Source organism: Lontra canadensis, unplaced genomic scaffold (assembly GCF_010015895.1).
Source record: "Lontra canadensis isolate GAN:19392208 unplaced genomic scaffold, GSC_riverotter_1.0 scaffold134, whole genome shotgun sequence".
NCBI lineage: Eukaryota > Metazoa > Chordata > Mammalia > Carnivora > Mustelidae > Lontra > Lontra canadensis.
This window is the reverse complement of record NW_022631128.1, coordinates 1,020,452-1,159,452: the sequence shown is the minus strand read 5'-3', so window position 1 is coordinate 1,159,452 and position 139,001 is coordinate 1,020,452. Positions and strand designations below refer to the sequence as shown.

The 139,001-nt window shown below is 50.2% G+C and overlaps 6 protein-coding genes and 1 long non-coding RNA gene across 24 annotated transcripts in view; 1 reads left to right on the top strand and 6 right to left on the bottom strand.

The window, feature by feature from the left end:
- Positions 1 to 8,938: 8,938 nt before the first annotated feature.
- On the bottom strand, positions 8,939 to 24,939 carry USP11 (ubiquitin specific peptidase 11). The gene is given in 22 exon segments (XM_032843080.1): positions 8,939 to 9,475; positions 9,569 to 9,657; positions 9,833 to 9,948; positions 10,039 to 10,188; positions 11,126 to 11,238; positions 11,414 to 11,484; positions 11,573 to 11,815; positions 11,987 to 12,039; positions 12,729 to 12,935; positions 13,946 to 14,040; positions 14,128 to 14,211; positions 14,348 to 14,572; positions 14,902 to 15,060; positions 15,183 to 15,356; positions 15,719 to 15,818; positions 15,943 to 16,004; positions 16,123 to 16,268; positions 16,652 to 16,769; positions 17,012 to 17,142; positions 17,306 to 17,415; positions 24,652 to 24,806; positions 24,808 to 24,939. Coding segments are annotated over 22 exon segments (2,856 nt in total). The 5' UTR covers positions 24,925 to 24,939; the 3' UTR covers positions 8,939 to 9,337.
- On the bottom strand, positions 18,711 to 24,355 carry LOC116858328. Its single transcript, XR_004380889.1, has 3 exons — positions 23,953 to 24,355; positions 23,245 to 23,333; positions 18,711 to 19,797 (listed from the first exon to the last, which is right to left on the bottom strand). It is a non-coding gene; the product is annotated as an uncharacterized LOC116858328 (long non-coding RNA).
- A 3,716-nt stretch (positions 24,940 to 28,655) lies between the features above and the next one.
- CDK16 (cyclin dependent kinase 16) lies at positions 28,656 to 40,432 on the bottom strand. Of its 6 annotated transcripts, XM_032842876.1 has the most exons (17): positions 40,019 to 40,432; positions 36,353 to 36,436; positions 34,943 to 35,150; positions 34,210 to 34,343; positions 33,989 to 34,114; positions 33,832 to 33,888; positions 33,620 to 33,734; positions 32,831 to 32,925; positions 32,679 to 32,741; positions 32,303 to 32,426; positions 31,986 to 32,106; positions 31,780 to 31,877; positions 31,594 to 31,699; positions 31,466 to 31,529; positions 31,195 to 31,285; positions 29,014 to 29,091; positions 28,656 to 28,928 (listed from the first exon to the last, which is right to left on the bottom strand). In XM_032842876.1, the coding sequence occupies exons 2-17, from the start codon at positions 36,356 to 36,358 to the stop codon at positions 28,891 to 28,893; spliced, it is 1,524 nt and encodes a 507-aa protein (XP_032698767.1). In that variant the 5' UTR covers positions 36,359 to 36,436; positions 40,019 to 40,432; the 3' UTR covers positions 28,656 to 28,890. The 6 variants fall into 6 exon arrangements, with proteins under 6 accessions (XP_032698767.1, XP_032698766.1, XP_032698768.1 ...); XM_032842875.1 differs by lacking the exon at positions 36,353 to 36,436; XM_032842877.1 differs by lacking the exon at positions 36,353 to 36,436 and having other exon boundaries at positions 31,466 to 31,508; positions 40,019 to 40,430.
- Positions 40,433 to 43,756: 3,324 nt separating this feature from the next.
- UBA1 (ubiquitin like modifier activating enzyme 1) lies at positions 43,757 to 65,891 on the bottom strand. 5 transcript variants are annotated; one of them, XM_032843014.1, is made up of 27 exons: positions 62,394 to 62,609; positions 58,064 to 58,186; positions 57,792 to 57,908; positions 57,599 to 57,657; positions 57,331 to 57,499; positions 57,108 to 57,242; positions 56,048 to 56,154; positions 55,701 to 55,791; positions 55,458 to 55,590; positions 54,831 to 54,928; positions 54,603 to 54,749; positions 54,278 to 54,454; positions 54,049 to 54,153; positions 53,881 to 53,961; positions 53,416 to 53,571; positions 51,598 to 51,763; positions 51,216 to 51,412; positions 49,349 to 49,413; positions 48,915 to 49,110; positions 48,121 to 48,195; positions 47,812 to 48,001; positions 46,212 to 46,300; positions 45,831 to 45,923; positions 45,486 to 45,677; positions 44,424 to 44,525; positions 44,215 to 44,315; positions 43,949 to 44,084 (listed from the first exon to the last, which is right to left on the bottom strand). In XM_032843014.1, the coding sequence occupies exons 3-27, from the start codon at positions 57,906 to 57,908 to the stop codon at positions 43,949 to 43,951; spliced, it is 3,177 nt and encodes a 1,058-aa protein (XP_032698905.1). In that variant the 5' UTR covers positions 58,064 to 58,186; positions 62,394 to 62,609. The 5 variants fall into 5 exon arrangements, with proteins under 5 accessions (XP_032698909.1, XP_032698905.1, XP_032698910.1 ...); XM_032843019.1 differs by lacking the exons at positions 58,064 to 58,186; positions 62,394 to 62,609 and adding an exon at positions 65,766 to 65,891; XM_032843017.1 differs by lacking the exons at positions 58,064 to 58,186; positions 62,394 to 62,609 and adding an exon at positions 64,916 to 64,938.
- A 5,617-nt stretch (positions 65,892 to 71,508) lies between these two features.
- RBM10 (RNA binding motif protein 10) lies at positions 71,509 to 100,934 on the bottom strand. 7 transcript variants are annotated; one of them, XM_032843008.1, is made up of 24 exons: positions 100,640 to 100,934; positions 98,537 to 98,678; positions 86,335 to 86,518; positions 84,658 to 84,888; positions 82,726 to 82,795; positions 80,827 to 80,900; positions 79,354 to 79,440; positions 77,165 to 77,225; positions 76,870 to 77,046; positions 76,332 to 76,492; positions 76,054 to 76,151; positions 75,881 to 75,968; positions 75,069 to 75,183; positions 74,809 to 74,951; positions 74,591 to 74,708; positions 74,393 to 74,484; positions 74,141 to 74,305; positions 73,097 to 73,245; positions 72,928 to 72,994; positions 72,648 to 72,836; positions 72,473 to 72,547; positions 72,150 to 72,256; positions 71,944 to 72,073; positions 71,509 to 71,849 (listed from the first exon to the last, which is right to left on the bottom strand). In XM_032843008.1, exons 1-24 carry the CDS (start codon positions 100,902 to 100,904, stop codon positions 71,724 to 71,726), a joined length of 3,114 nt encoding a protein of 1,037 aa, XP_032698899.1. In that variant the 5' UTR covers positions 100,905 to 100,934; the 3' UTR covers positions 71,509 to 71,723. The 7 variants fall into 7 exon arrangements, with proteins under 7 accessions (XP_032698899.1, XP_032698897.1, XP_032698898.1 ...); XM_032843006.1 differs by having other exon boundaries at positions 75,069 to 75,255; positions 100,640 to 100,933; XM_032843007.1 differs by having other exon boundaries at positions 75,069 to 75,255; positions 76,335 to 76,492; positions 100,640 to 100,933.
- A 331-nt stretch (positions 100,935 to 101,265) lies between these two features.
- Positions 101,266 to 103,694, top strand: NDUFB11 (NADH:ubiquinone oxidoreductase subunit B11). The gene is made up of 3 exons (XM_032843013.1): positions 101,266 to 101,669; positions 103,175 to 103,305; positions 103,467 to 103,694. The coding sequence occupies exons 1-3, from the start codon at positions 101,463 to 101,465 to the stop codon at positions 103,591 to 103,593; spliced, it is 465 nt and encodes a 154-aa protein (XP_032698904.1). The 5' UTR covers positions 101,266 to 101,462; the 3' UTR covers positions 103,594 to 103,694.
- A 25,637-nt stretch (positions 103,695 to 129,331) lies between these two features.
- The window catches only part of RGN (regucalcin), a 14,655-nt gene continuing 4,985 nt past the window's right edge, over positions 129,332 to 139,001 (bottom strand). For all 3 annotated transcript variants that reach the window (XM_032842964.1, XM_032842962.1, XM_032842963.1), the window contains exons 4-7: positions 133,307 to 133,522; positions 131,264 to 131,395; positions 130,756 to 130,910; positions 129,332 to 129,541 (exon numbers count right to left, since the gene is read on the bottom strand). In XM_032842964.1, coding sequence (XP_032698855.1) covers positions 129,491 to 129,541; positions 130,756 to 130,910; positions 131,264 to 131,395; positions 133,307 to 133,522 — 554 coding nt within the window. In that variant the 3' untranslated portion in view covers positions 129,332 to 129,490. The remainder of the gene's footprint in view (positions 129,542 to 130,755; positions 130,911 to 131,263; positions 131,396 to 133,306; positions 133,523 to 139,001) is intronic.

The window sequence follows — 139,001 nt, the reverse complement described above, 5'->3', positions numbered from 1 at the left end:
TTATTTGAGAGAGAGAGAGAGAATGAGTGGTCGGGGGAGGAAGAGGGAGAGGGAGAAGCAGACTCCCGACCCTGAGCAAGGAGCCCCATGCGGGGTTCGATCCCAGGACCCCTGGATCATGACCTGAGCCCAAGGCAGAGGCTTTAACCCACTGAGCCACCGAGGTGCCCTGAGTTTGTTTTTCTGTTTTTGTTTTTGTTTTGTTTTGTTTTGTTTTGTTTTGTTTTGTTTGTTTGTTTTAAGTAATCTCTACACCCAACATGGGGCTCAAACTCACAACTCCAAGATCAGGAGTCACATGCTTTACTGACTGAGCCAGTCAGGTGCTCTTCCCACTGAGTTCTAACATCAGAAAAGATGTAAACTTTTGGCTGTGATTGTATTATTAAACTCTTCATTTTCCAAAAACACAAAATAGTCTTCTTTACCTTTTTTTTTTTTTTTAAAGATTTTATTTATTTATTTATTTGACAGGCAGAGATCACAAGTAGGCAGAGAGGCAGGCAGAGAGAGAGGAGGAAGCAGGCTCCCTGCTGAGCAGAGAGCCCGATGCAGAGCTTGATCCCAGGACCCTGGGATCATGACCCGAGCCGAAGGCAGAGGCTTTAACTCACTGAGCCACCCAGGCGCCCCTCTTCTTTACCTTCTTTAACTTGTTGTCTTGGAAATACGATTACTTCGTCTGAGGGGTGACTGGCGGGCTCAGTCTGTAGAGCATATGACTCTTGATCTTGGAGTGGTGAGTTCGAGCCCCACGCTGGGTGTAGAGATGACTTACATAAATAATTTTTAAAAAAAGATCACTTCAGGGGGTGCCTGGGTGGCTCAGTGGGTTAAGCCTCTGCCTTCAGCTTGGGTCATGATCCCAGAGTCCTGGGATCAAGCCCCGCATCGGGCTCTCTGCTCAGCAGGGAGCCTGCTTCTCCCTCTCTCTCTCTCTCTCTCTCTGCCTGATGCTCTACCTACTTGTGATCTCTCTCTCAAATAAATAAATAAAATCTTAAAAAAAAAAATCACTTCAGCTAACTACAACAACCCAGTCTGAAGCTTCCAGCATTTCTATGTCCTGTAAAAACAGAGAAGCAGGCTTGTGCTTTTCCATTAGGGGAGTTCACAAAACACACCCAAGATAGGGATGGAGACCTGGACAAGTTCCATCTAGCAGTCCCCGCAGGTGATGTTGTCTCTGCAGGGATGATAAAATAACCACCTCCTCTTTTGATCCTGGGTTAAAACAAAGAGCTACACAGATAGTTGAAATTTGGAAAGGGGGGGTGGAATTCCTAGAGAAGGCTAGGTTTGTTAAACTGCTGATTTTCAAACCTCATGCCAGAACCGTTAAGAGAGTAGCAATCTGGGGTGCCTGGGTGGCTCAGTGTGTTAAAGCCTCTGCCTTCGGCTCAGGTCATGATCTCAGGGTCCTGGCATCAAGCCCCGCTTCGGGCTCCCTGCTCAGTGGGAAGCCTGTTTCTCCCTCTCCCACTCCCCCTGCTTATGTTCCCTCTCTCACTGTGTCCTTCGCTGTCAAATAAATAAATAAAATCTTTTAAAAAAATAAATAAAATTCTTCTTTAGCACATGTTAGAAGGAATAGAGCAGTAGAAAGAGTGGGGCTTCAGACAAGACCTGGCTAAAAGATGCCACTTGTTTGCTACATGACCTTGGGCAAGGGCAGAATGCCGAACCTCAGCAGACGCTCCATCATCTGTTGACATGGCAACAATAGCACCGCATTCCATAGTGTTATCACGAGGGCAAATGAGAATATATCTGGAAATCCCAAAGTCCCCTATTCATTATTGTATTTATGACAGGGCAGGACAGTTTTTAATAATTATTAAAGTATTTTTGCTTCTGGGATAGGTTCAAAAACAGATTTTATTTTGAAACACGTATTTTAGCTTCGCTCAAAGTCATAGCCCTATTCATACGTCCCAAAAAGAAAGGGCTGGCTGAAAGCCAAGGGCAGGAGCTTGGGAAGAGGCAGGAAATGTTTCCAAACGGCTACAAAATCCACTGCTTTCAGCACAGTCTCCTTCTGGAAGTAGCAAAAGATCCTTTCTACCCCTCCCCCATTTCCAACTGGGCACAGAAAAGCCTATTGATGGAGGGAGCGAGGGAGGGAAGGGGCACACCCCCCCCACGTGAGTATAACAGCTGGAGCAAACCCAAACTGAAATGTTGTTAGGATCCTGCTCAGGGATTGGGACATGGATCCTTCCATGGCAATGGGGGGAAAAAAAAGGATGGTTCCTTGAAACCCTGTTTTTTTTTTTTTTTTTTTTTTTTAAAGATTTATTTATTTATTTGACAGAGAGAGATCACAACTAGACAGAGAGGCAGGCAGAGAGAGAGAGAGAGGGAAGCAGGCTCCCTGCCGAGCAGAGAGCCCGATGCGGGACTCGATCCCAGGAACCTGAGATCATGACCTGAGCTGAAGGCAGCGGCTTAACCCACTGAGCCACCCAGGCGCCCCGAAACCCTGTTTTTAGACATTGTTCATTTCTAACACCAAAAACCTATATTCACAACTATGTTTTCTTCTATGGTGCTTTCACCGTTTCATAGAGTAGCTCACGTAGGCAGCAACCTGCTCCGTGGGAGGCTGGCAAATGCATGTGGACTGTGACCAGCTGTGTGTCACATTCTCTGGAAACTATAGCTGTAAACCTCATCCACGCACTGTTCACTTGTCCTACTTTTCTGTTCCCCTTTCTTGCTTTCTTCTGCCTTCCGTATTTCTTTTTAACTTCCAGATTGCTTTCTCTCCTAGTTCCTTACTGCACTGAAAGAATGTACAATTTTTAGAAGGCAGTATAAGACAATGTTTTTAAAGATTTTATTTATTTATTTGAGAGACAGAGAGAGCACAAACAGGGGGAACAGCAGGCAGAGGGAAAGGGAGAAGCTGGCCTCCTGCTGAGCTGGGAGCCCCACATGGGGCTTGATACCAGGACCCTGGGATCATGACCTGAACTGAAGGCAGACACTTAACCGACTGAGCCACCCAGGCTCCTGAAAATGTTCTGAAAGTATAGATACTTGGGGCACCTGGGTTACTCAGTTGGTTAAGCATCTGCCTTCAGCTCAGGTCCTGATCTCAGTGTCCTGGGATCGAGTCCTGAGTCAGGCTCCATGCTCAGTGAGGAGCAGGCTTCTCCCTCTGCCCATCCTCCTGCTCATGCTCTCTCTCTCTCAAATAAATAAATAAAAACTTTTTAAAAAACTGTATTAAAAAATAAAATATAGATACTCATGTTTATATCCATTTTTGTCCAGTTGTTAAGGAAACTTTTTTCTTCTTTTTTTTTTTTAAGATTTTATTTATTTATTTGACAGACAGAGATCTCAAGTAGGCAGAGAGGCAGGCAGAGAGAGAGAGAGGAGGAAGCAGGCTCCCCACTGAGCAGAGAGCCCAATGCGGGGCTCGATCCCAGGACCCTGGAACCATGACCTGAGCCGAAGGCAGAGGCTTTAACCACTGAGCCACCCAGGTGCCCCATGTATCCCTTTTTTTTTTTTTAAATTCAACGAATTTAAAGAATCCAACAGTGTTAAAAGTAACAAATCAACGTATGTGAGGTTTTTACGATCCATATTTCTGTCTTTTAGTACCTAAGAATACAAATATATCAAGACAAAAAGTTGGAATAATTAATGGGCTAAGCCTCCACCTCAAGGAGTGAGAAAAAGAACAGCTAAGTCAATTTAACGACGTTGAAGAAAAGTACTTCTGCTTCCAGGCACAGTGGTGCAACAGGGACAAGACTTACCTTCCTGCCTGAAACAACAGAACCAGACGAAACACATGAAACAATCATTTTCAAAATAAGGGTCATCACGAAATGAAAGACAGTGATCCCTGAAAGATAGGAAACAATTGAGATGAGCCTTGTGATTTCCTCAGTTTCATGCCTAGAGGGATTGTCCAGGCCACAGTGTAGGGAGGGGAATGCAGGCAGAGTCCAGCAGATCCCTCAGTTCAAAGAGACAGAGCAGAGAGTCCTTGGAAACCAGGATGGCTGGAGTCCATAGGACAGAGTAGTAGAGAGGAGACTGATGCCCAGAGGACCCTGGAAAAACAGGCAGAGGGTCCTCCTTGAACAGTCAGCAGAGTATCAGTCAGAGCATGCGTGTGAGAAAACTGCTGGAGACCAGGGAAAAAGCCATCTGAAAGGGTTATAGAGAGCAATGCCTAGCATTCACACAGGGTGGGGAATAGAGGCTAATATAACCAGCAAGACTGGAAACCCTCATAATTCACAGGTCATGGTCTAGAGGACTCAGTAGTGGGGGATAATTAGTCTCAGAACAAACACTTCCTTGGAACTGCCTAACAAGTCATAAAACCAAGACCTGAAAGGATCAAACTGTTTCTAAGAAAATTAGATGCATCACAGAACAAGGATCCAGGAGATTCATAGGAAAATAAAAATATCCGGCAACCAGTAAGATAAAATACACAATGTCTAGGATCCAACCAAAGATTACCAGAAATGTCTTTGCAGGGAAATGTGACGCATAATAAGGAGAATCATCAATTTATCAAGACTGACTTAGAACTGACCCTGATAAATTATCAGAGGTCATTAACGGTTATTAGCATGGCTGCATTCTGTATGTTCAAAAAGTTAAATGGAGGCACTGAATATATAAAAAGGACCCTCACCGGGCAGCTACAATGACCTAGCTAAAAAATACAACTAGTGCGATTAACAGCACATGAGGCATTGCAGAAGAAAATATTAGTCAACTTAAAGGCACAGCAATAGAAACTACTGGAAAATGAAACAAAATAGGGCATGCAACTCTTGATCCTGGGATCATGAGTTTGAGCCCCACGTTACATTGGGTGGAGAGATTATGTAAGTAAGTAAGTACATAAATAAATAAATAAATAAAATATTCTACAGAAAAGAAAAGGAAATGAAACACATAGAGTAAAAAGAATTTAAAAAAAAGTGCATCAGTGAGCTGTGGGACAACTTTGAGCAGCCTAATATATGAGTAACTGGGGTCCATGAAGGAGAAGAGAGAGGGGAGCTTTGGAAAATAAAATTTTGAAGAAATACTGGCCAACATGTTTCCAAATCTGACAAACACTAGAGATCCAGAGATCCAAGAATCTCAAAGAAAGCCGAACACAAGAAACATGAAGAAACTACACCAAGGCATATCATAATCAAATTGCTCAACACCAGTGCTAAAGAGAAAATATTCAAAGCAGCCAGAGGCCAAAAAGGACATGCTAGGGTTCCTGGGTGCTTCTTCCTCACCCTCTGCCTCCTACTCCCCCATTCATGCTCTCTCTCTCTCAAATAAATAAAATCTTTAAAACAATTAAAAAGCATACCTGGGTGGCTCAGTTGGTAAGTGTCTGCCTTTGGCTAGGGTCATGATCCCCGAGTCCTGGGATCGAGCCCTGCATGGGGCTCCCTGCTCAGCAGGAAGCCCTGCTTCTCCCTCTCCCTTTGTGTGCTGCTCCCCCTGCTTGTGCACTCTCTCTATATATATATCTGGCAAATGAATAGATAAAATCTTTTAAAATTTTTTAAAAATAAAACAATTAAAAAAAATTAAGATGTTAATCCACTGTCTTCTTGCTTGCATTGTTTTCCAATGAGAAATCTGCTGTCATCCTTATTCTTGTGTTTGTGTACCTAGCATGTCCTTTTTTTTTTTTTTTTAAGATTTTATTTATTTATTTATCTGACAGAAAGATAGCACAAGTAGGCAGAGCAGCAGGGAGAGGGAGAAGCAGGCTCTCCGTGGAGTGGGGAGCCTGATGCGGGACTCGATTCCAGGATCCTGGGATCATGACCCGAGCCGAAAGCAGGCGATTAACTGACTGAGCCACCCATGTGTCCCTGGAGTAATGTCTTTAAAGTACTGAAAGAACCAGAAACTGTGTGACTAGGATTCTATACCCACCAAAATAGCTTTAAAAAAATAAGGTGAAACAAAGACATTTTCAGACATTCCAAAACTGCGAGAATTTATCACCAGCAGACCTACACTGTAAGAGATGTTAAAGGATACCCTTCGGGCAGAAGGCAAGTGACACCACATGGAAATCAGGACCTACACCAAGGAAAGAACACTGGAAATGATAACCATGGTATGGCATGGGAAATATATGTGATTCCTTTCCTTATAATTTAAATCTCTTTAGAGCAATTGACTGTTTAAAGAAAAAAAAAACAATGTATCTTGGGGTTTATAACCTACATAAAAGTAAAATGCATGATGACGACAACAACTTAATGGCTGAGCGGGTAGAAATGGAAGCACGCAATCAGAAATTTCCTATACTACATGCGAAGTTGTATGTCTCACTCGAAGTTAAAGATGTATACTATAAACTCCAAAACAATCAGTAAACAAAACCAAGAGTTACAGCTAAGATGTCAACAAAATAGCTAAAGTGGAATCATTAAAAAAAAAAAAAAACTTAACCCAAAGTAAATAGAAAAGGAGGGAAAAGGAGAAGGGGGAATACGATAAATAGAAAACCAACAGCCAAACGAGACTCAATTTACAGTTAAATATGTCAATAATCACGTTAACTGAAAGAACTAAACCCCCCAATTACAACACAGATATTGTCAGATCAAAGATCCAACTACATGTTACCTAAGTGTGTTAAGAAACACGTAGAACTTAATACACAAGGGGAGTGGCAACAGCAAAATGGCAGACTAGGAAGCTCCAAGCTCTCAGTCCCCAACGGAAACCAACGGACATACACCAGACAGCATTATCAGAACAAGCCATGGCAGAGCCCTGGAAAACAGTTTTACAGCAACAGAGCAAGCGTCCATCCAAGAGAAGGTCATCTTCAAAGTCGTAGGAAAGTTTTGGACATCCTCACCCACCCTCGCCCACCCCCTCCTCCCTGGCTCAGTGGCAGCCATGGTCTCTAAGTGGCAGCCCAGTTCCCAGTTCCCTCCCTTGAACTGAAGGGACAGAGTCAACCTTGTAAATGCTCATGTATGTGCTCTCTATCCATCCACCTTGGTCTATATATGTTCCCTTCTGAATTGATTATTCATCATCAGATTTCCCTCCATTTGATAGAAATGTACCCTTCCTATTCTTTAGTTGGCTGGCTACCCCTAGTTTACCAAAATATAATATTAGTCTAACTTAAAATCTAGAAGATGCATTCCTTCAAACACCCATTTTATTTCTATATATATACATATACATATATATGTATATATATAAAATCTTTATATATATATATAAAGATTTTATTTATTTGACAGATCACAAGTAGGCAGAGAGGCAGGCGGGGTGGGTGGGGGGAGCAGGCTCCCCACTGAGCAGGGATCCCAATGCGGGACTCGATCCCAGGACCCTGGGATCATGACCCAAGCTGAAGGCAGAGGCCTTAACCCACTGAGCCACCCAGGTGTCCCTTCTCTTCTGATTCTTATGCATGTTGTCATTAAAAAAAAAAAAAGACTTTGAGACACGGAGAATGGGCGGTGGGGAGAGGCAAAGGGAGAGAGACAGAGAATGAGAGGGAGAAGCAGACTTCTCACTGAGCAGGGAGCCCGTTGCGGGGCTCGATCCCAGGACCCAGAGATCATGACCTGAGCCGAAGGCAGACGCTTAACCCACTGAGCCAAGGCTCACCCGCATGCTGTCATTTCTGGACATTTTTGGTTAAATCAGGGAAGTTATCTTAAATGGGTTCACTTCAGGAGGTCTTTGTTCAGGACTGACTGATGCACAGGTAATGAAATGAGGTCTTTCTGCACTTAAAGCCCATTCTGAACCAGTTCTTTAGGCGGGCCTCATCTGCAAAATGGGGTAACAGTGTTCAAATCATATGGTCCTTCTGAGGATTAAATGACTGCTTTTTTGAGTTCCTGGATCTAGCCCTACCTACGTCCGTTTGAGCTGGACTCCTCGAGGCAACTACCTCCCTTCTTGCCGGGGTCAGCTGTGTGACTGGGGGGGGTTTGCAGGTGGTAACGCTGGACCAAGTGACCCTGAGAGGGGCTTGCCAGGGGGATATGGAGGCCCTTCCTGTGGGAATGTCCATTAACCCCCACGGCGCAAGATTCCCTTCCTCAGTGTGAGGGGCTGGGGGCTTGTTTACACCCACGTACTGTACATCTGTCCACATCGCTCCATCCCACAGTGGGTCCCATTGGAGCCGTTTCTTAAACAAAGCGGTTGATGCCTATGGGAGGGGTCAGGTGTGAGACGCTCGGTGTTTAAATGGTGTCCTATACCCATACATGCTATGCTATTCCTGTTCCGTGGTAGGTGTTCCAGCTCCCTCTTCTCTGGGATGAGGTTGGAGAGACCCTACCTGGTGGGGGAGCACCAGGGGCTACGTACAAGATGACCAAGATGCAGCACCTTTGTCCTGTAGGGCTGGCCGGTTTGGGTCAGGTACCACCTCCACAGTTCTCCTGGGAGGACACTGCTAGGAGTCTGCGAGGTGGTCTGGCTAGTATCTTTGCGTGTGTCCAGAAACCACACATTTGCCCACAGGGATGCCTATCTGTTCCAGGGGTCCCTTTCCCACATCTGCTGTAGGGGGCAGGCCATGTCCCCCAAAAAGATTGCTGTCTTGGGTCCAGAGAGGTCAAACGCCCCCTCTGGGAACCAACACCAGGGTAACGAACGAGGTGTGCTGATCTCCTGACAGAACCTGAGCAATTAATTCATCTCTGTACCTCAGTTTACCCATCTCGAACTGGAGATGACAACTCCCACATGAGGCCGTGGTGAGGATTTTAAGTCGGCGTGTAAAATTCTCTGGAAAACCTTGGGCACGTGGTTAGTGCTGAGAACCGTGTCTGGTGTCCAGGGATGCAGAAACCCCCCTGCACACGGCACTCAGCAAGCCCTTGGCAAGCACCCAGCGCAGCACCCATCCCACACGGGGACGGCGTGGGGAAGAAACCACACCGCCAAGGAACACACTGGCACTTTATATATACACAGCAGGTACAGGGTCTCGATAAGAAAATACACTCTGTGTTCAGGTGCACCCCACCCCCACCCCCACAGAACACCCCAGGATGAGGACAGAGGGAAGGGGACAACCATAAATAGAGAAGAGAAGGGGAGGGTAATGCTCTAAGGGGCAAACACAGGCGGGGAACACACTGCCGGGAGGAGACACAACCTCTTCTTCCCCGGGAGAGAGCAATAGAGCGGCACGAGAGAACAGTAGCCACGACTAAGCCTGTGATGCCTGGCACGGGGAGCCTAACACGGGTAAGGGGGCGGGGAGGGGGGAAGGGGGCGGGTATGGGAAGGAAGAGAGCAGAGATGGCTTCCTTCCCTGTGGCAGGGCCGGGTCGGGGGCCCCTCAGTTTACATCCATGAACTCAGAGTTGGGCGGGGAACCGCAGGCAGGGGACGCTGGGGGGTCAGATAAGCCGGGCTGGGGTTGCAGGCGACGTGCCACATCCTGGCGTTGGTAGAAGAGGACATAGGCCGCCTTGGACTGCAGGGAGAGAACAGGAGTCAGCGTGGAGCTTCGGGCTGCCAGGTGGAGAGTCGGGGGCTGGGAGAAGGGGAGGAGGGAGGGAGATCCCACCTCGATCTGGTTCTCAGTTACAGGTGAGACGCTGTTGTCATCGAAGTAGTGCCACTGGCCACTGTCCTTGTTGCAGGCAAATGTCGTGTCTACAAGAGAAGGGGGCTGTCCACACCGGCTCCCCTGACCCCCCAAGAGCTTCCCGCATTCCCTCCCCACTCTGCGCGCCAGGACAACCTCGCCACCAGCTCACTTATCTTAGTCACACACGGGATATCCTGACCCCCCGACCCCGGGCCAGCCCTGCCACAGCCCGGCACATACAGTGTCCGTCACGCAGGCCCCCGTAGTGGTTGGAAACCGCGATGAGATCATATTTGTACAGCTCTGGCGCCGACTCGTTCTGCGGCTTGATGACAAACTCAGAGAAGTCCAGGTCCCTGTGGGGGAGGTCAGGGTCACTCCCAACTCACCCCTTCCCCACTCCCTGCCCCTCCCCCCAACCACCCTGCTCTGGGCCCTGCCCAGACCGGATAGGAAACTCCACAAGGGTGTCCAGCTTCTCCCGGGAGAATTTGGTATAGGAAAAGCGCTTCAGGTGGATGATGAGTGTCTCAGGGAGCATCCACAGGTCCAGCTTCTTGGTGGCCAGCTGGTGCTGCTTGCAGGTGGGGCAGTACCTGTGAAAAGGAGCCTGTGTCAGCACAGGCACTCACTGAGCACCTAGTGCCCCTCTCTGTGTGCCGGGGGGGCCCCCATGGGCCCCATCTGGGTCGCAGAGATGCTGCTTTTCTTTCCAGATCGCCTGTTACTCCGGTTGGGCTCTCCTCCCGTGTTAAAACCCTGTCCTTCATCAGGTACTGTCACGCAGTAGCATGTGTTTTGCTTTGGGTTTGGGTCCATGAGACACTCGTCTTATTTAGTGCCTGCCTCTGTCCCTCTACTTCTCCATTTTATCCACTCACTCACTTGCCAAGTACTTACTGACCGCTTACTGCCCAGTCTTGTGGCCACCCCTGCTCCAGGGAGAAACCACTCCAATTTTCGAGACCAGTTTTAACTTTTTGGTTGCCCCTTTGTATTTTGTTTATCCTGCAAGGAGCTACTGAGCGCCTCCTGTCCCTCCCCTCCCCACACCCCATTATCATCAGTGAGAAGAGACCACAGCAGAAACTTAGAAGTCTTCACCCTCAAGGGTTTCCTCTGATGGAAAGAACAAAGAATGATGCAAAGGGGATCCAGGACATGCCAACAAGTGGTATTACTGAGCCAGGAGGAAAGTAATGCTGGACTAGACAGAGTGAGTCTGGGGAGGGAACGGAAGGAGAGATGGCGTCGGGGGAGTGGCTTCTAACAGGGTAGTAAGAGCGAGCTCTGATAAGCTGACGTTGGGTCAGAGACCTGAGCAAAATGGAGTCCAGTCCTGCAGATAACCGGACTGGAAGGAGGAACAGAAAGGCCAAGGCTCTCAGGTGGGACTGAGCCTGGGTCCTGGTGGCCAGAGTGGCAGGAAGGGTCTGAGTGAGGGGCAAAGGAGGGACATTCACAGGTAAGAGGGATCTGGCCAGGTCGTCCCACCCAGTTATCCCCCCAAGAGACCCCACTCCAGTCCCTCACCAGGGATTTTCCTTCTCCAGAGTCTCCACAGTGGTGAAGAGCTCAATGCACTCCTGCAGCCGCACGGGAGCCTTCTTCAGCACGTACCCGACACAGTCATGTTTCACGTAGCCCTAGGCCGGGGGCGGGGATGGGAAATGGCCAGGAGTGAGGATGGCGCGTGAGAGGGAGTGGGGGCAGGAGACCTGTGCCCCGCAGCTTCATGGCCTCTGAAGCTGGGAATCTGAGTCCCTGGGAGCTCTGTGGTCACGGCTTGGAGGAGGTGGGGGGGGTGGGGGGCTTATTTACCTCAGCCTCCACCTCGTCATAGTAACGCTTCTTCATCTCCGGTTCCCAGTCGATGGCGATATACGGCTGGGCTGGGGGCGAGGGAGGTGGTCATGGGCCCTGCTGCCAAGGAAGCCCCCCACCCGCCTCCCAACCCTGGCTCACAGCTGAAGGAGACACCATGGGTATCCTCGTTGAAGGTCGAGCGGTCGCTGGTCCCATTGGAGTTCACGGTCTGCAGGGTGAACAGGTGCTTGCGCCGCGCCCTCTGGGGCCAGTGAGATGGTCCAGGGGAGCTGTCCACAGGGGCCCGGCTCCCGCCTGCGACTCCGGAGCTGGGCCCGGCCTGCTCTGGCCCAGAATCCTGGGAGCTGCCCCCAGCCACATGTCCAGGCTTGGGGATGTTGTCCTTATCCTCCATGTCTGCCAGGACAGGGAAGGGTGGCAGACGCGGGTCTGGGTGAGCCCCCAGGTGGCTGAGCGGCCATGTGCATGTGGGCAGACCTCCCCCAGACCTCCACCCCTCCTTCGGGCCCTGGACCGGCTCGTACAGACCGTCATCCTTGTCAGTCCTCTCTCCTTACCCCTCCTCACCTTTCTCATCTCCATCGTCTTCATCATCCGAGCTGGGTCTGGTCACATAGCGCCTGCCAAGAGAGCAGAGCAGCCTCCTGAGGAGGGCCACGGGGGCCGGGAGGCCAAGGCCCCGGACTGACTCCACTTAGCTTCTGATGGAAACCACTGGCAAAGCCCCCCACAAGCAGCTGTTCATGCTGAGCCTGGAAGGTCTCCAGAGAGGACACAGAAATGCAGGAAAAGGTGGCTCGACCAGGTAGGGTCTCGTGAGCCGCGGCTAAGGAGTATGGACCTTAAGCATGGTGAGCCACTTTAAATAAACACCCCATCAACTGTCAACTTTGATCAGGGCAGGCCTCTGAGCAATGGACTTGTTAGTGCAGCACGAAGGAGTGATTAAGCCAGAGAGCCCATTGCTGTTTGCCTCGCTAAAGCCTCCGGATTTTAGGGCACAGTGGAAATCTCTTCATAAAAATCCAAATAACCCTGCCTCACCAAGGAGAGGGTAATCGAGATGCACAGGACAAAGGTATGTGTGTTTTGTCCATTTTGTTGACCCTGGTTATCCCCAACACCCAGGAGAGGCAGTGGCAAAGCCGGAGGTGTAGACCAGGCAAAAAAACCCTCCAAGTTCCTCTCTGGCCACGTTAAGCTTCGCTTTGGAAGCGGAAGAGGGTTGGCAACAAACAAGCAGCTCAACACCCAGGTCTGAATTCGGACTCCACCTTCCCCCCCCTTGCACCCCAAAAGGCAGACTCACGACAGGCGGTAGAGCAGGATATGATAGAGGGCATCCCAGGAGAGCCGGTCGCGGGGCACCGACACCAGGAGAGGGTGCCCGAAGAGCATCAGCCCATAGTAGGAGTTGTTGTAGTCCCGGGCTGGAGTGCGCTCCCGCAGGTAGATGGGAAGCACGACGTCCTCCCTGGTGTTCTCGCCAATAGCAGACCTGCCTGACACCTCGTATCTGTGCGGGGGGGGGGGGGGGGTGGTGGTGGTGGTGTGTGTGTGTGTGTGTGTGTGTGTGTGTGTGTGTGTGTGAATGTCGGGTCACACCTGATCAGGACATGCCTTCTACCCACTCACCCCTCACGGCCTGAAAATAGTTTTTTAAAGGGTCTGAAGAGCCACCCCATGGTTTGTACTTTACAGACTGGTAGATGGCCCAACACTCTGCCTGATGTTTTACAGAGCACTCTGGTGGTAAAAAAGCATTGAGGAAAGGGACACAAATTTTTAGCGACGAAGGGATCTAAAACCATTTTGTTTTCAGAAAACCCTCCTTGGTTTAAAAAGATCTTCTCTACTCAAGATGTAGCACTTACTGTTTTATTTTTATTTGCTATTTTTTTAAAGATTTATTTGAGAGCGCGAGAGGGACAAAAGAGAAAGCACACGTACGCAAGTGCAAGTGGGGTAAGCGGCAGTGCGAAAAGACTGTCCAGCAGACTCCCTGCTCAGAACAAAGCCCGATGCAGGGCTTGATCTCCTAACCCTGAGTTCGTAACCTGAGCCTGAATCACAAGCCGGATGCTTAACCAACTGAGCTACCCAGGTGTCCCTGCACTTTCTATTTTAGTTACCCAAAGATTTCAAATTTGTTCTGAATACTCTGATGTTTGGAAAATATCTTAGTGTTCCCTATTTCAAAGATCCCTTTTGGTTTTCTGAGGACTGCAACAGGAGTAAGGAAGGAGAATCAAGTACCCGGTACACGGGAGATACTCGGTGTGTGCTGACTAAAATGGAGAAACAGGAGCCTCCACTACGTACAAGGAAAAAACACCCAGGAACCCCCTGTGTAAGGATGTCTCGCCCACCTTCCTGACAGCCCCAAGGCTTCTGCCCTACTAAGGCCCATGACCCAAACCCTGCACAAGGCGGGTGGCCTGTGAGTCCAGCCAAAGGTGGGCAGGGAAGCTGGCTAAGAGGAGGAGATTCCTGAGGTACCCTTAAATCCCTGGGGCCCTCACTCACATGAAAATATCATCTCGGTCCAAGATGCTGCTCAGAGACTCCTCCAGCTGGTAGATCTTATAGAAGCGGTGACTAAACACGTCGGCCACCATCATCTGGGAATGGAATGCAGCGGGGACTCGTCCGGGCCCTCTGCCTCCCTGTCCCTCAATCCCACCCTCCCTGTGCCTGCAGAGCCTCACCCTCTCTGGCGACATGCCAGTGTGTTTGGCCAGAGCCACACATAGATCCGAGATCTTGCCCTTCTTGGGGACCACAAGCCGGTGCTGTAGGGGAAAACGGTATCCACACAAGAGCAGAAGGGCATGTGGTCAGTCGGTATGGGCCACGTCAAGGTACAGCAGAGCCCTCAAACTCTGACTACAGCCCTCATCACGTTCCCACATCTCCATGACCCCATACCTGCTCTGGCTTGCGGCGAGGATCCATGGAGACGAAGAAGACCTCCATGACCCTCTTGTGGCTGACAGGCAGCGGGACACTGAGGTAGCAGAAGGGGTCGAAGGTCACTGACACGTTGCCACAGTCAGGGCAGACCAGCGTGGACTTGAAGAGACCGTGGAAAGTGTCCACAATCACAGAATCATTCCGCCGTTTGTGGTTCTGCCAGGCCTCCTGAGCGACCTCCTGTTGACAATGTCATGGTGGGTGACAAGGTTTGCCCAGGGAAGGGGAAACTGCAGCTTGGGGTGGGTGTGCATGGAGCTGAAGTTAAGGTGAGGGTCATGGCAAAGTGCAGGGACGGAGTTATAGCCAGGGCTCTCCGGAGGCGGTATTTAGATAGGCTGGGGTCTATTTGGGCAGGAGACTGGGTAAGGGGCAACTCTGGGCTGGGGCCCAGGCTGGGAGGTCAGGTAGGGTGTGGGAGGCCCCAGGGAGCCCAGAGGATCCCTGAAGCTGAGGCCCTGGTGGTTTTAATGGAGCTCTCAGCACAGGAGTCTCTGAGGAATGCCCACCTGATCTGGTCGCCCAGCAGCATCGCACAACTCCACATATTCCTTCTTCTTGACGCGATTGAGGTCCTCATGCAGCCCATCCAGGAGAAACGACAGCAGCTCCTGTGAGTCATGCTGCTGGTAGCCCAGAAACTGGGACGCGAAGTGGCCAACCTTGGTCTGAGAAGACGGGCAGGGCGGTCAGGGTGAGAGGGCATGAGGGGGGGCGGGGGCACTGTGGGGGGGTGTGGGCACTGTGGGGGGGTGTGCATGGGTAGGGGCAGCCCAGGCCTGAGTCATACCTTAAACACATGAGGCACGATAGACCGGTGGTGGCCGGACCAGGCCTGCTTCACCAGGTCTGCATAGGCCTCGGCGATCTCACCCTTCATGCCCAGCGGGTTGCAGAAGTTGAGCTCCTCCAGGTAGCGGTTTTTGAGGAAGTACTCGGTGAGCTGTGGCACATTGCTGAGGCACTGCAGAAGGCAGGGCCCAGGAAAACGAGGCAGAGAAGAGGAGAGAGGGGTGACCAGGGTGGAGACAGAGAGGAAGAAGCAAAGAGGAAGGAGACAGAAGGGGGAGGAATGAGGCGGGGGAGAGAAGGCAGCAGCATCTCGAGAAAAGGAAGAACGTGGTGACAAAGGAGAAAAGAACCCAAAACAGAGGGGAGCAGAGGGAGAAGGTACTGATGTTTCAGGGAGGACCGCGGGCACATCAGGTCCAACCTGTAGAGCCCCAGCTTCCCACCTGACCCCTTGCCCTCCAGTCCCCCAACCCAATCCTCATCACTTGAGGCCCAACCTCGTGGCTGTGCCAGACACAACTCTACTCGCCCAACCTGCAGGGCCGAGTTCATGAAGCACGTGTTGCCCAGGTTGGTGAGACCACAGATGCCTGGCTGGCCCTGGAAGTTCTCATCCTCCTCCAACGCAGTGTTCCTAGGGCAGAGGGGAAATGCTTATCAGCTGAAGGTCAACGGTGTGCACATGAAATGGGCTCATGAATGCAGTCATCCTGCCTAAAGGGGGACCCCACTCTGACCCAGACACTCTAGGGGCTTACACGGCCTGTGGCTGGGCACTGGGCCAAGTGCCATCCTTGTTTCGGGTCTCCATGATGACCACCTGGGTCGAGGAAGAGAAAGAAAAGCAGGCGCTCATGGAGGGCCTATGGGCACCTCACTCTCCCTTCCCCCAGCCTAAGAGCACTGGTGGTGAACAGGAGGGCGCTCCCCACCCTCACCTGCCCAGTCTTGAGGGCAGCGTCGAGCACTGTGACTCGTGTGTTACACAATCTCTCAAAAGAGCCCTTGGCGTTCTTGATCCACAGCCGTGTCTCTTCCTGGGGGTTCACCAGAAACTGCTCTCGGGCGGTACGCAGAACGAGGTCTGTGGAAGGTGGCAGAGGATCCTCCTGAGACCCTGAATGATCGACCCATCTCGGCATTAGCCCCTGACCCATCCTCAGACTTTGCACGCCTGGTCGATACCTTGTGTGCCCGAGCCATCTCCGAGTGACAGATGCCGGCTGGGGACCCGAGACCACCCCCAGCAAGGACCCTATAGCATACCATCTTAGCCACGGGAGAGCAGCTCACACCCCCTCAGGACTCTAGGGCACGCCCTCAGGGCCTTTGCCCAACTAAAATGATACCTTTCTGGTCCTCCAAAGCCCGACCGCTGCCTTCCCAGTCGGCCACAGACAAGGCCCCGGCTGTCTTGGGTCACCGAGCTGCAGGAAGGCCGACTCACTCTGTGGCCTTCCAACTTACCAACAGAGTCCGTACGGCTGAATTGAGCAGTGTGGGTTGTGTCCATATCACTGTGCCGGGCCAGCAGCAGTTCTACTGGGTACACTTCGACCTTTTGGACGCTGGGTAGCTCCACAACCTGGGAGGAGGAGGGGCGCGCACACGGGTGTACCCACACAGCAGACAGACACAGGCATGACAACCTCTGAGGTCAGATGAGCGTGCACACAGACGTACACACACCAAGATACTTGAGGGGAGAGGAGTGCAGACAGGATGTCGCTACACAGCGTATGCGGGGACCCACGTACACGAGTCTAGACCCATCCTGGGCCTCCAAGGCCTTTCTCCTGCCCTGAGCACCCGCCTCATCCACTGTACCTTGCGCTCGATGGGTGGCTGGCCATGCTCTAGACCGTACCAGTCGACCAGGTAATGCCAAGCTGCCGCTGGGAGCAGCACATAATCCTCACCTTCCACTAGACCCTTCTTGAGGTGCCAGTTTACCTGGTCTGCCGGGGGCAGAGGAAGAATCAGGGAGGGAAAGTGATAAGTCACTCTGGCCATCTCCCCGATGACATAGGTCAGTAAAGACGCATATGATCGTTGGCTGTAAGGACAGAGGGGACAAGAGCTCCAGGGCTTGACTGGGGTGGGGAGGGAGAGGCCTGGTACCTTCAAAGAGGTCAGCATTATTGATGCAGCCTGGGAAGGTGCCAGAGTCCTTGTCTCCTCCCTGCACATATGCTTCCCACTGTTTGTACCAGTGCTGCTCCACGAGGAACCTGGACCAGACGGGGAACAAGGGTGGCACATGGTTACCTGGAGTTAGTGGTACCACTTCCCATGTTTAGTAGACTAAAAGGATCAACACACTGCCAGTCGACATGACAAATTTCATATACACCTAAAATAATACCAGGATATGTCAATTATAGCTCAATAAAAAAGGGAAATCTCTCCCAGAACTTAACATGAAAAATTAAAAAAAAGCTTCACCTTCATATAAAAATAATCAGAAGCAAAATGTATTCAGCAAAACTCAGGTTTAAACAGATTACCTAATTTCTGAGGACACTAAAAGAGGTTTGATTAATAACAGAAAATGGGGGCTCCTGGGTGGCTCAGTGGGTTAAAGCCTCTGCCTTCGGCTCATGTCATGATCCCAGGGTCCTGGGATCGAGCCCCGCATCGGGCTCTCTGCTTAGCAGGGAGGCTGCTTCCTCCTCTCTCTCTCTGCCTGACTCTCTGCCTACTTGTGATCTCTCTGTGTCAAATAAATAAATAAAATCTTTAAAAAAATAAAAATAAAAACAAACAAAAACAGAAAATGGCAAAACCCCAAACAAAACAAGACAAAACAAACCACAAACCCACATCCAGAGTGCCAGGAAGTATGAGGTTTTATTATACAACAAAGAATTAGGCTGAAAATTATCCATTATTTACAGCTAATGTAGAGCTTTTAGCCACTCGTTAAATGTGCAATGTTTATAAAGGATATATAAAGGGAGAATAAGAAATCAATTATTAAATTCTGGAAACCTGCTCAGAAACAGAAGATTTTTTTTTAAAGATTTTATTTAATTATTTGACAGAGAGAGATCACAAGTAGGCGGAGAGGCAGGCAGAGAGAGAGGAAGGGAAGCAGGCTCCCTGCTGAGCAGAGAGCCCGACGTGGAGCTCGATCCCAGGACCCTGGGATCATGACCTGAGCCGAAGGCAGAGGCCCCAACCCACTGAGCCACCCAGGTGCCCCAGAAACAGAAGATTTTAAAATGCTAAAAGAACTCCTTCAAAGACTGCATCCCACCATTTTTCATCACATTTGTGTTGAGGATTTATTTCGGCTTTATAATAGATCTCTGAGCTTATGGTAACTAGCTCGTTCTTTTTTTTTTAAGATTTTATTTATTTGAGAGAGAGACAGAGATAATAAGAGAGAGCAGGAGCAGGTTCTCCACTGAGTGGGGTGTCTGACCCGGGGCTCGATCCCAGGACCCCAGGATCATGACCTGAGCAGAAGGCAGACGCATAACCGACTGGGTGACCCAGGCGTCCCTCTCTCTCTTTTTTTTTTAATTGTGGCAAAAAGCAGCACATACCGTAAAATTTACCACCTGAACCATTTTAAAGTGTACAGCTTGACCAGCTCTCTTTTAAAAGAGGAACTCTGATATGCATGACACCTAGGATGAACATTTAGGACGGCTGAACGCTGCCTCTGTAAAATGTCAAGGGCAATTCTCAAGACCAGAAAGACCTGACATAGAGTAAAAATGCTGAATGAATGTTAGCCGTTACTGATTCAGTCCCAGGGCTTGGACCTCAAAGCTCACAGACACACAACCCCTGTCCACACTCAGTCACACATCTGCTCTGCTATGGGATTTGTGACATATAAGAGGCTGTCCCAAAGTTAACCGCCTCAAATAAACAATTTTTAAAAATATTATTCTCGCGCTGTAGTGATTAGTGTTCTAGCAATTTAACCCTTTCAGTGGGATTCTTTAAAATGGCATCTTTTCCCGTGTTCATAAAGGGATGAGGGAGGTGGAGGGATGGAGGGCTAGAAAATCTTGCAACAGTCATGCGTCACCCACACAGGCACACATTTTGGTGGGGTTGTTTGTTTTGCTGCACTGACCCCCCTGCACATCCCTCATACCAGGAACACACGCCCTCCCTGCCCCAGTGGCGCATGCTACAAACCTCCCATCACTCTTCTGGAACACCCCATCACTGACCCCCACCCCTCCCTGCTGTGGCTGGCTTTCAATGCCTCCCTGGCAGGTCTATGACCTTAACGTCTTCCCTAAAGCTTTTCCTTGCAAGGGGAGGCACTGCTCATCCTTGAATGAAGAGCAGATTTTTAAGGAAAATTAACATTAAAACCACTCTGTAGCATACACCTGGAACTAATGTAACACTGTGTATCAACTATACAGCAATTAAAAAAAAAATCACACTGCAGAGGTGAGCAAAATCCCTCGTACCTGAATTTCTAAAGTCTTCACAGGAGCCTGAAGTTTAAAGCAATTTTCACAGAATAAGACTACCAGATTTCTTCAGGTTCAAGGACACTTTAAAAATGTTTAACATCTCTGAAATTGGGATGTCTCATGATCTGTCAGCCCAGATGGCAGTCATGACAGAACTGCCATCGTCTGATAGAGAAGCACACACATTGTTAGATTTACCCCTAGGTATTTGATCAAGAGGAAGCAATCATAAATGTTATCTTTTAAATTTTCATTTTTCAATTTCTTCCTGCTAGTATATAGGAATAAAACAGATCATGCTAAAGTCACGTATGTTTCTATTTCCTCAAATTTCCTGAAGTGCTTACGAAATATGTGCTTATGGGGGAAAAAAACCACTCAACAAAGTTCTTTGTCCTCTGGTTTTCTCTCATGATTGAAAAAATTGGTTATATTGGTTAAGATAACAATATACATAACAAGTCAACTATACTAGGTACAAAAATCAGAGAGAAACAGAAATATGGATATTAAAGAGGAGGTAGGGTTTCCTATTTGTTTATTAAAAGCTTTGTCAGCCTATTCAGACAGTAAACGTAGTACTATGTTGTTCTAAGTTTATCACTTATATATCCATATAGGCCTAAATAGATGTATACAGAGGCATGTAAATGAATCCTTTACTGTAAATTGTTACATCCATAACGCACCAAAGGAGGAAAACTAGAATTTGGGCCTTTTCTGTAAAACGTCATTATTTTATGCCCAGATTATAAGGTCCTTTTTTAACACCAAATTATTAACCCTACGTGTTTTCTGACATCAAAAAAGTTAGGCTTCTAATCATCTTTGTTATTTATCACTGCATTTCTACAAAGTTGACTATAAGTATTTTTTGTCCTTACTTCAATTTATATCTTTTTTTCCCCCAACAACTATTTTTGATTTGTCTTTCCCCAATTCAGAATAATAATACTATTAAAATGTTCTTTTATGGCAAAAACACCTCTGGGAGATAACACAAAGATTTGCTCTGTCCCCCTGTAAAAGGAATGAATGGCAATAGGCATAACTAGGTTTAATTAAAATTCTCCAAATTTCAAAGAACTTAAAATTTTTATAAAAGCTCATTCATGTTCCAAACTTAACATTTTCTTTAAATTTTATTGGGTTTTTAATTTTAATTCTAGTAAAGTTAACACAGTTAGTTTCAGGTGTGTAATATAGTGACTCAATGATTCTATACATTACCCAGTGCTCATCGCGGTAAGTGTACACTTTAACAAACTTGGTATTTTTGAAAAATGACCAATCAAAAAGCAAGTTTATCTTCCTACCTTAATTATATTAATCGTAATTAGAATTGCAAATATCTTTCAATAATTGTGTATTTTCAAGCTAAAAAGCATACTCATGTTCAAGCAACAAAGACTGGTGCAATTTCTATATACCAAAAGATGCCCTAGTTCAGGACTCTAAACTCCCAACCCCACCCCCTTCATGAAAAGTCTGAACAAGCACTAGGGGGACTGACTCAATGACAAGGGAATTGCCAGAGGCCTATTGTTTATTTCAGTCTTTCATTAGTTCCAGAAGTCAAAGCATATCCACCTTGTTTAAGAGCTACTGCAGCAGTCACCAAGCAAATGGTGAAAATTGCTGGTTGAGTTCTAGGGTCTTCATTACACTCTATGGTCCCTGGTGCTGTGCAGACTTCTCCATTGACAGAAAACTCTCAGCATTTCTAGGGTAGCCCTTAATCTGGAATGGAACACTGTCACTTTCCCTTCACACATCACTATCCACTGTGCCACACTCCTTCCTTTACCTGAACAGAGAACTCCTTGCCTGCTTACCTGTTAGGAAACTACACACACCCTGCACAAACCTTCTAGAAACTCCCTCCACTCTCCCTGACTTAATTATGTTTGTAGATAGTTCATTCTTAAAAAGAAAAATTGGTATTTGCCAAGGAAGTTTTACTATCATAGATTTCAATTTACTATTAAAATACAAGTTTTTCCTAGAAATTAAATCAGTTCAGATGGCCAGATTACTTGCCCTTGCCCAGACCTGCTAGCTGACAAAAGAAGGTTAAAAATATTAATACTGGTATTAAATGACTTAGGGATTATTCGTTCATGACTTCGAAATGCTTTGTAAACACACGGTTCCTGACCACTGCAGCAAACCCCTATAAAATGAAAACCAAATTAAAGAACCTTGAGATGCTTTGCTCTCACCTAAGTAGATAAGCATTTTTTAAATGTTAAGGAAAAAGGCTTCATGTTATCTATCAGCCACAACTGCAGAGATGAACTGGCTTCAATATTGAACCAACATTGGTGGGGTAATTTTTTTTTTATTGACAAAACATACTTTTAAAAATTCACATAAAATTAACCATTTTCAAATGAACAGTTCGGTGGCATTTAGTACATTCACAGTGTTGTGCAACCGCGACTTCTATCTAGTTCCAAAACATTTTCAACACCCTGAAAGGCAACCCATACCCATGAGGTAATTTTAAAGGGTATTGTCACCAGGAGGCTGTAAAGGCAGGATGGGGCAGGAACAGGAACCCCCAACCCCCTCTGAACACATCCAAATGAACTATAAAAAACATTCCAGTAACTGTTGTTTATTCTCAGGATGGAATGAGGCTTTTCCTTGCTGAATGGCTACAGCACAACACTCAAAAAAAAAAAAAAAAAAAAAAGATTTCGTATTCCCTATTTGGAGAACCTCAGCTTGTCCTACTCCCAAGTAACAAGGGACACATATATCTCACTAGCACTGTGACTAGAGAACTCTAAAATGAGCAAACCTCACTCAGAAAAGCCCTCAGGTGAGTGCATGCCCACGGTATTACAGGAACAGCAAGGGTCCAATATGGCCGGATGGAGAGAACTTGGGGGTGGGGGTGGGGGTGTGGGGGTGTGTGGGTGTGTGTGTGTGTGCGCGCGCGTGCGCGTGCTGGAAATCAGAGGCGAGATCGGAGAAGCAATCAGAGCCCGGGACCAGCCTCGCCAGTCATTGTAAGAATCGAAGCATTTACACTACACGAGATGGGAATCTGTTAAAACGTTTTGAGAAATGGATGGACAGAAATATGTTTTTAAAAGAATTACCGTGTAAGGAAAGAAAAAAAAGAGTACCTTTATAGTGGAGAAACAGGGCAGAGATACCACCCTCACCAAATGATCAAGGCTAACGTCACCAATGACGTCATGTGGATACCATGTACCACCTGATATGATGCGAAGGGCACACGGTACGCATCTAGTATGATTTCACATGTATCCTCCATAAAATGAAAGCTTAGACCACAAATACTACTTACGGATGCATACAGAAATGGAAAAACGTTAACAAATTGAAAAATTCAGGCTAACAGTGGCGCACGGAGAGGGATTTTCACCCGAGAGGGGCACAGGATTTCTTAAGCTAACGGTCTGAATTTTAAGATGAATGGTGAATTCACAAATTTGTTTTATTATTCTTTGATTTTTTTACTTTGATATAGACTGAAAAATATTGCAAAAATAATATAAAGAATTCCCGTATACCCTTCATCCAGATTCCCCAAATATAACATTTATCCATTCGCCCCATCATTGTTTCTTTACATACATTTTTATGTACGCTATTTTTTCCAACCATTTGCGAGTAAGCTGCTTACAAGATGGTTCTTTATCCGTAAAAATTTCGGTATGTATTCCCTTAAAAAAAAGATACTCTTTCATAATCGCAGCACAATTAACTAAATCAAGAAATTATCACTGCTGACATCTAATCTACAAGTCCCAGTCAAATTTCACCAATTTCCCCATTAACATCTTTTACAGTAAAAAAAGAGAAAATTAATTTTATGAGAAAAAACCCTGATTTTAAAAAATAATTTATTTTTCTCTGCTCCAGGATCCAATCCAGGACCACACATTGCATTTTAGTTATGACTCTTTAAATTCCATTAATTCCTTTAATCTGGAACAGTTCTTCATCCTTTGTCTTTCACGACCTTGAAATTTTTGAAGAGCAAAGGCCGTGTATTTTTTACAGAATGTCCATCAACCTGGGCTACGTAAACGTTTTATGCGATCTTGTTAGGTCTTACGTATATCACAATTTTAAAAATGAGATGCAACTCGGCGAGAAAATAAAATAAACCCAGAAACAGTACATTTCAAGCACTTAGCCAAGAAATCAGTAAAACAAGCGGATTTATCAAGATACGCATTGACATTTTTTTAAAATAGCTATTTCTCCTGATTACAAAAACAAAACAGTACTAAAACAGAAAACAGATGTAACATCGAAGGCCCCTCCCGTGCCAATCACCTGCACTTTCTCCCGTCCTGGGAAGAAGGCCTCAGCCAGAGGCAAAAACCTCGCCGCGTCACAAACTTTGCTCATTCGCAGGCGCCATTTTCTGCTTCACAGGCACCACCTCCCCTCTGCAGTCTTTCCTCGGCCTCAGGACACGCCCCTCGGCCTACGTCACAAGCCTCGTTCCCAGGCGCCAGCTCCCTCCACCACGCAGGCTCCGATTCCCTCCCTCCCGCCCACAGCCCTAAGGCTCGGATCCCGCTTTTCTGCCTGACGTCATTCGCTTTCCCTAGCTCTCAGGCGCCAGGCAACCGCAGGCCGCCCCTGCAGCCAGATGCTACTTAAACACCGCGCAGACCACGCCCCTCGGCCTCGGCCGCCTAGCCCGCCCTTTCCCAGGTTCCGAGTTCCACCACGCAGGCCCGGCCCCACCCCCGTAACCGTTTCCTCTCCGGCCTCGCCCCCGCCGCCTCTCCCAAACAAACCCTCTCCTGTTCTCAGGCCTCCGGCGCCACCATACAGTCCCCGCCCCTTTCCCAGACAAGGCGATCCACTCTCAGGCACTTCCCCGCCCTTCCCGCCCGCAGTCCCACAGGCCACTCCCCCACCCCCGCGATAATTCTGCGGACCTCGGCCGCCACGTCCCCCGCAGCTGCCTACGCCCCCGCTTGTCCCCCCTCTGCCGAGGATCCGCTCGCAACCCTGCCTCACCAGCTTTCGCCGGCCCGCAGTGGACGCCCTCGTCCACTCTCGCCGTTTTCGATCTGGAGCCGCTGGCTCTCGAGGCCCGGCACAGCTTCGCGCTGCGGCTCTTGGTCCTCGGCCGCAGCCGCCACATTCGCTGCGACCGCCGCCATCGCCGTTCGCCCTCCTCTTACAGCTACCGCATCTGGAGATGGGAAGAGGCCCCTCAACGGCCACTTCCGGATTCTGATCCCGGAAACGGAAACAGAGCCCCCCAAATGGCCAGGGGGCTACTGCCATCTTGGAAAGGGACCCCACGGTCGGACGCGTGGAGGGGCTAGGCAGGCATCGGACTGTGGGCGGTGATCTCTGCGGCTAATGGGCGGGGTAAAACCTCCAGTTGGGAACCAAGAAAGACAAAGGTGCCTTGTAGGATTTTAACGCCATGTTGAGTCTGGGTAAAAGGTTGTGTGGAAAGGTACAGGCGGAGGTCCCCGATATGGACGAAGACATTTTGGGGAATGCTCAGGGACACAAAGGTTCCGGGCTTTCTCGGTCCCGTGCTTTGCTGGGGAACAGGGGCCCCTGCCCTGAGTTTTTGTTAAGCTGACCAGAACGCCCTACCTTCATTGCACTGCTCTTCTCATCCATCAAAACCTGGTACAAGAAAGATCACCACCCAGGCCTGCGGGCTTTCCCTGCCTGAATTAGATTTATTTTCTTGACAAACGTGTTGAAGGCAAGTCGGCCTCGAGCCCAGTGTATTTGTTGGCATTATAGCAATGATAACTTGTAATAGTTGGCCCTGTTTAGGTGCTTTATTGCATGTAAATAGTAGCCTTAGGCAGCAGATAAATATCCCTGTCACCTTTGGACTTCAATGGGGCAAGCTGAGGACCAGAAACGTTAGTTCATTTTGTCCCGGCTAGTAAATGGCTGAGCTGTGGTTCGAAATCAGAGCTGTGACCTTAAGCACCAGGCCATAGATCTCAAACTGTGGTTCCAGTCTTCTTACTGGTTCAGGAGACCTTCTCAGGAAGGTTCACAAAGTCAAAACTATCTTCACAATACTTTTTTTCATTGTCATTCTTTCTTGCATGTGTGGTGTAATATTCTGAGGTTACATAAGCAAAAGTTCTTTAGATGTCCTCAATTTTTAACACTATAAGGGGATCGTGACCAAAAAGTTTTGAACCATTGCACCAGGCCAGGGGTTCTCAACCTAAACGCCATTGACCCTTCTCTGTCGTAGGAAGCACTGCCCTTTCCCCACTGAATAGCAAGTTATCATGCCCTGTTTCATTCCCAAAAGTGTCTCCAGACATTGCCAGTGTTCTTCAGGAATGGAGATCACTGGTTGAGAACCACTGCACTAGGCTCTGCCATCCTCATCTGCTGGGGCTTCCAGCCTTTCCTCTTGGTAATTTGAGTATTTCGCGCTCTGGCTTCCTGTATCTACCTGCCTATTGGCTGCCCCCACCTGACCGTCCTATATACTCCCTAAGACAAGCTGATGATTGTGGCTCTGGTTCAGTGACTTCCTTATTACCACCCATCTCCACAAGCAAGACCACCGGTTGCCTTCCCACACCTCTAGGCTGGTGCACACAGCTCCCTGAACCTGGAGTGTCCAGAACACTCTCTCTCCCTGCACAATTTCAAGCCCCACCCATCCACTGTATATCGTAGTTTACCTCAATTTTCAGTTAACCTCTATAGAGCAGGGATTATGTCTCTATTACTGTGATTCCAGCCCCTAGCCCAGACCTGGCACAGCTGAGGGGTTACAGCTCAGTTGTGTAAACTCTGAGGGAGATGAGACTAGCCCTTTCACCCTGGGGTCTCTATAATGGCACAGAGTCTGGCACGTGGCAAGTAGCTGGTCTTCATGACCAGCTGAATCTTGTCAGATTCTCTGAATTGCCTCTCCTCATTGCCCCTCTGCAGACTTCTCCTCCTCACTTACTGGGTAGCCTGTCCTTCCTAGAGTTCAGCAAGAGGTCTCCCATCCCCAGGCCTAGACTGTTTGCTTTCCTCACCTTCCAAAGGCCCACCTCTGCACACACCAATGACCCTACCACTTCCCAGAGCAGTTGTGTGAATTCTAGTCCTTTTAAAAAGTCTGGCCTGGCAATCCTGCCTCCCTTTACAAGGTCCTTGTCTTCCCAGCTTCCCTTGCTGCCAGAGGTGGCCATATCATCTTATTCTAGCCACAGAACGGCACCGGAAGTCTGCTGAGCTTGTGGAAGGTTCAGCCCTGTTACAAGGTAATAAGACAGGATAGATGTCCTGTTTTCCTCACTTGCTTTCCCATCTCTGGGAACATGGCAGCCATCATGGAACTAAGACTGTAGGCTGAGATATCGCCAAAATGCTTACAGGGGCACAGTGGAATGATTAGTGGTCCTCGGGCCTCCACCACTGGACTACAGTAAGCAGCCTTATTACCTGGAGTAGGCATCACGTCCTTCTCAGGGTTATCTCACCCATGCCCATGCTTTCTGTTACTTCCTGGACACCAATAATCGAAACTTCTAGTTCCATCCATTGGTGGCCCCATCTCTGAATTTAACCCATTTAAAGGATTCCCCTACCTACTCAGTGGTCCAAAATTTACCCTCCTCTCCCACTGGCCTGCCTCACAGTGTCCAGTTCTGACATGTGGTCATACTGGGCCTCTCCTCCCTACCTCCTGGTTTTATTGGGCCTTCCCAAGTGTCTTGCAAACAAACAGCCCCTCTACATACACCGGTTCCCACCATCTGGCTTCCTCATACACTTGGATGAATCTCACTCTTTTCTCTCTGCTTGATTTTTAGTTCATCCTCTATTCAGCCTGCCCCACCTGCTTCAACACAATGTTCCACTGTTGCGTGGACATAGTCATGCCATGTCCCTGGCCCACCTCAGTGCTCTCCTAGATGATGGAGACCAGTTACAAATTCTCCAAGGTCCCAGAACTCACCATGGATTGAGCCCACACCCGCCCCTGCAGGGACTTGCAATCAGGTTTTTCACTTTAGACTTTTTAATATTTCATACAGCGATTATGGTGCATTCAGGAACCCAACCCCCCAAACCCCACTAGGAGGGCCCCCACCCCAGCCCTCCCACCCAATTTGAGGGCCCCAGGTTTAGAGTGGAGGATGGGAAGTAACCACCCATCTGGGACTGACCCCAGACACTGTCCCTGCCCTGCCTCACCCTCCCCAGGGGTTCAGGGATAACACCTGGGCCCGGACCCCATGCACCCCTCTGCCCCTGCTTGTGCACATATACACACTATGGCTCCTTGAAGAGTTGGTCAGTTCCTGGCAGGGCCCTACTCAACAGCACCGAGTGGGACAGGGGCGGGAGGGTTGGGCTAAGGAGACCCTGAGAAGGAAGGAGGCCCCAGCTATGGGACTGCAGGAGGGAAAGAGTGGGGGCCCCCCACCTCGTCCACCTCCCAGAGAGTCTCCGGTAGTCCGCAGGTCCCCCTGCGGCCGAGGATGGTGAGCAGGGGGGTAGGAAGGCGAATGGTCAAGGCATGCTTTCCCTTAGCCGACCCCAGGGTCTGGTGATGGTCAGGGTTCCAAAAAGGGGCTGTGTCCCTGCCTTGGAAAGGCTGGGAGCGGGGCTTCATTGCACAAAATACTGTGGGAGGGCCACACGCAGGGGGTGGGGCCCAGCCAGTCTGTATACAGAGATATTGCATTTAAAAAATGAAAACCTCATTTAAAATAATTAGAAACAACAATGAATGAAACAAATAAAAAAAGGCCCACACAACATGAGGCAGGTGGGGCAGGCAAGAAAGCAGGCAGGGGAAGCCTCAGACCCAAGGCATTGCCACATCCTGTCTGAGTCGAGATTCCCCAGCCCAGGCTAGCTCCGGACCCCTGGCTGGCCGTGGGGTAGTGGTCCTGGGGGAGGGTATGATGGGGAGGGGAGGAAAGGCCTGGCCTCAGCGTGGGAGGCTGGCACGGCCATGCTGTCCGCCGGCAACTACCGAGACAGAGACAGACAGACAGACAAGACAGACAAACCAGGCGAAGGAGCGATGAGAGCTTTGTTAGCACCCAGCAGACAGGCCAGTGGGTGGGTTGACAGGCCAATGGTCGGGTGTTTGGACAGGCAGCGGGAACATGTGGGCAGGCGAGCATGAGTCAGGCAGGTAGGCAGGCAGCAAGCGAGGAGGATGCAGCTGGGGGCTGCCCTGTGAGGGGAGTGGCATCCCTCCAGCTGCTGCCTGCTGGGGCCTCGGTCTGTGGCTTAGAACTCAGCTTAGAACTCGGTGTCCACCACGCGGAAAGCTGGCCTGCCTGGAGGGGGAAGCAGAGCGGATGGCTGTTGGTGGGTAAGCAGGTAGGTGGCTGGGGCAGGGAAGAGGGCGAGGGCCACACCTACCTGAGTCAGGCATTGATGAAGACCGAAGGCTGGCCTCCTTTTGTAGCTGGATCTCCTTTAGTGCAAATATGGAAGTAGCTGTGGATGAAGAGAGACACTGGGAAATGACCCACAGGGCCATCCAGGATCACCTCCCACATGGCCCCCTTGGGGGAATTAGAAAAAGCTGCTTTTTCTTTGAGAGGCTTGACTTTTGCCTATCAAACAATCCTTACACACAAACCAGCTACAGCTAGGGAATATGGAATATGGACTATTACATGATGCCAGAAAATCAGTAATTCTGTCAAGTGTGACAATGGTACTGCAAGTACCACCTGCTGAGTCAGATGATGGTGCCTGGGATTTTAGTTTAATCTAGTGGGGATGTGCAGGAAGTGGGCCATTTTTTTAAGGTATATAATATTGTTATGAAAAATATTTTAGAGACACATGCTGAAATTTATAGATGAATGACATATCTGGGATCTGATTCAAAATAATCAGAGGGAATACAGATAAAACCATATTGGCCACAAGTTGATGACCTGTTGGGAATACTTGGGGACTCATATTATTTGGTCTAATAGATATATATAATTTTACTTATTTTTTTTTTCTTAAAAAGATCTTATTGGGGCAGGCTCCTGGGTGGCTCAGTTAAGGGTCTGCCTTCAGCTCAGGTCATGATCCTAGGGTCCTAGGATTGAGCCTCATGTCGGCAATTGGTCATGTCGGGTTCTCTGCTCAGCTGGGAGCCTGCTTCTCCCTCTCTCCTTCTGCCTGCCGCTCCCCCTGCTTGTGGTCACTTTCTGTGTCAAATAAAATCTTTAAAATAAAAATCTTATTTGAAAAAGAGAGAGAGAGATAGAAAGAGGAGTATGGGGAGGGACAGAGGGGAGGGAGAGGGACAAGCAGACCCTGCAGAGCCCAGTGTGGGGCTTGAACTCACTACCCTGAGATCATGACCTGCGCCAACACCAAGAGTCAAATGCTTAACCAACTGAGCCACCTAGGTGCCCCTATTTTTTTTTTTTTAAGTAACCTCTATACCTAATGTGGGACTCAAACTCACAACCCTAAGATCAAGAGTCATATCTCCACTGACTGAACCAGGCTGGCGCCCCCAAATATATAAAGGGGCGCCTGGGTGGTGCAGTCAGTTGAGCGTCGGGACTCCTGGTTTTGGCTCAGGTCATGATCTCAGGGTCCTGAAACTGAGTCCCGTGTCGGGCTCTGCTGCTTTAAGACTCTACTCTCTCTCCCTCTCCCTCAACCCCTCCCCACCACACACTCCCTCCAAAATAAATCTTTGGGGTGCCTGGACGGCTCAGTCAGTTAAGTGTCCAACTCTTGGTTTTGGCTCAGGTCATGATCTCAGGGTCCTGGGATCGAGACCCGTGTCGGGGTCCACACTCTGCTGGGAATCTGCTTGAGGACTTTTCTTCCTACCCCTCTGAGCCCCTCACTCACACTTTCTATTGGAAATAAATCAATCTTTAAAATAAAAAAGAGAACACCCTGTGTGATTACGTTTCTGCATAGTACCAAGAATGGGGAAAACCCATGCTGTTAGAAGTCCAACTAGCGATAATCCTTGGGAAGGGGTTAGGAATAACTAAACGAAATAAGAGGGCACCTTCAGGGAAGCTCCTCGTATCTTATTTCTTCTTTCTTTTTTTTAAGGTTAGAAAGAGAGAGAGTGAGCGAGCGAGCTCGAGCACAAGCAGGGGGAGCGTCAGGCAGAGGGAGTGGGAGAAGCAGACTCCCCACTGAGCAGGGAGCCTGATGCAGGACTTGATCCCAGGACTCTGGGATCATGACCTGAGTCAAAGGCAGATGCCTAACAGACTAAGCCACCCAGGCGTCCCTCATATCCTATTTTTTGGCCCGTACGCCAGTTACACAGGTGTGTTTAGTTTGTGAAAATTCATTGTGATGTATACTTATGATCTGTGCATTTCATATATATTTTATAAGAAAATGTTTACTAGAAAAAGGGAAAGTGATGTTGCATCTATTTTTATGTATGTATGAAAATTCCCAGGAAAGGTAAAAAGGAACCGAAAACCAAGTTACTTCTTGTAATAAACGTATCACGTGTCTGAACAAGGGTGTGCTACCCCAGAGGTGACACAGCCAGAGCCCTGCACAACCTGCCCAGCATCTTGTCCCCCACAGCCCCCCACCAGCTTTACTCACTGTCAGGAAGTTTGTGGATCCGCTCCCCCAGACTGAGGAAGAATGGATGTTTCATGGCGTCCTCTGCGGAGATCCGATTGCGACCTTCAAACTGAGTGGGGTACAGGTGTGGGGAAGGCAAGGGGCGGTGAGGGCGGCGGCAGTGTACTGAACACCTTCAACAAGCAGGCCTCTCTTCCTCCCCACCCAAGACCATGCCCCTGGAGCTCCCCCGTTTCCCCGCCCCTAGAATCCCCTAACCCTCAAGGCTGGCCCAGGAAAGTGGACTCACCTGCAGCAGCTTGTTGAGGAGGTCAGCCCCATCGCTGTCAAGTCTACAGCAAGGACAAGGGGACCTGCTTTAAATTGAGTTTGGGCACTCTGGCCCCTAACACTCGCCCACCCACCCACCAGTCTCACCGGGGTGCATGGCTCAAAAGGGCCTCGGCTCGATACTTGGGGTAGTTGTATGTCTTGAACTCTTCGTTGGACAGAATGCCTGGCCACGTCTCCTCGGTTGGGGTTCCTGGTGGGGAAGAATTACCCTAAGCATCCATAGGGTGTCACTAAATGTCCCCACGGCTCCTAGGGCCCATTCCTCCTCACCCAAGATGCGGAAGATGAAGTGCAGCTGTTCCTCCACGGTGGAGCCTGGGAAGAGGGGCCGGCCTGTGGCCATCTCATAGAAGATGCAGCCCACACCCCTAGGCAGGGAGGGCACAGTGAAAAGGGAGGCAGTCGGCAGACTGGCCATTGTGACCAAGCCACCGCCTTCACTACACAGCTCCTGCCACACTTCCACCTGTCCTCACCACATGTCAATCTGGGTAGAGTAGTCCGTGGACCCAAGCAGAATGTCAGGGGGTCGGTACCACAGTGTCACCACCTCATTGGAGTAGGTCTTCGTTGGAATCGACTTAGCTCGGGCCAGGCCTGGGAGGTTGAGAGAAGGGGCAGCTGGAATTGAGGAGGTCCCGGGCAGTCTGGGGGAGAGGACAGCTGGGACGGAGAGCATTTTAAGCAAAGCCCAGAGAAGCTGAAGGGGACTGAGATTAGGTGGTCATGAAGAAGGAGGGTCTGAGAGGATAAGGCTGGGGAGTCATGGGGAAGAAGGGGGAGGCCAGGGTACCAAAATCTGCCAGCTTCAGTTCTCCTCTCTCGTTGATGAGCAGGTTTTGGGGCTTGAGGTCTCGGTGTAGCACCTTCTGCCGGTGGCAGTAGGCCAGGCCACGGAGCAGCTGGAACAGGAACAGCTAGGGACCCAGGAAGGGCAGGTGGAGGTCAAAGTATATCCAGCAGCCCGACCCCCAGCAGACACTGCTCCCCCTCCCAAACACAGACACTGAGCCCAGAGCCTTATCTCACGGAAGAGGACAGGGTCCCAATGCCCTCCAAGGGCTCCCAGCAAAAAAGCCAAACGGGAAAAGTCTGTTTCTGGGAGATTTGTGGGGTGGAGTGGGTGAGTAGGGGCCCCCGTGTGCCCCCGCTTCCTGCCCCACACCCACTTTCACGTTGTGCATGTTGATGACGTTCCCACAGTCATCCAGGTACTGCTTCAGGTCCTTGTCCTGAGGAGAGGAGAGGAGATACAGGAGAAAAGAGGGGACAGTGGCCATCTCCCCACCTCCTTCCAGGACCAACCACCACTCAACCTTACCAGGTACTCAAAGACAAGGGTGAGGGACTTCTCCGTGTGGATAATGTCATGTAGCGTGACGATGTTGGCATGTTTGAGGTCCTTGAGCAGGGACACTGCAGGAAGCATGGGAATGAGATGGGGGAAGAGTTAGGACCCCACCCTCAGGATAGAGGCAAGGATGAAGACCAGACAGGGATGAGCCCAAAGTTCCTTTCTTTCCCCGTGCACTCTGGGGTGGCAGCTCATAGCCACTGGCTCTATCCCACCCGGTGCTAGGGAGGGGTGTTCCTATGTTCCAGATGTGGAAACTAAGGCTCAGAGAAGAAGTTTGGAGCAAGAAGCAAGAACCTGGGCTAATAGCCCCAGGCTTATGTGACATTAGATATTCACAACCTGTCTTTGCTTTCTGGAAAGGGGTTTTGCTTCAACCCTCAGTACAAAGGCTCGCAGCTTCTATGAAATTGAGTTTGCACATGTAACTTCTATTAATTCAAGCATATTCCGTGGGACAGTCAGACTAGAAACTGTCATGTCAAGGAAACGTTAGCACTTCCACGGGTGCTCTCAGAACCGGACAAAGCAAGCACTCTGCTTTCTAATTCCTTGGCCTCTTCTCCGAACAGGAACAGATCCCTGATTACCTTGATTATGACCTAGATATCTGCACGATGGGCACTTTCTCCTGAAGGCCAGAGTGTCAGAAGCAAAGTCTCAAAACCCCCAGTCTCTGTTCTCACAGTGGGGCGTATATGGATGAGCCATGGGGAGAGCCCGGGAAGCCTGGGACGCCTTCCTGGGTGTCTGTACCTTCCCGGATGGCGGTGCAGGGAGCCCCCTCTTCGTGTTCCAGTCTGATCTCCTTGAGTGCCACAAGGTTGTCTGTGAGCTTGCTTTTGCCTTTGTAGACGGTGGCATAGGTACCCTGGAGTGTGAGGGAGAGTGACAGGAAAGGAGCTGGAGGCTGCGGGAAGCTCTCGCGCCCCCCTATCCCCCCCACAGGCCTCCCGATCATGTCTCACCTCACCCAGCTTGTCCAGCTTGATGTACGTCTCTAGTTTCCCAAAGCCAATCTCAGACTGTGGGGTAAAGGGGCAGATTGAAGCAGGCTCACGGGAGGGGCCGGGGAAGAGAGAAGTGGGCAGAGGTGAGGCGAGGCCAGAAGCAGGAGATGCTCACCAGGCTGACGCGGCGGAGGCGGCGGCTGAGAGGCTTGTCAAAGATGGGACTGTTGAGGGTCAACTTCTCAAGGTAGCCCTCAGGCAGCCGGATATCGGCTGGGAGCGACAGGCGCTTGTTGATGTCCTAGCAGGCAAGACAGGTGGGAAGACCATGAGTGCCACCTTCCCGGGTTCCACCCTCTTCTCTCGTCCCACCACCAGCCAAAGGGGGTTAAGCACCTCGGTGGAGATCTTGCGTGGGGGATGGTTGCGCATGCGCACCCTCACTGGCGACTGCACCTCATCCGAGGACGTGGCTGAAGCCTGGTCACTCTCCCCATCAGACCCCATCTTCAAGTCCTCATGTACAATCTCTGGTAGTGAGGACAGGGGGAGGAGGGCAGACCAGTTGAGGTCCAGAGCCCCAGGAACCCCCCTCCCCTGCGGAACACACTGCTTCATCACACATGTACACACAAGCCCCCCCAAGCCGCCTGGAGTCCCTCAGGCGAGGGTGGCAAGGCCTAGGGAGGTTCAGACCGGTCGCGGTGGGCTGAGTAGGGGTGGAGGGGCAATAGTCACCTAGTGGAGCACCCCCATTCCAGGGGTGAGCTGAGACTGGTGCTGGCCCAGGGCCAGGAGGCAGGCAGTGGCAGAGTAGCCAAAGGCCCTGGGAAGGCGGGCCCAGGGCAGGAAGGCACCTGTAGGCCTGAGGGGGCCATAGCAGAGTGCAGGGGAAGGGCAAAGGGAAGGCTGGGGCAGCTGCAGCAGGCAGGGCACTCTTCCTCCCCCTGAGGCCTGGGCACAAAGCCAAGGAGAGGGACACAGATGGACAGATAGAGGGTGCTGAGAAGATGGCAGGGAGGGGGAGAAAATAGAGAAAGGAAAATGGAAATAATACAAGTCTAAGGGGAACTAGGCCGGGAGGCAGGTTCTGGGGACCAGTGCCGAGGGCAGTGATCAGTGGACCTACCTGGTGCAGAGCTGAGTGGGCCCCGTCCAGAGCGAGGCTCCACAGGAGCGGCACGAGTGGGTACCTCTCCAAGGTCACTGCCACCGCCACCCCCACTCTCATCCAGGCCTATCTGTTCAGGGGCACCATTGGTCTTGTCCACACCTCGGCCCCCTCGGAGTGTCATCGACAGCTGCCGCTTGATCTTCTTCATCCGATCCATGGCGACCTGAGCAGGAGGGATAGATGGGAATGGGTCCCACATTAGCACTTGCCTGACCATCATGGGCCCCCTAAAGCCCAAGATAACTTAGTGAGGTACACTGACATGAACCTGTGTCAGTGCCCACCCAACCCTTGTGGAGGCCTTGAAACACTTGGGATTCCCGGAAACCTGGCACAGATGGGGACCCTTGTCAGTGCCCACCCACCTACAGCCAGCCCCTGGGAACCCCACTCCTGAGTAGCGCACCTGGGTGTTGAGGCCTGGGTGGCTGGCTGAGGGCAAGGGCCCAACTGGTGGACTGTTGGCCTCTATGGGGGCAGCCTCACTGTGGGAACAAAGGCCTCCACAGCAGGCATTCTCAGATGCGGTGGCGGTGATGGGCCCAGCTGTGGGTGGGGCGAGGCGCTCTCCCAGGACTGAGGGGCCACCAATACGGCCCTGGACTCGCCCATAGAATGGCATGTTCCACCGGCACCAGCCCCACATCGCCCCCCAACTGCCAAGGCAGAATGTTCCCCACAACCATAAGGACCCGCCCGCCTTCCCCAGCAACCATTGTCAAGGTGACTAAGTGGACTACCCTACTGGTCTACTCAAGTGAGGGGTGTACGGAGAGGGGAGTCCTGCCCAGACCCAACCACTGGGTAGGTTGTGGGGGGTGCTGAATCTCAACAGACGCCAGCTGTCCTGAGGGCGCCTAGGAAGTTTCAACCAGGTTGGGACCCTATGGGTCCCACTCAAGATTTTTATAAGCCAGGCCTTATAAAAATTTTTTCTACTTGAGAGTGCACATCTCCCTTATCACCCCAAATAAATGTCCCAGTCCTCAAGGGTGGCCCACAAGGTCTTATCCTATTCACCCCATTAGCTTCCTGACCTCACCTCCCCCCCCACAACTATTGCCAGTTGCTGTTCTGCAACCACAACCAGCAGTCCCACCTCAGGGCCTTTGCACTGGCTGCTCCTGGTGCGTGGAATACCCTTCCCCCAGATTTCAAAATAGCTTACTCCCTCACCCTCTTCGGACCCTTGCTCAAATACCACCTTTTTCATGGATAATCCTCCACAAATAACCCTACTTAAAATCTCAACCATACTGAGCTCCCCCTTACTTTGCCAAATTATCCCCCCAGCACTTATCACCTCCTCAGAAATGATATCACCTACTTATTGGTTTCTATATTCTTAACTGTCTGTCTCCTCACCGCCATAACTAGAAGATCAGCTCCGCCAGGGTAGATTTCTGTCTGTTTAGGTCACGGCTATATCCTGAGGACCTGGAACAGTGACTGACACAAAGTAGACGCTCAAAAAGTGCTTATGGCAGAAATTAATGAATCAGGGGGCTGAGGGCCTAAAACCAATCCCCACCCGGATGGGCAGGGTAGGTCTGCTACTTGTGAACAACTCCAGAAAATGTGGCCCAGGGACACTGGCATCGCGGGAAGATGACCTAGATGGGGCCGCTGGAGGGAATAGGGCCACCAAAAGGCTGAGGCTGGCCTTCTTCTGCTTCCTCCTGGGCTCCAGGCCAGCAAGGTGGGGGAAAGACCTGGCCTAGGAACCATCTGGACTCACAGCGGGCCTAAGATGGCCCTGGGCCCAAGGGAAGTAGAGCTAGAGAGGAGGTGGGAGGATGAGGTGAGGCTGGATTTGAGGAGAGAAGTGGGTCATCTGTTACCTTGAAATCAGGCGCTTACCCCACTGGTCCCTACACCCTGCTTCTGCCTGCCTGGCCTCACCACCCCCAGGAGGAGCAGAGGTGCCAGCCTAGCAGAGAGACCCCAGTAAAGAGGATGAGGTCCATTCAGAGAACCCAGGAGAACCACAAAAGTCCTGACCCAGTAGAGGCCGAACACTGGACCTGAAGCTGAAGAAGGAGAAGCATGGCCAGCCCCAAAGGCAGTCTTGCATCCATGGTACAAATACTCAGTCGGCTTTGCCTGTAGTGGCAGGGAATGGGGCATCTGGGGGGACGGTAAGTAGGGCTGGATGGAAGATGAGGGAGCGAGCCAGAAGGAGCCAGGGTCCATGACCTCTAACTGGAAACTCCAAGAGCTGAACATGTTCCAGAGTTCAGTTCTGGAGGGATTTTAGGAAGACAGGATACAAAATCTGTGTATCACGCAACATTCCCAGCAGGGGTGCCCTGGGCAGACCTTTGTGAACAGAGACACTTGAACATTAATATACAATAAAACTTTTAAATATTATTTCCATTTTCTGAGCTTTCTAAGAGTTCAGAACAGTAAAGGAAGGAACAAGAAACTGGATACACAACTCCACTCAAAAAAAGGGCATATGTCCTTCCTGACCCTCCGAGGACATACACCCATCCTCAGAATACTCTCACACCCAAAGGCACTCATCACCTCACACCACACTGTCCACTGAAGACATAGTCATCATACTCTAGTCATCACGGTCACCACACAACTCGCACCGAGAACACGACATCCTCAACCTGTCCAGACCCCTAGAAGCACAAATTGGCCCCTCAAGAAGGCCTCCTTACATTTTAACAGCACCTGCAATTTCCCCATTTATTTCTAACTCCCATCAGCACAGGAAGCCCCAACAGAGCAGAGAACTGTTTGTATAGGCTCGGGCTCCTCTTAAGTTAACTCTCACCGCCACATTCTTGGGTGCCTCCTAGGCCAAGTTGCCCGTTAGCTTCTCCAAAGCACTTACCCCCATTAACACGCTGTTCCCTGTGCATGATTCTGACCCCTATTAACATGCACTTGGGACCCTCTACAGCTGACCCAAATTAGCACTCACTGGACCTTCACACTGCCCTGAATCTCATTAACATGAAGTGAAACTTGCCAGTCCCTGACCTGTTTTGCCCACTCAGACCCCTCCACGGCTGTAACTATCAGTAAACCCATACTCTGGACCTCTCACTATCCTGTCCCCACCACCCCCCATCAGCACAAGCTTCACTTCACCCTGACCTCTATTAGCACACACTGGGCCTCACACAGTGCCTCCCCATTAGCACACCCTGAACCCTTCACCCCAGGGACATACCAACACAGTGTTCTATAATGGCCTGACCCTCATTAGCGCACCCAGGTCTTCATTCTGCCTGGAGCACACACTTCAGCCCTCCAGGGTTCTGAATCCACTTTATCACACCTAGACCTTCACATACTCCTGTCCTTTATTTCTCTTTGCTTCAAATCTTTAACACCTGTAATGCCTGTTGGTTCACACCTGAACCCCTTCACAACCCTGACTCTCCTTACCGCATCCCCTGGAACCTCAACACACCGCAGCCCCCCATGGACAAAAGCACACTGTCTTCACAACGTTCTGACGCTCACTAGCATTTTCCAGACCCGATACGGCTCTGACTCTTCCCCCAGTGGCACACATTTAAGCACCTCCAAGGCTGGTCACTAGATTTTCATATGTAACTGTTCCTTATCGCATCCTGGAGTCTCACATCCCGTCCTCATGGATGGTTGGGGATGAACGGACACGGACGGACGGACGGACGGACACACACACACACACACCATCTTGATCCTTAATATATTGGACCTCTTACAGTGCTAAGACATTTCCCGCACCACCATGCCCTCCCACCCCACATATATCCTTAACTTCTGGTACCCAGTAGCACAGGCTCAGGTCTTCCACCACTCTGTCCCCATTAGCATATCCTGGGCCTCATACTACCCAGACCTTTATTAACACACGCATGTACCCTTTACAGCTATGACCCCCATTAGCACACACTCAACACTCGAGTTCTTCCACTACCCTGACCTCCATGAGCACTCTCTGGACCCCAGCACGCTGCAGTCCCTCACGGACGAATACACAGTATTGAAACTATCCTGATGCTCAGTAACACACACAGGACTTCAGAGCCCTGTTAGCTCTGTGATCCTATTAGCATCCCTTCTGCTATCTCTACCACCTTAACCCCCATTAACACACACGGGGGTCTCTCCACACCTATAACCCTGTTTGCATACCTCAACATTCCTAACATGCTCTCCCCCTATCACACACCGTCGGGGCCCTTCACTGCCCCCCTCATTAGCACACGCTGGGCCTCAAGCCCTACACAGCGGTTAAGACTTATTATCACACGCTCCGACCCCTCCACAGCTCAGGCCATTAGCAAAGCTCGAGTCTTTCACCACCCACTTCCACATCCTCTAGTCCTCTGATCACCCTGCTCCCCAGTAGCACCCACAGGACTGCCCATCCCCAGTTCCCAGGCCGGGCCCAGGGCGGGGCCAAGGTCAGGGAGGCCCCGAATGACCCCCCGCCCCGGTGCACTCTGGGAAATTCGCTGGGGGAGGGGGCACATGCCAGGGGTGCAGCCCAGACCCCTGGGCACCGCCCGGGGTCTGGGTTGGTTCTGCAAGAAGAAAGGCAGCCCCCACCCCACGTCTCAGGGACGCGCTCACCGGCGGGGGCGCGCGAGCAACCTCAGCGCCGCGGGGCCGGCGCGGCGGCGCCTGGGGCGGCGGCCCGGGTTGAGGCCGCGCGACCTCCTTCTCCTCCTGTTCGCCGCAGGCGCCCGTCCCAGTAGTCTTCGGCCATGGCTGCTGGGCCCGGGCCGCCGCCGGCTGAGGAGGAGGAGGCGGCGGCGGCGGCGGTGGTTGAGGCGGAGGCGGCGTCCCGCTCAGCCGGCCATGAGCTTGGCCGCTGCGGGCAATGCCCCCGGGCTCGCTGGCGCCCGCTCGAACCCGAGAGCTCACGGCGGCTCGCGGCTCAGAGCCGACTGCTTGCGGAGACGCGGCAGATCCCAGGGCCGAACACCCAACGGCCCAACCGCCGCGCGCGCCGCGCTCCGCGCATGCGCACGCACGCGCTGAAAAGGCTGAAGTGGGAAGGAGGGGACTCACCTCGGACTGCATGTACCAAAAGACCCGTCCGCAGCCGGAGGGGGCCCGGCCATTGCGCGCCCACCGGGGAATGTGGCGCCAGCCCTGGAACGGCGCCAGGGGGAAGTGTAGAGGTTGCTTAGTACTCAGTTCCGATCTTGCTAGAAGTTTACTAGTGCCAAGGTGGGCAGCAGCCGGTAACCAGCGTGCCGGTCACCACTCGGTCCCCCTACTTGGTCTCACTTGGTACATCCCCATGGTGGCAAACGGGACTTTGGCAAGGAGGAAAAAGACAGATGAGGCAGTCAGTCTGAGTCCCTTGAGGTGCCTCGTAAGGCAGGAATTTCAAAGGTTCGCGAGAAGATGACTTTTCTAGGAGAGGCGGCCTGGAGAATCATTGGCCTTTACCACCTTAGATAGGACAGAGTCTAGCCCCGCCCAGCCCCCCCCCCCCCCACCTCCTCTAGCTCATTCCCACTGTGAACGTGTGCGGCCCCGCCCTTTGAGGTTGTCGTCCAGCCAATCGGATTTCCCCCCTGGGGTGAGGCAGAGCAAGAATGAAGGGCGTGGCTGAGCTGAAGAGGCGTGATTTCACTGCTCCGTGCCACGCCTCTGCCAGGTTTTCATTGGCTTTCAGCGCCAGGGGGCGGACATTTCTTTTAGTTCGGAGCGCCTCTCTCGCCACAGGCCGAATATTCTGCAAGATGATTGGTCAAAAGAGCGTTCAATCGTCTTTCGCCCCTCCTCTAACCCCTCCCTTCCCCCCCCAACCCGAGCAAGACGCACGGGGTGGAGCCTAGGCTGAGAAAAGAGGGAAGGCGGACCTTTAGAGAGAGGAAGGTGCGTTACTGCGCATGCCTGGGGCTTTGGGGGCGGGAGGAGACCTCTTTTCCACCTCACGCGAGTATTTGCGTATGCACCCTGAATTGGGTTTCTTGCCTGCCAGCTCTCAGTTACCTCTTGTCTGCCAGAACCCCGCCCGTGGCTCTCCCCAGGTCTGCGGTTTTCTGTTTTATTTATTGAGCGCCTGTTGTGTGTCAAGCTTTGCCAGCACACCTTAAGCCCTCACTCCTCTATGCCTGGAAAACTCCTACACTGTCAACAAGCCCGGCTCAAATGGCGGCAGCTTTTGGCGGGCCTTCTGGGACATCCTTACACTGCACCCCACTCCAAAGCCAGCTTCCCCGCCTCTTCTGGGCTTCTTTTTATGGCAGCCTTGATCACACCGGTTAGAGTATTCTAGTTAAGGTTCATACTAGCGAGGGTTATCAGAGCATGATGGGAGTGGAAATACTTGACAAAGACAGAAGTCCCGCCGTGGGCTAGACCATCAGATCCATTACTTCTTTGACCTCATTTTCATTTCCTACCCTTCTTCCTCTCACTCATTTCCTCTCACTCTGCTCCAGACGCATTTGTTCCCTTCAAGCTGTTTTTGAATAAAGCAGGCACAATCCAGCCTCAGGGACTTTGCACTTGCTGTTCCCTTTGCCAGGAATATTCTTCTAGATACTCACATGCCTCATCCCTCACTTCTTCCAAGACCTTGTTTTAATGTCACCTTCATGAAGCCTTCCCCGAATACCCTATTTAAAAATGTCTACCTGCATCCCATTTGAGACCCCCAGACCTGGCCCTCCAAACCTTCTGAATGACACTTGTCAACTTCTTACAATTTACTTGTGTTTGTTCTGGGTCTCACCCTAGCAGAACATGAGGCACCCCAAGCCCCCCCCACACACCCACGCGCACCCCTCAAGGCAGGGATTTTTTTTTTTTTTTTTATCCATTGCTGTCTCCAATGCCCAGAATAGTGCCTGTCCCATAGTAAGCACTCAACAAATATTGGGGCAAATGTTCGATGGCAAATAGCTCTAGGTCAAGACAAGAGACAACTGTGTAACACCCTTCCCTTTGTGCCTACCTGGTGCACGGGGCTCAGTGAAGTGACCCAAACCCTGCCCACTGACCTCTGGTCTTCTATCTTGTTGGTGTTACAATGGTAGCCAAACAGGACAGAAAATGGCACACGGGGGAGTACTGAGATATAACCAGGATTCAGGGGTTCCTGCTGAAGCTTTTTTTTTCCCCAAGATTTTATTTATTTATTTGACAGAGATCACAGGTAGGCAGAGAGGCAGCCAGAGAGAAAGGAAGGGAAGCAGGCTCCCCGCTGAGCAGAGAGCCCGACATGGGGCTCGATCCCAGGACCCTGGGATCATGACCCGGGCTGAAGGCAGAGGCTTTAACCCACTGAGCCACCCAGGCGCCCCATGCTGAAGCTTTTCTTGATAAAGCATTTCAGGTACGAATGAGAGAGGAAGGTGATCCAGGAGTTCAGTGGCGAACAAAGGCACAGAAGTGTCTGGAGAATCACGAGTTATAATGGGGAGAGATAGTGGACAAGGAGCTGTGATAGTATCAAAAGGGGACAGAAGTTTGTGTTCAAGTGTCAGATGGTAGCGGCAATGGACCAAGGTGTGGAGTGTTTGGGGAACACTTAAATGGCAATGGACAAAGTATCTCTGGCAGGAAAACCTCTCCACTTGACCTAAACAGTTAGCATCACCACTTAATAGATGCCAGAGGTAAAGCACTTTAGTCTCCAACATCCTAGAGGGGAATAAAAAGGAAGTATGGAAGGATGAGGTTACCTAAGCAGAGGAGGCCAGGGCAAAAATAATCACAAGAGGGAGGCAGACAGGGGCATAGGCTGTGCCTGGGGTCTGGAGATGGCCTGGGAGGTGGCAGATGTGGGGGCAGGCTGTGAGGAGTGTCAGGTCAGGTTCAGGGATAGGTTGTGCTACTCCCAGTACCTAGGTATGAATGAAGGAATGAGGGGTCTGTTTTCAAGTGGGAGAAAGAAGTTGGGCTTCTGGCTGGGTGAGGGAGAGGTATGAGTGGCATCCCCAGGCACCAGGTGGCCAGTCTCATTGGTGCTTTCAACTATCTGGAGCCCTCAGTCAAGACCAAGGACTAGCATGGGCAGCTCTGCAATCCTGAGGGCAGGGGCGGGGTGGGAGCGGCACTGTGGTGAGCCTGCTCCAGCCAATCAACAACCCACAGCTGGCTCTCTTCTCAAAGGTAGGAGGCCTAGGGACAAGCAGACCAGAACTGAGGAGGGAGCAGGGTGGAGTGGGAAAGGGGCTTTTCCTCCACAGATGTTCTCAGCCAAATATTTTCATTAAAAACTGCAAAGTCTGCATAGTCATGGACATTCCTCCGTCCAACAGAGTTGTTCAGGCCCCCTGCAGCTGGGAAGCTGAACAAGGGCTCCATAGGCATTCCTGGTGCTGGGAACCAGGATGGTGAAGACTTGTCCAAGGGCTCAGTGCTTTAAGCCAGATGGGAAAGGATCTGTCTCTCCAGGGACATAAGCCATGCTGACCAAGCCCTGGTTGACGGGTCACAGGTGACTTCCTTCTTCACGGAAAGAACAAGGTTAGAGAAGTTACAGGGTTTGCTCAAACACGACTCTCTACTACCTCTCAAAATCAACATGGCAGGGAGTTAGAAGCTGGAGTTGGACAAGGTGGAATTTGAATCCAGCTCAAATATAGTCACGAGGACCCAGGTACCTGTGCTCTATGCCTCCATCTCTTCCCAAGTGGGGAGGATGGGAGGAAGAAGTGGCAATTCCCACATTTTCTCTGCCCAGGCAACTGGCAGCTGGGGTGGGGCTGAGCCCTGTGGGTTACCACCTGAACAGAACCGCTCCAGAAGTCCCTTCCTTCCCTGGAAGCAGCAAGGCATGCCCCATCTGGGTTAATAATTCTTTATTAGGATTCAGGTTCCAAACAAGGTAGAAAGCAGCGGCATGAGGGGTGCAGGGAGGGGAATGAGGAGGGAATACCAGGCGTGGCTAGCTGGGCCACTGCCAGAGGCCTGATGGGAGCCCTGGGCTGGGGGTGGGGAGGGGAGCTGGGGCCAGCCTACGGGCGTGGACAGGGGTCAGCGGATGGTGTATCGTACATAGGGGACCTCGACGTCCTCGCCGCTCTCGTCGTTGCAGCACAGCTCAAGCACCAGCGCCCGCACATGGCGGCCCAGCTTTCGCTTCGACACACGGCTTACGATCTCTGTCATCCTGAGGGGCAGGGGAGCAGAGGGTCAGGGAGGCAAAAAGTGAGGGAGGAGGGTGGGGAGGCAGGGGCAGAGGTGAAGGGCAGTGAACTGGGGTGGAAGAGCTGCAAGTGGAACCGCCCCCGCTAACTCACGGCTGATCCAACCGTTCCTTGAGCTTGGCGGCTGGCATGAAGAAGGAGTAGAGCATGGACACACCCTGGGACAGCATGGTGATCTCCAATTTATGCTCTGTCTGGAGCAGGGGGAAGGGAGACAGCAGTGTCATGGGAGCAGACGGCCCAGCAAGCCTGGCCTGCATGCTCTGCCTGCAGGTGGGATGAGAGTGAGGGAGGGGCCTCACCTTAAAGTAGTCCAGGAACTGTTTGAGCGTCATCTCCTCACCGTTAGGCTGCAGCCCCTGGACCTCAAAGCGATCCCACAACGTCCACTCCTGGTTATAGTACTGCGGGACAAGGACTGGGCTGATGGGCTGCAGGCCACCACAGGGTCTGGCCCCGTCAGTCCTGTCCTCACCGTCCCCCCGCCCCCCCCCTCGCCCCCCCCACCCCCCATCGCTCAGGCTAACATGCTTAGTCAGACTGCAAGCCTCCTTTGTCAAAAACATGTGGCTTCTGTCGCACACTGAGCGCTGATGCCCTTTGGTGACCGATGACCAACATGGCCTAGTCACTGGGAGCCTGCTCTGTTCTCATCTCCTACCTCCCAGCCTCTCTCCCTCTCTGCTCGAACAAGTTATTCTTCCTCAAACATGCCAGGCATGCTCCTACCTTAGGACCCCTGGAAAGACTCATCCCTCTGCCTGGAATGCACTCCCTCTAGGAGCCTGTGTGGTCTGCCTCCTCCCCTTCTCCAAATCTGGCTCACAGATCGTCTTTTCAGCAGGGCCTTTCCTGACCATCCCACGTTTATAAGGCCCCAACCCATCCAGGTGGCCCTTGCCACCTGGTACTCAAGTCCTCCTTACCGTGGTCTTTTTTGGAGGTTCTAAGATCATTTATCGTGTTATTTATAGAATCTAGTGCACAAATGAACAATCCTAGCACCTACAAGAATACCTGGCACACAGGTGCTCAGTAAATATTTGAAATGAATTAACAAATGAAGCAAGTGAAAGTATTTACCATAATAAGCACCCAATAAATGTCAGTTGCTATCATTATGTTACTAATCATCTCTTAGGGTACAATTAGAAGATACCATCTTTTCTAAGGGCTTCCACAGGCAGATTCAGTGCTTAGCACAGAATAGGTTAAATGAATAAACGAATAATGTGTGCACAAAGGGAATAGGTGCACACTTATAGAAACCCTCACCTGGTGACAGGCTATGAAAGCAAACCAAAGCCAGCTCTACAGAGAAACATCGCGCTCACAAACCCACCAGCCTCGACGCAGGCCCTCACCTGGTGACGGGGTGCCGCAAGGGGTTCGGAGAAGGCAAAGAAGGGCAGGGCCAAGTTGAGGAAACCATTCTTGTAGGAGTCAAGCTGTCGGTGCCCGTGCACCACTTTATACAACTCCAGACACACAAGGCCAACCACAGCTGCTGTGGTCGTGGCAATGGCTGGGATGATCTTCCCTGCAATCAGCTTGCTCTGTGAGGCAGGAAGGATCAAGATACGTGATAGTTAAGGTGGAAGAGGCTCAGAGCCTACAAAGAATGAAAGGAATGTGGAGAACTCGAGCCTGGGGGAGGGGTGCAGTGTGAGGTTGGGTGCAGGTATGGAATCAGGTCCAGACTCCCTCACCTTGTGCCGGTCTGCAGGCGGGATGTCATAGTTCTCTGCCCGGAGGTTGGATGCCGCCACAATGAAATCCATATGGAAATTGCTGTCATCATCCTTTTATGAGTGGGGGAGGGAGAAGGGGAAGGGCGGGGAGATGGCGAGAGGATCAGAGTCGGAGGAGGAAAAGGATTCCTGGCCCCTGGGGACACAAGTATCCTTCACTACAGTTACCTGCTGGGTTCTCTGAGATCACAAAGGCAAGGCTGGGAACGTCTATACGTTCAGGGCCATGTGGCAGGCCCATGATGCAATCCCGGTAGAGGCCTGGGGCTGCCTCCAGATCCCCACAAACCCGTTCTGTCTGGGCCATCCCCCTACCCACCCAGGGCCCCCACCCAGCACCTTCTCAAAGTCGATGGGATACATCTTGAATCCAGGGAGCTTTTCTGGACTGGGCAGTGTGGCCTTGAGCTCCTCGAGACGGCTGTCATCTGCAGGAAGAAAGGGACACCATTGACCCTTCAGATCCCAGGCCAGTGTCTGAGGTGGAAACAGGAGCTGGGGTGGGGGCGGGGTCTGGGAGGGCAAAAGATGTTCAGGTAGAGAAGACCTGAAAAAGAAAGCTACCCTGGGAGAGAGGAGGCGCAAGGCAGAGAGGTAGAGCAGGACAAGAGAGCACAAACCTGAAGGAGACAGAATGGGGGCAAGTATATGGAGAGAGCGAGCTCTCCAGAGACACTAAGGAAGACATCAGGAGGAAGTGGACATGGACAGATCCAGATGGGAGAGCTGTAGATCTTGGGGAGAATGTTATAGAAAGGGGTGGGGAGACATGGAAAATATGGCTGGGGGGGGCGACAGGGGTATGAAAAAGACATACAGAGAGGATACTGGGGGGAACACACAGACGCAGAGGAAGAGGAAAGATATGGGGAAGGGAAAAAAGGAAGAGAGGAGAATGGGGCACGAGACATGTAGATGTATTTCATACACATTTTATATATCATTTACACACGTTTCACACATACCTTACGTACATTACACAGATCTCACATATGGTTAGGCAGCTATAAGCATGTATATACATACGTATGCGAGGAGAAAAATGGAGGAAATAAAGGGATGAAGTGAAGAAAAACGTGGAAGGAAAGATGGGAAGAAACATACGGAGAGGAACATGAGGGGGTAGAGACTTGGGAAGGGAGATGGGGAGATAACAGGAGAAGGGAGAAGATCGATGGAGAGGAAATGGGGAGCATGGAAGGTAAATGCAGGGGGAGCCACAGAGCTGCAGATGCGGTACCTAGGCCATGGACAGGGAGAGGTAGGTAGGGCAAAACAGATCAAATCCACAGGCTGGGGGTCAGCAAACTACGAGCCTAAGCCAAAATCAGCCCACCACCTGCTCTATCAATAAAATTTTTCTGGAAAACAGCCACACATGCTCATTTACACATTGTATATGGCTGCTTTTGTACTTCAACCGTGACAGGTGATTGACCACAGACACTCTATGGCCTGAAAAGCCTGAGGGTCACTATTTGGGCCCTCACCTAATACGCAGCATGAGCTAGAAAAAGGAGATGGAGAGAGATGGGAAGTTGAAGAGGAGAGACGTGCAGAGGGAGATGGGTAGGGAATGCCAAGGAAAGATAACATGGAGGGCAGTATTAGGGTGAAGAGGTGTACAGAGGCACACAGGGGGCAGATGTCAAGGGAGAGAGACCACTGGTGGAGATCACAGCTCCCAGAGAAACATAAACAAAAGAAACAGAGAGAAGTTCTTTTTTGCAAGGCAAATACACACAGAAGACCAAAGAGTGGGGGAGAGGAGTGAGGGAGACAATTTATCCCAACCGACCGACCTTCTCCACACTTTGGAAGAAGGGAGGCTCAAAGGAAGGTGTGGGGAAGTCTCGGGCCTGGGGTGGCAGAGCAGAGCCAGGGGCAGAGAACTGGTGGGGAAGCTGGCCTGGGCAGCCGACTGGCCAAACACCCTCACCAACTGAGGCATTGGCGCTCTGCAGCTCCTGGTCAGAGACGTGGATCTTGACGCCAGACTTGGGGGTAAACTCGGGGACCTGCACAGACCGTAGGAGTGTGGCCACAGCAGCTCGGTCCTGAGAGCCCGTCAGCCCATAGGTCTGGGCAAACAGGTTGGCGGCAGCCATCACGTAGTCCAGATGCAGGGGCTAGGGGAAGGCAGGGCCCAGAAGGGTGAGGACATCGGCTCTCTCCTGACGCGTCTCGGCCTCTTTCCCTCTCACCCACCCTCCGCCTGACCCAAGGACACCCCAGGGAAGAGACTTACATTGTTGACATCAAAGGTGAGTGGGTGTGGACAGCGTTTGGGCCCAGACCAGAATGGAGCTCCCGAGCTTGTGAGCTGAAGGAAAAAAGCAAAGAGATTTCTGAGGGGCAGGACTTGAGAGCAGAGGCCCCTCTAACAAGCCGAACTCCTAGCTGGGTACATGCAGGGCCCTGGAATCAGTCGTGAAAGACCCAGACTGTAGGGTCCTGTAGATGGAGGTTCCGACGCCAGGCTGAACCAGGGGCCTCGCTGAGCAGACAACTACCAATTCCTGGGCACTTGCTTTGTGCAAGACATGCAGCCACCTCACAAACTCTTATGGACTGCCAGGCACTGTACTAACTTACTATCAGTTAAGTACCAATAAATCCTCAAAAAACCCCGTGAGGTAGACTGCTATTCCGTCTACTTTGCATGTGGGAAGACCAAGGTGCAGAGGAAGCTATGTGACTTGCCCCAGTGCAAATGGAGCCAGGAGGCGAACCCATGCACATTCCTGTGCCCACGACTACCGAATGACTACCAAATTTCTCCTCTGTAATCAGTATGGCCCTGGGGGTTGAGCTGGACTCAGAGCACGCCACAGGCAAAGGAAACAGGGACACAAGTCTCTTGCTCGAAGGCAAGGCAACGGGAAAAACAAGTCAGACTTAATCCATCTGCGGAGAGCCCTAGGCCCTGAGGTACCTGCTGCAGCCGGCCTCCTGACTGCGAAGAGCATGGGGAGAGACTGCAGCAGGTTCCTGTGTCGGGAAAAGGCCTCACGCCCAACAGGGCCGGCAGGCGGGCATTACCTGGTCGGGAGGGAAGTTGTGCAGCAGCTGCCGGATGTTGTTGGAGTACTGGGTGTGCCAATGGTGGCAGGCCCAGCTCACGCAGTCGGCCCAGGTCTGTGGCCGCTGCAGCACCAGACTGCGCTGTACAGCCTCTAGCACCTCCAGGGGTTGGGTGCCTGCCAGCCGCAGGGTCCGCTCCACAAACTTGGGGTCTCTATTGGGAATTGGAGGAGGTCAGAGGGGTCACCTCGGCCCTAGCAGTGGGCTCCAGCACCACTCTACTTCCTCCACGGAAAGCTAGCTCTGACCCCCAGCGGTATGAGACCCCGAGCCTTCCCCAGTTCATCTGCCAAGTAAGCGGGCCTGGTGCCGGGCATCATTGGTGAGGAAAGCAGGCAGGATGCCTTGGCGGGCAGGCAGGGGACAGGCCGAAGAGGCGCTTGGATACTTACGTGAGGTACTGGTTCACGTTTTCTGCCGGCTGCTTGAAGAGGCCTTCAAACTCATCCCGCGCCCACTGGAAGACAGAGCAGATGGACGACATGAAGTGACGGCTGACAACCGGGGACTTGTCATTAGACAGACCATCAGCAAATGCATCCAACTAGAACACCGCTGCTCGGAGAACAGGGAAGCCCTCTGCCACTGCTCCCCAACCTTCCCCACTACCCCACCCTCTAGCACCTCAATTTAAAAACCAATAACTTGATCTGGGCAATGGTTACACTAGCGTTATGTGTGAAAAAAAATTATTATTTAGGATCTGTGTGCCTTACTAGAGACATATCTCGATTAAAACAATTTAATTACATTTTACCATAACTGAAAAAAAAATTCAGACCCAAATCAAAAACAGCTGCCACAATACAGGCTCTGGGCTGAGCAGGAAATAAGACAGATGCTCTGCACTATGCAAATTCCTAAGGACAGTAAATGCATTCTCTGGTGCCTGAGTCTGGGTTCAATGCCCAGCTCTGCTACCTAGTATCTAGTTTGAGGACTTCAGAAACACGCAGCAACACTTACCTTTGAACCCTCCTTTCTAAAACAGATACTGTAACAGTAATAGCTACTGGGCAGAATTGAAAAAAAGAAGCAACTACTAAATTACAGAGAGTTTCCTAAACCTGCTCCAGATCCATAGTAAAGACTAAGTGCTTTCCACACCAAGAGGCCGACACCACTCTCAGCCCCATTTCAGAGGAGTCACGCACGGAGAGCTGTCTGTGTCCAGTCACACACGACCCCATGAGATCATAATGGGGACACAAATATCAACATGCCCACTCTCGAACTCCAGGCAGAAGGCAAAGTGGCCAAGGAAACTGGTTCTTCCCTGTTTGGTTCTCACCCCCACACTCCTAACCAAACATTCGGAAGTGTGTTCTCAAAGACTACCAGGTCATTCTCATAGCACAAGAGTTCTCTTCGGGTACCCCTCAGGTTCTGGTTCATGGCCCTGGTGCCAGACGCCTAGGTGTGTTCACTTTGTAAAAAGTCAGCCTGATGACGGGAGCTCTGGGCTGTGCGCACACGCACCACACAAACAGGATCGTCCTGAGAAACTAGCTGTTGAAGCCACTCTGAGCAATACCTGGGGACACCTGAAGAGGAGCATTAAAGACCTAGGTAACTGCAGGAGGCAGTAAGAAACGACCATTAATTTCACTCAGCACAAAAGCAGGATTCTGATTAGACAGCAGCAGTCCTCACCTGGGAGTGATTCTGCCCCCACCCTGTGGAGGAGAAGGGAGGGGGCTATCCGGCAATGTCTGGAGACATTCCCAATTGCTACAACTGTAGGAAAATGCTAGTGGCATCCCGTGGGTGGAAGCCAGGGATGCTGCTAAGCACTGGCCGGTAGAGAGGATGCCACCCACCACCGACAAAGAAATATCTGGCCCCAAGTGCCAATGATGCCAAGGTCGAGAGACCCTGTTATGCAGAGCACATGTCCCTTGCAGAAGCATATTCGATTAAGGACTGAGGTGCCATGATATCTGTGATATGTTTCAGTAGAAAAAGAAAAATATAGCAATCTAAGAAAATGTGTCAAAAACTTGAACAACTATTAAATCTGCATGAGAAATGATATTTAAGTATTCATCATACCACGCTCTGTGTATCTCTGCATGTTGACAACTTCTCAAAATAAAAGAAAATGAATGTATCACTCTAGAGACCCAGGCTGCTGGATGGGAAGTGAGGGAGGAAGGTTTCAAGAGAAAGCACATCTTGAGCTTAGGCTGGTGGCACCTGAGGGGGCCTAGCGGCCAAGAAGGAGCCTGTTCCCTCCCCTCTCCCCCCACAGCTGATCACCTGCAGGGTGTGCTCAATGGCGTTGGGGAAGTTCTTCAGGGTGCAGATGGGGATGGACTTCTCAGGCGGATCCTGGCTAGAGCTGTAGGACTCTGTCAGGAAGGGGATCACCACCTGCACGTTGCCCTTGGTGCCCAGTGTGCCAGACTCCAGTAGCGGCTTACGGTAGTACACACAGCGGCGGTCCATGTACATGCCTACGGGGAGGGGTGGGGGATGGGAGACCGTGTGTGTGTGTGTGTGTGTGTGTGTGTGTGTGTGTCAAAAAAAAAACGTCAATAGAGGATAGGAAAACAAGACAGCAGATACACATACACACGCACGCACACGCGCAGGCGCATACCACCTCTGCCCCGACCTCCTCGCCCGCCTCCAAACTCACGGGCATCCACATTGTCAAGGGCATTGGCCACACCATCCAGGTTTTGGAAGAAATCGTCGTCATAGATGCGCTCCGTGTCAGGGCCCACACGGTTCTGGTGGCTTGTCACCCGGATGTGTGGATTCATCTGACGTACAGCTGCAGCAGCCGTGTCAGACTTTAACTTCTAGGGGGACAAGGCCGGGATGGGAACATGGGGCTCAGTTATTCGTGTATTCACCCAACAAACCTGTTCACAACCGTCCTCCTAAACATGGACTACTTAGTTTAGGAAGAACTAGGGCTCTGAGTTCAGAAGGCTCCTTGATTTAGGAGACAGTCGCCGACGGCGCCACATGGCCAAAGCTGTGACAGAGGTGGCAGGGGCTCAGTGGAAAGGGAAGCAGTGAACAAATGCAGATCCGAGGCAAGAGGCCAGCCACTCGTTTCTATGCCTACTCAACATGTACTGTTCTTTCAGATAACAGAACTCAGGGGTGGAATCCATCCTCTCAAACAAAACAGGATCCTCCCAAAGCCCAGGTCAGGTCACAATCCTTCTCTGCTCAAAACCCTCCCCTAGCTCCCCACCCCCTCCACAGAGGGGAAAAGGAGTTGGCCCCCATTTCCCCTAGCTCACCTCCTATCCCTCTCCCCACCATCAGGATCCTGGCCTGGAGTACTCTGGGGGGTGGGGGGTGCTCTACACCCTTCCACCCTCCAGGCCTGCAGAACTGAGCCCTTCCCTAACCCCTACCATCAAACCTGCTAACCCATCCTCTGGGCGTGTCCGACTTCCCTTTGCTTGGGCACTTATCAACGTTAAACCCCAAACCTCACCCTTACACTGTGTTGATTGCTTCTGGTCTGCCCTCGCTCCCTTAGAACCTTTATTTCCTTGCTGTATCCCAGGTGCCGAGCACAGTGCCTAGGCCAATGGCTACCTAGTGACAAAGTCTTTGAATGTAAAGGAGAACAGATCCTGGGCAGGCACACATGGCACTGTCTGCTATGGAAGGCTTCGCAGCTCGAGCTGTGTACAGCCCAGGGTCCATGTGGCAGGGAAGAGTGAACCTAGCACAAGTGTTCTCCTAGGGAAGGCCTGTTGGCAAGGCTGGCCCTTGGCTGGCATCTGGGAACCTGGATTTGGGGAGGGTTTTCCCCATGCCTTACCTGATAAGGGTGGCTCACTGTGCCTAGACTGCTTATGCAAAGTGTGGTTTCTGCTGAACTCCTGATTTCCTTCTGGGAGGTTGGAATTTAGGTATGTACATATACCCCATAGTATAAGCCCTGGGCACTGAGTCGTTAATGAGCGTCCCTGGTTGGCAACATTTCACACGTGTTGTCACAACTCGCTACTAGGGGAGTTAAGTGCATCCTGTGCGACTCCACTAGGAGAGGAGTCTCGGAAGCCTGTGCCTGGTCTCCCCCAGACTTTGCCCAGGGTGCCTTTTCCCTTTGCTGATTTTGCTCTGCATCCTTCTGCTGGAAGAAATCATAGCCATAAATACGGCTATAAGCTGAATCCTGAGTCCTCCTAGTCAATCATCGAACTTGGGGGTGGTCTAGGGGACCCCCAACACACTGTCCCAACCAGCACGGATAAGAGGTCAAGGAAAAAGAAAAAAAAAAAGGAAAAGAGAAAGATGAAAAATTACAGAGCCAACCCAAGGATACTCAAGAAATGTTTGCTAAATGAGTGACGCAGAGAAGCTGAGAGAAAGAGTTGAAGAAAAAAGTGGAAAGGCCTCCCTCCTTTCCAGAAAAAATGGAAACAAGAGACAGGAGGAAAGCCAGAGGACAAAATCCACCCCCCCTCACTGCCACCCCACTCACCGTGACGTCCCAGGGTCGGAACAGAAACTGCCGGTTCAGATTTGACTTCTCAATAGTGTCCATGTCTGTGACGACAATTTCTCCACCCTCCCCACAGCCCAGCCCAATCATGGCGAAGTTCTTGAGCAGCTCACAGCCAATGGCTCCTGCACCCACCTAGGAAGCAGTACAGAAGAGAGACACAGACTGGCTGGAGTAACACAGGTAAGTGTGATGGTACGCATGAGTCCTCACTCCCCACCACCTCTGAAGTCAGCAGGGGAGGCGAAGTGGGGCTAGTGCCACTTCCTCAAGTTCCAGAACTACAAGAAATAACCCAGAGCCATCTGAGGGAAGGCAGTGGCAAAAGGCACACAACAGAGGTACCAGAACCAGAAGACTCTCCCTTGGGAGGCAGGAGACTCCAGAATAGGTGGCCAGAGGCCTGGGAGGTGCAGGTAGAGGGCATCTAAGGGGATCACTCACTAGGAAGTACTTCTGCTTGCCCAACTTCTCCTGTAGGTCGGAGCCAAACACGGCTACCTGCCCATCGTAACGGTTCTGGCGCTGAGGAGTGCAAAGGGAGGAGGGTCAGAGGGGCCCTCGCCAGAAATGCCCCCAATGGCATCTTCCTTGTGGGCCCTACTCGCATACCGGGTGGCACTTGTCCTCTGTGAGGGCCTCTTTGTCCTCAGGGAGACACTCCAGGGCATCGAAGTATAGCCACTGCATGATGGGCATAAACTTCCCAGAGCAGGCCTGGGGATTGCGGAGGAGAGAGGAAGCAGTCAGTGGTTAACTGGGGCAGATGGACAAGAAGTGATGGAGTCAGAGAAGTGCCTGGCCCACACCCCCGACCCTGAGCTTCTCCACCCACACTGACCTTCATGACCTCCTGGGCAGCCAGGCCCCCAATGAAAGCGTTTACGGGCGCCAGATCCCCAGCAGCCACATAGGCCAGCTTTCGGATGAGGTCCTCATCCAGGTTGTCCTGCTGCACCGCTCGCGGGGCTCGTGTATTCACGGCCCGGGCTAAGGTCACCAGCTCTGTTGCATCCTCCTGGTGGGGCAGAAGAAACCAAGAGGGCACCTGTCAGGCCACTGTGGGAAGAGGGATGGGGAGGGGCAAAGAGGAAGGAGAGTAGACAGGCACAGTGGGCCTTCGGTGCCAAGGTCACCTGTCCTGGCTGGCCCACCCACTCACCCACCTCATTGCGGGGCCGAGGGGGCCGGCCATGCTGAGCACAGAACTGGTGTAGGGCCTGGAAGCCAATGTGCAGCTGGGCAGGTCGGGAATACTTGGCAAAGTCCGTCATCACAAAGTCAGGCTCTGCCAGTGAGGCCAGCAAGGATTTCTGTGGGGGGGGGGGGGCAGGGCATCAGAGCCTAGAAATGCCCAGAACCACCCCCCACCCTCTACTACCCACCACACTCACAAAGCTGATCTTCTTAGGTACTTTGACCTGACTGACAATGCCTCCACGGATGTAATCAGAGAAGTTAGAGGTGTCACAGATGCTAAAGGTGTAAGGACCTATGTAGACAGGAAAAGGGTCAGGCTACCCACTCTCCCTAAAGCCCACAATACCCTTAAGATAAGGGAAAAAATCCATGGATTTTCAGGGAGCCCAGTCATCAGGAGCCAAGACCCCACGCCAGGTTCTACTCGGACATCAGAAACCATCTCCACTCTGCCCAAGACCCAGGCTCTGAACCCATGAGACCCTGTGCTCTTGGATCCAAGTCTACTCTAGAAGACATTCTCTGCTCCCTGTCTACATCAGCTCAGAAAAGAATGGATCCTCTGATCTGCTCTGTTCAAACGCCAGAGACCTTTTCCCCATCGGTGCAGACAACAGAGACCTAGTCTACAAACAGCTCAAACTCAAGACAGCACCTCTACCCCAGGCCCACCAGCTCTGGCTGGACCCCGCCGGGGGGGGGGGGGGGGGGCGGTAGGTCTGTCTCTGGTTCATCTCAGACACGCAGCATGTGTCCATCTCTCCTCACTCTGAGTCCAGGGTCATATCCTCTCACCCAATTCCTCCACAGCCCTAGCTCACCCAAGACTTTGATCTCCATGGGCTGACTTCCGTTGAGTTCAACCATGCCCTGTACTTCTGAAAAGGAGACAAAGTCGCCATTCTCAAACCCATGTCGGGCCTCATCCAGGCAGGTGACCACACCGGGATTGTCCTGATTAAAGGAGAAGTGAGCCTCAGAGGCAGGTTCAGGGTACCAGGAGCAGACGGAAGGCCTGCTGCTGCCCATCCACCTGCCCGGAGCCCTGAGGCTGGTCTCCTCACCTTGGTGACCATAGAAACCATAGCACTGAGAGGCTGCTCCCCATTGGAATCTGTGAGGATCATTTCCTCTCCAAAGTCACAAAAGAGCTGCCTGTAAAGGGAGGCAACAGGGCTGATGCCCCAGAGTCCCATGATCCCGGGGACCCGCGTGTCCCTCAAGATGCAGCGAATACTTGCTGAGCAAATTCTGCCCATCACTGCTGGGAATCACACAGCGATCATGTCACGTGGGGAGAGGAGGACACACACAATCCAAACCCCGAGTGGCTGAGGGGCAGGGCGGTGAGAGCTCAGGGGTCTCCGCCCGGGCCCAGCAGGGGTCGGGAAACCAGGGTGGGGACACTCACCCAAATAGGCCCCGCGTGTCTGCCACCACCAGCTTGATGCCACGGTTGTGACAGAACTCACCGACCCGCAGCTGGTCCTCCAGGGGGGTGTTGGTGAGGACCACCACCTGTGGAGAGGTAGAGGCTCAGGGCACAGGCCCGGCACTGGGCCAAAGGGGAGAGAATAACGGAGGAAGGTTCGTGCCAGGGACTCGAACTATCTCCCCTGGCTCAGCAGAGACTTTCACAAAGGACCTACTGTGTAGCAGATCAGCCAGGGTGAAACCCTGAGGAAAGAGAAAGGCCAATCCCTCCATCAGGGCAGGCAAAGCAGCCGGCTGGGTAATGAGGCAGCCAGGAGCAGAGCGTGGAGCACAGCTGACTCATTTACACACCAACGCCCACTGCAGCCTGCCTACAACCCTGCCTCGCCCGGCGAGACACAGAAGTAACCCTCCCTCAGCAGCCAAAGTCTGAGCTCACTCCTACCACACCCACTTGCTCCCAATTCTCCAGACAATGCCTGCTGAAACACGTGCCTTGGGATTTTGCTTTCGGCTTGAACGCCATCCCTCCCCTGCCCTCCCCACTGGGAGGAACTCCTGGAACTCCTACAACTACCTCAGGTTCCAAGGCGGAACGCCCCAGGGCAGAATCTCAGCTCCCACAGCTCCTCTTTCTCTCTCAGAATCTTTATTTAACAAATAACCAGATGGCCCTTATCATGTGCCAGCTGCTATTCTAAGCACTTAGCCCTCACAAAAACTCTAAGAAGTAGGTATTACTATGGGTCCCAAGTCCCCAAGGAAGAAAAAAAACGAAACAGAGGAGATCGAATGACCTCAACTGGAGACCCGCACTAGGAAGTGTGGCTCCAGCACGTGCCAATGACCACCAGGCTCTGTGGCTCTGCCCATGCACACCCCCGCGCCCGGAAAAGGCAGGTCCAGAGTCTAAATCCGACCTGCATCCCCAACACGAAACCTGGCACGGAGGCCAGCCCATTCACCAGAGAACTAGTGAGCAAAGACAGATTCAGAGAAAACTGGGCAGGAGGCTGGGTGGTACGCCCCCAGGGTACCTGAAAGCCACTAAGGAAGTCCTCGACCAGAGGCCCGGTGTAGGCACTGACAGGCACATAGCTGTTGAGTTCGGCGAGGCGGGGCTGGGAGACCTCAGCCCTGTTTTTACCGATGTCCTCCTCCCGCAGGTAGAACTGCAAAGGGGAGCCAGAGAGGGAGGGAGTGGCGGCAGAGCCCAGGGGACTGGCACCTCCACCAGGGAGAAGGGCTGCCAAGTAGTACCTGGGAGGAGAGGTCAGCCCACTGGGCAGTGCCCTGGTCATGCAGGGTGACAGCCTTGACCCCACCAAGGATGATGTTCTTGGCAATCTCCACGCCCAGGCCCCGTAGGCCGGACACCAGGACGCTGGAGGTCTGGAGCCGCTTCATGGCCTCATGGCCCAACACGTACCTGCCAGGTTGGGGGGCGTTCTGGGTCAAGGTCTGGCCCTCCAGACCCTGTCCTCCCAGTACCCCCTCCGCTGCTTGGTCCAACCAAGGCCCCACTTACAGCTGCCGGGAGTAAAGGCCCTCATCTATGTCTGCTTCACTGCCGTTCTTCGCCATTCCCTAGGCACAGAGGAGAGGAACAGGTTTGGGGAGGTACAGAGGAGGGTGTGGACAGATGCACTGTGATACAGAAGGCTCTCCCACCCACCACTCCCACCACCCGGCCTGCCAGGGTCCAGGAAGAAGACACTTACGTTGGTTGGCACCGAGGGCACTTCGGACAACACGGAGTGGGCAGGGGAACAGTTAGAACCCGGCTTTGGATCAGGCCCGGACACGCGACGTTTCTTGGACAGCGGCGAGCTGGACATCTGGAAGGGAAAAGGAGGGTCAGAGGTGAGCTTGGGGCATGTGAGTATTGCAGTCGGTTAGTGGTGACCGTGGGGCGGGGGGAAGGGAAGACTTAAGGGCTGGTATCTCCATTTTACAGAAGAGGAGGCAGGTACAGAGAGGTGAGGTGACTTGCCCAGGGTCACACAGCTGTCAGAGCTAAGATCTGAACCCAGGTGGTCTGGCTTGCAATCCATGCTGCTGACCACTAGGCCATTCGCCTTTCTCCCCAGCCCAGCATGAGGGAGAGACTCCAGTCCTGCGGGGTGAGAGGAGTGACATGAAGAATGTCCTTGTGGGAAAGTCAGAGGAGGGTGTAGGCTCAGGTCAGACCCTGCCACTCCTTGACAGACCTCATTTAAGCATTAACCTGTGGGCTCAGTTCCCTCACCTGTGCAATAGGGCTGACAGGGCCACTTACCTACCCCACGGAGTTGCCGAAGTGATGAAAGAGAGCCCAGACCACAGAGCCTGGCACAGAGCAGGCAGGCAACCACAAGCAGCCATTCTCCTCCCCCTTAACCCCGGCGACAGGGGCACAGGAGGGAAACGCAGCTTAGACTTCCATCAGGGTGGCATGATGGCAGGAGACACCTTGCCAGAGACCCAGCCCCCGAGGGGCTCAGGGAGGAGAGTTTCCCAAGGCCCACCCCAGCCCTCCCCCCCCTCCAGCCGGAAGGGAAAGGCCCAGGCCAATGAAAGAGGTCAGGGGAGAAACCAAACACGCACACACACGCGCACGCGCGCGCACACACACACACACAGGCACGCACATCCCGAGCCCTGTCTGCATGTGGAACCCTGAAACAGGTTAACGATGATGGCGGATGAGTATTGATTAGGAATCCTCCCTGGGCCAGATGTCAGACCAAGCACTTTATGAGCCGTGCTTCACTTTGTCCTCACGGCGTCTCCCTGAGATCTGGACTACTACTGTGTCATCCCCCAACTCCCACTGGAGGAAAAAAATTTACTCAGGGACACTTGGTGACTTGACTAAGGTTCCCACAAACACAGTGGCCAGGCCCTGACCAGGATTTGCGGACCCTGAAGCCTAGGCTGCTGCCTAGTGTTAGTCCCATTTCATCCCCTCAACCAGGGTTGAGCACCCTTGCCAGACAAATGAGAAAACCTAGGCTAACGAAGTCAAGTTAACCTGCCAAGCATCACACACCGGGTCTGAGAGAGAGAACAATAGAGCCTGCTGTGGCAGAGAAATACATGTGTGTGACTGGATCCACATGGCGGAGACAAGAGGGCCCACAATCGTTTCCCCTTACCACCAAGGCTCTCCCAAGCCACTGTCCTCCCACACTGGGCCTTTTCTGACCCGCCCCCCTCCCCAATCACACTGAGCACACCCAGTGTACTGAAGATTCTATCTCGGCACCGGTCACCCTCTGACGCTGGGCAAGAAAACAGGAGCTCCCTATCATCTACCAAGAGCTCAATGCCTGTCAATCACAGGGTAAAAAGCTTTGTCTAATCCCAACAATGCCCACAGAACGAGATAACCTCATGCCCACATCACAAGGAAGAAAACAAAGGCTCAGGGAACTCAATCACTTGCCCACAGTCACGCAGCTGGTGTAGGCCTGTTTGCCAAATGCCTCCTGGGAGAAGAGAGTCAGGACCAAGCTCAGGACCCAGCCCATGGGGCTAAGGGATGAGGTGTGAGGGAGGAGGACCCAGAAGGCAGGAGGTTGGCTAGGGCCCTGGAGCAAACCAGCCTAAGTACTGGGAATGCAAAGCACTAACCTAGACAAGAAAAAGTTGGTGAATTAGTACGGAAGCAAATCATAATTTTTCCATTTACTGGCTTTCTGACCTGGGGAAGGGATCTCATTTACTGAGCCCCATCTTTTCCAAAAGCAGGGACAAACAGAAGCATCCCCAAGCATTTGCTGGGAAGGTTAAAAAAGTCTTACTTCTGTGGTCAGAACTCAGAGACTTGAAGACGTAAGTAAGCTCCTCCCTGGACACCTGCAGTGGCCTCCATTACTTTTATTTCTTTGCCTAGTCACTGGTTTGCTCATCTGGGACACACCATCTCCCTTGCTTCCTGAATCAGTGATGATCCAGGGCCAGAGAGATCTTTAATATCTGCACTTTTATCTCCGGATTCCTGTTGCTGCCAGCAAGGGTCTAAGCAGGTTTTGGGTGACTGTTCCAGAAAAGATTTCAACTGCAGAGATTTGGAACAGCCGTCTCAAGGCAAGCAGGAGGATTCTGGGGCAGTAACCCCAGAGACGAGCTAAAAATTCCCCCACCCCCAGTACAAAATCGATATCCTTTCTCCCTCAACATATGCTCAGGCCGCACTTAGGACGCAAATACGATCCATTGTTCAGTAAAGCCGAACTGGGGCTTAAGAGAATTTCAGAACTTGCCTGAGGTCTCCAAACTGGTGATGTTGAAGCCTGAGCATTCTCCACCACCCAAACCAGAGAAGAAGGTTTGAGGTAGGAGTCTGGGAGCAGGTTTGAAAGGGGGCAGGCACAGGGTCAGATTATCAAGATGGAAGAAGCTAAGGCACAGGATGCTGGGAGGGATTAACTGAGAAGTCCCTGGAAACACAAAAGAGAGGAGTCAGGAGGTAGTTGTTTGAGCCCATGGAGACTCAGAGGGAGATGGAGAAGGGGACAGAAGTCATGGGAGGCAGGCCAGGCAGGGCCAGGCCAGGTTGTTAAGACTCATACCTGAGTCTTTGGAAAGGATCTTTTAGGGGAAGGCCAGGAAATTGCACTAGAGGTCTCCTGAGGCTGCAAGGAGATAGGAGGGCAGTGGCTGGGCCCCATGGAAGCTACACGAGGAACAGGTGGGGGATTCTGGGACCCAAGGAGGCTGCAGAAAGATGCTGGGGTCTGGGGGGAGGTGTGCTGTCCATCAGAAGGATGCTGGGGCCTTAGGGGTCTCTGCAGATGGATGCTATTAGCACAGAAAAACCTTTGACCAAAAATAACAGGGACTTGCAGGGAGAGAGGTGTCTCTGACGTTGATGTCAGAGTCCCAGGAGGCTGTAAGGTGAATGGTGAGTCCTAGGGTAAGGCTGGGGAGGGATTTCTAATGGAGCACAAAGGCCTTGTGTTGATCTCTGGTACATGCTAGGTACAGCAGCTGCTCTAACAGAGTGGAAATGGGAGGCTGAGCCCAGACAGTTCTAGTCCTAAAAAGTTCAGCAAGCAGATACTGGCTAGATCTCCAAGTAGGTTTGGGTTTCTCTGACCAATTGTGTGGAATCCCACGGACGCTCTGAGTAGATGCTGAGAAGGAGGTTTTCTACTCTGACTGAAGACAACTGGGCCTGTTGGGGGAAGGGACATCTGACAATGATGCTGGGGTCCTACGAACCTAAAGCCCTCTAACTGATGCTAGGGACCTTGAAAGACTGAGGGCAGATTCCGAGGCCTGATTGATGTGATGTTAAGGGATCTGGGAGCGAAGGTGCAACCCTGGTTGGCCTTTGAAGGAAGTGGCTGAGTGAAGGGTGGGGTATGAGCAGAGTCTGATGGAGGGGGCTGGAAGGCAACAGGGTCTGCAAACGCAGGTGCTGGCCAGGGGAATCTGTGATGGAACATCCTGCGGTGAGGACTGTGTGACCAGGAAGCTGCTGAGGCCCATGAGCAGTAGTCTCCAGAGAGAATACTGAAACTATGAAAAAGGGCATTCCCTTAAAGTAGAGAACGCCTCTAAAAGCAAAAGAGTCTCTAAAGGTAAACGTTGAAGAGAACCTCTGATTAGAAATGCTGGGTCCAGAGAGCTTTTTCACTGAAGATACTAGGGCCAGGTTTGAGTTGGACATGTAGAGAATAGGTCTCTGACATGGAGGCCAGGCCCAAATCCTCTTTCCACAGGGTCTAGTTTCCTTCGAGGCTCTGAGAGCAGATAATGCCTGTGTGAGTTGGGGGAGGAAGGAGAGCTATCTGAAGGAAGCTGCTAGATTAGACTTACAGAAATGAAGGCCTTCCCCCGGGGTCTAGCCCCTCTTGGAAGCTGTGAGACCAAATACTGAAGGACTAGGAGGGTCTGAAAGAAGATTCTGGGGTAGGGCTTTCATGGCACACATTCGAGCGAGGCTTCGCCCAGGAATGTCAATCCCATTAAGTCTCTGTTAGCGACTGAGGGACATTCTGACTTGCGATACAAGGTTCACGTCAGAGTCCCGGTCCCTGACTAGGGATACTGGGCCTGAGTCTCTAAGACCAGATCCTTGAGGCGGGGGGGGGGGGGGGGGGGGGGGGGGGGGGGGTGTCTGACCCCAAGGTCAGATTTCCGAGCCCGAGGGCTGGTCCAGGATGGGAAATGTCGACCCCGCCCCAAGACCTGTCCCCCTCCCCACAGATCCCTAGCATCCGAGTCACCACCGCCCATCCCGACATCGGCCTGGCCCAGCGCCGACCCAAGCTCCTCCAATGCTTCCCGAAACCCCTGCCCCGGCCAAGGCGCTGAGAAAGGCCGTTTGTTACCAATGCCGGTTCCCCGGGTCGCGCCGCCGCCAACTCCTCTAGGAGCCGAAGCCAAGCCCGGCCGCCACCCTCCTCCTTCTCCTCCTCCTCCTCCTCCCCGCCGCCTGGGCCGCCTAGAATCGCCGCCGCCTGGGCCGCCTTCTCCTCCCCCGGCCGTAGTGGTAGTGCTCGACCCTTCCACCTCCTTCACCTCCGCCGCCGACACAAGATGGCGGCCGGAGAGCCCGAGGCCGGAACAAAACCTTGAGCCCCACCCCCCAGGAACCCGGATGCACGCAGGCCGCGCCCATTCATGAATCATGTATAAATGAGCCCAGCCCGCTGCGACCCATTCGAAGAGGAAGAGCTCCACCTGGTGGCGAAAGTGGTAGCAACTAGGAAGAAAGGTTAAAAAAAAGACCAAAACACAAAAACCATAGATGCCACGCCCCATGGAACGTGAATAATGAATACATTATTGCAGCCAGGTTGCCAAGATAACTAAGAAAGGACCTCAAAAGGCCACATTTCCTGATCATGAATTATGCATGAGGCCGGGTGGTTGGTGGACTAACTCCCTGCAACCAAAAAGCCAATGTTAAAACATGGAGCCACGCCCCTCTCATGAATAATTAATGATATCACAGCAGCCCGGAAGCCAAGGAGACCAAGGCCACATCTTATCATGAATAATGCATGAAGCCCGGTGGGCTGGAACAAAAGGTAGAGGCCCGCCTACTGCCGCATGAATTACCCTGTAAGCAGGGAAAAAGGGTAGGGAAAACACACTCCCCCGGCTCATAAATAATGAATGATGATGCTGTGGCAGCTCAACCTGGAAACTCAGAGAGGTCAAGAAAGGTCCCACCTAGTTACTTATGAATTATGTATGAAGCTGGATGGACAGAAACACTCAAGACAGCCCCGCCCAGCTAGCAGGGATTATAGTACTCCAGCCAAGGAACACAGCCACGCCTTCCCGTTCATGAATAATGAAAGACGATGCTGCAGGGCCACAGGGGAAACCCAGGGGAAGTGTAGCCGCCTTCTCCCCACCCCTGACTAACATCAGGGCAGCCTTGGCCCAACCGAATTTAGACTAATAGGCCTTTGGCAGGTGCTTCAGTTTCCACAACTGTAAAATGGGGATAGTAATACAACCCATTTACCTCATAAAGGCAAAGTGTGCTATTATGAAAATCAGAGAATATGGATCGTGGTGTGAGCTAGCAGTGCTGACACAGGGCGCTGTTAAATTTAAGTATTCTATATTAATATAAAAGAACTATGTAGATATATATTTATATTAATATAAAATTAGTTATGGCTGAGGGTATACTCAGTCACTAGAGAAAATCCCAGCTTGGGGCATTATTTAATAAACAATGTCTTGACCAGGCAATGAAATCTTACACAGCACTAAAGAGAGAAAAAAAAAAAAAGAAAAAAGAAAAAAACAATGTCTTGAGACAACCAACCGCCCAGAAGGACAATGGAAACAGAATGCTAAGGCCACCAATGTCCAATGAATAGACAGGGCAAGAGGACCAGGCCACCAGAGATGCAACTGTATGCCAAAGCCTCAGGTACACAACAAGCACTCAACACGCTTCTCTCAAATAACAACAGATCATATTAACAGATCGCATATGATGGTGATGTGTCCTTTCCAGGCATTGTGCCACTGATCTCAGGAATGCAGAGCAGGAAATCGGTTCCTTCCTGGCCTTCAGGTCTTAGCTCAGAGGTGACCTCCTATAGAGAGTTCTTGAACCCTCACAAAAATCATTTCCACCCACCAATGACTAGCTGTGTGACCTAGGGCCAGACACTTCACTTCTCGGGACCACTCTTTCCCCACCCATAAAATGAGAACAACAGTAACCTACCTTGTGATCAGAGTTTAAATGAGTAAATGGGCAGAAAGGGCTTAGAACAGTGCCAGACACAAGTACTATATGACTAACATTAGTAGTAGTACATGCCATTAAAGTGGTGGCGGCGGAGGGAGACATTGTGGCATTTGATTAAGACTACAGACTCTGGAACTAGATTGACTGGGTATGAATCCTGGCTCAGCCACTCACTGACTGTGACTAACTTTAGGCAAATTACTTAGCCTCCCGGTGTCCCAGTTTCCTCACCTATAAATTGGGATAATAATAACCTACCTCCTAGGATTGTTGTGGGGATTAAATGGGCTAATAAAGTGTGAAATGAATGTAAACTCATCTGATTATCATTATGCCCATACCCATTTTCAGGCTCACAGAAAGATTTGCCAAAGATTACACAGCTGGCAAGGATCGATGGGATTTGAATCTAGAGCCTATGTTGATAACCTGGAATTACCAGGCCATAAGGAATGAACAGTGTAAAAGGCCTCCTCCCTTCGCTAGAGTTAAGGGTTACTTAAATCCTGGAACCTGTAGGGGAAAGCTAACAGCAGGTCATGCAGATGAAACCGTAAAAGCTACGCCCCTAATGAATTATGCACAATTACGCCCCTAGAAAAGCCACAGAAAACTCGGGGCTCTACTCACCTTTCCGATTAATCAATGAGATCTAGTTTGCCCGGCGGACTGCAGAACGCCCCTTCAGCACATCCCTCCAGCACGCTGACCCGCCCCCTCGTGAATAATTCACAAGCCGATTCTTCCCCCGGACCAGGTGCGAAAGAGGCAAAAATGGGCTTCCTCAACAGCTCCACCTCCTCATGAATAATGAAAAAAGCCGCGGGCAACGAAGGCCCGGTAGCACGCCGTCCCCTCGGGAAGAGCCTAGCACACTGGGTTCCAGCGTGCCTTCCACAGCCTGGCCCGGAGGGGGTGGGGGGTCCCTCTCCCTAAAAACGTGTGGGCTCCGACCTGTCCAGTCGCCTCGCCCCGACTACCCAAGGGCGGGGAGGGGGGGGACGGCATCATAGAACCAGAGGTCACAAAGGCTATGGATACGTCCACAATGCCACGTCGGTCCCGAACGTTACCACTGTCACAGGACCTGTCCTGAAACAAGCTCTCCCAAAATTTCACCTTGACTTCAGGAACCTCAAACTTCGCCTCTCCCTTTGGGGAGTACCCCCAAATCCTGCCTCATGGGCAGAGAACTAATACACGGACCTTAAGGGTCTCCTCAAACACCCCCCAAAACCCTGTCTCCGAGGGGTGTAAAGCCTGCCTCCGAAGGGTATATAAATCCTGCTTCCCAGTGATACTCCCTAAAACAGACTCCAAATCCCGTCCCGGTGTCCCCAAATGCCACTTCCTAAGGGACCCATCAAAAGCAGCCCCCCCCGGGCCCAGAACTCCAAATGTGCCCATTAGGGGATCCCCCAAATTGAGCCCCCTCCCCCAAATGCTGTCTAGGGTTTGGGGGCACCGTGCTCCAGCTCACCCCCTGCGCCGGGCGGAAGCCTCGCCTTCCTGCTGGAGATGAGCCGAAGCCACGGGGCAACGGAAGAGCAAACCACCTCCGTCGTACCAGAGCCAGAGTTTGCGCGGAGCTCGGAAGCGCGGGGCCTTGAAGGGCCCCCGGTTGGGGATGTACCACAGATGCTTAGCTAGAGGGGCGCCCGCCCCTGCTGCCGCGCCGTCGGCGCCCGTGTCAGACCCAGACACCCCTACAGATTGTGGTACGTCCCGAGCGCGCGAGGCATGCTGGGGGTGGTAGTCCTGTCTGGCCAGTGCCTGGTGCACGTGGTGGGCTACAGCGCCCAGAGTATGGGAAAATGTGAACCTGGGCTGTGGAATTCCTGGAGCTGTGCTCTGGGGGATGGGAAAAGAGAGTGGAACGTGGGGTACCTCGAGATGTAAAGGCACACCCATCCTACAGATGGGAAGGCTGAGGCTCAGATGGCCAAAGGAGTTCATTCATTTGACATTTATGGAGTTCAAGCTGCGGGCCAGGCGCGCTAGGGACTCTTTCCTTGTCCTCACGGAGCAGACATTCCAGCGAGAGAGATAGACCATAAATACAGCAAATGAGTAAAAATCATAGTTTTGCATATAAATATTTATTATGATAGATACATGTGACTGTATAATATAAATTATATGTAATAAAATATACATATACATAGTTGACATAACATGATAGCTAGTGTCCCTATGTAATTTACATCTGTATATAGTAAATGTCTTAAATACATTGTGTGTATTCTATATTCATAGGTGAATATATAATTAAAGATATATGTAAATACGTGTAGTATATATGTATGTAACAACTGTCAGTGCTATGGAGAGAAACGGAACGAGATAAGGGGAAATCTCTGGGGTCAGGTTGCATTTTTCGAGTGATCAAAGAAGGCCTTGCTGAGAAGGTGATGTTCGAGCAAATGCGTTTCACAGAAAATATCTTTATCACCTTATCCCAAATTCTGTACCTCGTATCCTGTCAACAATCTCCAAATTTATTCATTTGAAAAGGATTTCTTGAGTGCCTACTAAGTGCAGAGCACTGGGAGCACAGCAGAGAACCTATGAAGGAGACTGCCCTTGCAATAGTCAAGAACACTCTTCCATCAGGTCTTTTCCTTCTTACTCATCTTTTGCCTCACCTCAGAGAGACCTCCCCAGATACTCCCCGTGAGGTAGTCAGGGACCGCCTCTCTGAGGAAGCAGCATGTGAAAAGTGAGGAAGCAGGCCATGTATCATATGGGGGAAGGAATTCCGAATGGATCATCAGGTGCATGGCCTTGGGAGTTTGGGAGTGTGAGTCCCAGTCTGAGGAAGAGGGCAGAAGTCTGTGTAGTCAAGAGAGGAGTGAGGACGGGAGAACACTGGTGATGACATCTGAGGCCGTGTCAAGGAGTGTGTTCTAAGCCAGGCTGAGATGTTTGGGTTTTGTTCTAAGATCCGTGGGGAGCCGTGAAAGGATTTTAAACAGAAGTGCCACCTGATAGAAATTCCATTTTAGCGTAAACAAGCTGGCTGCTCTGTGTGGGGAGAGAACAAACTGTAAGGGGAAAGATGGGAGCCAAGAAACCAGCAGAAGGGCCACTGCAAGAGGCCAGAAGTGACGAGAGAGGATCAGACTGAGATGGTAAAAGTGGAAGGGGCGAGGAGAGATTCGATTTCGGGTTGACTTTGAAGGTAGAGATGCCAGGATTTGCCAAGGGGTCATGATAGAGGACATGAAAAGTAGAGAGAAGTTCTGGCTGACCCCCAGGTTATTAGCCTGAGCAGCTGGAAGGATGGAGTTGTCATCAACCGACAGGGGAAATACTCCATTAGGAACCAGGTGTGGGGCAAGGTCAGGTGTTTGTTTTCAGATGTGTTATATTTGAGATGCACGCTAGACATCCAGGTTGTGGTTTGTGTTGGTTGAGTGAAGAGTTGAGGACCAGGTGTGAAATTCAGGGGATGGAGGGAGGTCTGAGGTTGGAGATATGGATTTGGGGACCATCAGAGGGGACAGCTGAAGCCATGGGTGTGGCCGAGTTCTTGTCGGAAGAATCGATTGCCCTCAAATGGATCAGGGGGTGTCATTGAGGCAGGATTTGGACTTTCCTAAGTGAGAAGGAGAGCACTGCAGTTGGAGGGAACAGCTTGAGCAGAAGCCCGCGGAGGTGAGAAAGCAGGAAAAAGAGAGGGAGGGGGAGGTGGGAGTGAGAGAGAGTTGTACCATTTAGCTTTGCCCCCAGCCATGGAGGAGAGTGTCCTGCGAACTCTGTGGGAGGGAGCTTGGGCATCTTTGCATAGCTTTAAAGGTATTTATGGTTGTTTTGGGGGGGGAATTTTCTGTTTGCGTCCTTTGTTCATTTCTATTGGGTTGCTGTACTTCTCATGGATTTTTAGGAACTCTTTACATATTAGCCTTTTTTGGTTTTGTTTTTGTCTTTTCTTTCTAGCCTTTTTTTGTGTGTGTGTGGAATGTGTTTTTATTTATACTTCCAAGAACTGGTATATGCCAAGCCCTGTTTTAGGCATTTAGGGACATAGTGGTGAGCAAGGCAAGACGAAAGTCTCTTCCCTTGTGGAGCTTTGGTTCTGGTGAAGGAGACAATATAGAAAAGGGGAAAACAATAGAGAGGATGTTAGAATCTGAGAAGTGTTATGGAGAAAATTAATGCAAGGAGTGGGGCATAGGGAGTATGGTGGGGGAGGGTTTGGAATTTTAAATGGGGTAGGCAGGGCAGGCCTCATTAAGGAGGTGACATTTGAACTTTCAAATGGCCTGTCTCCTTCAGTCTGGAACAGTTCTTCAGTCTTTCCTTGACCTTCATGACCTTGGCGCTTTTGAAGATGAGAAGCCAGGAATTTTGAGGCATGTCCCTCGGTTTGGTCCTGTCGGATGCTTCCTTGTGGTTAGATTCAGGTTCTGCATTTGGGATGGGACTATCACAGAAGTGTTGCTGACTCCTCATTTCATTCTATCAGATGGCTCATGATTTTAATATTGATCATGTTCGCTGTGTTCCCTTCATTAAGCTGGTATCTGCAGGTTTATCTCCTGTAAAGATACTTTCCCTCCCTTTGGAATTAACTAGCATGTATTTCATAGGGAGATACTTTGAATCTATGTGAATATCCTGTTCCTCACCAAAGTGTGACTGACTGCTAGTGTAACAACTAGTTTTAGCATTCATAAATTTTCTAACTTCATCACTGTTGACCATTTTTAGTATTATTTGTTAACATTCTACTGTAAAGAAAATATTTCCCTTCTTCTCCAATTATTTACTCTTTCACCCATTTACTTATAGGTATGGATTCATGGTGTCTAGAGCTTATCAACTGCTTTCTTCTGTGTTTCAGATTATGTTTTGCTTACTTTGGGTCTATTAAGGTAGTGAACTACATTTATAGCCTTTTCTGATGTTGACCCAACTTTACGTTCCTGGGATAAATCCTGTTTGATTCAAACATGTTTGTTAAGTATATTACTGGATTCATTTAGCTAAGATTTTGTTAAGAATTTTTAAAACTACAGATATAAGTGAAATGGGTTTGAAATTTTCTTGTATTATCTCACCTGCTTCGGGGATAGAGATTACACTAGCTTCATAAAACAGACCTCTTTTACTCTTCTTCCAGTACCTGGAACAACTTCTATAAAATAGCAATTAACTATTCCTTGGGAGTTGGGTAAACCACACTTAACAAAAACCATTTAGGCCCTGCCCTTTTTTTGGTGGGGAGAGGAAAGCTTTTGACTACTGTTTCAATTTATTACTTTTTGCTCTATTCGACTAATCTGTTTCTTCATGGCATGGTTTTGGCATTTTATATTATTCTAGGAATGTATTCATTTCAGCTAGATTTTCAGACATATGTTCGTTATTTTTAAAAGTTCTGTTACATCTGTATTAAGTTCCCCTTTTTAATTTTGTATTTGGGGTGTTTGCATTTTCGAGTTTCTTTAATTGATCAGTCTTGCCAGGTCTATCTTTGCTCTTAATTTTTGTTTTAAAGATTCTGCCTTTAATTTTACTATTTGTTGTTTGTTTCCCCTATTTCATCTATTTCTGTTTTGTCTTACTTCCTTGCTTCTTATTGAGGTTTGCTCTGGTGGTCTTTTTCCAACGTTGTGTATAACTTACATATGATGAAATGCTCAGATTCTAATTGTAGAGCTTGAATTTTTACCTACTATACACCCATATAGCCAGTACCCCAGTCAAGATCTAGAATCTTTTCATTATCCCAAAATGCTACCTTGCAACCCCCTCTACTGAAAGACACCCTCCCCACCTCCACTCTGCTCTATCACCAATTTTTTTAAAGATTTTATTTATTTCATACAAAGATCACAAGTAGGCAGAGAGAGAGGAAGGGAAGCAGGCTCCCCACTGAGCAGAGAACCAGATGTGGGGCTCAATCCCAGGACCCTGAGATCATGACCAGAGCCAAAGACAGAGGCTTTAACCCACTGAGCCACCCAGGTGCCCCCTCACCAAATTTTTTTTTTTTAAGACTTTAAGTAATCTCTACAGCCAGCTCGGGGCCCAAACTTGTATATACAACTTTGAGATCAAGAGTCAGATGCTCTACTGACTGAGCCAGCCAGGTGCCCCACCAGCATGTTTTGATTAAGAACTTTACATAAACAGAATTATATAGTGTGTGCTCTTCTGTGTCTTTTTTCACTCATGTTTAGGAGATTCATTCACGTTGTTCTATTCCTATTTCCTGTCCCCCTCCCCTCTCCTACAGCCCTCTTCTTCTGTCCCTGGGCAACACCCCCACCTCAAATCACCACTATATCACCTCTAGGGGGCCCCTTCTTTCTAACTTGCCTCCTCTAGCTGGTGCAGGGAGATGTCACAAAGCAGGCTAGTTAGTGGGGGAGGGGCTCTGCACCAATCGCTTTTCCCTAAGCACCTCCCCTTTCCCCTTCTCACCTCACAAGCATGTTTGGGGGCGGGGTGGTTCTTGGCCCCATTTCCCGCCCAGCCCTTCACGGCCAGGCCGGGAGAGGGCAGCCTCAGCTTCATGTTCCACTGCACCCAGACCTGTGCTGAGAGCATACACATACTTGGGACTCACAGGGTGTAGACTGGTCTGCAGCGACCAGAGGGGTGGGTCCTGTGCTAGCAGTCGCAGAGAGGACGGGAGTAAGTGCGGGCCCAACGGGTTCTGATGAGGCACTTCCAACCTGGGGTTGGTAGGCTGAGCTTCTCTAGCGCCATCCCTCTGGGGTCATCTGCCCATTGAGGGCACAGGGGGGACTGGTGCAAGTGCCCACTGTTGTCCACCTGGAGATGCCCTTGGGCAGTCCTCAGCTCCAGGGAGGGCCAAGTGTGGTTCAGGTTTAGCCCTGCGATTGGACAGCGGTTGCAGCTGCTGGGTGCCAAGGCCAGGGGGTGGGAGGTTCCCAGTGCTGGCTCTCACCCGAGGGGGGACTTCAAGCCCCATGGTGCCCTGCTGATGTGGGACTTCCTGGTGTATGGAGACCTACTGGACTTGACAATGCCAAGGGGGCTGTGACCCGGATATTGTGGGTTGGGGCACAGGCCAGAACTTCCTGTTGTACCCCCACCTTCATCCCAAGCTGGGAGCCCCCATGCACCAGATGCCGTGAATGCTAGCACTGCCACCCTCCTTGGCCTGATGAGGCCCCTTGTCCACCTGTGTTTATGTCCCTGCGTGTGGGCATAGATTGTGCTGGTGTGAGAAAGAGACATGCAAGGTATGGACTTTTCGGCTTTTATTACAAAAAGAAGAGCATGATCCCAGCCCAGTTTTCCAACAAAAGTCACCAACTCAAAGTCTGACTTGGTCAGGGCCTCTCTGGTTGGGAAGTGGGCTGGTAGACAGGTGCAGGGCCCCACTCAGACCACCCACCACTTCACCCTCCCTGTCCCCTGGGCCGGACCCGACATATGTAGAAGCAGCTCTTGCAGCTGCTCACTGGGCCTCGTTGAAGCGGGTCACCATTGTCTTGTGCAGTGTCTCCTTGTAGGACTCGGTTGAAGTGACCCCATAGGAGCTGCCTCGGGCACCCAAGCCGGAACCCCGCACCCGTGTCTGGGCCTATGTGAGAGAGGCGGGCCATCAGGTCGGCTGCAGGACGGGGGTGCGGCAGACAGAATGCTGGAGGCCGGGGATGGGACTGCAGGAGACTCACCTCGATGGGCGTCACGATGCCCTGCTTCTTACGGCCCAGGCCACTACCCTCTTTCCAGCCCATGGCCTGGAGCATGCGGCTGCCAATGTTGTCACTGCCTAGCCCATCCCGCGTGGGCTGCTCGAAGTCCCTGCAGGGGCCAGTGGGGCGGGGTGAGTGACCAACCAGCTGGCCTCGGGCCCCTCCCCTTGGCGCCGCGCACTTACACAGAAGCTGCGGACATGCCGCCGTACTTCCTCCTCTTGGGCTCTGGGGGCTCAGGGATGCCGTACTTCTCTCTGCGTTCAGCTGCACGGTCCCGGTACTTCATTTGCTGAAAACACGTGTGTGTGTGTGTGTGTGTGTGTGTGTGTGTGCGGCACTGGGGAGCTGGATCTGGCTAATAGGTGTGAGGTCCTGTGGGTCGGATACTGTGGGTGCAAGCAGCCAAGCTACACCCAGCCGAGGGACTTGAGCACCGGCTGCCTGAGGGGACAGGCAATGGGCCGGGGACAGAGGGGATGGAGTCCAGGAATGGGTCACACCTCACCTCCATGTCGTTCTTCTCCAGTGCTTCGAGCTCGTTTTCTGACAGGTGGGCTCGCCTATGAATCTCAAGGTTTTGCTACAAGGGGACAGGTAAGACGAGGGGTGAAGCGGCCGGCCAGGCCACGCTGGGCCGGGCCGAGCCAAGGGTCCCCGCCAGTCCTCCCTCGGAGAGTCACCTTGTGGAGCCCGGAGAGCTGCTGGTGGCGGATGAGCGCCTCCTTGCTGGGGAACTGGCGCCGGCAGAGCAGACAGGCCAGCTTCTGCCAGTCAGTGAGCTTCTCCTCCCGTTCGGGACCCCCGCGCTCCTGTTCCTCCTCACTGTCGCTCTCCCCGCTGTAGGCTGCCACCAGGCCCCGAGGTGGGCTCTAGAGAATGTGAGGGTGGGGAAGCGAGGTCAGGCCTGGCTAGATTGGAGCGCCCCCCCCCTCCGCTGCTCCTCCTGCCCCGGCCACTCACTGGGCGGTCATCGCTGGCCAGTTTCGGGAGGTCCATGCTGGTGTGTTGTCTCTCGGCTAGTGCTCCCGGGGGGGGGGGGGGGGTGGACACACAAATTCAGGGACTCCACAGAGGGGATGCTGAGATGACAAGATGAGGGAGTGGGTAATGGAGGTGGCCCCAACACACCTTCTTCTCAAGGATGGCATAGCCGGCATCTGCGGTGGCTGACTCCCGCCTCTCGTCGTCTCGCAGGGAGCTGATGGGCTGGAAGCTGTTTTTGAAGTTTTCTTTTTGCTTGTTGAGGCTGCGGGCCCAGCGTTCCATGTCCTTGGCAATCTAGGGGTAAGGGTGTGGGTGAGGCTCTCAGGGACCCTCCAGTGGCTGGGACCGCCAACTCCATCCACTGCCCCTTCCTGCCCTGCAGCCTCAAGCAGCAGGAAAAGATGTGGCGATGAAAGTCCCCATTTCTTGTCATTCTGCCGTCAGTGCCCCTCGCCAAGCCCTCTTGGGCTATGCTTGTCCTCCTCACAGGCACCCACGGGACTCTGCTTTCTGTATGCTTTTATCATTTTATGGTGCAGACAGTGGCTCTGTCTAACTTCTACACACAATACTATGCCACATTCCATATTCTGTCCACCCTCCCAGGCACACCACCACTTTTAGAATTTACCAGGTTGTCAAGGAAACACTTAGTTCTTGCTTCCAAGTGCTGCACCCAGACTGTGATACTCTTCCTCGCAGAGAGACACCGAAGTGCCAACTGCCCGCTCCCACCAGACACTGCAAGGGCCATTTTCCACACCCTGATGGGCCCATAAGAAGTTCTCTGGGGTAGATAGACCTGGATACATCCCCATGAGCGGGGTTGGCCCACAGGAGCTCTGCGCGCCCGTTCGTTTCCACAGGCAGGGCTAGCCCAGCTTCAGGCACTCAAACAATGGGAGGATTCCCACTGGGGGACAGAAAAGCTGACTGGGCTCACTTGGGACAGATGGCACTGGCCACTCAGGGAGGTAGGCTGCCCGACCACATACTGAGGAGACTGCCCTGGCTCAACGTCATGCATCAAAGAGTGGAGCTGGGCTGGGAGCCTGGTCTCCTGAGCACAGTCACTGCCATGCACACATCTGCCTCCCCCAGCCCAACCCCCACAGCGGAGGCTTCAAGAAGAGCGAAATGCACTCATTGGAAGACGCCAAAGAGCCAGCCAGTGAGCCCCACTGCTCACCTGTTGGGCTGTCTTGGTCTTGTGCTTCTCCTTCTTCTCTTTACCCTCCTTCGAGGGGGCCCCAGTCTCCTTATGCCCGTCGGCCGACTGTTCCAGGGCAGGGACGTAGGTCCGCCTTTCCCCGTCCCAGTACAGGTACTGCTGGCTCTGAGCGTTGTAGTAATACTGGGAGGGGGCAAAGGAGGGGGGCGTGAGGGGAGACCTCCAGAAGGGGAACTGCAGGCCCCACCCGTTCCCTGGGCCCCCCATTACCTGGGAGTTGGGGTCATAGTAGAGGCCAGTCTGAGGGTCATAGTAGTAGCCGGATGTCTCATCGTACTGGTAGGTGGAGACGTCAGGAACAGCTGTGGAGGATGGGGGAGGTCACACTCTTCCTCTGTGCTTTATTAAAGAACTCCCTGTCCCGTCTCCCTCTCCTCCCTCGCCCCCCCGCAGGCCATGGCTACTCACGGTACTGGCTGTAGGGCTCCTGGGCAGTGGGGCTGGTGGCCGGTGGCAGGGCAGAGCTGGGATGGGTGGGGCTCTGAAGCTCGGATTTGAGCACAGCAGGTGACATGATGGTATATGGCTGGTCGTAGGGCCGGACGGGGGAACAGGGCTCAGTGTCTGCCGATGCCCCCCACCCCCCCGCACACCCTGCCCCCCAGGACGCCCCAGAGCTCCCTCACCTGGCTGTTGGCAGCGGCACCCTGGCTGCCGCTCGCTTCGGCTGCTGACTGCTGGTAGATGCCAGGGGCGGCACCAGGCTGGGCGCGGGAGAAAGCCTGTAGTGACACAGGGTCGGCCCCGGGATCCAGAGAGGCCTCTGCACCTGTAATGAGGGACAGGGAGGGAAGGAGAAGGCCTGTGAATGATGGGGCCCAGGACCCCATGCCTGCTGCCCGCCTCCGCCACCGCCACGGGCTCAGGGAGAGGTGCTGGGGCTCACCTGCTCCAGATGGGTCCCCCTTGGTTCCAGTGATGCTGGGGCCCTTGGTGCCCTTGAGGTAGCCATGGGCATAGAGGGAAGACTCTGTGCCCTGGCTGCCGCCATAGCCCTCATCCTGTTGGTAGTAGCTGTAGTCGACCGCTGGCTCCTCGGGGGTGGCCCAGGCACCCTCCCCACCCTGGGAGGCCTGAGGGGCAGTGGGAGGGGCTTATTAGCAGAGGAAGGGGCGCAGGGGGAGGGGAACCTGCTAAGAAGCATCTGCCCACAGGTGAGGCTAGTGTCTGTCTGCTGACAGAAAGCATGCAGGCCTCAGACAAGTGAAGTGTGAGGGCCGCCCAGCCGCAGCAGGGCAGGGCAGGGCAGGGCAGCGGCAAAAAGAATCGGCTGAAGAAGAGTTGCGCCCAAATGCTCCCAGGGCTGACACTGGTACGTGTGTGGCGTAGTTCAAGCGCTGGGTGTCAGGTCAAGGAAGACACCGTCCTCCCCTTCTTTATTTTCATCTCCCAATTTTCTTTCAGCCACTTATAAATTCCGTTTTATTAAAGAAGTTGTGACAATTCAGGACGATAAAATAACCACCAAATAGAAGCGAAAAGCAGCCACGATGGTGTTGAAGTTGAAAGCCTGGGAGGAGGTGACTGGGAAGGGAGCTGCAGCGAGGCCCCCAAAGCCCACGGCAGCCACTGTGAGGGTTTGGGGTCCACAGAAAGCCAGACAGCAAGCCAGCCCTCCTGGTTGCAGAGAGGGCGCGGGAGGGTCGAGACTGCGGCCCCGGTGCGGGGATGCTGGGGCAGAGGGGAGTCTTTGAGTACCTGTGAGATGGCCCACTGGGCCGCGGCAATAGCAGTGCTGGCCACAGAGGCAGCATTGATGCGACTGCCTTCGTTGGAGGCCATGTCCCTGGGGAGGATGTCAGAGACTAGGAGTCAGATGGAAGCCCCAGGCTGGGGGGCCAGCTGGGAAGGGACACAGGCGGGGTCCTGACCTCTTAGAACCCTTGGCAAACTCAACGTTGATGGTCTTGCCGTCGATGGTGAGGGGCGGGTGCAGGGCCTGCAGGATCTGAAGCAGCTGGGCTGCCTCCTGAGGGATGGGGGAGGAGGGGAGGTGGGGGCAGAAGGGTCAGGCCCGGGGAGGCCCCCGGCTCCATTGCCCCGTTGCCAGGCTTGGAGCCGCGGTGGGGGCGCTGGGCTCAGGGACCCTCCTCCCCACCCCGGGGGCCGGGACCCTGGCTGCCCGGCCCCCCCCCTGTGCCGCCCTCACCACGATGGTGGAGAGCTGGATGAAGGCGAAGCCACGGTTCAGTTGGGTCTGCTTGTCCTTGATGACACGAACGTTGGAGGAGGAGAGCACCGCATAGGGTGCCAGGGCCCCCAGGATGGAGTCCATGGTGCTGTGTGGGTTCAGGTTGCGCAAAATGATGGCTGCGGGAAGGGGCCCAGTGTTAGGGGGCACCAACGCTCTTCTCCAGCCCTACCCTCTGGTGGCACTCTACTACCCCTCTCCTCTGGCCTCCGTGTCTTGTGCACCTGCCGCTTCCTCTCACCTGTTCCTCCTGGATAAACTTTGCTTGTCAGTCCAAGTCCCAGCTCAGTTGCTCACCTGCTGAGAACCCTCCCAACACACCCCCAAAGTCGAGTTGGGCAATGCTCTTCCCCTGCTCTCCCTACATCATGTCTGTCCCCCCACTAGGCAGAGACCCTGGGAGGACTAAGTCCTAGTCACCACCAGCTCTCTGGCCTCAGGAGAGCCTAGCCCACACACCCTAGGCCAGGGAGAAAGGAAGGAACAACTGACTCACTGTCATTGGCGTTCTCCGAGCTTGGCTCCGAGCCCTGTGCCAAGGCTTGGGAGGCCAGCACTCCCTGGGCTTGGTAGGGCTGTGGCAGGGGGAGCAGGCCCTGGCTTAGCTCCCGTCCACCCAGTGGCAGCGTCTGCTGATCCAGCCTTGCTCCCAGGGGCAGCTTCTGCTCTGCCTCTGTCAGGGGCAGCAGATGACAAGCCAGTGACAAAGGGGGAGGCGGCTCCCTGGCTGGTCACCCTCCTCCCCCCTTCCACCAATGTCCCAGGGAGGTGGGGAGGTAGGAGGGCCTCACCTGACTTAGGCACACCACATTTGAAGCACTTCTCACGGCGTTTGAAGTTCTGGACACCACACTGCGAGGCACAGGCCAGGCTGTCAGAGGGGCTGGGGCTTTCCACTGCGCCCTCTAAAACTGGATCCTGAGACACCACCCCCCTCCAGGGAACCCTGCCATGCCCCAGGAAGGAAGGTCCCAGGGTCAGGGATGGCAGGGGGCTCTGGCTGTCATTCCCAGTCTGTGACTCTTCCCTTCACATGGTCTCAAGTTTGTCCTTAGTGCCTCCTCCTCAACTCAGGAATCAACAACCCCTCCCCCACCCCTGCTACAAAGGCCACCTCCTCTGTGGTACCAACTGCCAGGAATGGCCCCCTTCTTGTCCCTTTAGCAGAACAAGTCCTCTTCCTTGTCCTCTTCCTAAAACCTGCTTCCCTCTTAAGGAACCTTCAATGTTTTCACTTCTAAAAGCCGGTAGCCCCTCTCTGGCCAGACTCCCACCCCTCCTTCGTCTTGAGGACTGGGTTGGTGCTCTTGAGAACCAGGCTTGGCCATAGGAGCCTCCAGGAACCCCCCGCTTTTCTATCTCTGGAGGTTCTACATTTCTATCTCTGTTCCACGGTCAGACACTGCACAATGCTCCTGGGCCAGGCTCTGCCCCGCACCCCCGGATGTGGCCTTGGCCACCCTCACAGCATAACAGCAGGGAGCAGATACAGCACAGGGAGGAGCAGGTTTGTCTGTGGGGACTCGGGGAGGGGGACGGTCCAAGAGGGGCATGGCTCATCAGCTCAGGACGGTTGGTGGGATATTTGATTTGGGAGGCCCAGAAGTCTGCTTTGGTTTTGCTGGGAAGCTACTGCTAGCAAAGGGAACAAGAGATTTTCTGCAGCTGGTGTAGGAGGGTGAGGAAAGAGTTTGCAAAGTGGAAGCTGGAGAGGGCAGGTGACACTAGATTATGAGGGTGGCCACGCTCAATCAAGCTCAGTGCCGCAGGGGTGGGTTCTAAGCAGAGAAGGCGGGATGTGGTTAGAGACAGTTTCAAGGAATGTTATAGGTGAGAGGGCGAGAGAAAGAGGCAGGGGGCCAGCAAAGCAGAAGAGGTCCATGGCGACTGAGGGAGAGGGGGATGGCTGTCTGGGCAGTGGGAATCGCAAGGGAGAGCATTTTTGTGATGGAAGCAACAGGACCTGGTGACCAACAGGATGCGGGGGAATTAAAGGAGGAGAAAGGGGAGAATTCCCTGGTTTTGAGGAGTATCCAAAAACACAGGAGGGACAGAGAGCCACTGTCACTTTGTCCCTGCCCCTGCAGAGACACTGGACACCCGCCTTCTGAGAACACTTTCTCTTTTAAAACAAACAGATGCCACTCCCCTTAGTAGGCACAACTGTTCCTGGGGGCAGGGTTAAGGGCTCGGCCTGCCCTCAGTCCTCCCCTTTGGTCTCAGGACAGCCAGCTGGCTGCGGCAGGCATGGCTGTGGAGTTGCAAGGCTGCCTCCAGGCTGCTGGGGGACATAGCCCCAGGGGAGAACTGAACCCTGGGTACCAGCCATGGCCCCTGTGATCGGGAGCAAGTCACGGCTCAAGGCTGACCCATGGGGGCACCCCTTTGATCCCCAGCTTCCTCGTAGGGAATACAACTGCAAGACCCTACAGCTTGTGGCCTCAGCCTCAAGTGGGGCCACCTGATGCAGGTCCCCAGAGCAGCCAGTGCTTTCCGCTGGGGGGAGAGGTGGACATTAAAGGGAGCTAACCGTGGGCCAGATGTTGTTCCAACAGTTACCCTCTCAGTGCCACACCGGAATCCTCCCAACCACCTTGGGGGGAGGGGTCATTGCTATTTATGCTGTGGAGCTGAGGAAAGTGAGGCGGAGACCAGGGAGGATGCGGGAGGCTCTAACTCCAGCCAGCCCGGCTCAGAAGTCCACAGCACGGCACGCCTCCACCGTCACTAGCCAGTCGCTTACATAAGTACTTGTGGAAAGCCTACTGGGACTTCAGGCAGAACTGCACCTCCTGAGGGCAGAGCCTGGTGCCGAGTGAAAGCCCAGTGCACGTGGGCAGGTGGGCAGGCGGCCAGGGACGGTGGCTACTTGAGCTGAGCCGGTCCTCAACACCTATGCCACCTCAGAGGCCCCAGGGGGACAGACGTCGCTGCCGCCGCCGTCTCTATCCATGGCTACCACTGCCCACCGCCCCTGTACCTTATTACACAGCCAGTCCTCATTGATCTTGGGCTTGGGGTCGCTGTAGTGCATGGACACCTTCTGGCCCAGGATGTTGAGGGAGTGCTGCGGGAAAAAGCAGAGCGCAGTGAGGCCCAGGCAGCAGTGCCCCACGCACCGTTTCAGCACAGGAGAAGAGAGTGAGCGAGCCCTTCAGCTGGATGGATGAGGGACAGGGAACGGAGGGAGGTCGGAGAACGGACGAGGGAAGAAGGAAGGGAAGGAGGGAGGGAAAGCGCCAGAGCCCTTGGGCGCAGCTGTTTGCTGCCTTTCCGGGCCCGCGCACGCACACGTGAACACACGCCACCAGGCACACAGTGCTCGGCTGACTGACACCTGCCGGACAGTGGGGTGAACCCCCCACTAGGCCCTGACACTGCCAGGCCACATCCAGGGCCAGCACTACACAGGCTACACTTGGGAGGAGGGGGACAGGGAGGGGAGGGAAAGGAGGGAAAAGAGAGAGAGAGAGAGCGCACGCGCGCTAGTGCTGGAGAAGGGGAAAAAGAAAGAGCCAGATTTAAAAGATGGCAGTTCCTGCTGTGAGGCTGTCTTCCTGGGGCTGGCTGGGTCCTGGGCCCGCAGCATTAGGGCAGAGACGGCCCCAGGGCCGCCCTGCTGAGCCCTGCTTCCACCACATCTGACCCTTCCTTCCCTGAGGCTTTCCTTCCATGCCCCACACACCAGTGAGCCAGGCTCTGGGAAGGTGAGCAGAGCAGGTCCTTGGGTCTCTGGAGGTCCCAAAGCTGCTGGGTGGGGACCGTAGGAGGCAGGGGAGCTGGCTCCCTTCCCTTCCTTATAGCATGACTCCTTGCTGAGAAGGCAGGCCTGCCCCAGTGGAGTGGGCAAGCAGACACTCCTGTGGGGGGTAGGTGCAGGGGGAGGGCTGGGGCATCTGAAGTGAGTTCTAGCACATCTGACTGGTACTTGAGATCAACAGAGCGGTGCCGGCCTCTTCCACGGAAATCAAAAGGCCAAACTCCCATGCAGGGAAAGAGCTGGCCAAATGGGACTGGCTAGTTAGTGTGCCAACAGCTAAGCTCCCCAGTGGCTAGACTTCCAGTGATGCCTGAGTGTGGAACGAAAGCCCGGCTCTGCCTGACCCTGGAGCAGGGCAGTCCCCGAGGAGTGGGAGCCTCCATGGAAGAAAACCTCCCCCCCGGCAGCCCTTTCTCCAAAAGCTCAGCTGGGGAGGTGGGGGGGCAGAGCTAGTGCCTGGTGGTGGGAAGGGGCCGGTGGTTGAGTGTGGGTTCTTGATGGGAAGCCCAGTGGGTAGCAAGAGATGGGAAGAGGAGATAGTGAGGGTCAGGAAGGGGGAGAGAGAGGGGGGCGGGGGGGATAGGACACAGGGCCACAGGGCAGGGAACTGTGTCCATAAGAATCAGGCGATGGGGAGCGCTCGATTACAAAGTAGTATTTGTTTGGGGGGGGGGTCAAGTGCGGCAAAGCAACCTGATTGGCTTCCATCCATCGTGTAGCGTCCTGCAAGTGACTAAACTCGACGAAGGCGAAGCCCCGGCTCTGACCTGGAGACAGCATTCAGATACAGACGCAGTGGGTTAGTCAACAGCTTTGGACACACGGCGTTCCCGGGGGTGGGACCCGAGGGGAGAGGACCAGGGGGCAGAGAGGGAAGGGGGGAGAGGAGAAAAGAAGAAAGGGAGAGAAAGAAGTAATCAGAGAGATAAAGACCAGGGGGGGGGGGGGAGGGGAGGTGGATGGGGGGGAGGGGCAGGAAAGAGGGAGGGGTAAGGAGGATAACTGAGCAGGAGAGGTGGGGTGGGGAGGGGGAGAAACACACACACCAGCTGGGAAGAAAGACAGAGAGAAGGGCTCAGGCAGACCTGCCTGTGGTGACAGAGACAGAGAGAAGGAGGTGGGAGGGAAAAGGTACAAGCAGAGATGTGTCTCAGAGAAGGAAGGAGGGCAGATGGGCAGGCTGCTGACCCCACATGGGCCAGAATCAGTAACTGAAGGGGGGGGGCCCAGCACGAGGCCGGTGCCCAGGAGGGGCCCCGTGACATGTTTCACCCAAGAAGCAAAAGAGAACCTGGGCCAGGCTGCTTGGTGAGGCCGGGAAGGCTCCAGGCCCATCAGGAAGCAGTGGGAGGCAGGGACACAAGGCCACTTCAGCCTTAGCACAGTGCAGGGGAGCCGGGCCTTCCCAGGGAGCCGCCTCGGGGCCAAGCTAGGAAGCTTACAGCCACCCACAGGGCAAGTCCTCCTATACAGTAGGAGAATGGGGGCCAGGGCTGGACAGGTAGACCTTAAAGAATCAGTGGTTGCCTGGGAGAAGTGCCAAAAGGGGCCACACCTAGGACACCACCTTATGGAGAGAGACCAGAACCCTGTCAGCCTGTGGTTTGGCTGGGGTGAAGCAGAGCAAGACCTACATGCTACCAAGAGAGACTCCAGGCCTGGCCAGGGCTGGGAAAGGGCTGCAGGAAAGCAGCTCCTCTTCTGGAGGGACACACACAGGGAGGGCTCAGGCATAGCAGGGCCGGGAGGGGGGCATGCTTGCTCTCCATAAGAATAACCGTTAGGATGCACAGGAGGATGGAATGGTATGATCTGGGGTGAGGGAGGGACGGAGGGAGGAAAGAAGAGAGAGAGAGAGGAAGGGGGCAGAGAAGGAAAGGGAGAGGGAAAGGAGGAGGGGGAGAGAGCGAGAGAAAGAGAGAGAGAGAAATATGGAGGTGTGGGGAGGAGAGAGACTGAGAGATGGAGAGAGAAGCCCAGGCAGTGAAGCCCCACTGTGCCTGCCTTGGGGAGCCTGGGCCAGAGGTCCTGCAGAGACAACTCCCCCCACCGCCCTGCTAACCTCAGGCCAGCTCCAGGCAGCCTGCAAGAGGGAGGGAGGGAACAAGCAAGGCCAGAAATCCTGGCTGCTCCTTGGGATGCACCCTTGGATAAGAGCCATCCCCTGCCTCCCCTCTTGGGACACGTGGGTGGGACCGTGTCAGACCTACTTTCTGGTCACAGGCTGTTACTGGAAAAACGTGGGGGAGACCGAGGGGCAGGAGGAGGAGAAGAACGGAGAGGGAAGGGAGTATATGGGGAGGGGATTACCACCTCAGATACTCAGAGTCCCAGAGAGGAGGTTCCCCGGAGCCTGGCCCTGGCCCTGCCCCCGGGGAGCACTCAGCTCAGTGTTGTACCCCCTCCCCGACAGCCCCAGAGCTGCGAGGAGGATGGGCTGAGGGGAAGAGAAGAAGAGAGGGCACCCCAAGCTGCCCATTCCCAGCTGTGGCAGGAAGGCAGGGCAGGGAGGGTGAGGGAGAAGGCAGAAGCAGGAGGGAGACTGGAGGCTGAGGCTGGCCAGAAGGGGAGGCACTGGGAACAAAAGCTCACCTGAGGATTTGTTCCGCATCAGCCGGACCTCTCGTGCTTGCACTCCATGGGACTGCAGCTGGCCCCGGATCTGTACGGGGAGACACGGATGGGGGCAGGCTCAGCACACAGGGGGGCCTCCAGAGGCCTCCGGGACCCCGAGGGGCTGCCGGTGATGTGCATGCACTGCCTCCTCTCGCTCTCTTGGGAGCGGCCACGGCCCTGGGTCCACATCAGCACCGGGCCTCTGCACTCGGCCCCATACAGGCAGAGAGTGAGTGAAATGAGAGGAGCGTGGTGCAAGGGGGAGCGTGGCAGCATGGTGACCCTCAGAGGCAGGAGAGCGAGCCAAGCCAGCAGCTCAAGAAGGGCCTGCAGTGGGGTAGGAGGGGGGTTCTGATGACAGGCTTGGTGCAGCCTTAGACAGGAGAGCTGGGGCTTGCCCCAAGAGACCCGTGACGCAAATACCAAAATGGGAAGGTGCGGGGTCTGAGCAGAGGCCAGCCGTGTGCCCCAGGCCGTGAGAGGGGCAGTATCCTGGGGTGGAGACCAAGAGGTGTGGTCACAGGATTTGGAAAGCTTCCTGGGTGAAACCAGGGGGAAGCTGCAGAGGCAGTGTGGGGTTTGGACCAAGTGAGGCAGGGTCTCTGGGCCAGTGGTGTTTCTTGCAGAAGCCTAGGAGTACGTGCTGGGCATTCTCGGGCAGCAATCTCACTGCCTCTGGGCCTCAGTTTCCTCATTAAGTGAAAAAGAAAAGATCTCTCTCTCTCTCTCACACACACACACACACACACAAACACACACACACACACACGTGCACACAAGGATGAAATGAAACACAGAGGAGCTCGTTAGGCCTGACAATACTCAGGGAGGGCTCAGGAAATAGCAAGAATGTGGGCTCTGGAATCCAGCCGCCCAGGGCCAGACCCCAGCTCCACTCTGCCACTCACTGGCCTGCCACACACTGGCTGTGGGACCTGGGGCAAGCTGCTTCACTGCTGGGGGCCTGGCTTCCTCATCCGTAGGATGGAAACACACAGAGTACTTCCCCACAGGGTGGCTGTGAGGATTAAATGCAACCTGGCCTGCGGCCCACCCTGCGATCAATCCTTAACACATGTCAGCACGGAGCTACCGTCTGACCCTGAACATGGCAGCTGGGCCAGACTTGAGAAATTCTCAAATTCACAGGGGGGTTTTCTCTGCGACAAAATGGGCAGCCGGTAGGTTTCAGTCAAGAGCTGGGCAGAGAATTCTGGGGAGGGGACAGAGAGGAGACTCAGGGAGGCTAGGGAGGATGCTCTTCTAGTGGCCCTCTGGGGTGTTACTGGGGCTCATCAGGGGAAGCCTCTGTGGGAAGGAAACAGAAGAAAAGGGAGGAATGTGGAAGGAAATGTCACAGAGCATGGGGTGGGAAGCCTGTCAGTAGCAGTGAGCGAAGTCAAAGAATGCAGGACTCTGTGGCCAGGCCACTTAGATTTGACACTGCTGACAAAAGAGGGCGGGGGTGAGCGTATGGGGAGAGAATGTGAATAAAACCCCAGAAAATCCCATGGGGTTCCTCCCTATCCCCCCCCCACCCCCACCCCGGGCTGCCGGGCCCTGCACCATCTCTGCCACCAGGAATAGCCAGCTCTGGGCCTGGTAAGCATCTGGCCCTCAATCAACATAAGCAGAATGGATGGATGACCAGCAGAATGTTCTGGAGGAATGCTCTGTTCCCTCCCACACCCACCACCACAGCCCCTTGGCCAAGTCAGCCTAACGGACACTCCTCCCTTTCAGACCAGGAGAGCACAGGGGCCTGCCCAGAGGATGGATCAGTGCTGGGGGAGAGAAGGGATAAAAGGTGCTGAGGTCGGGGTGAGGGAGAAGCTGAGGGCCCTGGGGGAGACCCAGCCTGGCCTCCTGCTCTGCCGCCTGCCCAGGGCCACGAGGGGGGGCACGTACGTCATCCTCAGTGGCTGCCTGTGGCAGCATCCTCAGCATGACGATGTTACTGGCCTTCTCCTCCTCCTCCTCCTCCTCATCCTCCTCCTCCTCCTCCCCTTGCTCGGTCCGATAGTCCTGGTCCCGATAGTCGCCGTCTCGGGGGAAGCCTGGCGGGCCGGTGGGGCTGTGCCTGTGCCGCCGCCGCCGCCTACGCTGAGTCTCGGAGCCCGGGGAGGCCTCGTAGGAATCCTGGCCGACAGAATGAGACGAGAGACACCAGACGGGCAGTCAGTCTGGGGTGGGCCTAGGGGCTGGCCGCTGGCTCTCTGAGGCAGGCAGGCTCTGAAAGCCAGGAGTGGGCGGGCTCCGGCTAAAGGCTCAGGGCAGGCAAAACGGGTCAGGCCTGGACTGCAACCCTTCTGGAGTGGGAGACTGTCCCCGGGATGCCTTTTGGGGGCTGCCCTGGTGGGAGCGGGACGAGGCTGGTGGCAGTATTACTGTGGGGGAGGATCTCACATAGATAGGTGACTGGATGCTGCCTACACCTCCTCGGGTCTGGGGTGAGCACACGAAGTCCTGCCTCCGCTGCTCCCTCCTCCTCCCTTACCAGCTCAGCTAGTATGTGCACAACTCTTCCTTACACCTTACGATTTCCAGCTAGGGCCAGGGTTCTAGGAATAACTTAATATCTCATCCAGAGCCCGTCAGCAGGGGCCTGCAAAGGTGTGAGGGCCACAGCGCTGCCCCCCCGGCTCCAATCCTCCTCCGCCTGGCCAGTCCTCTATCACCACTAGGCTCCCTCCTAATAGGGCGTGGTGGCTGAGTTCTTGGAGGCTGCCCAAGCCATCCTGCCAGGACTGAGCAGGCCAGGCCAGGGTCCACACCCCTTCTGCCCTCAGGGGGACCAGATAACTCAGTGCTTCACTCCCACTCTTTCCAACAGGTCCACCCAGCACCCCCTGGTGCCCCAGAGACATCCAGGCACAGATCACAGTGGCCAATGGGGAAGCCTGAAGGCCCACACTCCGTCCCCAGGGGGTTGGGTTGCAAAAGTCCCCTTCCCACCCTGCTGGACAGCAGACCTGCCTGCTTACTTGGACCTGGGCCCTGACTATCCTCTCAAACTGGGGTTCCCTTAAGGCAAGTCTGCTTCTCCTCAGACGGTGAACATCATGCTGCCCCTTCTCAGGCTCGGGCGAGCTACCCAGTGTGGAACTGGCTACCCTGAGCTCAAAGGAGAGGCCCTAGAGGGTCCTTCCCCTCTGTGGAGGGGCCATGCCGCCCCTGCAAATACTCACGGGGCGGGCCTCCCAGGGCTACTCTGCTGGGTGGCATCCAGATCCCCCACCGCCCTCCCAACCCCACATGCCGGGTCCCAGGCAAGAGGCTCTTCAAGGGCCCCCAACTGGCTGGGAGCAGGCGGTGAAGGGCTTGCAGTGGACCGCAGACCCCAATTAAACAACAGGGAAGGAGGGAGAAAGGTGATGGCCAGGGCCCTCAGAAGTATAGAGCCAAGCATGTGGAAGTCAGGGAGACCCAGCTTGGGAGAGGAGCCCTCACAGAGGGGAGCAGGGACAGACCCTCCGGGTGAGGCAAAGCCACCGAGCACAGTCTGAAGGCACGGGAACCAAGAGCTACCCGCACATGGCGCTACAAGCTGAGGCCCTGAAGGACTCTGTCCTCCTCGGCCCTCACCTCTGCACTCTGCTCCTCGGACGAGTCGTCGTAGTCGTGCTTGCCCTCCTGGCTACCGTACTCGCGGGGATACGAGCGGTAGTCCATGTCCCGGTAGTCATGGTCTCGGCTGCGGTTCTCCCCGCCATCATCTTGCGAACGGTCAGTGGCTCCATAGCGGCCAGTCCTGTCCCCACGGCCACCTCTGAGGGAAGAAGAACAGGGAAGGATCAGAGGCAGTTCTTTCTGGAAGGTGCAAGTGGCAAGGGAGGGGTTCCCACACACTTATGCCCTCTAGACACTAGATCCGACTCCCAATGGGGGGGGGTCCCTAAATCTTGACTCCATGAGGTGAGCCGGTCCCCATCCCTCAAAAATCCAATCCACTTCTCCTTCCCTCTGCCACCTTCCCAGTCCATGCCTGTCTTCCTTCACAGGGCCCTCATGGATGGTGTCAGGGCCCATCTCACCTCCACCAGACCTGTCCCAGCTCATTCTCTATGCCCCGAATGTGAGTAAGTGTTTTATAAGGCAAAGCCAACCAAGCCCAACCATTGCACTCCCTCCAATGGCTCCCTCTTATTCTCAAGATAAAACACCAAAATGCTCACCACGGTCCTGCCAGGTCGGCGGGGTATGTGGGGGACGTGGGATGAGGTTGCGACCGCCCTCCTCCCTCCCTCCGCCTCATTGTGCCCTGTGCTACCCTGCCCTTCTCCTTCACTGTCACCCTGCCAGCCCTGGCAGCTTTGTTAAGATCTCTCCTACTGCAATTACTGTAAAATAATGATCACACAGTTGATTTCATGTATGTTTTTCTTTTTTTTAAAAGATCTTATTTGACAGAGACCACAAGTAGGCAGAGAGGCAGGCAGAGAGAGAGAGGCGGGGGGGGGGGGCGGGAAGCAGGCTCCCCGCTGAGTAGAGAGCCCGATGGGGGTTCGATCTCAGGATTCCAGGATCACAACCTGAGCCAAAGGCAGAGGCTTTAACCGACTGAGCCACCCAGGCACCCCGGTTTCTTTTTTTTTTTTTTTTAAAGATTTTATTTTTAAGTTATCTCTATACCCAATGTAGGGCCTGAAATTATAACCCTGAGATCAAGGGCTGCGTGCTCCTCTGACTGAGCCAGCCAGGCGCCCCTCACATCCATCTCTTTGAGGATTTAAGAAAAGCACTAACCTGTGAGTTCTGGGAAAGAGGGCACCACATCCAGAGGGCCTACTGCCCTACTCCCCAAAACTTAGCTTAGTATCTGGTACTTGGTAGGTGCCCAGTAATTTTTGTTTGATGAAATAATGACTTAAAAAGTAATCTAAAAGCAACCAATACATGTTTACTTAAAACAAGAAAAAACAGACACTATAGTAGACTATGGCTAGCAGGGTCCCAATCCTGGTCAGGAAGGACAGAATGTCTAGTACCAACACCACTATGAACGTTGTTCTAAGCCACTAGCTGAACCAAGAGAATGAAGAGAAGAGGTTAAGAGCTGGCAAGGAGAAGGCGAAATTACCATTGTCTGTAAAGGACATGAGAATATGCCTACATAGCCCAAGAGAATCAAATGAAAAATGATTACAACCAATAAATCAGGAAGGATGCTAGGGACAAAAGTAACATGCAGAAATAAGTATGTTGCCTCTATTCAGAGAGGCATCGTTTAGAAATGGGAAGATCCCAAGTATAACTGAACCAAAAAGGTTAAATACCTAGACAAGTGCCAAGATCTTATGACTATACTTCACACATATAAACCAGGATAGGTTCAAAATGGGTCAAAGATTTGAGACAACATGGATGGAGCTAGACAGGATGATGCTAAGCGAAATATATCAGTCAGGGAAAGACAAAATACCAGACGATTTCACTCCTTGTGGAATTTAAGAAACAGAACAAATGAGCAAAGGGGAAGGAAAAAAAAAAAAGGAGAGGGAGGCAAACCAAGACACAGACTCTTAACTACAGAAAAAAAACTGATGGTCACCAGGGGGGGGGGGGGGGGGGGGGGGGGGGGTAATAAGGGGTGGGGTTTGAAGAGTACACTTCTCATGATGGAAAAAAATTTTTAAAGAAAAAAATTTAAAAATACAATAGGGGCACCTGGGTGGCTCAGTAGCTTAAGTGGCCAAGTCTGGATTTTAGCTGGCCATGATCTCAGGGTCCTGGGATAGAGCCACCATAGGCTCCACACTCAGCAGGGAGGCTGCCTGAGAATCTCTCTCTCTGCCCCTCCCCCCACTGGCATGTGCTCTCTCTCTCTGTAAAATAAATAAATAACTCTCTAAAAAATAATAAAACAATAATAAAACGCGTGGTCCGATAGTAAAAAATAATAAAAATAAGAAGGGCCAAAGATTTCAATAGAAGAACTGAAACCACAGAAGCCAAAGAAAACACAAGATGATTTCTTGATAATCTTGCAATGGGGGAAAACTGTGACCCAAATCCAGGAGCCAGAGAAGAAGAGATTATTGAAGTTAACTATATAAAAATAAAACACTTCTGCCTGGATAAGAGAAAACCATCATGAGCCCCGTCAGGACAAACTAACTGGGAAAAAGTATGGGAAGAGGAAGAGAAGTCACACCAAAGACATACAAACAGTTTATATTTAAGAAGATGCTGTTTCATAATGATGGATGAAAATTAAAACTACCCTGGACAGGCCATTTTAAAATAAAAGTCTAAAATTTATTTTTTGTGTATTTCTAGTCATTTTCATTGTGGTAAAATATAGACCTCACCAAATTTACCACAAAATATACTCACGATGTTGAGCAACCATCACCGTCTGTTTCCGGAAACGTCTTTTTATCACCCCAAACAGAAGCTCCCTACCCGCTGAACATTAACTTCCCACCCACCCCACCCACTCTACTTTCAGACCCTATAAAGATGCCTGTTCTAGGTAGCTCATGTAAGGGGAATCACGTGTTCGTTCCTTTGTGTCTGGCTTCTTTCACTTAGCATCACGTTGTCAAGGTCCCTCCTCATTGCAGGGTGAATGAGAACATCCTGTTCTGTGGCCGCACACATATGTAGGTATGGCACACACCACGCTATTTGGCCACGCGCCTGCTGATGGACACCTGCGCTGCTTCCACTTGCTGGTTGTTTCAGGGGCTGGGACTAATGCTGCTGTGAACACTGGTGTACAAATATGTGTTTGACTCACTGCTTTCAGTTCCTTCGGGTAGGTACCCAGGAGTGGAACTGCTGGACCCCATGGCAGGTGTAGACTTAACATTTTGCAGAGACTCTGGCCGGTGTCCCACAGCAGCTGTACCACTTACATCCCCATTGGCAATGCGCCAAGGTTCCAATGTCCCCGCATCCTCACCAACACCCGTCATCCCGCATCTCTTCCTGGGCTTATTGGCCACTTGTGTGTCTTTTCTGGAGAAATGTCTATTCAAGCCTTTTGCCCATTTCTTTTTTTTTTTTTAAGATTTTTAAATTTAATTTGATTTATTTATTTGACAGAGAGAGAGAGAGAGATCACAAGTAGGCAGGGAGGCAGGGGGAGAGAGTGGGGGAAGCAGGCTCCCCGCTGAGCAGAGAGCCTGATGTGGGGCTTGATCCCAGGATCACGACCAGAGCCAAAGGCAGAGACTTAACCCACTGAGCCACCCAGGCGCCCCCTTTTGCCCATTTCTGAATTGGGTTCTCCTGTGGGGCTGTAGTTCTTTTTCCATTCTGGGTGTTAATCCCTTATTAGATACAGGATATGCAAATACCTTTTCCCATTCTGTGGGCTGTCTTTTCACTCTCTTGGACCATGTCCTTTGATGGACTTAAGTTTCTAATCTTGATGAAGTCAAACTTGTTTTGAAATAATTTTATTTTTATTTTTTAAAATTTATTTATTTAAATAAATAAAGCAGTCACAAGTAGGCAGAGAGAGAAAGGGGGGAGCTTAGCAGAGAGTCTGATGTGGGGCTCAATCCCAGGACCCTGGGATCATGACCTGAGCCCAAGGCAGAGGCTTAACCCACTGAGCCACCCAGGCATCCCTTGAAACAATTTTAGATTTATAGAAAAGCTCAAGGATAACATAATTCTTGTATATCCTTCACCCAGCTTCCCCTAATGTTAACAGGGGACAAATGTAACCATGGTACATTTGTCAAAACTAGACTTTATTAAGATTTCACCTGTCTTCCCAGTACTACTGACAACCCACACTTTCTGTTCCAGGACTGTTCCAGGACTGAATTCAGGATGCCACATTGCTTTTAGTCATCATACACCCTTAGTCTGCTCTGGCCTGTGAAGGTTTCTTTGTCTTTTTTTTTTTTAATGACTTTGACAGTTTTCAACAGTACTGGTCAGCCATTCTGCAGAATTTACCTCAACTTGGGTTTGTCCATTGTGTTTTTGTGATTAGACTTGAGGTTACAGAGGTTATGGGGTTTTTTTTGGGGGGGGGGAATACAAGAGAGGTGACCTGACCTACTGATTGCATTATATAAGGGGGACCATGATATCAATGTGAGTTATCACTGCCAATGCTGACCTTGACCATGTGGTTGTGGTGGGGTCTGCCAGGTTCCTCCACTATAGTTTCTCTTTTCCCCTTTCTATACTCTGTTCTTTAGAAATGAGTCACTAGATTAGCCCATACTCAAGAGGAGAATTAAGCTCTAACCTCCTAGAATGTGGAGTATCTACATATATATCTACATATATTATTTAGAATTCTTCTGTAAGGAAGATTTGTGATAGAACATTTCTAATGCAACAGATCCATAAAAGTCCAAATGTTTCACAAGACACTGTTGGTAAGGCTGTATGGGAAACAGGCACTCTCGTACTCATGGTAGGAAATGGGAACAGTCTCTTGTGGAGGGGAATTTGGCAATAGCCAGTAAAATTAAAAATCTACCCTGACCCCCAATTTTCCTGGAAACTTAATATACTAATATACTTGCACACATACAAAAACATCATTCAACAGCACTGTTTATAATAGCAAATGATAAGAAACAATTTAGAAGAGTCAGGAAAATTCTGTTAAAAAAAAAAAACACTAACGAGGGGGAGAAGAGCTTCACCAAATGTTAGAACATATTATATATAAAGGTGGAACAACTGAAACATAAATGCACAGATCAGTGAAACTGAACAGTTTCCATGCTACACAGTAACACACATGGAAATTCAGAGTAACCCAGAGGCTGCAACTCAAAATGAACAGGGGGAAAATGGATTAGTCAATAAACACCAGTTGCAATAATGGTCTGGCCCAGACATCAGCAAACTACAGCCAGTGAACCCAATCCAATTACCTAAATGAAGTTTTCTTCAACACAGCTATACCCATTCATTTATATATTGTCTGTGGCTGCTTTTAGCCGAGTAGTTGTGATAGAGATGGCGTGGTCTGCAATGCCAAAAATATTTACTATCTGGTCCTTCACAGAAAAAGTTTAAGAAAATAAAAGTTGTTTATCTACTTCACTTCTTATATCAAGTAAATTCTAGATGAATCAAAAATTTAAATCCCTGAATACAAACTATAAAGACATTAAAAAGAAAACATAAGAAAAAAATGAATCACCCCAAGAATGGGGAAAGGCCTTTCTAAACAAGATGGACTCTGAAGTCATTAAAAAAACAACTGATAAATCTAGTTTTGTAAAAACTTAAAAATGGGTTAAAAATACCATAAACAAATAAACGTGTCATAAAGCAAGCATGGTAAAATGTTAATGGTAGAATCCAGCAGATGAGTATAGAGGTATTCACTGTAAAATTCTTTAAACTTTGCTGTATGTTTGAAATTTCATAATAAAATATTGGAATAACACCATAAAGCTCAAAGATAATTAACAAATGGGGAAAATAAAATGTTTCCAGACATCTGGTTGGTTTCCAAATTTTCATAATTGTTCACTCATTTCTTTCACTCAACAAATATTAATGTAACATTTGCCATGTATCAAGCACTGTTCTAGGTGCTGGGGATACTGCTATCAATAAAATGAGGTCCCTGTCCTTGTGAGCTTAGCTTGGAATCCAAATTATTTCTTTATGATAAACGCCTAGACAAGAAGAGGCTGGTATGAGTGATGTATTTTAAGGGTTTTGTTTGTTTGTTTGTTTGTTAGAGAAGGGGAGGTGTGGAGTGGGGAGGAAGAGAGAGAAAATCAAGTGGGCTCCATGAGTGATGCAGAACCTGACAGAGACCTCGATCTCACAATCCTGAGATCACAACCTGAGCTGAAGTAAAGAATCAGATGCTTAACCGACTGAGCCACCCAGGCGCCCCTTAAGGTTTCTGATATGAGCAATGTGTGTTTGCTTACCATAGTTACTCCTCAATAGTTGAACTCCAGTCCCCAGAATTTAAGAACCAAATAGAGTTGAATGATTTCAGATGAAATCCTGAACTCTGATACTCACCATCTAAACCAAGTAATTTTTTTAAAGATTTATTTACTTTAGAGAGATAGAGCAAGTGAGCAAGCACACATGTGAGCAGGGGGAAGGAGCAGAGGGAGAGGGAGAGAGAGAATCCTCAAGCAGACTTCCCACTGGGCATGGAGCCTGAGGAAGGGCTCAATCCCAGGACCCTAAGATCATGACCCGAGCAGAAACCAAGAGTTGGCCACATAACCAAGCCGCCCAGGTGCCCCTAAACCAAGTAAATCTGCATACTGAACTCTTGCTATCTAAACTCGGGAAGAGAACAGATTTGGACAGAAAAGGATACTTTTCATTGGCCACAGAGCACTTTGACAAAGACAGACTCTGTTCATAATACATTTCCACAAAGCTGGACTGAATCCTAATATGTGAGGAGGACCTCCGCAAAATAATGTATTTCTGGAAAATATAAACTGCCAAAATTGGCAGAACTACACAAAATGATCATTAAAAACCCAGGGCCCTTTAAAGCTCAGTTTTAACAAGCTTCCAAGGGACAGATAATTTTTATTCAAGTTTCTCCGATAAGAGAGAAATGGCAAAAGCTGCCCAAATCATGCCATGAGGCCATGGTGACTCAGTGTCAGATGGATACTAGAAGAGGAAAACAGTTAAGACCACTTTACTGAGGGACACAGATGCAGATATCCTAAATAATACAGTACCTAATCAAACCTAACAGTGGCTTAAAAACGTACATACTAAATAATTTTTCTGCCAACAATTCATGAATAAACGTCAGAAAAGCTCAAATTCAGAAGCATCTACAAAGCCAAGGACCTGTGCTCTTAAAATATATCAAGGCCATGGAAGAAAAAGAAAGACTTAGTAACTGTTCCTGAGTAAAAGGAACCAAGAATACAAAGTAGCTCCGTGCAGTGTAGTGTGTGATCTTGGACAGAATCCTAGATTAGGGAACCATTGCCATAAACGACAAGGGATGACATCCGAACGGACTTTTTAGAAGATAAAAGTACTGTAACAATGTTCAACTTCCTGATAGTCAGAAGTGTACTGTGGTTACAAAAGAGAAAGCCCTTGTTCTTAGGACATACGTTCTGTCATGCTTAAGGGTCATGCCAGTCACTAGCTGAAATGATACAGAAGAAAAAAAACTTGCCTATATATAGATACATAGATATATACGCCTGTATCTTCACAGAGAAAGAGAGAGAATGGGGGGGGGAGGGGATGGTGAGGCATGTAGGTAGGTAAAATAAATGTGGCAAAATGTTTACAATTAGTGGTTCTGGAGAGAAGATACACAGGAGTTTACCACACTTGCAACTTTTTTGAAAATTGGAATTTTTTTTCAAATTAAGAAGTTATAAACATACACATACATACCATGATCAAGGAAGGCAAGGATATAATTTAATGTGATTTGTGAAACTGATGGACAAAAGGAGAAAAAAAGCATGTAATTATGAAGTTTGAGTCTCATTTCTTCTTTTTTAATGTTCTTCAAACCCAACACTGATTACTTTTTTAAAAAGATTTTACTTATTTATGTGACAGACAGAGAGTGAGCATAAGCAGGGGGAGTCGCAGGCAGAGGGGGAGGGAGAACCAGCCTCTCTGCCGAGCAGGGAGCCCAATGCGAGGCTCGATCCCAGGACTCTGGGATCATGACTTGAGCCGAAAGGCAGACGTTTAACTGACTGAGCCACCCAGGCACCCCTAATTATGTTTTTAAAGATTTACTAATTTATTTATTTGAGAGATCGAAAGAGCATGGCGGGGGAGAGGGAGAGAGAGAATCTCAATCAGACTCTACACTCAGTGCAGTGGGACTTGATCCCAGGACCCTGAGATCATGACCTGAGCCAAAATAAAGAGTCAGATGCTTAACTGATTGAGCCACCCAGGTGCCCCTGATTCTCATTTCTGATCAATCTTGACAAACTAAGATTAGAGAATTTTCTTGGTTTATGAAAGGCTACATTCTAACAGCCTAACAGCACACATCCAATTTGATGGCTAAGCAGATGGGACTGCCTATTAGGCTGGGACTGACTGTTGATGTCTTTCTTGCAGGTGCCTTTTATGAGACAGAAATGTCTCCTCTATCTGCAGATGTCCTTTATGAGAAAGAAAATAAACTATACTGTTTAAGCCATTATTCTTTAGATTTTTCTGTTACAACCTGCCAAAATCAGTCTTATTTTGTGCACTCGGCGTCACTGACACTATATGGTACTAAAGTCCTAGACAACATTATAAGTGAGGAAAAAGAAGTAAGTGACAGAATTGATTTGCACAGAGCATGACCAATTACTCAGAAAGACCATCAGAATCAACAATGAATAATCAGAAATAATAAGAGAGTACAGCAGGGGTAAGATAACTTAGAAAAAAAAATCAATAGCTTTCCTCTACCCCAGGAAACATAAGCTTGGAAAATATAAAAGAAAGATGTCAATGAAAACTATTGAAGCACCTAGGAATTACACAAGACTTGTATTTTCATTTATTCAGATCTCAATGTCATTCACTCATTTTTAAGTAGGCTCCATGCCCAGCGTTGAGCCTAATGTGGGGCTTGAACTTACTACCCTGAGATCAAGATGTGAGCTGAGATCAAGAGTCAGACACTTAACTGACTGAGCTGCCCAGACGCCCCATAGATTTGTAGGTCCTTTATTTTAATTAATTAATTAATTTTTAAAAAAGATTATTTATCTATCTATTTGAGAGACTGAGAGAAAGCATGAGCCTGGGCAGGGGGAGGCAGAGGGAGAGGGAAAAGCAGACTTCCCAGTGAGCAGGGAGCCTGACGTGGGGCTTGATCCCAGGACCCCAAGATCATTACCCGAGCCGAAGGCAGACGCTTAACTGAGCCACCCACGTACCCTTTGTATGTCCTTTAAACGAATTTTAAAATATTCTCTATACAAGTTCTGGATGAGATCACTACTTAACAAAGATGACAATTCTTCCCAAATTAGTATATACATTTGATGCAATCTTAATCAAAATTCTTGAATGTTTTTGAGGGACTTGATACATTTTTTTAATTAATTTTTTAAATTTATTTTCAGTGTAACAGTATTCATTGTTTTTGTACCACACCCAGTGCTCCACGAAATCCGTGCCCTCTCCAATACCCACCACCTGGTTCCCCCAACCTCCCACCCCCCACCCCTTCAAAACCCTCAGATTGTTTTTCAGAGTCCATAGTCTCTCATGGTTCACCTCCCCTTCCAATTTCCCTCAACTCCCTTCTCCTCTCTAATTCCCCTTGTCCTCCATGCTATTTGTTATGCTCCACAAATCAGTGAAACCATATGATAACTGACTCTCTCTGCTTGACTTATATCACTCAGCATAATCTCTTCCAGTCCCGTCCATGTTGCTACAAAAGTTGGGTATTCATCCTTTCTGATGGAGGCATCATACTCCATAGTGTATATGGACCACATCTTCCTTATCCATTCGTCCGTTGAAGGGCATCTTGGTTCTTTCCCCAGTTTGGCGACCATGGCCATTGCTGCTATAAACATTGGGGTACAGATGGCCCTCCTTTTCACTACATCTGTCTTGATACATTTTTAAAAAAGATTTATTTATTTGTCAGAGAGAGAGAGAGAGAGAGTGCGCGCACGCACATGTGCACAAGCGGGCAGAGTGGGGGGCAGAGTGGCAGGCAGAGGCGGAGAGAGAAGCAAGCAGGCTCCCTGCCGAGCAAGGAGCCCGATGCAGGACTTGATCCCAGGATCCTGGGATCATGACCTGAGCTGAAAGCAGTGGCTTAACCAACTGAGCCACCCAGGCGTCCCGACTTGGTACATTTTTTTATATAAGTCCCACAAATGGCTAAAATCAACTTTGATAAATAAGAGAGTAAAGTGGGAGCTAAGAGATTCTATAAAGCCATAATAACAAACCCAGTAAGGTTCTGGCATGAGAATTAAGCAAATAGACCAATGAAACAAATCAGATTACTCAAGACAGATCCTCATACATGAAGGAACTTGAAATGAGATGACGTACTACAATCAATAAAGAAAGAATGGACTATTTAAAAGGTACTGGGAAAACTGCCTACTATATGGAGGAACACAAAACCAGAACCTACCTTATACCATATTCAAAAAACCTACCTTATACCATATTCAAAAAAACTCTTAGATGTTATTAAAGATTGGAATATGAAAGGGAAAACTATGGAGTGAAAACAGTCTTTGTGATCCAGATGCAGGAGCAGAGAAGTTTCTGAAAGCACAGACTACCAGACAAAAAAGAAATGAATTTTACAGGTAAAATGATTCCTTGAGGGAATCATTAAGGAAAAGGCAACAGGCACACACCATGGTATCCTTGGGACCAATTAGAAGCAAAGCACTAATATACACCTGGCAAGGGGGTACAGATCTTAAAAATGCAGTGCTGAGTCACACAAAGTTCAGGAAAGAAAAAGTAAACTGTAGCACTTTGTCATTTGTATAAACTAAAAACACAGGCACTCAAAACAATGCTACATATTTTAGAAGGCTACATTTCAAACAGGACAGAGCAGCTGCCTACAGCTACTGGAATTGGAAATGAGAAGGAAAAAAACCAATATGACAAGAGAAGGCCCTGTAGTGACCCCTGATAGAAACCCACCTTGAAGTGAAAAGGTATGATTTAACTCCAACCTCTGCACTTGAAAGCCAAAAGAAAGACCGTGGCTTTATTTGGTTATAAAGTCTGAAAGAAGTATGTCACCTACTCAAACTCAGAAACTGCCACGAAGCATTTCCAGAGAATACCACCCAAAACCTGAATGCTTTCAAAAGACTTTTTTTTTTTTTAATAAGAAGACTGAATAACACTAGATGATGACCACATCTCAAAACTTGGGCTCACTTTTCAGAAAACATTTTTAAAGGCGGTGGTGGAAGAAGAAACTCTTTGTAAGACATTTAAAAAAATTATTTCCTCTCTGACTTTTTATAAATCTACTGACTCTTAAGAGAGGCTTTCTGGGAGCATTAGGTCTACTTTCCTATGTACTCTTAATATGTCAGGAATAGATGATCTGCATGAGAAATCAACAGGAGTGATCCACCAGTATGCTGAGGATTGGCCCAAGATCTCTGTATTTTACCAAGTGTCCCGGCTGTTTCCTGTTCGTACCAGTTTAAAAATAACCACACGGGAAAAAAAATAAAATAAAAATAACCATACGAGAGTATCCCATTCCAAGACAAGTATCCCGCCAGCTTCAGCCCACCCTGTCCCCAAAGTCTCCCATTATCTGACCTGGCTTGCCCCATATTTGTCTGCACAAATGCCTGACTCTTAAGACACCACTCCCATCCATCCCTCCAACCCAAAGCTACAGCCCACACCTCTCCCCTGAGAATCCACAGGCACTTACAACCCACCACCCACCCGCCACCCACCTCTGCCTCTCCTCCCACAGTGGCTGTCCACACCTTGGCGAATACCTGAGTCACCCCAACTGGGAACCTGGGCCTCGGCTTCCATTCCTCCCTTTCTCTTGATCCTTTCCCAACTCCACAATCCACCATGGCACCTATCAAGCTGTTTCTTAATCACCTGTAAACTGTGTGGTCTCCCTTGTCAGACCCTGAGGAAGAAGGCTGCAGTCTTATCTGTCTCACTCGCCACTGCACTGCCAGAGCCTAGCACAGGACCTGGCTCACAACAGGTGCCAAGTAAACGTCTGAAAAGAAACCAATCATCTGCTGCGCTGTTTCCTCAGCCCGGAAGTCCCCTCCTAGCACCTTCCTGGACCAACTCTTACATGGATGCTTGACAGGGGTGGGAGTGGGTAACTCACCGTCTTTCATACTCCATGTCCTGATAGGGCCTGCGGGGGCTGCTGGGGCCCCTCCTCAGCCGCTGGCTCCGTTTCACTTCCCAGCCACCCCCGCTGCTGCCACCATGATCTGCCAGCCTGGGTGATGCCTCCTGCAGGGACTCTGGGGAGAGTAGAAGGAAGAAAGGGGTCAAGGCAGTTGGGGCCTCCTTGAGAAACCCTTGTTGTCAAGGCTCTCTGCTGTCGCTTAGCCCAGGGACATTATTTCCCAACTTCCTGGTGCTCCTGTGGCCCAGAGTGGGAAGGCGGCCCCTACCTGGTTTGCTCCTTCCTTTCCCCACAAACATGAGGCTATAGCCCATAGCCCTAAAATAGCAAGGCCAGGGGCACCTGGATGGCTCAGTCAGTAGAACATGCAACTCTGGACCTCAGCTTATGGGTTCAAGCCCCACACTGGGCGCAGAGCTCACTTAAATAAAACAGAAACAGCAAGGCCTTCAGCAGAGAGGGAGCATCCTGCAGAGAGCCCTGGTGGTGCTACCTACTCTGTGATCAGGGCTCTGCCACCTGAGACTGGTAGACAAGTCTGAGCCCGGAGCTACCTGCCCAGAGGGCTCTCGGCATTGGACGACTTGTCAAGATCAGGCACATTAGGCACGGAGGCAAGACTTCACAACGCGAGTTGTAGGCACTCACCGGGCTCCTTCCACGGGGCCCCAGGTGCCATTTCATCCTTGCAACAAAGACGCTGGCTGCCCCCTACAAGACAGCAGGAGACCACAAAAGGCCTAGAGGGTAAAGGGGCTAACTTGGCAGTGAGACAGTTGACGCCTCCCTGGGCTCCGGGCCAACACAGCTTTGGCCCTCACTCCGCAACTGGCTCAGCCTCGAGCCCTCTCTCTTCTGCACAGCCAGGTCCCAAGGTGGTTCTCTCCCCAGGGCTCTGGGTCCAACTTATTCAGAGGCAAAAGGAGCCCTTTTGAGGCTGTTCCCAACCACTGTGCTGTTCGCCGGGATGGTTAGTCACTTCATCCAACCTTCAGGGCTGCCATGAGAACTAAGTGAGTCCCCAGAACCACGTGACCTGGCCAGGCCTCACCAAGAAGTATCCCAGAATCTTCAGGCCCACCCTCTGAGCAGGAATCAGGCAAAGCTAGGCAGCAACAACACCCGCCCAACAGGAGGTAGCCACCACACCTTCTGCCCATGTACACACACAACCAATTTTCTCTTCCTCCTTAAGCCACAGGGAACCAGGGCTGCCTGCTCCCAGATGGATAAGAGTTAGAATCACAACCAGGGGCCCCAGTGGTTGAGAGCCAGATACAAAACCCTCAGCAGACTCTGGCAAAGAGGTCGGAGTCACACACCGGTATCCACAACAGATAGGGACCAAAGTCACAGACACGCGCCCCGAATAACTATGGGCCCAAATCACAAGACAGGAACCCACAATAAATACAGGCCATAATCACACACTGAGGCCCATCAAAGGATGAGCGCCAGAGTCACGGATTCGAACTCCTCCCCAAAGAAGGGGCAGTAAGTCATGCACACATTCCTTTAGCTCCCTCCCCGCCTAGCAAGTGGGTTGGTTAGGGCCAGTCCTAAGAAGAACTCCCCAAGGATAAGGACCCCTCCCCATGGATAAGGACCTGAGTTACAGCACAGACTGCGAGGATAAAGACCAGAGTCACAGACTTTTTTCCCTCCTCCCCCACCCAAGAATAAGGACCGGAGTCACAGAATGCTTCCCCATGGATCGGTAAGTACCCAAGTCACACGGAACAGACAGCACACCCCCTCCCCTATGGATAAAGACCTCGGCCCCTCCACAGATAAAGTTCAGTGTCGCAGATACCACGGAAACCCACTCCCATCGGTCCCTCCCTTCCCCCAACCCGCGTGCACCCATTCTGTGCCCCAATCGCGCACGCGCCTCCGCTCTCAAAAGCAGTGTGTGGGGGGGGAAGACACCCCCTCCCGGGCTCAGGCCATGCACGCACGCTTCGGTTCCGCGCGTAGCCCAGGCCCACGTCCCATAGTTCGCCCTCGCGCCTCCTCTCAGCACCCGCCCGCCCCCGGCCCCTTACCTCCGCCCCCACGACCAGCGACGACGCTCACCTTCTCGGCCCGGGCTGTCAAGGGAGGGCTCCCGGACATCACCTCGGCGCGCCGCCACCTCCTCCAACTCTCCCAGCTCAGCCGGAGCCGGCCCGCACCACCGCCCAGTCCGAGGCCGGAGGCAGAAGGGCGGAGGAGCGGGGAGGGGAGAAGCGCCAAGCGCGCTACCCTCCCCAGGAAACCCACTGCCGCCTACTCCCGGCCGGCCGCAGTCACCAGCACAAAATGGCGACGACGAGAAGGGAGCCGGCGCTTCGACCACCATCCACCTACTAAGGGAGCGCGCTCTGGCCGGCCTCGTCTATTGGTCGCCGGCCGCCGACGGCCAGCCCTGGCCGGCTCTGATTGGCAAGCGTATGCCACCTCCCCACTCTCCCTGCGAACGCTCTCAAGTCGCGAAAAGGAGTAGCTATTGGCCAATCCTGCGAGGCCCGCTTTTTAGAAGCTTGGCTTCCTTCGAAGATGAAAGACAAACGGAAGCTCCGCCCCTTTCCCCAGAGGACGAAGGAAATCTCCGTGCCATTGGCTGGGACCTGCGGCCACCCAAATGTCAACGCTTTCTTATCAAGGGACTGGGCCGACCTATCAGCCAGAAATTCCTTGGCCTGACCGAGGTTGGGAAAATGGTCACCCCCGTGAGGCCATGACAGAGGGAAGGAAAGAGGGGCTACTCAGCGCCTCACCTCCCCTGAAAACCAAATCCGGGCTCGGGACCTATTTAGTGCGGCGGGGGCGGAGCGACAATTGTCGCGCCCGGGCCAACTGCAGCTGCGCACAGTGGCATTTCCGTCCCCGCCCTTGAGAGCCTGCAGCACAACCTGTCATGGCGGTCGGGCTGTTGGGTTGGAGCGCTCGCCGCCTTTTGGCAGTAGCGGCGACTCGAGGGCTCCCAGCCGCCCGCGTTCGCTGGGAATCCAGCTCGGCCAGGGCCGTGATCGCCCCGTCGGCTGTGGCTGGAAAGCGGACGCCGGAACCGACCGTACGCTGGCAGGAGGACCCAGATCCGGAGGACGAAAACCTCTACGAGAAGGTGAGAGGGAGGGGAAACGGGACATAAGAAGGGTCAGTCAGGGGCCGGCGGACGGGACGCCGTAGAGGACGTTCTTAAGCGGCTGAGGATTGCGCTGCTGGTGAGATCCTCGAAGACTTGGGAACTTTGCTAGCTTGATTTCCTTCTTTGTCCCCTGGTAATCTTCAGTTCAGGGCCAGGGGCAAGATTGGCTTTGTTTTGAAGACGGGTATCAAACCTGAAGTGGGCGATGCTCAAAACACGTTAGAAGCAGTATAACATAACGGCAGTAATACTAAACACCCCTATGGGGCTTGCTCGGTGCCAGAGCTTTAAACACTTTAGGTACATTATCTTATCTAATCCTCAAAACAACCCCATTTCGAAGTAGGTACTATGAGCATATCTATTCTACCGATGAGGACGCTGAAGCATAAAGATGTTAGTTGACTTGCCCAAACTCCCCGAGATGAACGTGTGGGGGAACCGGGTCCCCTGTGCTGTGGGGATAGCAGAGACTCTGAAACCAGAATGCCAGGGTTGGAATACAAGCACTGATAGTTGTTCATCTTTGTGACCTTGGTCAAGTAGCTTAACTCCTTGGTGCCTCTTTGTAAAATGGGGAAAGTATGAGTACGCCTTCTAGAAAGTAAAATGCTACGTCTGCCTCATGTAATTAAATGAGTCAAAATGTTCAGAAGAGCAGCTGCAACCTAGTATTCAGCATTAGAAAGTGTTAATCATTATTGCTACTTTCCACCTCCCTGATACATTGTGAAGTTTGTGTACGGCACACTGTATAGGTTCTTCATCAGTACTATCCTCTGGCTTGGATATATAGGATCTTACTCATTTATTCATTCGTTCTGTAAATAAGGACCCAGGGCCTGCTGTATGCCAGGTGTGGTTCAGGGCCCTTAGGAGTTCAGCAGACAAATCAGACAAAGCCCTTGCCCTCCTAGAGCTTATATGGTAATGGAGAGCACAGACGATAGTCATGTAAAACATTCGGAAACAGTGCTATTGAGTATGTAATAAGATAATGTGATAGGATCTGGGGAGATGCTGCTACCTTGGTAAACTGGTAACTGCTAGAAAGAAAGTTAAGCAAGATAAGTGGATGGGGAGTGACTTGGGGGGTAGGGGGTAATTTTAGGTGAAACCATAGGAAATTAGCAATATGCAACCATCTTTAACCTATAAACGTGGCAATTTCCTATGGTTTAAGACAAGTAACGGATAAGGTGACTAGGGACTGCCTCCTAAGGGAAGTGATTATGAAGCCAATATTTTGAGCCAGGAGACAGACCTAGCCATGATGCTATCAGGGGGAAAGACTTTCCAGGCAGAGGGAACAGTAAGTGCAAAGGCCCTGTGGTAGGAAGGCCTAAGACTAGAAAGAGGAATTAAAGGAGAGAGGGGAGATGGGTCTGAGGTGAAATTGGAGACCAGCTTATGCAGGGCCGGCATAAGGTTTTGTGGAGCCACAGGAAGCCCTCATTGACCTTTTCCTCTTCTTGCCACAGAACCCAGACTCCCACGGTTATGACAAGGACCCTGTTGTGGACCTCTGGAACATGCGGGTCGTCTTTTTCTTTGGCTTCTCCATCGTCTTGGTCCTTGGCAGCACCTTTATAGCTTATCTGCCTGATTACAGGTGCATGGGGGTGTCCGAGAGAGTGGAATGGGTGGGGGTGGAGATTGAAGGGGGCTGAGCCAGGAATCCTGCTCTTTGTGCCATTGGGGATTGGGGAGCTAAGAGAGGGATTGGTGTCCAGTGAGGCTCCCTCACATCCACCCCCATGCTGCTGCCTCCAGAATGCAGGAGTGGGCCCGCCGAGAAGCTGAGAGGCTTGTTAAATACCGAGAGGCCAATGGCCTCCCCATCATGGAATCCAACTGCTTTGACCCCAGCAAGATCCAGCTACCAGAGGATGAGGACTGACCCGTTGCCAAGTGGGGCTCAAGAACCATCACCTTCTCCACCTCCTGCCTGTCATTCTGCCCTTTCTTCAGAGCACCTAATTAAAGGGACTAAAAGTCTGACTGGCTGGTGTCGGTTTTGTTGTGTTTGGGAGGGGGGGGTGCAGAAATGGGCGTGTCAGATTCTAAAAGGCCACTGCAGCCTGTTCTGGTTATCTGTTGCTGGGTAACAAACACCGTAAGACTTAGTGGCTTGAGATGACCATTTAGCATTCTCTTTCGTTGTCCTGTGGTGGACTGGGCTTAGCTAAGTGGCTCCTCTTGGGGCCTCAGGTGGTTGCAGTCAGATGGTGGCGGCGGGCTGAAGGCACCTTTAACTGGGACAGATGTCCCAGGTAGCTTCTCCACTCGCGTGTCTGGCATTTCAGTCTTCTTCCGTGTGGCATCTCTCTCTGGCAGAATAGTCTGGGCTCCTTAAGGGTGGCTCAGGGCTCCTCTGCATGGGGGTGTGGCATATGGGAAGAAATCAGTGGCAACCAATCATAGAAGAAGGGCCAGGACGACTGGGAATTGAGGGTGGTGTGTCCGAACAGGGCTTTTCTGTTGCTAAGCGCAAGCCTTTGTCTCCCTCGCCACCTTCTCTGTTTCTCTCTACGTTTTTTTTTTTTGTTTGTTTTTGTTTTTTTTTTTTTTTAAATTTTTTTTTTTTAAGATTTTATTTATTTATTTGACAGACAGAGATCACAAGTAGGCAGAGAGGCAGGCAGAGAGAGGAGGAAGCAGGCTCCCTGCTGAGCAGAGAGCCCGATGTGGGGCTCGATCCCAGAACCCTGGGATCATGACCTGAGCCGAAGGCAGAGGCTTTAACCCACTGAGCCACCCAGGCACCCCTCTCTCTACGTTTTGATGTTTCTGCCCGTCTTGTGTCTCGGTGAGTCTGGATGCCTCTCTCTCCCCTTCTGTCCCAGTCTGGGTGGTCTTGCACTCAAGACACACATCTCTGTGTATGCATGCATGTCTCTGCCTGTTCCTCTTCTCTCCCCGCCCCCTCACTTGCAGGAATTTCCCCCCCTGCATGTTCTTTCTCTGGGAATAGGCTGTCTCCCCACATCCGGCTCATTCTTTCAGCCTTCCTCTTTCTTTGTCTCTGTCTCTCTGTGTTCTGGAAGATGGAGCTCAGGAGACTTGCTCCGGCTCTCTTTATCTTTCCAGGGGATCTCCCCTAAATTCCTATTAATTCTGGACATGTGGGCGCCCCTTCATGCCCCTGGCATCTCTGCCCTCTGCCCAGTGGCCCTGTTCCAAAGCTCATACTTAACAACTTGAGATCACATGCTCATTGCTGCCATCTCTCTGTGTGTCCCCGCTTGGGACTTCGGAGCGTGCAGGAGCCCCCAGTCCCTGGCTACCAGAAGAAAATCTGTCCCGATGGACCCACCGCTAGAGGTGATGTCTCTACCTCCAGCTGATCAGTCTCAGAAGGAGCCCCAGCCCACCGGTGCGTGGCTAAGGTGGGAGCAACGTCCATGCGAGCCTTTCTGGAAGTGAGTGATTTCACTTCCCGAGTGCTTCCCTGTGGGGCCTGTCTCCCAACCTGAGGCTAGGCCCCAAAGCAGAGAATCCCAGTGTGTAAAGAGCACTCTCCACCTTCCAGCCCATAGGTACTGGGACGGGAAGTGAAAGGGATGTGCTAGCCCGGCCACCAAGTACCTGAGTATATTGGGGGAAGAAACCTCAGCTTCTTGCCGCCATACCCTACCATCCACCCGAGAATCTGTCCCCCCACTGACCGCATTCGGGAGGTAAGCTGCACGAGCGCAGGTGTTCGGGCATGCCCGTGTGCTCAGAGCAGGGACTGGTTCAGTATGTGCTTGAGAAATGTGATAATTTTGCTGCCTGTGGTGTAGGCGCCATGGCCTACTGTCAGTGGCCTTCAGGTTTATGGCCTCTGAGGCTGTATGCTTCCAATTCCCCCCCCCCCCCCAGTTCTGCCTCCTTCTCAAGCTCCCAGAATCTCAAGAAACCTCCGTTCTGGCCAAACAAGAGCTGGCACTTAGACTAAATCCTAAAAATCCCCGCTTTTGCTCCCTTCCTGATGGCAACAATACCACCTTCCTTCCCCTCCCAGCCACACCAGCCACCTCAAAACTTCTTTGTTCTGAACATTGAATTAAAATGTACAGACAGGGGCCCCTGGGTGGCTCAGTTGGTTAAGTGTCTGCCTTCGACTCAGGTCACGATCCTGGGGTCCTAGGATCGAGCCCCAAGTCAGGCTCTCTGCTCAGCGGGAAGTCTGCCTCTCCCTCTCCCCCTCCCCCTGGCCCCACCGCTCATGCTCTCTCTCTCTCAAATAAATAAAATCTTAAAAAAAATAAATAAAATGTACATACAGCCTTCAAAGCTCATTTACTCATTTACGTTTTACAAACCGGACGCTCCCACGTAACCAGGACCCAGGTCAAGAAAGAGAACATGAACGAACACTAAAAGCTCCCTTCAGGTCCAACCCCCCCACCCCCTGCCTTGGGACGTCCATATAAATGCAATCATACGTTTTTCCGTCCAGCTTCCTGCATTCGGTGTGAGGTTTGTGAGATGGAACCACCTTATATAACTGGTAGTTTGTCTGTTCTCGTTGCTGTAATCTCTTCCACTGTGTGACTAGATCACACTCATCGGTTCCAGTGTTGATGGGCCTTTGGGGAGTTTTCTGTTGGGGCTATCAAGAATGATTCTGTCAGGACTCCTGGGTGGCTCAGAAGGTTAAGCTGCTGTCTTTGGCTCAGGTCATGATCCCGAGATCCTGGGATGGAGCCCCTCATCAGGCTCCTTGCTCGGCAGGGAGTCTGCTTCTCTCTCTGCCTCTGCCTGCCACTCTGCCCGCTTGTGCGCACTCTCTCTCTTCTGACAAGTAAATAAATAAATAAAATCTTTTTTAAAAAAGGAATGATTCTAAAAAAAAATAAAAAATAAAATAAAAAAGAATGATTCTGTGAACATTTTTTAAAAAGATTTTATTTATTTATTTGACAGACAGATATCACAAGTAGGCAGAGAGACAGGCAGAGGGGGGTGGGGAAGCAGGCTCTCTGCTGAGCAGAGAGCCCGATGCGGGGCTTAATCCCAGGACCCTGAGACTATGACCTGAGCCGAAGGCAGAGGCTTATCCCACGGAGCCACCCAGGCGACCTGTGAAATTTTTTTTTTTAAGATCTTATTTGTTTATTCAACAAAGAGAGAGAGAGAGATCACAAGTACGCCAAGAGGCAGGCAGTGGGGGGGGTGGGGCGGAAGCAGGCTCCCTGCTGTGCAGAGAGCCTGATGTGGGTCTCGATCCCAGGACCCTGAGATCAAGACCTGAGTCGAAGGCAGAGGCTTAACCTTCTGAGCCACCCAGGCACCCCGAACTGTGAAATTTTTAAAAAATTTTATTTATTTGACAGCACACACAAGCAGGGGGAGTGGTGGGCACAGGGAGAAGGAGAAGCAGACTTCCCACTGAGCAGGGAGCCTGATGTAGGGCTCGATCCCAGGACCCCGGAATCATGACCTGAGCTGAAGGCAGATGCTTAAATGACTGAGTCACCCAGGTGCCCCAATTCTCTGAACATTCTTATGCACATCTTTTTGTTGTTACATACATTTTTAAAAGATTTTATTTATTTATTCATCAGAGGGAGAGCACATAAGCAGGGGGAGGGGCAGAGGGAGAAGCAGGGTCCCCACTGAGCAGAGATTCCTTATGCAGGACTTGATCCAGGACCCTGGGACCATGACCTGAGCTGAAGGCAGATGCTTAACCGAATGAGCCACCCAGGCATCCCTTGTTGTATACATCTTTTGATAGATAGATGCACTCATTTCTCTTGGGCATAAGCCTAGGGCCTAAGTCACAGGCAAAATGGGATGAGTTTTAGTAAATGATGCCAGGTTTCCAATCTCCACATCCCATGTTGGTGAGCGCCACATCCCCACCATTGCTCGGCACCCTCCATCATTCTCACTGTAGCCATTCCGGCAAGCCACTGCGCTTTTAAGGACCACACTGAGATAGATGAAGAGGTGGAAGTTGGTTGCCTACCCCGGGTCAAGTCCTGACAGTGTCCCAGACACATACCAGGATGCCTGCCCTGGGAATTTCCCAGGGTGGGGGTGTTGGTGGAGGCCGGCGTGAGTGACCAGAGGGCCTAAACACAGAGGGCTTTCACCCTACCATTTGACTCCAGGAATGTTTGAACCTTGATCTGTTGGACCCAGCTCTGCTCTAGCAACATAACAGATACCATCCTCCTTCAGCCTTCAGTCTCACAGGGCATTCATTATGAGCAAGGCCCTGCAAACAGGACAGTCACAGGCCGTGTAACAGACACTGTTAGTTCCCAGCCCGTATCCGCGTGTCCCTGCAGCTCCAGTGTGTGCCGGCCAACTGCCAACCGCCAGCGTCTGTATGTCTTCACTGGAGGGCTTCCTCTCTAGCTGCAGAAGGCCGTTCTGTTCCGTTTGTGGACCTAGCAGGCTGGAAGGGCCTGGAAATGAACACGCCTTGACAGCAGCCCTTAACCAATGACAGATGAGAGCCGGTAGGTAAGTACCCTTGCCCCCTCGGCCCTCAGATGGGACATCTCTAAGGTGTATGTTCTCTGCTGGTCCCCAGAATCCCTCAGTGGGAACACGCTCAGGTTAACCCCCAATGCTAAGTTGCTTACTAACAGTCTCTATCGGCTGTCTTATCTCTTCTTTGTCTTGCTGGCCCACTCCCCCACCCCCAAATAAACAACTTGACTTTGATTCCTGGGCGGCTTCTGGAGGCACCCCCACCAGAACAGTCTGGGTCCTCAAGGAGTTTCCCTCAAGGTGGTGGGTAAGACCAGAGTTAACAGACACAGAAATCCACAGATAAGTTCCACCAGAAGGCCAGTGTGCCTGGAATATTGTGCTCGCTGGAAACCCTGGGCTCTTCCAGGAAAAGAGTGGCTAGAGATGAGATCCACAGGGTCCCAGGGGTGATGGCTGGAAGTTTTGACTTTATACCCTACACAAAGTTAACCAAAAGCTTTAGCAAAGCTCGTCTCAGACAATTCTGGACTGCATAAGGGGCACTGCTTACAGTTTTTGTCATGGATTACCTAGGAAATAAAACCCAAAATATCTTACCTGATTCAGGACTGTTACTGATAGACATAAGCACCACGGAGTAAACTGACGGCAGGCAAAGCTCTGACCTTTAAAACTGGTGGAAGGATCCAACATTCTCCACAAAATGAGAACCTGAACATTTTGATCCTGAAATATTAGACTCAGTGAAAACTGGCCACAAACAAAGAAAAGCTCACAAGACAGGAGCTATTCATCCAACGAATATTTATTGAGTGCCTACTGGATACCAGGCACTGTTACAAGCAGTGGGGAGGGCGGGTAACAAAAGATTCAAAACTTCCTGCCTCCCTAAGGCTTATGTTCCAGCAGAGGGAGACAGACAATAAACAAGGCAACCAATGACATTATCTGTATGTTGGGAGATGGTAAGTATGCAATAAATTTCAGGGGGACCAGGGGGTGCCAGGCCGGCTTGGTCCATGGAGCATCTGACTCCTGATCTCCAGGTTGTGAGTTCGAGCTGCACATCGAGTGTGGAGATTACTTAAAAACAAACAAACAAACAAATAAATGCAAGGGGGATCAGGAGTGTAAAGAGACAGAAGCCTGTATTTAAATAGGGTAGTTGCCTGATTTGGGCTCAGGTCATGATCTCAGGGTCAGGGGATTGAGCCCCACATTGGGCTCTGGACTCAGCATGGAGTCTGCTTGAGATTCTCTCCCTCTCTCTCCCTCTGCCTCTTTCCCTGCTCGAATGCTTTTTCTCTCTCAAAAAAATAAATAAATCTTGAAAAATAAAAAAATAGGGTAGTCAGCTTAGCCCTTGTTGAAAATGATTTAAAAAAAAAAGATGATTTTTTTTTCAGGAAAGAAATGGGAGGAAAACAAGAGATGAGCTACAGAGATACGAGGGCATTTCTGGCCGAGGGAACAACCAGTAGGATTCCTGAAACAAGACTGTACCCAAGCTGTTCAAGGAGCAGCCTGACTCCAAGAAGATATCTGGGGCAAAGCCATTACTGCTGAAATAAGACAAGAAAATTGATCCATGAATCAAATCGTCACTGTAAAAATTAACCTGAGAGTGATTCATCTCACTGTAAACAGCTTCAGAAAAGTAAAAATGGCCAGAACAGGCTTTGGGTTAAGGGCACCACTGTAGGGCATTGAACAAGGAATTAAACTGGCTCATAACTCATGTCAGGGCAAACTCTCTCTTTTTTTTAAAATAAGATTTTTAAAATTTATTTATTAGAGAGAGAGAGTGAGAGCAGGAGCAGAAGCAAAGGGAGAGGGAGAAGCAGACTCCCTGCTGAACAGGGAGCCAGACTTGGGGCTCAGTCCCAGGACCCCGAAATCAAGACCTGAGCCAAAGGCAGACACTCAACTGAGTGAGCCCCCCAGGAGCCCCCAGGACAAACTCTCTTAATAGAAATTCATCGCAGTGGCATGATTCCGATTTTAAATGTTCATGTTTGTAAGCAGAGCTAATAATAGATCAGACCAGAGGACTCTGCATGAGTCAGAGGAGCGAATCCAGGGCCAACCTATATCCAGACAAGGCATCTTGGAATCAACCCTCATTGGCAGGGTTAATTTCCTCATTCCCTCCTTTATTCATTCATTCATCCCACAAATGTTTACCAAGTGCCTACTGTGCGACAGGGGATATAGCAGTGAATAAAACAGTCAGGGGTGCCTGGGTGGCTCAGTGGGTTAAAGCCTCTGCCTTCGGCTCAGGTCGTGATCTCAGGGTCCTGGGATGGAGCCCCGCATCAGGCTCTCTGCTCAGCGGGGAGCCTGCTTCCTCCTCTCTCTCTCTGCCTGCCTCTTTGCCTACTTATAATCTCTGTCTGTCAAACAAATAGTCTTAAAAAAAAAAAAAAAACACAGGCAAAAATCTCTGCCCTCTCGGAGCTGACTTCTATAAAAAACATAAATGTAAAGGACAAATAACAATTTTGAGTAATGCTAATTGCTAGATCAATAAGTAAAATGTATAATACTGTGATAAATGTTGAAAGAGAAGAATGACGCAGGAAAGGGGAAAGTGAGTGAGTGTGTGTGCGTGCGTGCATGCGCGTGCGTGCGTGTGTGTGTGTGAATGTGTGAATTTCAGCTAGAGTGGCCAGGAAAAAGGCCTCACTGAGATGACATTTGAGAAAGACCTAAAGAAAGTATCCAACTGAAGAGAGAACTTTGAAACAAGAGCCATGATCGCGAGGCAGTCACAGTGGTTAAGAGGACCGGTTCTTGAGCCAGACTGCCTGGGTTCAAATCACAACCCCCTCCCCCAAATGTATGACCTCATGTTTCCATTTTACTCTCCTTTAAAAAAAAATATTTTTTTATTTATTTGAGAGAGAGCAAGGAAGAGAGAGCATGACCTGGGGGTGGGGCAGAGGGAAAGGGAGAAGCAGATTCCCTTCTGAGCAGGGACCCCCATGTGGGACCCGATCCCAGGACCCTGGAACACGACCTGAGCCGAAGGCAGATGCTTAATCGACTGAGCCACCCAGATGCCCCCCAGCCCCATTTTACTCTTCTATCAGCAGGGGCTGATGACATTAACTTTCTCCTAAGAATATCGAGAGGGTTAATTTGAGAGTGCTTGTAACATTGCCTGACACAGATTAAGTGTTTGTCAATATTGGTTGAAAGAACGAATCCTTACTCATGTTAATGTAGTGACCATTGAAGTTTTTGAATAAGTTCCCTAAAAAAATGAAATTGTGGTTATTATGGTTTGGGGGAATGTTTAGATCGTGGACTTGAAATAGAAGGCAGTTTCGGAGTCCCTAGCAATCACTTCTGGGAGGCTTGGGGTCTGGTCTGGCACATGGTGGTTTCTGAAGACAAGGTTTGAAAAACGACTTAGGCCAGTCGGGGCCTTTAGCAGCAGTTGTCAGAAAAGTGACAGGATTCTTGGAGTCAGTCATCTCAAAGGTAGAAAGGGTCTGGGGAACTCTGCTAGGGTCAGAATGAGGATCCAGGGTGTCAGCTGAAGTTTGGGAAAAGAGTAGCCATGGATGGAGGCCACGAGGCATCAAGGACAGGTGCACTTCTGGGGCCTGGAAATGCTGTCGTCTTGTCTTTTTATTCTTTTCCCAACTCCCTCCCCTCCTTTGCATCTTTGCTAAATGTCAGCTTCTCAGAGATGATTCCCCTTATTTAAAATCTTAATCCCCCTTGCTGTTTATTCTCTCTGTTTTTAAAAAAGATTTTATTTATTTATTTGACACAGAGAGAGAGATCACAAGTAGGCAGAGAGAAAGGCAGAGAGAGAGGGGGAAGCAGGCTCCCCACCGAGCAGGGAGCCCAATGTGGGGCTCGATCCCACGACCCTGAGATCATGACCCGACCCGAGCTGAAGGCAGAGGCTTAACCCACTGAGCCACCCAGGCACCCCATGTTTATTCTGTTTTTTGTTGCGTCCCCCCCCGCCCCCACTACCACACAGCGCACACAAACTGCATTGGGTGTGCTGTCCTTTTACCTGTGGTCATGCTACCAAAAAATAAACCAAAATAAACTAGGCTGTTAATGGGAGAGAAGAAGGAGGAGGAGGAGGAGGAGGGGAGGAGGTAGAAAGAGAAGAGAGGGAGGAAGGGCGGAAGGGGAGGAGAAAGGAAATCTTCAGAAGCCCTAAACTCATCAGGATGAGACAGAACTGGTGGTTTGGGTCTGGGTCACACAGTGTTCTGAATGTCACACCAAGGTTTGGCACTCACACACGTGGGGACTCGAACGGATTCCATCGAAATGAAAAAAACCTCTCAGCGCATTTTTTAGCCTCTGCTTCTGCCAGGATTCTAAGTCATACCCACCTCTGGGCCATCATTCTTCTCACCTGGAATCTGCTTTCTCCAGAAAAATTCCACTTGCCCTGCAGATGTGGCCTCTTCTCTGGGGGAAATTCTCCTTCGGGGAAAAAAACAAACAACAACAAGCTCAGAGGAATCAGTTTGGGATCTGAAAAAGACTTGTGATTAATAAAACTTAACCATTTTTAGTTTAAAGTCTATTTTGTCTGGTTTAAATATAGCTACACCCGCTTTTTATGGCTTAACATTTGCTTGAAATACCTTTTACCACGCCTTCACCCTCAGTCTGCAAGTGTCCTTAATGCTAAAATGAGCTTATAGATGGTGTGGTGTTAAGTCTTGTTTGTTTGTTTATCAATTCAGCCATTTAATGTCTTTTGACTGGAGAATTGAATTTATTTACATTTAAGGTAATTATTGATAGGTCAGGATTTACTGTTGCCATTTCTTCATCGTGTTCTAGCTCTTTTGTGGATTTTTTCCTTGTTTCTTACCCTACAATCTTTTTCGGTGCTTTGATGTCTTGGTATCAGTATGCTTTGAGTTCTTTGTCATGTTCTTTCCTGTAATTACTATAGGTTTTTCCTTAGCGGTTACCATGAGACTTACAGTATCTTCAAATTGTAACAATACCCTATTAGAAGCCGGTAGAAACGGAGGGGCACCCTGGTGGCTCAGTGGGTTAGAGCCTCTGTCTTCTGCCTCAGGTCATGATCCCAGGGTCCTGGGATTGGGCCCTACATCTGGCTCTCTGCTCAGCAAGGAGTCTGCTTTCCCCTCTCTCTCTGCCTGCTTGTGATCTCTGTCTGCCAAATAAATAAATAAAATCTTAAAAAAAAAAAAGAAGCTGGTAGAAACCTAAATTCAGTAGCAGTTTACTTTACATTTCTACTTCTCCCCCTCACAATTTAGGTCATCAATGTTACATTTTACAAATTTTGTATATTGTGTGACCAATAACAGATGACAGTTATGACATTTTTATGTTTGCTTTTTTAATTTTTAATGTTTTAAAAAGATTTTATTTATTTATTTGACAGAGAGAGAGAGAGAGAGAGATCACAAGTAGGCAGAGAGGGAGACAGAGAGAGAGGAAGGGAAGCAGGCTCCCTGCCTAGCAGAGAGCCTGATGTGGGGCTCAATCCCAGAACCCTGGGATCATGACCTGAGCCGAAGGCAGAGGCTTTAAACCACTGAGCCACCCAGGTGCCCCTTTTATGTTTGCTTTTAAACGTATTTTAAAATAGATTTTATTTATCTCTTTGTCAGCAATCCAGTCGCTCCTGTTTTTAAACTTAGAGAGAGAGGGGGAAACAAGCTCCCTGCTGAGCAGAGAGCCCGACTTGGGGCTTGATCCCAGGACCCTGGGACCAGGACCCATGTGGAAGGCAGAGGCTTAACCCAGGCGCCCCTGTTTTTTAACTTTTTAACTAGAGTTGTAAGCTACAGTACCATTACCATATTACAAAATCATACAGAAAACAATTACAGAAAGTGCGTGTATGTATATGTACGTGTGTGTGTGCGTGTGTGTATTTAAAATCACACACACACGTTGGTAAAATCTCCTATACTGGGGTGGAACTCCAGCGGTCTGAATCCAAGTCAATCCCTCTGCGCTAGGTGAGAAATAAAGTAGCCCTCTTGAGTTACTCTTCCAAAGAGTCTTGGACCTGCCCCCAGGTCTTTGTGTTCCTTAGCGTGGCTGCTGCGCAGATCCCTCGCTCCACTGAGCACTTGGAACAACCGTCTCGCTGTCTCTCTTCCCGGGCACCGAACCCGACACCTTAGGGGACCAGGCGAGAGAAGCTGTGCTGGGCTCGGAGCCTCTTTGCCCGCCCGCCTGTCTCTGTGCCATGAGGTGCTCAGGAAGACGCAGAACCAATTGAGACCGAGCCGTGAGCCTGTGCCGACCCTCGGGTTACTCCGCTGTTCATCAGATCCCCCAGGACACCTTTGGAGGGTGGGCTCTCCGGCTGAAAGGACAGCGGGCAGCCAATGAAAAGTTCTGGCTCCCGAGTCGCCGAGCGCGCTGAGCGACTGGTTGACCAGCCCGCCTATTCAGGAGCGCGGGCTGTCGATCCGGGGTTCTTCCGCCGCTAGGGGGCGGGATCGTGAACTTGATTGATAGCCTTTTCAACCAGTGAGAACGTCTGAGCCCGGCTCCTCTTAAGTAGCACGTGTCTTTTGGCCGTCAAGCGACTGACACTCTTATCAGCCAATAAGAATGTCCGCTTGAGCTGTGGGCGGGGCGAATGGCTGCAGAAAGGGCGGGGTCTTGGTCTTGACCAACCTCGTTTTGCTCAACGAGGAAACCCCAATTCCACGAGGAGCCTCCTCCTCTTACCTGTTTTTCAGAAGACTTCTGATACTTTTAAAAAGTTTGAAAATCACAGCTTTAGACCAATTTAGCTTTCTCATGCGGCACAGAAACGGCAGTCTCACTGCCCCTGCGAAAAAGAGCCGCTCTTAGGGAAGGTGGACTTAGAGAGGTGGGGACAGGAAATAGAACTGGTTCTCAGAAACAGCTTCATGGCAACTGGCATAAAGTTGGATCTTGATATGAGGTTTTAGGGCCTGAGATACCGTGGGGGGGGGGTGGGTCTTGTCTGATAGAGGGTCTGTGGTGTGATTGATGGGGGTTTGGGGGGCAATGATGGGGGCCTGTGGGGATCAGTAATGGATGGTTAGTGGTTGAGGTCAATCTGGGTCACCCGTGTAGACACCTGTTCGCTGATGAGACTGACTGGAATCAAGTGGCTGATGGGGTCGGGGCTGCCCCCAAACACTGCCGTTACCTGCCCCCCACCCCATGCCATCGTCAGAGACTGGACACAAAGTTAAAAGACTATGTTTCTGATGCAGACCATTTGCAGTTTGACAGCGGTGTACCTTTTCTTACAAAGGCCACCCCACAACGGGTCAGGAATCAAAGTATTCCATAGCCATCCCAAGCTCCCTACCATTGGCCAATAGCTGATGAACATTGAACAAGCTCCTCAAAAATGGACTCAGAGGACTCTCAGACACTACCCCTCTCACCTCCTCCTGGTCCACACACCTTAGTAAGGCAGATTGATCACTGAAGGTGGCTATCAGCAAAAAGAGATAATCTCCTATTGAATACCTCCTAGATGATGATCAGAACAAAAAAGCGGCGGTGGGGGGGGGGTAGTTCTTAGAGACCTAGCTTGAAAATCAGGCCTTCGGCTCTGCCATTCCTGGACACCATCTGTCTTTCTTCCTCCTCGTGGCAAGTCCTGGCTAACCTGGTTGGTAACCATCTGGGGGCAGCTCAGCCCAAAAGAGGCCTAGGAGATTCAACCTTCTTTCTGGTTCGGTCACCTGGATTGTCTTGTTGGCAGGCGGTGGTGCCAGACCATACTGATGAGGATAGCACGATTCAGTACACGCTCCCTGAGTTCCCCTACAGTGCCCCCCCAGTGGCCAAGATGGAAGACATAAAACAAAACAAAAGAAAACAACAAAAACAACCCTGTAAATTTTATAAAAATGCTTTTGGTCTTTTTGCACCTGACCCTTCTGGATGAGAGATCTGGGTACAAGTAGGAGATGATGGGATGAAAATGAAGTTACAGGCACTGGGATGGGACACACTGATCTCCTGGTTGTGGAAGGCTAGGGCTTGGGGAGCGCTTGGGTTAGCTACTGAGAGGTGTGAGAGGAAGAGACAATTAACCCTCTCTTTGTCACCGTAGATCAAGCACTGAAGCTTGGAAAAACAATCACACCGGTCTCCCCGGAGTCAAGCAGCAAATGCAGCTGGTAACCTGACCTGCTGGGTCTGTCATCACTTCCTTGCGATGACAAAAACAGAGACTCATGTGGACATGGGCTGTCCTAAACTATTCTGCTGTGCCTGATGGGTCAATGCCAGCTCCTGAACCACACACACACACACACACACACACACACACACCCGGGCCAGCATGGCCTTGTTTAGACCGACTGATACAAATTCATCCTCTTCTGATGCCTGAGTGGCCTCGGATGGTGGCATAGCTCAGTAGATTGGCTACAGGCCCCTGATGCCACGGCCTGCGGGACTTACCCAAACTATGCAATGGTGGTTCCAGTCAAAGTTAACAACAAATCCTAGACTGAAATAAACTATGCCCTCTGGGTTATAAATTTGTATTTGGGGGGAAAGGACAGGGAACAGACTGTCTTTCCATTGGGGATGGAGTTTGCTTTTGGACCCATGTAGTGTTCCCTATCATCATTGACAGTGACACCAGACACCAACAAATCAGTCTCAACTCCTCTGTGTGGGTGGCAGGATAATGGCCTGGCCCGTAGACTACTTCCTGGATGTCTAAGAATACAAGGCCCTGAACACTCATTACCGTGGCCATTTCTCAGGATTGTGTTGACAGTGAGCAACCTTGCGGGATGAGGTAATGTCTCCCTCCTGGACAAAAACCAGGCCGGATTCTCCAAGCTCAGCGTTTCTTGGCTGTACTGGAAACCCACCACCTGGGTAGCATCCACCAGAGGTCACCCCTTCGAGACATGCAGGACATGGAGCGCCAGCATCCTGTGCATGCGGCCTGCTGTGCCCTGAGGAGAAAATCCTCTATAAAATTCCCACGAGTCTCGTGTCTTCTGTCAGCAGCTCTAAAACTTGTTAGCTTCCCAGAGGGTGATGTCTCAGACCCTGACAGTCAAGACTTGAGGGATTTTTTTTTTCTCTGTGTGTTCTGACGGGCCCTATGGTTTGGCCAGTGGCACTTTTGGAAGGTCAGGGATCAGCTGCCAGTGGTATCAGGGACGTGGCTCTAAGGATTTGAGTCCTGAGGTCATTAGTGACAGGAGCCCTGTGAGGCAGCTGCTGAGAATCTGTGTCTGTCAGTCCCTGGGGGAGGGGCCTTGGTGTGGGGGCTTATGTGGGCCTGAATGGGGAGGTTTGTTTCCTCAATTCGGTTTCTTCTTCCTTTACTTTTACACAGAACACTTCACTTCTGACGCAGCTGGTCACCAGAGGTGTGGAGGTTTCTCTCCACATCCAGCAATTCTCCATGACACACGGTGGGCATCCTAGAGTCGAACTCAATTCTGACACCACCTGCCTGGAGATGGCGTCTGATCCCCCAGGTTGAGGGCTCAGTCCCACGAGACCGCTCCCTTCCCCACCTCAGATGCCCACTGCAAGTCGTAGGTCCCCAGGTGACCCCCAGAAGTTGTGGCTACAAATCAGAGGTTTCCACGACCCCTTCCTCACATTCGATTAATTTACCAGAGCGACTCACAGAACTCAGGGAGGCACTTACAATTGTCAATTTATGAAAGGACATGATAAAGGATACAGATGAACGGCCAGAAGAAGAGATATAGAGGGCAAGGTCTGGGAGGGTCTCGAGCCCAGGAGCTTCTGTCCCTGTGGCGTTGGGGTGTGTCACCCTTCCAGGATGTGGATGTGTTCACCCCCTTGTAAGCTCCCTGAACCCCATGCTACTGGGGTTTTGATGGAGCCTGCCTCTTGTAGGCACGATTGCTCATTAACTCTGTTTCCAACCCTCTCCCTTCTCTGGAGAAGTGAGCGAGGGCGGGGCTGAAAATCCCAGACTTCTCATCAAGGCTTGGTCTTTCTGGTGACGAGTCCCAGTCTGGGAGCTCACCTAGAGTCATCTTTAGAACAAAAGATGGTTCTACTGTTCTTTTTTTTTTTTAAGTTTTATTTATTTAAGTCATCTCTATAGCCAAAGTTGAGCTCAAACTCATGACCCCGAGATCAAGAGTCACATGCTTGGGCGCCTGGGTGGCTCAGTGGGCTAAAGCCTCTGCCTTCAGCTCAGGTCATGATCCCAGGGTCCTGGGATCGAGCCCCGCATCGGCTCTCTGCTCAGCAGGGAGCCTACTTCCTCCTCTCTCTCTGTCTACTTGTGATCTCTCTCTGTGTCAAATAAGTAAATAAAATCTTTAGGAAAAAAAAAAAAAAGAGTCACATGCTTTTCCGACTGAGCCAGCCAGGTGCCCCGCTCCTAATGTTCTTATCACTTGGGAATTTACAAGGTTTCAGGAGCCCTGTCGGGAACCAGGGTCAAAGGCAAATATTAGAACAAGAGATGCTCCTAGTGCTTTTATCACTTAGGAGATTCAAGGGTTTTAAGGAGCTCTGTGCAGGAATCAGGGGGCAGAGACCAACATATATATATTTTCTATTATCTCATACCAGAGTGGTTTGACTTTGGTCAAATTTCTTACTCCTTCTGAGTTTCAGTTTCCTTATGTTTAAAATGGAGGTAATATATCATATACTATAAATAGTATATAATATGTGTAATATCTGAATATGATTGTGGAAAATCCTCAGCATGGCCAGAGTATAAGACCATGCACAATCTGGGGGGAAAGGATGGTGAGACACTGGGGTACAGCACTCCGAATGCAGGACTTGGAGGGTGGGGGGGAGCACAGTGTGGATAGGGCGTGGCTTTGGGGGAAGTTTTAAATTTTGTTAGCTTAGAAAGGAGGCTGTGCAGGTTCCCAAAGGTGTGCATTGAACTACCCCGGAGCTCTGTTTTAAGTATCCACAACATCGTCATCCTGCAGCCTGAGCTCTTGACCTGAGCCTCACGGCCCTTCTTCTCTAAGATCACTGACCCTACAGACTGCTGATCCTTATACTCTTTTTTTCTGCTATTGCTGAATTGGCTAGAATTTTCAGTACAGTGGTGGAGAGAAACATTCATAGGAGAACCCTTGCAGGGTTTTTAAAAATTTTTCGTTTAAATGGAAATCTTTCAATATTTCCTGAGAATAATGATTTTCTTTCTTCTCCTTCCTTCCTTCCTTCCTTCCTTCCTTCCTTCCTTCCTTCCTTTCTCTCTCTCTCTCTCTCTCTCTCTTTCTTTCTTTCTTTTGTAGAGATCCTTACCAGGTTATAGAAGTTCCCATTTCTTCCTACTTTGCTAAGTTTTTATTTTTATTTTTATTTATTTGAGAAAGAGAGAGAGAGTGAGAGTGAGAGAGAGCTAGACAGAGACAGAGCATGAGTAGTAGGGAGAGGCAGAGGGAGAGAGAGAAGAAGGCTCCCCAAGAACAGGGAGCTGATGTGGGGCTCGATCCCATGACTCTGGGATCATGACCTGAGCCGAAGACAGATGTCTAACTGACTAAGCCACCCAGGTGCCCCTACTGTGCTAAGTTTTAAAGAAAATTGTAAATGGCTGCTAAAATGTGTTGGATACTTTTTATATGTCTTTCTTGGCAATCATGAGTTTTCTCTTTTGATCTATAAATATGGTAAGTTACATTATTCAATTTTCCAATAATAAACCAACATTGTATTCCAGGGATAAACCCAACTTGTCATGATACCTTATCCTTTTTATATATTGCTAATATTTCATTTAGGATTTTTTTTTCATTTAGGATTTTTGCATCTATATTCCCGAATGAGATAAACCTGACATTTTTGTTGTTGTTCATTATGCTGTTATGGGCTAAATTGTGCTCCTGCAAAAAATATGTTGAAGGGGTGCCTGGGTGGTTCAGTGGGTTAAAGCCTCTGCCTTTGGCTCAGGTCATGATCCCCAGGGTCCTGGGATCGAGCCCTGAATCTGCTCTCTGCTCAGCAGGGAGACTGCTTCCCTTCCTCTCTCTCTCTCTCTTTGCCTACTTGTGATCTCTGTCTGTCAAATAAATAAATAAATAAATAAATAAAAATCTTAAAAAAAAGATGTTGAAGTCTTAACCCTCAGTACCTCAGAATGTGACTTAATGTAGAAATAGTGTCATTGCACGTAGGATTAGCTAGGATGAAGTCATATTGCTGTAAGGCAGACCCTTAATTCAATATTACTTGCATCTTTATAAGAAGATGGCCAGGGGCACCTGGCTGGCTCAGTCGAGAAAGCGTGGGACTCTTAATCTTGGGGGCGTGAGTTCAAGCCCCACATTGGGTAAAGAGTTTACAAAATAAAAAAAATTAAGGGGTGCCTGGGTGACTCAGTTGGTTAAGAGGCCGACTCTTTATTTCGGCTCAGGTCATGATCTCAGGGTCCTGGGATCAAGGCCCACATCGGGCTCCGCGCTCAGTGGGGACTCTGCTTGTGAATTCTCTCTCTCCTCTCTCTCCCGCTGCCCGTCTCCTCTTCACAGCCATGTGAAGTTAGGGAGACACAGGGAGAATGCCATGTGGTAACAGGGCAGAGGGTGAAATTATGCAGCTGGAATCAGGGAACCCCAAAGATTGCTGGCAAACTGCAGAAACTAAGAAGTGGCAAGGGAGGGGTCACCTTTAGGCTTCGGAAGGAGCATGGCCCCACCAACACATTGATTGCAGACTTCCAGGCTCCAGAACTGTGAGATGATAAATTTCTGTTGCTTTACGCCCCAAGTTTGTGGCATTCAGTTACAGCAGCCCAAGGAAACAAATAGGCTATCTTCATAGAATGGACTGGGGAGCTTACCCTTTTGTTTCTATTCTCTGTAAGCATTTGTGTAGCCTCAAATGAACTGCTTCTTGAATGCATCGCACAAGTTGAACTTCAAGCCACATGGGCTTACTGTTTTCCTTGTGGGAAGATACGTCTTGAATATGAAATCAACTTCTAGGCACCTGGCATGTATCAGCACTGAAGACAGGCAGAACCCTCGCCCTTCCAGCATTCCTAGAGACAGAAAAAAGTATTCTGGAGAAACATACAAGCATTTTTCATATTCCATTGGCAAGAGCCACTAAGCAATTAGATATACGTAGTGAAATGATTACTACAGTCAAGCCAGTCAACAGATCTGTTTTCCCACATTCTGTTACCTTTGTGTCGTGTGTTGTATGTGTGTGTGTATTAAGAACGCCTGAGATCTACTCTCTCAGCAAATTTCCAGTATACAGTACAGTATCATTAACTATAATCACCATGCTGCACATTAGATCCCTTGAACTTGTTCGTCTTACATAACTGCAACTTTGTAAACTTTGACCGACATCTTCCCATTTCCCCTACCTCCCCCAGGTTCACCCCTAGTAACCACTGTTCTCTCTGTTTCTATGCATTCAACTTATTGAGACTCCGCACATAAGCAAGATCACGAATCACTTTTCTTTCTGTCTTTGGTTTATTCACCTAGCACAATGTCCTCTAGGTTTATTCCTTTGTATGTATACCACATCTTTATCCATTCGTCTATCAGTGGACACTTGGGTTGCCTCCATATCTTGGCTATTGTAAATAATGCTGCAGCTAACATAGGGGTGCAGATATCCGTTTGAATGTGTGCTGTTGTTTTCTTTGGGTAAATAGTAGTGGAATTACTGGATCACATGGTAGTTTTATTTTTAATTTTCTGAGGAACCTCCATACTGTTTTCCAGAGTGGCTGCGCCAGTTTGCATTCGCACCGACAGTGCATGAGGGCTCCTTTTCCTCCACATCCTCTCCAACACTCGCTGTTTCTTGTGCTTTTCATTTTAGCCATTCTGACAGGTGTAAAGGGACATCTCATTGTGCTTTTAATTTGCATTTGCCTGATGATGAGTGATGTTGAGCATTTTTTATGTAACTACACATGCGATCTTCTCACCCAAAAACAGAGATAATTTTACTTCTTCCTTTCTGATTTGGGTGCCTTTTGTTTCCTTCATATTTTTCTTAAGATTTTATTTATTTATTTATTTGTCAGGGAGAGAGAGAGAGAGCACAAGCAGGCAGAGTGGCAGGCAAAGGCGGAGCAAGGAGCCTGATGTGGGACTCGATCCCAGGACCCTGGGATCATGACCTGAGCCGAAGGCAGTGGCTTAACCGACTGAGCCACCCAGGTGTCTGTTATTTCCTTTTTTTTTTTCCCCCTTATTTCCTTTTCTTGCCTGGTTTCTCTTGCTAGGACGTCCAGGGCTATGTTGACTAGAAGTGGTGGCAGTGGGCATCCTTGCTTTGTACTGGATCTTAGAGGAAAAGCTCTCACATTTCCCCCATTAATTATAATGTTAGCTGTGGGATTTTCATAAATGTGCTTTATTGTGTTGAGGTAAGTTTCTGCGATACCTATTTTGTTGAGAGGTGTTTTTGTTTTAAATCACGAATCGATGTTGATCTTTGTCAAATGCTTTTTCTGCATCTGTTGAGATGATCATGTGGTTTTTAGTCTTTCATTCTGTGAATGTGGTGCATCAAACTGATTGATTGGCATAGGTTAGTCATAAGCTAGCATCCCAGGGATAAATCCCACATGCTTGTGATGAATTTTTTTTAAGAACTAATTATTTTTGAGAGAGAGACAGAGAGAAGGAGAGGTGTGCACGCACACGAGGAAGGGGGTAGGAGCAGAGGGAGAGGCAGGCTCTCCACTGAGCAGGGAGCCCGATGCTGGGTCGGATCCCGGGACTCCGGGATCGTGACCTGAGCTGAAGGCAGACACTCGACTGACTGAGCCACCCAGGTGCCCGGTTGTATTGCATTATCTTCTTGAACGGTGTCTGGGGGGAAAAAAAACATAATTCATGAGGTATTGATTACAGTTCTCCTGAAGGTCTTTTCCCAGTCATGGAGAATAATTAGCCCTCGACTGAGACTGCTCCAGGACCCCATCTAACAAATCATAAAAGCTTCTTGGAAATCTTTTTATTCTTTCAGGTCTTGCTTTTATGGGTTTTTTTCTGGTCTGGTTGGTGGGAGCAGCTACTACTCTTTTGCCAGTATGAGGGCTGGCCATGGCTCCTTCTAATCCTTCCAGATAGTTCTTTCCTTGGCCTCAGTCATTCTCTTCACAGGCGTGCCCTAATCTGTACTCTTCTGAATAATACACTCTGTGTGGAGGCCCCTGGGGGCTAAATAAGTCTGGCTTACAGAGTCAAGCTGAGCGAGTCAATCAACCTTCCAGATCCTGGCAATAGAGAATGGCCGGAACAACGTCTGGTGGCCAAGTGGCTGGAAAGTGTGGAGCTTAGATGAGATTTCTAATCGTTCCTTGGAAGTTACCTCTAAGATTTTTTTTTTTTCTCTAAGAGATTTCTTAACCCTTCACATTGACCTCTGGGGCCATCCCGTGGGATTTCACTGTTCTTCAACCTCTCCCACATGATAAACTGGACCATAAATCCCTGGTAGTTATTAGAAGAGCAGCTGGATGTGGAGCGGGTCCACTGGGGCAAAGAGGTAAACCAAAATACCAGTGCGTGCTCCCCCTGCCAGAGCTGGCTGGATAGGCACCGGAACCTGGGTATTTAATGGCCCCATCTCTTCTTGTGCAGGGGAGGACATCGTCGATGAGAGTGGCACAGTCAACCCTGGGGTTCTCCATGGTGTTTGCAGTGGCTTTCCAGGAGGGACACTACGGGAACTGGAGGGATCCGCAACCCCAGGCAGCATCCTGCCCCCTTCACTCCACATCCAACTGCTTTTCCCAAAAGGCCTCTGCACCCTTGGTCTCGACCCCTGAGGCTGTTCCTGGCCAATCTTGCTGCTCTCCAACCTTCTCCACTCAAGAAATGGGACCGCTGGTTGCCTGGGCCATCATCTAAAGACCAACCAGCCACAGACGATAGGAATGCCCTGCCCAGGGTCTCTTTTTGTTCCTGGATCTCCTAGGATCAGTTCTAAAATGCACCAGATGCACCCTCTGTGGGAGACTCCAGCATCTACTTCTGCCAGTCCCTTTTCCTTCTTCCTCATCTGCATGAGTAATGGTGGCATAAAGCGATCTGTTTGATGTCAGGCCATTGGACAGCATTGGTGACCACTCGTAAAAGTTGAGACTTCACCTCTGCAGTGAAAATTGGACATTTCATCTCAGGACTAAGACGTAGAGACTTAGATTCTGAAGCTGAAATCAAGACTTAGCGTTTGGAGGAGGAGTATAGATTTGATCTCTGGAGGGAGAGCTCAGGAACCCAGCTCCTGCTGGCAGAGGCTGGGACTTATCCTCTGGAGGCAGAGTCTTCCCTAGATTTCTGGCAGGAGAGGTCAGGACTCACTCTCTGGAGAGAGAGGCTGGAACTCAGTATCTGAAGCAAAAAGTAGGAGTTAGGCTCTGCAGGGGGAGTCAGGGAAGGATGAGTTGGCAGCTTAGGTTGGGAGTTGGTATCTGCTGGGGGAAGACAGGATTTAGTGCCTGGTGTGAGGAGTCTGGTGTTGGTGCCTGGTCTGAGGACCTTGGACTCAGAGGGTCTGATGGGTGCAGGTCAATGTCCAGAACTATAAAGGGTCTGAGATTTTATTCTACTTGCAAGCTAACAAGCTATCCTGTTTCATGGATGCAAGTAGAAGGCATGAGACTCCTGGGTCAGAGATAAAGAACTTTACTATTCATAGCAACAGCAGTAGCCAGAATGTCAGATGTTTGAGCTGATTCTCCAAGGGGCTAATACAGGTGGGCCTAGATGCATGCCTGCATACATAGTGAGTTGTGGTATAGGAGGGGAACTCTGAGTGTGTAAGGTTGATTGTTCCTATACTGAGTATTAACAAGCCTGTTTTTTTGTCTGCTAGGAAATTATTTATATCAAGGGAGCTTGCTACAAACACAGTTCTGAGAAATGGCCTGTGTAAGGCCTGGTCATGGCCTTGCATTCTTGGCATGCCCACCAAGAAATGTGCAGGAATCCTCAGGGAAGATGGTGGATTGGTGTTGGTAAATCAGGTTGGCCAGATATCTCGATTCACTGTCAAGCAGATGTGCTTTTTACAATGTTGGTTAACTCGATGGCCATTTGAGCAATTGGCCAGAAAAGACTCAGATAGGGCAGGGGTTTAATGTTTGTCGTGGGCGAGGTTTCCATCACCAGGGACAGGGCCTAGCCTGGGTTCCACAAGGCTGAGTTTCCAGGTTCAGAGGTCCTGCACAGAGGAGAGCCATTCTGGGGGCTGAGGATCACCTGCAATTCTAGGAGATTCCTTCCTCAAAGTCCTCAGAACACTCCTCCTTGGCCCCTGGAGCACCTCTGCAATTCTACCACTCTCTGACTTCCCTTGAATGAGAAATGGGCTGGAAGTGACTGAGTTAGGAGGCTAGCCCGATGGGGAAGAAGGTCCCCAGTTTTGTGCTTCAGATCATCTTTGGTCTCCTGATGGCCTACAAAAAGCCCTGCTACACACTCCTTGGAGCCCTGGGAATAGCCCCACAGCAGCCTTATCACTCTCTGAACTCCCTTGGTTGAGAAATGAGGATGGGAGAGGACCAAGCAGAGATCAGACAACTAGTGGACTGCAGTGAGGGTTGGAGAGGAAGCTGTCCGGGACTTCAGATCCACCATGCTCCCTGGAGATCCTCAACGAAAAGGCCTTTGCTGGTTGGGTTTAAGCCCAGGTGTTCATAAACAACTTTATGGAGTTGCTTTTCCCAGCTCCTGACCTGCATGTACATGAATTGGATCCTGATTAACATATCAAAGACTCAGAGACCTGAGCCAATGCTCGACCTCTTCCCAGGTCCCAGACTGAGAACTGGTGATACACACATGGGAAAGACCCAAACGACACTGCAAAGCCTGTAAAAACAACCGACATTGGAACCAAACCCACAGAAGATAGGATGGAACTTTTGGACCAAACCTAACTATGTAGATTGTCTGCTAAAACAAATATATCAACATTCTTTATAGGATTTAAGCAAGACCTAGAGTTTCATAATGTAATATTCAAAATATCCAGGATACAATCTAAAATTACTCATCATACCAAGAACAATGAAAGGCTCAATTCAAATGGAAAAAGATGATCAACGGTGCCAAGAGTGAGATGATGCAGATATTAGAAGTACCTGACAAGCACTTTAAAACAGCTATTATATAAAAATGATTGAGCAATCATGAAAATTCTCCAAACAAATATTAAAGTGGAAAAATATTGGCATAGAAATGGAAATTTTAGAACTGAAAAATAAAATAACAACAAAAATAGCCAGATGGACTCAACAGCCAAGAAAACAGAGAAAGGAGCCAGTGAACTTGAAGACCGATCACAGAGTAATAGCAAGACAAAAAAATATTGAAAAAGAAAACCCAGAAACTCAGGAACTTGTGGCACAACAATAATAAGTCTGATGTTCAAGTCTTTGGAATCCCAGAGAGAAAAATGTGAGGCAGAAGAAATAATTGCCCAAACTTCCCAAGTTAGGTAAAAAAACAAAAAACAAACAAACAAAAAAACCCCATAAACTGACAGATTCAAGAAGCAGAGCAAACCCCAAACAGGATAAACCCAAAGAAATACATATCTAGACACCTCATAATCAAATTGCTGAAAGTTAAAGACTAACACAAAATCTTGAAATCAGCAAGAGAAAAATTACTCATTACCTGTAGGGAAGTGATAACTTCAAAGGCTGCAGATTTCTCATCAGAAACCATGAAGGCCAGAAGAAAATGGCACATTTTTCAAGTGCCAAGGGGCTGAAAGAAAAGAACTATCAACCGTGCATTTCATATCTAGTGAAAACAGCCTTCGGGGATGAAGATGAAATAAAGACATTCTCATACAAAGTAAAACTGAGAGAATTCATAGCCAACAGACTTACTCTAAAAGAACTGATACAGTAAGTTCAGACAATAAGGAGACAGAAAGAAACTTGGAACATCAGGAATGAAGGAAGAACAACAGAAATGGTAAGTATCTTGGTAAAGATAATAGACTATTATTTTCCTCTTGAGTTCAGCAAAACATGCTTGACGGTTGAAAGCAAAAATATTAACCTTGATGGGGCACCTGGCCAGCTCAGTCAGTAGAGTATGCAACTCTTGACCTCAGGATTATAAGTTTGAGTCCCATGTTGGGTATAGATATTACTTAAAAAGAAAATATTTTTAAAATGTAGCCTTGATGAATTTTCAATGGATTTCAGTAGATTTTCAAGGGATAAAGAGAGACATGATACTGAAAAAAGTCAATTCACCAAAAGACATAACAATTTTAAAGGTGTATGCACCTAACAACAGAGTTCCAAAATACACAGATCCAAAACTGTCAGAACTGAATAGAGCAACAGACAAATCCAAAATTATAGTTAGAAACTTTAACAACCCTTCTACATTAATGGATAAAACTAGAAGACAGCAGCTCAGGAAAGATCTAGAAGAACTGAATACCACCAACAACAAACTGAATCTGACATTTATAAAACACTCCATTCATAAAAGCAGAATGCACATTTTTCTCAGATATAAATCTAACAAAATATGTGCAAGACCTATATACTGAGATCTACAAAATGCTGATGAAAAAAGTCTTTGAAGACCTAAAGAGTTGGAAAGATGCACTGGATTGGAAGATTCAAAATAGTAAAGATGCCAGTTCTCTTCAAATTGTTCTACAGATTTAAAGCAACTTTGGTTAAAATTACAGCATGATTCGGGTGCCTGTGGGGCTCAGTCAGTTAAGTGTCTGACTCTTGATTTCTGCTCAGGTCATGATCTCAGGGTCGTGAGCTGAAGCCCCATACTGGGCTCTGTGCTGGGTCATGGAGCCTGCTTCAGATTCTCTCTCCCCCTCTCCCTCTACCCCCCACCCCTCAGGTTGGCTCATGTGTGCATGCACTGCACACTCTAAAAAAATAATATGATTTTTAAATGTAGATAGAGTTAAGCTGACTCTAAAACTTATATGGAAGGCCAAAGGAACTAGAATAGCTAATTTTAAAAATATTTTATTTATTTGACTGGCGGAACACAAGTAGCCAGAGTGGCAGGCAGAGGGAGAAGCAGACTTCTCATTGAGCAAGGAGCCTGATGCGGGGCTCAAACCCAGGACCCTGGGATTATGACCTGAGCTGGAGGCAGATGCTTAACCAACTGAGCCACCCAGCCACCCCTAGCCAAGACAGTTTTGGAAAAGGACAAAATTGGAGAAATCGCACTACCCAGTTTTTTTTTTAAAGATTTTATTTATTCATTTGACAGAGAGATCACAAAGAGGCAGAGAGGCAGGCAGAGAGAGAGGGAGGAAGCAGGCTCCCTGCTGAGCAGAGAGCCCGATGTGGGGCTCGATCCCAGGACCCTGAGACCATGACCCAAGCTGAAGGCAGAGGCCTTAACCCACTGAGCCACCCAGGTGCCCCTCACACTACCCAGTTTTAAAGCTAATTAATAGTGACAGAAATCAGATCAGTGTTTTCCTGAGGATGAAGGCAGACATACAGAGGCACCAAAGGAAAGGATTACCAAGAGACACAGGGCAAGTCTTGGGGTGGTGTTGGTTTCCTTAATGTATATATGTCAAATTTATCAAATTGTACACTTGAAATACGTGTAGGTCAATTATGATTCAATAAAGCTATTTTTAAAAAGATTTTATTTATTTGAAAGAGATCGAATGAGCATGAATCGGGGGGAGTGGCAGAGGGAGAGGGACAAGCAGGCTCCCCACTGAGCAGGGAGCCCAATGTAGGGCTTGATCCCAGGACCCTGGGATCATGACCTGAGCTGAAACCAGAGACTTCACTGACTGAGCCACCCAGATGCCCCTCAGTAAAGCTATTTTTTAAAAAGTATTCTAGTAAGTGATATATGGCTTCTGCATTTATTAGGTGGCAGTTGGAGTCATGGATTTTGCCAGTGTTTAATTCTTATCCTCCAGTAATATTTTAGCTTGCAAAAAATAGCATGTAGGAATAATGTGAAGGTAGGTTAGCACTGCAGTGTATTTTTTAAGTTTATGATGAAAATAAAAAGGAACATAATCATAGTAAGTCATTACTAAGACATTATTTATTAGTTTTTTGAACCTTCAGGTATAGTAAGTATGGAATGCGCAACAGACATGGTTCCCCCGTCCCCTTCTAGCAATTTGCAAAGAATCAAGAGGCTGGTTGACATCTGATCAGTTCTCTATATTTCTATAATACCTTTGCAGAAGGCATTTTAGTATGTTATCAAAATGACCTGTAACCCCTTAAAATGTTTTACCTTTTAAAAATTGTAAAAAAAAATTAACCCTATTAATAGTATCATTTCTTTAATTTTTTGTAACTAGATTGAAATTTCAGCTCTAGAATTTTCTATGTGTCTTCAAAAGTTCTTCCAGTAGGAAAGAAGGCCTGCCACTCATCCTGCATAGGGATAGGGAGGAATTCCTTTGACCCCCAGGCCAGTGATCTGTTAAAAAAAGAAAAGAGAAAAACTTTGCTAAAAGGTAGTTCACAAGTATTTTTCAAAAGCATTTTTATGATTTATAATAATATACTTAGCCACCAATTATCCTCGTTTTATTTCCTATCTTAAAAAGGAATTACTTGATTAGGGCAGGTTCAACTCAAATTATCACACTGATAATAATCCAACTAGCAACCATCTGCCATTAATTTGGATTTTTTAAGCTTTGATTTATTTATTTATCTGACAGAGAGAGAGAGAGACAGCAAGAGAGAGGGAACACACGCAGGGGGAGTGGGAGAGGGAGAAGCAGGCTTCCCACTGAGCAGGCAGCCCACTGGGGGGGTCTGGATCCCAGGACCCTGGGATCATGACCTAAGCCGAAGGCAGATGCTGAACGACTGAGCCACCAGGCGCCCCAATTAACTTGGATTTACAAGTGAATTTATTTCTACCATCTTCCTATTTCTTTTCTTTTTTCAAAGATTTTATTTGTCGGAGAGCGAGGGAGTGAGCACAAGCAGGGGGAGTGGCAGGGAGAGGGAGAAACAGGCTTCCTGCTCAGCAGGATCAATGTGGGGCTCGATCCTAGGACCCTGGGATCATGACCTGAGCCAAAGACAGATGCTTAACCGACTGAGTCACTCAGGCATACTGCAAAGCAGGCTAAACACATTATCTTGGATTTACAGTCTAGGAAATCTAAATGAAATGTTTTTAAAAATCTAGCATGATGAGCTTAAAATATGGGTGGCTTGGTTAAGCATCTGCCTTTGGCTCAGGTCACGATCTCAGGGTCTTGAGATCAAGCCCCAGGTCAGGATTTTCTCTCTCCCCCTCTGCCCTTCCTGCCCAACTTGTATGTGCACATACACACACACATACGTGCTCTCTCTCCCTAAAAAAAATGCTGAACAGAATTATGTTTTTGAAGTATGAAAAAGCACTAATCGGGTCGCCTGGGTGGCTCAGTCAATTGGGTGTCTGCTTTTGGCTCAGGTTATGATCCCTGGGGGGGATCCAGCCCTGCATCAGGCTCCCTGCTCAGTGGGGAGTCTGCTTCTCCTTCTCCCTTTACCCCTCTCCCTGCTCATGCTCACACTCTCTCTCGTCGTCTCAAATAAATAAAATTAAAAAAAGAAAAAGCAGTAATCACTCAGTTACATAGCCAAGGATCTCCCACCTCACCCTCAAAATAAAAGAAAGAGCCAGATCACCTTGAAGATCCCACCAGCTTCAGGCTGCTGCAGAAGACCCTCGGGATCCATTCCGTCCCGGGCACAGGTCACATACATTTCAGAGTAGTCCTTCCCTCCGAAGCAGCACGAGGTTGTTTTAACAACAGGCAACTTCACAGTTTGGAGTCTTTTCCCTAGATCACCAAATATTGTATTGCAAGCCCGGCTCTAGCAAATTTCCAACCTGCACAACCATTCGGGACCCCTTGCAGAAGATCAGCGATATTCAAAAAGCACTGTGGAGATCATTTAACCAACCCTCCCGGACAATCTGTTTTGGCCAAAAAGACTTACCTCCACAGGAAAAGAAGTTCTGACTCTAAGTTTGGGGCGCTATCTTGGGCCTTTATTTTCAAAGTTATCCTACTGAGACCTCTGAATGTATCTCTAGATAACGTTATTAGTAACGAAGCTCCTCTAGCCGATAGTGTCTCATTTTTTCTAGACATGGCAGGGATTTTTTTTTTTTAATTTGCTGCAGGCCTACCTGTCTCAGGGTCTAAACGAATCACTCTCCCTCCATTGTAACAGGCCACCCAGAGCTTCCCCTCCGCATCGATACACATCCCATCTGGAATTTGCTCTTCTTTCTCCAGCTTGTAAATACTTCTGCGGTTGGCTAGGGTTAGAAAAACAAACAAACACACACACACACACACACAGAACAAAACAACAGGCCACTCAACACTGAGCATCAGACCAGGAGCTCTCCAGCTGGCTGTAAATCCTCATCACTTTTGCTGATCCGGGGTCTGGCATGCGGGATGGTTCAGAAGAATTCCTAACTCTAAAACCAAAAATGTCCAGGGCACGTGGGTGGCTCTGTCGCTTCAGCATCTGCCTTTGGCTCAGGTCATGATCCCGGGGTTCTGGGATCAAGCCCCGCCTTGGGCTCTCTGCTCCTGCTTCTCCTTCTCCCTCTGTCTGCCGCTCCCCATGCTTGTGCTCTCTCAGATAAAGAAATAAAATCTTTCAAAAAATTAAAAAAAAAATAAAACAAAGATGTCCAGAAACATGAGTGGGCACTCCTCAACTAAGAATTTTTTACCACATGATTTGGGGGTGATTACACTCCCTTTAGTTTGGGTACAGACGTATTTGTCTAAGCGGGAAAGAAGGAAGTAGAATTCTTTTTTTAAGATTTTATTTATGTATTTGAGAGAGAGAGAGCGAGAGAGCGAGCACAAGCAGGGGGAGCAGCAGGCAGAGGGAGAAGCAGGCTCCCCGCTGAGCAGGGAGCCCGACGCGGGGTTGGATCCCAGGACCCTGGGATCATGACCTGAGCTGAAGGCAGACGCTTAACAACTGAGCCACCCAGGCACCCCTAGAATTCTTAATAAAACAACAGTAGTTCTTTTTGAGGTTGAGATGAACGGAAACCCTGCACACCCCGCTCGGAGACATTTCGGTCTGTGGTTAGACCTTTGCTGTTTTCCTTATAAAAATGCCGACTTTGATTAACTCCAAGATCTAGAAGGCCACTTAATAGTACCATGTGAACGGTTCCTACGCAAAAACTAGTAAGACATGCGCGTTCTGTTTCTGTCTGACCAAATGTTCCAAAATCATCCTATCAAAACATAGTATTAAAGAGCTTATTTCTGAAAGGAGGGGGGTTCTGGAGCCCACTGGCTGGCCTGAAAGGGGGGAATCACAGTATACAAATAAACAAACAAACCCCCAAAACTCCATCAAACCCCAGAGGAATTTTACACTACAAAATCCAGGTCATTGTAGTAACTGCATCGAGGTAGAGTGAAAAAAAAAATTGTTAAACCCATGTGTCAGTAAAAATGGGTAAAAACAGTCATAAAAAAGGCACTCTGTATTTCGAAGCAAAACATCTGTACTGAAATAACCTGTCTCTCATTAAATCTACACGCGAGGCTTGTGATTCCCCCCCGCCCCCAAGTCATTTTTATTACTGTGTTTGCTCTGGCGGTTAGGCACCTTTCACGGAACAGTTTCAAGTGCTCCCTCCTAAATTCTTCTCAAGAATATCTTCCCTCCCAGTTTCCAACTACAGCTCATGTCGAACCCACTGACAGAATTGAAAACTCGGCAGTTACTGTTTAAAATCTTCTGTTTGGGAAGATTATTAATTCGTCTCTGAGTAGTTCCCTCTGGTTAACTCAAGGACACAGGAGTAATTGCAACCCCCCAACCTTAGCTTTCCGTTCCTTTTTCTCATTCTGTTGTGCATTATCTGCCGATAGGCGCCTCTAGTAGGACAGGATCCATTGCACGGCGAGTCCCTTTTGAGGGACGGTGGCAAGAAGCGGGGGAAGGATCTATCCCTATTTTGCCAGCGGTGGCCAGAGTCAGGTGTGCCGAGGGCGCTGGTTTGATTGGCAGCCTAGTCGAGTCTGGACAATTATGACTCTATTGGAATTATCACATCCGCCACCTCCTTCATTTGACAAGTAAGGGCCTTTCCATGCGAGTCGAGGAAGAAGAGGCAGCTTCCCAACTAACCACATATGAAAAAAAATCCCAGCAGTAATAAGAAGAATAACGCAAAAGTACGTACAGATCTTTCCTGTCTGTAGGTCATAGTCAAAGGCATCCACTGAGTAGGACAGGCTGTCGATGTAATAGAAGATTTTGTGGTCCAGGGACCAATCCAAACCATTGGAGATGTCCACCTGGTCAAAATACTTTTCCACGTGGTGGTCAGGAAAGAGGGAGTACAGGGACCCCTGGTGCCGCTCCAGAACCGCGGGGGCTGTCTCCTCGGCCATGGTGCCTACAATACCCCAAAAGCACTGAGTTTAGCTGCATAGCACCTTGTCCCATGCCCTACAGCATCTTTTATGACCAGGGTTCCTTTCCCATCATGAAGTCAAGGAAACTAGGGACAACTGGGTGGCTCAGTCGGTTAAGCATCTGCCTTCGGCTCAGGTCATGATCCCAGTATCCTGGTCACATCGCCTCCCTGCTCAGCGGGGAGCCCGTTTCTCCCTCTGCCCCTCCCCCCTGCTTGTTCTCTCTCCCTCTCATTTTCTCTCTCTGTCAAAATAAATACATAAAATATTTTAAAAAAAATAAAAACTATTCTATTCAAGGAAACTATTCTGCAATCCCAATCTGGGTCCTATATATATATAAAAAAAAAAAGACAACTGCCTTGCTTATGATGCCAATGAAAATTACACCAACAGGTCTGGTTCCCGATAAGGAGTCCATTTCCACCAAGCCCACTTTCTCCCACTGAGCGCAACTGTACAATCTGGACAAAACACCCAGTGGGCTATTTGAGAAACTCCGACAAGTAAAAATATCGGGCAGCTAAGGGAAGACCAGCGGAATTTGCAGTGCCGCCTAACTGGTGGCGAGTTCTTCATTTTATCCTCCAGTATGTCCCAGCTTGACCTCAATGCAGCCTCCAACTTGGAAGCGAGCACCGTGGTGAAGACAGAGAGCCAAGAGAAACCCTCTCGATCTGGCTCAAGGAGCAAATGAGGAAACTTCTGACGCTCGGAGAGTGGAAGAAATGCCCTGGTTCTTTTCCACTCCTTTCTCCAGTCTGCACGCTCTGCAGCAAGGGTAGTGACGGCAGAGTGGCGGGTACAAGGAAAGTGCAGGAATCAAGACTCAGGGGAAGGGGATATTGCTCTCCTACTGGAGCTCCAAAAGGGCAGAACCAAACACTGCTGCTTTTATGCTCGCGCTCTCTCTCTCTCTCTCTCTCTGCCCTGCTGCTACTTGGCTCTGAAGAGAGCACTGTCCTAGAGATGGGTGGGTTCCGGCTGGAGGAATGACAAGGACAGCTCCAGGAAAATAGAAAGTACCTAGAGACAGTCAAGAGGGACGTTGTTCAGGAATGCAATTCCGTAAGGTTGTTTATGATCTCCTGGGCTCATCTTTTACTTGTACGCGCAGGACTCTGGTTTTAATTAGCATACCAAAGATTGAGAATGCAGCTGTGGTTGGAACTCCTAAGTCTCAGGGTGGCCACTGAGTGGCCCACATGGGGGCCAGATCTTAATGGCAGCTCAGAGAGAGCAGGCTAGAGCTTTTCTGGTAAACCTTCTGAACCTAAGCATATACAGATCGCTCATGAGGACAAATGTATCAACATTCTCCGCAGGATTTAAAGACCCAGGGTCTCAAAATAATAGTCACAAAGTCACAAATACTATCCAATATGACTTGGCAATGCAAAGAAGTCAAAACACAACAAATAAAAATTTTAGAACTGAAAAAGAAAATAACCGAAATAGAGAAACCACCTGGATGGATTTTGCTAGCAGGCTAGAGATGACAAAGGAGAAGAGTTAGTGTAGTGGATGACAGGTCAATAGAGATTATCCAGGGGCGCTTGGCTGGCTCAGTGAGTAGAGCACGTGATTCTTGATCTTGCGGTTGTGAGTTTGAGCCCCATGCTGGGCCTAGAGATTACTTTAAAAAAACCTAAAATCTTAAAATATATAAAAAAGGAAATGATCCAATGTGGACAACATTGCAGAAAACTATGGATTCAATCAAGCCGAGCAAGCCCCAAACAGGAGATAATCCCAAAGAAATCTCTACCCAGACACATCAAAATCAAAATTCTGAAACCAAAGTCAAATAGCAATCCCTAAGAAAGAAAGAAAAATGACATATGACATATAGAAGAATAATGATTTCAATAACTGTTGATATTTTACGAGGAGCCACGGAGGTCAGAAGGAAGTGATGTGCTTTTTTTTCTTTTTCTTAAGTAGGTTCCTTGCCCAGCGCAGGGCCCAGCAGGGGGCCTCGAACTCATGACCCTGAGATCAAGACCTGAGCTGAGATCAAGAGTCAAGACATGTAATGGACTGAGCCACCCAGACGCCCTGGAAGGCACACATTTTTCATTTGCTGAAAGAGGAAAAAAACTGTCAGACTAGTATTCTATATTCAGTGAAAATATCTTTCAAGAATGAAGGTGAAATAAAGATATTCTCATATGAAGTAAAACTGGGAGAATTCACAGCCAGCAGACCTGCTCTAACAGAATTGCTAAAGGGAAGGGAAATGATACCAAAAGGAAGCTTGGAACATCAGAATGAAGGAAGAACAACAGAAACAGTAAATATAATAGGGTGTTCTTCTCCTTTAAGTTCCTGAAAATATTTCTTTTCTTTTGTTACAGATTCCGTTTTTTTAAGATTTTTTATTTTTAAGTAATCTCTATACCCAACGTGGGGCTTGAACTCACAACCCCAAGATCAAGAGTCGCACACTCCACCAACTGAGCCAGCCAGACGCCCCAGTTCTTTAAAATATTTCTGATGGTTAAAAGCAAAAATTACATTTTCTCAGGGGATTTATATGTGTGTCTATAAAGGGAACTATAGCATAAAGAAGTGTTCATCAAAGTGGTAAAACTTGGTTCTAGACAGACTGCAAAAAGTTAACTGTGTATTTTGCAATCCCTTCAGAAACCCTTAAAAAACTACATAGAGAGATACAGCGAAAGATCACCATGAGTAAATTAAAATCGAATTCTAAAAGAAGGTTCACTCAACCCAAAAGGAGGCAGGAAAGGGGAAATGGGAGGAACAAAAAATACAGGGAGAAAGAAGAGAAAACAAATAACAAAATGGTAGATCTAAGTCAAAGCATATTAATAATTACACTAAATACACTAAATGTAAAGAACCTAAATACATTAATTAAGTTATTGTTAAGATGAATTTTTTAAAAGCCCAGCTATTTGCTGGTTATAAGAAACTCATTTCAGATAAAGGGATACAGATCGTATAAAAGTGAAAGGATGGGAAAAGCTATACCACGCAAATATTGATTAAAATATTAGCTGGAGGGGCTATGTTAACATCAGACAAAATATACTTAGAGCAAAGACAATTATCAGGGATACATAGAGGTCCTACATATCACGAAAATGGTCAATTCACCAAGGAGACATAGCAATCCTAAATTCGTACGTGCTTACCAACAGAGCTTCAAAATACACAAAGCCAAAATCAGAACTGAAAAGAGAAATAGACAAGTCCATAATTACAGCTGGAGATGTCAGTATCCTTCTCTCAGTAACAGATACAAGTATATAGAAAAATCAGCAAAGAAACAAAACTGAACAGCCTCAACCAATCTAAGTGACATTTACCAAACACTCCACTCAACAGCGGCAGAGCACACGTTCTTCTCAAGTGCACCATAGGATAGTCCCTTAGACTTGAGTGTGATCTTGGGGGACAGAGCAGAGTTTGACTGTGATGAAGAAATTGGGAAGCTCATCTAGTATACCAAGTTCCATTTGAAATAAGAATGAGTTAAAAGAAAATGGACAGAAGTTGGGAAGCTTGAATAGCAAGCAGGACAGGGTAAATCCTCCCTCCCAGGGGAGAAGGATTTCACGCAGCAGTTTCCAGCTATAGGGCAATTGGGTTTGTTTTACTAATATTCCGTGCCCCACCCCCGGTCCGCCTCACAGAAAGAGATGCCTGGAACATGCATGTGAATTCTGCACTCTTGGAAAGGGTTCTACCTCAGTGGGAAAGAACATGCCAGATCCCCGGCTTGTATGTCACTATCTAGTAGTGGACACAGTAGTGGATGTGGTGACACCTTCAGGATTCTTCTTCTTAAAAAAGATTTTATTTATTTATTTGACAGAGAAGAGAGACAGCAAGAAAGGATACACAAGCAGGGGGAGTGGGAGAGGGAGAAGCAGGCTCCCTGCTGAGCAGAGAGCCTGGTATGGGACTCGATCTCAGGATCCCGGGATCATGACCTGAGCCAAAGGCAGATGCTTAACCACTGAGCCACCCGGCGCCTCACCTTCAGGATTTGACCCACCACCTCAATACTCCATCACTCCATCAAATGACCCTACCCTTTTCTGGTCCAGGGACACCTCCTAGCACTTGCTGAAAGCTAGGAACTCTCTAGAAAAAGGTTCTCAGGTGCTTCTGGCAGATGCTCATGACCAGTCTGCACACCCACAATTTTCCCTACAATTTTAAGAGGTCCCCTCAGGGCACAAGTTAAGAACTGGGGACTCCAGGCTAAGGACTCAGGCTTCTGAGGACACCTTTATCTTGTCTCACAAAGTGCCACAGAACTGTCAACTACAGCCATGAGGGAGAGAGAAAATCAATTTCAATAGCAGGTGGTATATCCGATCATATTTCCTTATCTTGCAGAAATTAGTGGCAGAAGGGCTTCCAACAGATTCTCATCTTGAATCTTTCAACCTGTCCTGAACTAGATCTGTGGTTGTGTCAAGCCCAGGAAGATGGGAAGCAAGTCATAGCCGGTTGCTCAGACCTCTCGTACCTTCCATGCAGAAAGCGGACGGAGCCACCGCAGCAAGGTTTGAGGGGATGGGGTGGGGAGGTGGACATAGCAGGGATTGGAATCAATTCTGGCTAACTTGTTATGAGGGGAAGTAAATGAAAACATACATGAAATGCATTATTTAATTGGAAACTAGAGTTAACCTTTACAGAAAGCTGGACGTAAGCCATTCTCCAACCATCACAGTCAGCATTGGTTCAAGCAAGAATCATCAACAAATGTAAAACCCAAAGGAGACGTTTTGATAGGGACCCGGACATTTGGTCAGTCTTAAAGTATCTCCCCCCGTGTTGTGGGGAGCCTCCAAGATGGCCGCAAATGATCCCTGCCTCCCAGTGTTCACATCCTTTGGATACAGTCCCTTCTATCACCGTGTGACCAAAGCACGACATTCTGTCACTTCTGAGATTGGTTATATATAGTAAGACTGTAGCCTCTGTCTTGGGTGTCCTCATTCTCTCTCTCTCTCATCACTCGCCCTGGGGGAAGCCATGTTCTGAGCAGCCCTACAGAGAGGCCCAGGTGGTAAGACTTCCGGAAGCCTCCTGCCAGCCCCATGTGAGTGAGCTTGGATGTGAATCCTCCAGGCCGCTTCAGAGACACCAGCCCCCTTCTGAGGCTACAACCTCCGCCAACATCTTGACGGCAACTTCATGATACAGCCTTGAACTAGAACCATCTGGCTAAGCCCCACCCAGATTCTTAACCTTCAGTAACGATGTTTGTAATTTTAACAAACACTTTAAAAATGTTTGTTATTTTAAGCCACTGAATTTCAGGGTAATTTGTTACACAGCAACAGGTAACTAATAAACCCCACAACATGTTCATAAATTGCAATTAAAAATAGTAACTATGGGGGTGCCTGGGTGGCTCAGTCAGTTAAGTCTTTGACTCTTGCTTTCACCTCAGGTCGTGATCTCAGGGTCATA

What these genes read in the sequence shown, in the direction of transcription:
- RBM10 (XM_032843006.1), bottom strand. Translation starts at nt 100,904, where the DNA reads ATGGTGGTCGAAGCGCCGGCTCCCTTCTCGTCGTCGCCATTTTGTGCT. An exon ending in GATGGATGGAAGCCAATCAG is followed by an intron (nt 79,441 to 80,826) that starts GTTGCTTTGCCG and finishes TTTTTCCCGCAG; the next exon opens with CACTCCCTCAACATCCTGGG. An exon ending in TTTGCCAAGGGTTCTAAGAG is followed by an intron (nt 75,969 to 76,053) that starts GTCAGGACCCCG and finishes CATCCTCCCCAG; the next exon opens with GGACATGGCCTCCAACGAAG.
- NDUFB11 (XM_032843013.1), top strand. Translation starts at nt 101,463, where the DNA reads ATGGCGGTCGGGCTGTTGGGTTGGAGCGCTCGCCGCCTTTTGGCAGTA. An exon ending in ACGAAAACCTCTACGAGAAG is followed by an intron (nt 101,670 to 103,174) that starts GTGAGAGGGAGG and finishes TTCTTGCCACAG; the next exon opens with AACCCAGACTCCCACGGTTA. An exon ending in GCTTATCTGCCTGATTACAG is followed by an intron (nt 103,306 to 103,466) that starts GTGCATGGGGGT and finishes TGCTGCCTCCAG; the next exon opens with AATGCAGGAGTGGGCCCGCC.
- UBA1 (XM_032843019.1), bottom strand. Translation starts at nt 57,908, where the DNA reads ATGTCCAGCTCGCCGCTGTCCAAGAAACGTCGCGTGTCCGGGCCTGAT. An exon ending in ACTTCCTTAGTGGCTTTCAG is followed by an intron (nt 56,155 to 57,107) that starts GTACCCTGGGGG and finishes ACCTCTCCACAG; the next exon opens with GTGGTGGTCCTCACCAACAC. An exon ending in TACCTAAGAAGATCAGCTTT is followed by an intron (nt 54,750 to 54,830) that starts GTGAGTGTGGTG and finishes CCCCCCCCACAG; the next exon opens with AAATCCTTGCTGGCCTCACT.
- CDK16 (XM_032842873.1), bottom strand. Translation starts at nt 35,633, where the DNA reads ATGTGGGGCTGGTGCCGGTGGAACATGCCATTCTATGGGCGAGTCCAG. An exon ending in CTTCATCTTCCGCATCTTGG is followed by an intron (nt 31,700 to 31,779) that starts GTGAGGAGGAAT and finishes CTTCCCCACCAG; the next exon opens with GAACCCCAACCGAGGAGACG. An exon ending in CTTTTGAGCCATGCACCCCG is followed by an intron (nt 31,530 to 31,593) that starts GTGAGACTGGTG and finishes AATTTAAAGCAG; the next exon opens with GTCCCCTTGTCCTTGCTGTA.